General features: G+C 53.9%; 3 protein-coding genes and 1 non-coding gene across 8 annotated transcripts; 2 read left to right on the top strand and 2 right to left on the bottom strand.

The window, feature by feature from the left end:
- The first annotated feature begins 5,530 nt into the window (after positions 1–5,530).
- PEMT (phosphatidylethanolamine N-methyltransferase) lies at positions 5,531–92,022 on the top strand. Of its 4 annotated transcripts, none has more exons than XM_008010531.3 (7): positions 5,531–5,768; positions 20,675–20,782; positions 74,678–74,793; positions 85,005–85,150; positions 88,082–88,193; positions 91,298–91,372; positions 91,737–92,022. In XM_008010531.3, the coding sequence occupies exons 1-7, from the start codon at positions 5,673–5,675 to the stop codon at positions 91,792–91,794; spliced, it is 711 nt and encodes a 236-aa protein (XP_008008722.1). In that variant the 5' UTR covers positions 5,531–5,672; the 3' UTR covers positions 91,795–92,022. The 4 variants fall into 4 exon arrangements, with proteins under 4 accessions (XP_008008722.1, XP_008008726.1, XP_008008723.1 ...); XM_008010535.3 differs by lacking the exon at positions 91,737–92,022 and adding an exon at positions 90,419–90,449 and having other exon boundaries at positions 5,572–5,768; positions 91,298–91,369; XM_008010532.3 differs by having other exon boundaries at positions 5,601–5,768; positions 20,679–20,782.
- Positions 18,671–18,777, bottom strand: LOC119620403 (U6 spliceosomal RNA). The gene has a single exon (XR_005236931.2). It is a non-coding gene; the product is annotated as a U6 spliceosomal RNA (small nuclear RNA).
- Positions 92,023–101,194: 9,172 nt separating the features above from the next.
- On the top strand, positions 101,195–102,636 carry RASD1 (ras related dexamethasone induced 1). 2 transcript variants are annotated; one of them, XM_008010527.3, is made up of 2 exons: positions 101,195–101,743; positions 102,029–102,218. In XM_008010527.3, exons 1-2 carry the CDS (start codon positions 101,458–101,460, stop codon positions 102,109–102,111), a joined length of 369 nt encoding a protein of 122 aa, XP_008008718.1. In that variant the 5' UTR covers positions 101,195–101,457; the 3' UTR covers positions 102,112–102,218. The 2 variants fall into 2 exon arrangements, with proteins under 2 accessions (XP_008008718.1, XP_008008717.1); XM_008010526.3 differs by having other exon boundaries at positions 101,198–101,743; positions 101,955–102,636.
- A 1,761-nt stretch (positions 102,637–104,397) lies between these two features.
- MED9 (mediator complex subunit 9) lies at positions 104,398–119,399 on the bottom strand. Its single transcript, XM_008010525.3, has 2 exons — positions 119,114–119,399; positions 104,398–106,351 (listed from the first exon to the last, which is right to left on the bottom strand). Exons 1-2 carry the CDS (start codon positions 119,335–119,337, stop codon positions 106,135–106,137), a joined length of 441 nt encoding a protein of 146 aa, XP_008008716.1. The 5' UTR covers positions 119,338–119,399; the 3' UTR covers positions 104,398–106,134.
- Positions 119,400–126,385: the final 6,986 nt, after the last annotated feature.

The raw sequence follows: 126,385 nt of genomic DNA, 5'->3' as shown, positions 1-126,385 counted from the left end.
CCAAAGTGCTGGGATTACAGGCATGACCCACTGCGCCCAGCCGACTTCAGTCTTAATAGGTGGGTTTGGTCTCTTATTTAGGTAACAGACTTAGTCACCCTCCCCATTCCACAGACACGGTCAATGAGGCCCAGAAAAGTGGCTTTCCCAAGATCACCCATCTCAGAGTGGCAAAGCTTACAGCATTCATTCACTCATCGTATATTCAGTGCCTGCTTTGTGCCAGAGCTAGGTGCCCAGGAGAGGGCTGTGTATAAACAGATAGAAATCCCTGCCCTCAGGACAGGGCGCGGTGGCTCATGCCTGTAATCCCAGCACTCTGGGAGGCCAAGGCAGGCAGATCACCTGAGGTCAGGAGTTCAAGACAAGCCTGGCCAACATGGCAAAACCCCATCTCTACTAAAAGTACAAAAAAATTAGCTGGGCATGGTGGTGTGCGCCTATAATCCCAGCTACTTGGGAGGCTGAGGCAGGAGAATCACTTGAACCTGGGATTGGGGGGAAGTTGAGCTGAGATTGTGCTACTGCACTTCAGTCTGGGTGACAGAGTAAGATTCCGTCTCAAAAAAGAAAAAAAAAAGACATCCCTGCCCTCAGCCGGGCACGGTGGCATGTACTTGTAGTCTCAGCTATTCCTGAGACTAAGTCAAGAGGATCGCTTGGGCCCAGGAGTTTAAACCCAGACTGGGTAACATAGCCAGACCCTGTCCCTTAAAACAAATAAAACAAAAAACAAACGAAAAAGGCCAGGGGTGGTGGCTTATGCCTGTAATCCTAGCACTTTGGGAGACTGAGGCAGGTGGATCACCTGAGGTCAGAAGTTCAAGACCAGCCTGGCCAATATAGTGAAACCCTGTCTCTACTGAACAATAGAAAAATTAGCTGGGTGTGGTGGTGGGCGCCTGTAGTCTCAGCTACTGCAGAGGCTGAGGCAGGAAAATTACTGGCAGAGGTTGCAGTGAGCAGAGATCACCTCACTGCACTCTAGCCTGGGCGATAGAGCAAGACTCCGTCTCAAAAAAAAAAAAAAAAAAAAATCTCTGCCTTGGTGAAGTTCCCCTCATAGATGATAGGGGATGGACAGGGAATGACTATACAAAATAAATAAGTGCACTAAATACATTTGTTAAATGATATGGCCTATGTAGAGAAAGTTGGGAGAGGCCCATGGCGCGTGTAGGGAAGTCAGCATGTTCAACAGGGTGGAGAAGTGGAACTTGAGCAGAACCCAGAGGAAGTGAGGAGGGTCCTGGGAGGAAATGCGGGGAAGAACAACCCAGGTGGAGGACACAGCACATGCAAATGCCCTGTGGTGGGTGTGTACCTGGGGTATTTAGGACCTCCAGAGGCCAGCAGGAAGGCAAGGGTTTGTGCTCTGTGGACACTGAGGGGCAGTGAGGCCCTGCCAGCACCAACATCCTTGCTGGTGTTTCCCAAGCTGGCCTAGGCTGTGGTCAACTGGGTTCAGGTGACTTCACTCCCATGCCCTCTTCCCAGCAAGTAGCAGGTCCTTGGGTAAGGGGCTTCTTCCAGAGCTCAGGGCCGATGGGAGTGGGGAGGGAACTCGTGATCAGGGCACACATCTCCAGATGACATCTCCCCTGCCCCAGCTCCCATCCTCTGGTTCCTGGAGCCACCAGGAGTCGGATGAGGGCAATCAGGACTGAGTCTATGGAGGGGATGCCGGGCATTGCAGCCACAGCCCCTCACCACCCTCCTGGTTTTAAAGCACTCCCAGTGACAGTAGGGTTTCTGATAACCTGCAGTACATGCTGTCTGGGGAGCAGCTCTGGCCACCCATCCTGGCCCCTTCCCACCCATCTCCTCCCAGGAACTCTGGCAGGTCCCTAAGCTGTCAGCCAGCCCTGCTGGCCCCCAGTGGTGTCCTAAATCCCAGCAGCGTGTCCAGGAGTGTGACCTTCACCACCAAATCTCAATTATATAGAAAGGAGGGAAATATTGTTTTTTTTCTTTTTTTGGAGACAGGGTCTCACTCTTGTCGCTTAGGCTGGAGTACAGTGGTGCAATCACAGCTCCCTGCAGTCTCTCTCCTGGGCTCAAGTGGTCCTATGGCCTTAGTTTCCTGAGTAGCTGGGACTGCAGGTGCGTGCCACCACACCCGGCTAATTTTTTTTTTTTTTTTTTTTTTTGTAGAGACGGGGTTTTACCATGTTGCCCAGGCTCGTCTCGAACTCCTGGGCTCAAGCAATCCGCCTGCCTTGGCCTCCCCAAGTGCTGAGATTACAGGCATGAACCACTGCGCCCAGCCTGGACATTTTCTTAAGAGCCCACTGTATGCCAGGCACTTTTGTACGAGTGACTACCTCTAATCCTCACAACAGCCTCACTCAAGAGATATTATACTCAAGAGATATTCTATGATAGAAATATTATTCTATTTTATGAACAGAAAATAGATTCAGAGTAGGGAAAGGTTTAGGTTTTACCCAAAGTCACCCAATAAGCACATGTTCATTTTAGCACTAAAACCCCATTTTAGTGATTGCTGGGTGTTTCTGCAGCCTGATTCAGAATTCAGGAGTAGGGGAGGTGGGGATAGAGAAGAGAGAGGCCATCAGGAGGTTTGCCCTGGGAGCGGTTCCATGATAAATGGTTTCCTATATCTGAAGAGCTCAATCAAGGGCCAAAAGAGAGAGAACCCTGCAGGTAGAAAGGAACTTTTGTTTGGTAAAGCTTCAGGAAGGGTGACTTTGGGTTAACGTGTAGCATGAATAACCACTCCTGTCCGTCAGTGGAGCAGGCCACCTCAAGAGGTGGGGAACCTGTCATCACTTTCATCACTGGGAACATGTAAGCAGAACTAACTTTTTCTGTTTGCCCAAGATGCCGCAGAAGGAATGTTCCAGTGAGGGAGGTTGGCGTGGATGATTTCTCTACAAGCTCTCAGACTTGGGAGTTTTCAAAGGGCCCAGGCAAGTACTTGTGCCCCAAAGTATCTTTGGCAGGGTTTGTTTGTTTTTTTTTTTTAGATGGAGTCTCACTCTGTCACCCAGGCTGGAGCGCAGTGGCATAGTCTCGGCTCACTGCAACCTCTACCTCCCAGGTTCAAGCGATTCTCCTGCCTCAGCCTCCTTCGTAGCTGGGATCACAGGTGTGCACCACCACGCCTGGCTAATTTTTGTATTTTTAGTTGAGATGGGGTTTCACCTTGCTGGCCAGGCTGGTCTTGAACTCCTGACCTTGTGATCTAACCACCTCGGCCTCTCAAAGTGCTGGGATTCCAGGCATGAGCCACCGTGTCCAGCCTGGCCCAGGCTGGAGTGCAGTGGCGCGATCTCGGCTCACTGCAGCCTCCACCTCCTGGGTTCAGGCAATTCTCCAGACTCAGCCTCCTGAGTAGCTGGGATTACAGGTGTGCACCACCATGCCCAGCTAATTTTTGTATTTTTAGTGGAGACGGGGTTTCTCTGTGTTGGTCAGGCTGGTCTGGAACTCCTGACCTCATGATCCGCCTGCCTCGGCCTCCCAAAGTGCTGGGATTACAGGCGTGAGCCAGGCCGGAGGTTTTTATCTGACTTGTTTCAAGCTGCAAGTCTGTCTCCTGGGTGGGGTGTTTGCTTTTCACAGAGGAAGGGTGGCCCGGGTGGGGTAGGCTGGAGTGGCGCATCGGATTGCATCAGTTCTGGTGTGACCTCTTACGGTTGCCTTACTTTGTTCTCAGATAAAGCAAACACACAAAAATTCGTCTTCTGGGCTTAACAAAACAACAGGAGTGACCAGTTAGGTCAGAAGACTGGAGCATCAGTGAAGTGGATGTGTGGTAGGCGGAGGGAAAAGGCTTGCTAAGAAGCCCTCCCGCTGCCAGGGGCTCCTCAGAAATGGCTCTGCCTCTAGCAGCTCTGCCTGGACACTGAGCAGGGAAAGGCTTCTGACACTCATTAGTAATAGTGGTAAGTCAGAGAAACAGCTCTGAACCTGTATCCCCAGCCCTGCGGGGGGCCAGTGCTTACTGAGCACTTCCCACAGGCCAGTTCCTGGGTGATGAGTTTTACCAACATGTATTTCCCTTTTACTTTGAGGAAAATGAAGATGGGCTCAGTCACAGAGCTAGTGCATGCTCCAAAGCCAGTCTTTCCGTCTCCTTGGTTGGCCTGCCCCATCCTAGCGATATTGTGAAGATTGGGACTACCTACAAAGCAGCACCCAGTGGCTGCTCAGTAAATGCTCAATACTGGTAGGTGCTGTGGGCTAAGATGGAGAGAAATGAGCCACCTGGAGCAGGAAGCAGCTGACTGCAGAAGTCCTGCCTGAGTCCCCAGCAGGCCGGGTGACTGAGCAAATCTTAGAACCTCTCAGTCTATTTCCCCATATTACATAACACCTGGCTACAAAAGGGTTTCTTTTTTCTTTTTCTTTTTTTTTTTTTTTGAGACGGAGTCTCGCTCTGTCGCCCAGGCTGGCATGCAATGGCGCCATCTTCGCTCACTGCAACCTCCGCTTCCTGGGTTCAAGCCATTCTCCTGCCTCAGCCTCCTGAGTAGCTGGGATTACAGGTGCGCGCCACCACGCCCGGCTAATTTTTGTATTTTTAGTAGAGACGGGGTTTCACCGTGTTGGTGAGGCTGTTCTCCAACTCCCGACCTCAGGTGATCCGCCCACCTCGGCCTCCCAAAGGGTTGGGATTACAGGCGTGAGTCACTACACCCGGCCTACAAAAGGGGTTCTTTTGGGACCCAAACATCTAAACTCTTCCCTTCAATTTGCCCCCCTCCATCACTACTCCACAGCTCACCGGTCTTTTCTCTGTTCCTTAGGTACCCGTCCTGTCTCCAGGCCTTTGTACATACCATTCGTCTTCCCTTGTTTACCCTGCCCTCACACTTGGCACGTCTGGCACCTCCCCTGCATATTCTAAGCATCCTTCCCTACCATTTGATCCACCCCGTTTTTGCCATCACAGTAGTCATCCAAATTATAACTCTTTATTCACGTTTTGTCTTTTATCTCAGTCAGGAGGCAGCGAGGGTGGGGGACTCTGTGTTGTTCCCTCCAGTACCCTCAGCGCACAGACTTGTTCAGAAAATACTCGAGGGTTAATGAGAGAATGAATGAAAGAAAAAATGAGTGGAAGAGGGGTCTTTGGCAGAGCGAAAGAGCCTGGGCGCCGTGGGGGCGGGAAGCTCCAGGCAGTGCTCGTTCCGCACCGCCCCCAGAGTAAAGTGAATTTCATAAGGGGGCGAGGGGCCCTGGGAGTGTGTTACCCAGGCCAAGTCCAACTCCGCAGGGGGCTGGGCGGGAAACTACTTATAGCTACGACCCGCGGCCCCCGGCCTCTAGCCCCATCGCCGCCAGCCAAGGGCAGGGATGCCAGGTCAGTTGGAGGTTCCGGTGCAGCAGCCGGCGACCAAAGGCACCGATCGGGAGGCCGGATCCAAGGGGATTCTGCCATGTGGCTGCCTCGGAACCGGCAGGTTCTGCCGCGAAAGACACTGGGACTTGTAGTTCTCATCTCCTCTAGACGCCGTCGCGAGCTCTCAGATAAAGCGGCGCTTCGCGGTGACGGGGAACTACATTTCCCAGAAGGCCGGGATATGTTGGGGTCACCAGGAAAGCGCCCCGGCTGGCGGCACTTACTCGGCACTATAGGGCCGGTTCCGGGGGCGCGTGCCTGCAGGGGGGGCCTGCGTGGTTCCTCCTGAGGCGGCCCCCGGATGAAGAGATCTGGGGACCCGGGAGCCAAGCCTACGAGGAGCTCGGTGGCGGGCCCTGACTGCTGCGGAGGCCTCGGCAATATTGATTTTAGGCAGGTACTGACGGCACCGGACCGCCGCGGAAACGGGGAGAGGGATCTGGAAAGCCCGAGGGGCGTGAAAGCGTGCGGCGAGGGGGCGGGGCCGCCAGTTCCCAGGCAATGGAGGCGTGGCGTGGCAGGGGCGGGGCGCTGCGTGCGGGGGCGCTGCGTGCGGGAGCGCTGGCTGTTGTCTCTGTGTGTGCGTGTGCGCGCGCGTGTAAACCTCAGATTGCGTGTGTCAGAGAGGGGGGCGTTCCTGAGCTCGTCTGGTTGTGTGCCCGTGTGTGGCCCTGAGATTGTGTGAGTCTCAGAGGTTGTGCGTGTTAGTCTTTGGACTTGTGTGTGTCACACTGAAATTATGTGATGCTCTGAGAGTGTGCGGGAGAGTGAGTGTGAGTGTGTATGACCGAGGCTGTGTGTGACTGAGTGACTGAGCGTGGGCGAGGATGAAGGAGACCCATTATATGTTTGGGAGTGTGTTGTGTGGCCCCTGCTCCGTCCATCCCCCAGGGTCAGGAGGCCAGCTTTTGCCCAGAGGCAGGAGAGTGGTGGGGATCCTGCATCTCTCCCAGCCGGCCCTGAGCAGGCTGCAGACCACCGTCCAACCTATTCGGGGCCAGGATGGGTGCGACCAGCCCCAGAAGCTGGGGACCTGGCCTGCCTGCTGAGGCTGCCCTCTACAGAGTCCTAGGCCGGAGAGTGCGTGTCCTGGCATCTCCCCAGGCTCCCAATTCCAGTGGATTCCAGTTTCCAACCTCTCCTGCACTCTCCCTTCAATCAAAGCTTCCTCTTAGATCCTCCATTTACCTTTTTCATCACCCACTCTTCATGAAGCCTGTAAGGCACATCTCTTCTCCAAGCAGCTTCTAATCCAGTTCCTTCACTCCCTTCATTCCTTACTCACATGTGCATTTATTCACTCACTGATCCAGCCAGTATGATTCAGGGCCTGCTGAGGGCCTCCTGTCACTCAGAAGGTTAAGGGCACTTCTCTCACTGAGCTTTCATTCTAGGGAGGGAGACTGTAGGCCTGGAAAGCCGGAGAGTCCTCTGAAGGAGCTAACACCAGTTAGTGTTTTGAAGAGTGAATAGCTGATGGGGAGGTGGGATTGAAATCCCAAGAGAGCCTGTTGCCCTATCTGCGAGGGAGGGACCTGGGATCTGAGAGCCAAAGGGTCAGTCAGTGGGGCAAGATGCCCCAGTGGAGGGAGGCAGGTGCGAAGCCCTCCAGGAGGCGCAGGAGCAGATGGGCCGCTGGCCCTGAGGGAGCGCAGGACCGTTGGCCAGATCGGTGCTCAGCAGAGGAGAGGAAGAAGACTATGACTTTAGTAAACTGTTCATTGAATTACAACATGCAGTCAGATGAGTGATGGGTCCTACCCCTACAGCTCCTGCATTTTCACCAGGTAAACCTATATCTGATAATCCTCAGATCAAGATGGGAGGTCATGATCACCTCCAGGGGCTGCCCTCAGAAGCCACCGCATTAGAAGGGTGGGTGAGGGAGCCATGTAGAAGGGGGGCAGAATGCAAGAGGGCAGTGTCCTGTTGCAGACCCAGCTAGGGGCTGCCCCAGGGCCTGCCAGTGGGTAGGGGAGACTAACTGGGTGTGTGAGGGATGGGCTTTTCTGCTCTTTTCCTTTCTCCGTGGGGCTGTGTAGCTGGAGAGAGCTGGGGCTGGGGTTCGGGTCAGGGTGACCCTCGTTGACTAACATTCTGTTTTTCTTCTGCTGTCCTTGTTGGTGCAGTTAAGCTTCCTGTTGCCAAGGGATTTTTCTTAAAAAAAGAAGGAAAGAAAGAAACACACAACATACAACATTACGTATTTGCTTATGTGGTAGCTCTCCTCCCTCCTCAATCGACATCTCTGGTTTTAAAATATGTCAGTCCCTGGCCTGAGAGAGTTGCAAGGTTTTTCTTCACCCCGTGGGTATCTGAGCTGCAGGATCTCAGGTGCTAACCCTGTGCTGTCCAGTACAAACATCATGTACCACATGCATAATTTGAACTGTTCTAGTAGCCACGTTAAATTAGTAAGAAGAAATGGAAAATAGCAAAGACATAGAAAAAAATAGTTTTAACAATATATTTTCTTTTTTTTTTTTTTTGAGACGGAGTCTCGCTCTGTCGCCCAGGCTGGAGTGCAGTGGCCGGATCTCTGCTCACAGCAAGCTCCGCCTCCCGGGTTCACGCCATTCTCCTGCCTCAGCCTCCCGAGTAGCTGGGACTACAGGCGCCCGCCACCTCGCCCGGCTAGTTTTTTGTATTTTTTTAGTAGAGACGGGGTTTCACCGTGTTAGCCAGGATGGTCTCGATCTCCTGACCTCGTGATCCGCCCGTCTCGGCCTCCCAAAGTGCTGGGATTACAGGCTTGAGCCACCGCGCCCGGCCTATATATATTCTTGTTATCAAAATATATATCAAAAATATTTCATCCTCTGGTACTCCAAGCTTGTGGCACCACCTGTGACCAGTGGCTGCCATGTCATAACACACAGTGCTGCTCTGGGTACCATGCCCTCCACCAGCTCTTTTCTGGGCCTGCTTCAGCAGGTACAGAATCTTGCATTTGTTTTTAATTTAAAAAAAAAAAAAATCAGCTGTTGGGGCCGGGCATGGTGGCTCACACCTATAATCCCAGCACTTTGGGAGGCCGAGGCAGGCGGATCACCTGAGGTCGGGAGTTTGAGACCAGCCTGACTAACATGGAGAAATCCCGTCTCTACTAAAAATACAAAAACTTAGCCGGGCATGGTGGCGCATGCCTTTAATCCTAGCTACTCAGGAGGCTGAGGCAGGAGAATCACTTGAACCCGGTAGGTGGAGGTTGCGGTGAGCCGAGATCACGCCATTGCGCTCCAGCCAGGCCAACAAGAGCAAAACTCTGTCTCAAAACAAAAACAAACCAACCAAAAAATCAGCCGCTGGACTGAGGAGTTAGGGTGAGGGGTGTGCCCGCTGCAGCCTCATTGACTGAGGCCCTTTTGCTCCTTGTTGCCCTCCCTGCCAGGGGATGCTGGAGCCTTGCTCCTCAGCTGGGCAGCTGCCTGAAGGCAGTGGGGTGGCAGGTGGACGAGAGCAGGATCTGCGTCTTGCTGTCCACAGGCAGGGGCAGCTCCAGGATTCAGAACATGGCTCCAGTAGGGCCTAGGGGTGCGGGCACCGAGGCTGGCAGAGCACACTAAGGTCCTCAGAGCAAGGGCACATGCCCAGGTCTCAGGTCCCTTTTCCATAGAGAATCACCTGCTTACCAGAGCGGGTGAGTGATGATGTCTCCAGCTTGGTGTTGGTGTCAAGAAGAATGGGGACAGTAAGGGGGTTATGGTGAAGACCAGAATGAGATGAGGGGTGTAGAGAAGCCTTAGGAAGTGTCGAGTGCAGCCCACCTGAGGGTGGTCTTCAAGAAGGCGAAGCCCTTGTATTCAGAAGGCTGAGAGACCTGGGGCTGGGGACATAGGTCACCGTGTGTAGTATGGGCACCTGAGCAAGGCGCTGGAGGCAAAACCCTGATGCCTTTCAGAGAAAGATGTTTGCCTCTATACAAAAGGGTTTCTAAAACTTTTTTGATTGTATTACTTTAGTTGAAATAAACATTAGGCCGTTATAGTAGATGAGTTAGTCTGTAGTGTTTTCAAGGCCATACATTTTGTCTTCAGTAATTTTGGCATCAGCCAAGACAGAGCAGGGTTGAGGCTTTCCATGGCAGCTCATCGAAACCTTGGGCAAATGACAGAACCTCTTGGAGCTTGTTTCCCCCGCCTCTGTTGAGATGATACTGTTTTTCCTAATTGAGCTGTAAATATTAATTACATTGATGTTTTGAATGTTGAACCAGCTCTGGATTCCTGGGGTGATCCCTGGCTGGTCCTGATGTATTATCATTATCCTTTGTATATATTGCTGGATTTGATTTGCTCTAATTTTGGGGGGGATTTTCTTTCTTTGTCTGGTTTTATTTGATTTATTTATTTTAAGACAGAGTCTCGCTCTGTCGCTCAGGCTTGTGTTCAGGAGTGCAGTGGCGTGATATCAGCTAACTGCAACCTCTGCCTCCCGAGTTCAAGCAATTCCCCCACCTCAGCCTCCGAAGTAGCTGGGATTACAGGTGCACCCACCACCATGCTCGGATTCTTTTTTTTTTTTTTTTGTATTTTTAGTAGCAACAGGGTTTCACCATGTTGGCCAGGCTGGTCTTGAACTCCTGACCTTAAGTGATCCACCCGCCTTGGCCTCTCAAAATGCTGGGATTACAGGCGGTGAGCCACCGCACCGGCCTGGATTTTAGTGTTAGGGTAATACAGTGAGTTGGGAAGTGTTGCCTCCCTCTTTCATATTCTGGAAGAGATTGTGTGGAATTGGAATTATTTTTTTCCTTAAACGTTTGGTAGAATTCATCCAGGGAAACCATCTGGGCTCAAGGTTTTCTTTTTTTAGGTTTTTAAGCCATGAATTCAATTCCTTTAAAAGATAAAGGATTATTTCTTGAATGAATTTTAGCAGTTGTGTCTTGCAAGAATCAGTTCATTTCATCTAAGTTACTTAATTTGTGTTATTCATAGTATTCCCTTATTATCACTTTAATGTTTGCGAGGTCAGTAGAGAAGTCCCCTCTTTTATTTCTGATATTAATGTTTTGTGTCTTTTCTCTTTTTTTCTTGGTCAGCCTGGCTGGAAGTTTCTCAATTTCATCAGGAAAAAAATTTTCCCCGAAGAACCAACTTTGGGTGTGATTTTTGTTTTCTCTATTGTCTTCCTGTTTTCAATTTGATTGATTTTTGCTTATCTTTAATTTTTTTGTCCTGCCTCCTTTGGGTTTAACTTATTCCTCTTTCTCCAGTTTCCCTCCCTCCCTCCCTCCTTCCCTCCCTTCCTTCCTTGTCGGAGTCTCCCTCTGTTGCCCAGGCTGGAGTGCCGTGGTGCAATTTCGGCTCACTGTTCAACCTCCATCTCCTGGGTTCAAGTGATTCTCCTGCCTCAGCCTCCAGGGTAGCTGGGATTACAGGCACCCTCCACCACACCTGGTTAATTTTTGTATATTTGGTAGAGACGGGGTTTCACCATGTTGGCCAGGTTGGTCTCGAACTCCTGACCTCAAGTAATCTGCCTGCTTCAGCCTCACAAAGTGCTGGGATTACAGGTGTGAGCCACTACGCCCAGCTACTCTTTCTCTAATTTCCTAAGGGCAAAGCTTTATATTCCTGACCTGGGACTTTTCTTCATTCCTAATAGAAGCCCTGCCTTAGCCGCATCCCACAGGGTCTCACGTGTTCTATTCTCAGTTCAAAATGTTTCTAGATTTCCCAAGACTTCCTGTTTGGCCCTCGCGTGCATTGTTTCCACGATCGCTTTCTGTGACTGATTTCGAGTTTAATTCTGTGGTGGTTTGGGAGCATACTGTGTATGCTTTCTATTCATTTAAATTTAAGGTTTGTTTGATGGCCCCGAGTGTGATCTGCCTTGGTGGCACCAAGGAGACTGCAGGCTTTTCCCAAGGCTGCCGTGTGCTGTGGTCAGGTCCAGCCACTGGATGGCGCTGCTCAGGTCAGCTGTGTCCTCACCGATTTCCACCTGCGTCTTTCTCTCTTTCTCTCTCTCTCTCTCTTTTTCTCTTTCTCTCTCTCTCTTGTCTCTTTCTTTCTTTTCCTCATTAGACTTTTTTAATGGGTCTCAAAATTCTGTGACAAATTTTTGGTCGTTTCCATTCAAAAGTACTGATTTTAAAAACTAAAAAGTTGGCTGGGCACGGTGACTCATGCCTGTAATCCCAGCACTTTGGGAGGCCGAGACGGGCAGATCACGAGGTCGGGAGATCCAGACCATCCTGGCTAACACGGTGAAACCCCATCTCTACTAAAAATACAAAACATTAGCCGGCCTGGTGGCCCAGTGCCTGTAGTCCCAGCTACTCCGAAGGCTGAGGCAGGAGAATGGCGTGAACCCGGGAGGCGGAGCTTGCAGTGAGCCGAGATTGTGCCACCGCACTCCAGCCTGGTCGACAAAGCGAGAGACTCCAGACTCCGTCTCAAAAAACAAAACAAAACAAAAAAACTAGTAAGTTAAAACTGCCACAGGCAAAAAAGAAAACCAAAGTGGTCTACAAAACATTCTCCTTTCCTTCTGAAGGTTTTACGATGCATTGTTATCATTAACCAGTCTTTTACTACTAAATTTAAATGGCCAATTGAAACAAACAGTTCTGAGACCTTCTTCCACCACTGATTAAGACTGGGGTGTAGGTATTAGGGATAATATTCATTTAGCTTTCTGAGCTTTCTGGGCAGACTTGGTGACCTTGCCAGCTCCAGCAGCCTTCTTGTCCACTGCTTTGATTCTGTCAGTCACTGAGAGGACTGTGTAGGGTCCTAACAAGAACTATGGATTTATCTTTTCCACCCTTTAGTTCTGTCCACTTTTGCTTCATACCTCACCTCACTTCTTTTTGTTGTTGTTTTTGTTTGTTTTTGAGATGGAGTCTCACCCTGTCACCCAGGCTGGAGTGCAGTGGTGTGACCTCGGCTCACTGCAACCTGTGCCTCCCAGGTTCGTGTGATTCTCCTGCTTCAGCCTCCAGAGTAGCTGGGATTACAGGTGCCCACCACCACATCTGGCTAATTTTTGTATGTTTGGTTGAGATGGGGTTTCACCATGTTGGCCAGGCTGGTCCTGAACTCCTGACCTCAGGTGATCCACCCACCTTGGCCTCCCAAAGTGCTGGGATTCCAGGCGTGAGCCACCACACCCGGCTGCTCACCTCAGTTCTTAATCTGAAGAGTGCGCACGCCTCGCAGCGTTGTCACCAGCACTCAATGACACAGTTGTCACAGCCAGCGTCTGTCTAGCCGTGGCCCCCGCCAGGCGCTGCACTGAGTGCTGTCCTTGCACTTTCTCGTTTAATCCTCCTGGCGTCCCATGGCACCTCTACCATTCCCACCTCACAGGCTAGGAAGCGGCACTCAGTAAGGGGAGATGGCTGCCCGCCATGGCATGGGTGTCCCTGTCTCATCAGCAGTCTGTTCTGCCTCCTGCATGTCCCTTGCCAGAGCTTGGCAGCTGGTTCACTTCCGAGTGAAGGTCGGCTGGCTTATTGTTACTACTGTCTTCAAAATACAATGTGTATTCACACAGAGACACAGTAGCACCTAGCAGGTTCTGTCCTGGGCCGTGAAGGTGAAAGTAAAGAAAAGGGGGATGACCAGGCTTGGTGTCTCACACTTGTAGTTTCAGTACTTTGGGAGGAGGCCGAGGCAGGAGAATCACTTGCCCCAGGAGTCCCAGACCAAACTGGGCAATGTGGTAAGACTCCGTGTCTACAAAATTAAAAAACTTAGCCAGGTGTGGTGGCGTGCACCTGTAGTGCCAGCTACTCGGGAGGCTGAGGCAGTAGGATTGCTTGAGCCCAGGTGTTTGAGGCTGCAGTGAGCTATGATCGGGCCCCTGCACTCCAGCCTGGGAGACAGAGTGAGACCCTGTCTCCTAATAATATAATAATAATAATAATAATAATAATGATGAAAGAAAAAAGAAAATGGGGGTGAAGCCCACAACCAACAGAGGAGTGAGAAGAGGCAGCCCAGTGTGGAGGAGAGCAGGGCCTTGAGAAGCACAGTCTTACCCACGAGCCCCACGCCCACCCATGCTGGAGCTTGTGAGCCGTCAGTGCCTTTTGAGTTTGGCACCGGTCACACTTGTTAAATGAAGAATGAATGACATTTCACCCTCTTGAAAGGAGTTATGGATCCGGGGACCTGGAGCAGCTGCCATCCATTTTGTTTTACTGTGGGTTCTAGAGACCACAGTCACACTGTGACGTTCTAACTTCCGCCCCTCCCGCCATGAGATGGTCTTTGCTGCCCAGGGCTTGCCTGACCTCAGATTCCATCATTGGGGTCAGTGTTCCCTCTCTGGCTATTCCTTTAGGATTTGTGTCTTCCCAGGAGGGTCCCTCCAGAGACTGAGAGGTGAGAGGGACCTGTATTAGTTGACTTTAAGCAGACAGAGTAGAGGGGCCACCAGCCTCGGCCCTGAGTGCGCCCTGTACTTTTACATCCGGTCTCGCGTCTGTGCAGAAGGTAACCTCAGGTGGCCTGTCTCATCACCCGCATTCCACTCAAGAGAAACCTGGGCTTAGATTGATCATGGAGGCTTGCCATGGTCCCTCGTGGCGGGTGGTGAAGCTCCCAGCTCAGGCAGTGGCTGCCAAAGGCCAGAGTCCTCTGAGCCAGGTCGCCTCCTATGTGGAAAAACAGGGTCAGGGGGCTGGCTTAAAGTGAAATGGCTTTCCCTTTCCTACCAGAGAATAAACTTTTCCTTTTTTTTTTTTTGAGATGAAGTTTCGCTCTTGTTGCCCAGGCTAGAGTGCAGTGGTGTGATCTCGGCTCACTGCAACATCTGCTTCCTGGGTTCAAGCGATTCTCCTGCTTCAGCCTCCCTAGTAGCTGGGATTATAGGCGCCTGCCACCGTGTCTGGCTATTTTTGTATTTTTAGTAGAGACGGAGTTTCACCTTGTTGGCCAGGATGGTCTCGAACTCCTGACCTTCAGGTGATCTGCCTGCTTCGGCCTCCCAAAGTGCTAGGATTACAGGCGTGAGCCACCAGGCGCGGCCAGATAATAAACTTCTCTGTCTCTCTTTTTTTTTTTTGAGATGCAGTCTCGCTGTGTTGTCCAGGCTGGAGTGCAGTGGCACTATCTTGGCTCACTGCAACCTCTGCCTCCTGGGTTCAAGTGATTCTTCTGCCTCAGCCTCCCCAGTAGCTGGGACTACAGTCGCGCGTGCTAATTTTTGTATTTTTAGTAGAAACGGTTTCACCATATTGACCAGGCTGGTCTTGGACTCCTGGCCTTGTGATCCACCTGCCTTGGCCTCCCAAAGTGCTGGGATTACAGGCGTGAGCCATTGGGCCCGGCCCAGAGAATAAACTTCTTAGAGGAAAAAGGCTCTGGCACATTCATCCTTATGTCTTTGTGCCAGGCACAGGGCTCTAACCCAAAGTTGCCCCAAATAAACATTACCTGAGTCAGCTTATGGTGCCAAGGCATGAGGGCAGCTCTGGGGGCAGTGGGGGCTGCAGCGCTACAGGCAGATTCTGCAGGGATGATGGATCCTAGGAGGACCCCATCCCCTCTCCTGCAGCCCCCACCTATTCCCCTGCCCTTTGTTGTGTGTGGTGTGTGGCCTGGGATCGATGTGACTTTGCCTGTCCGGGCCTGCTGTTTGTCCATGTGTCACAATGTGACATGTTGACCCAATGCAGATCATTCCCTGACCACAGAGCGCTGCTCCTGAGAACCCTGCAGCCCTCAATGGAGTGAATTGCTGTAAGCCTCTTCCTCACCCACGCTTTGGGGTGTTAACAGCTGAGGCCATTCATCGGTGACCCGTGGGACCCGAGCTATTCCTGCAGCTCAGCGAACCTCCTGGCCGTGGTGGGTAGCTCCTCTCCTTTAGTCAGATTTCGAGGCCTCTGCAACCTGGAGCCTTGGAGGGGGTTCCATTGGAATTACTGGGTAGCAGAAAGCCGGGACCTCCGCTGTATGAAGGAAGTTGAGGCTGGGAGTGGATGGGAGACCTTCCTTTGGTGACAGGTGTGCAGGGGAGGCCATCAAGGGAGTCACTGACACCCACAGGCAGAGCCTGGATGTGGGACCCAGGACTCTCCTACTCTGCTCACGTCTGATGATCTGGATGTGGTTCTTTTTTTTTGCCAACCCAGTTTCAGGAGGGAGGTCCACCCTCCTGAGGGGGGTTTTGGAAATGACAGCTATCAGGAAGGGACCTTCATGTCTCTGAGTGGGGATCCGGGAGCTGGGAGGGGCTTCCCTCTGCTGCCTAGAATTCCACTCTGAACCATTAGTCATTCTTTCCAGTGAAGCAGGCGCTTCTCCGGGCAACACAAATCCTCCTCAAGGTGACTGAAGTGACCGGATGGACACCGCCACCCTCCTGAGACAGGCTGACCTGAGGCCACTGGGATCTGGCTACAGGAGGGAGAGGGGAGAGGGGGTGGACATGTTCCAGCTCTGACCAGTTCAGCCCTAATTGGGAGACCCAGGTGGATGTCAGCTGCTGCTGGGTTCCCTCAGTGTTAGTTGCTTGATCGTTCAGTGCCTCAGTTTCCCTCCTTCATCTTGGCTCCCACAAAAGGTGAAAAAAGCGTATTTCTTGCTCACTTTCCCAGTCTCCTTGGGTTTCAAGACCCAGAAGCACTCACTTTTACCCTTGTCCTTTTTTATGGGGCTTTCTGTCCGGTAGGGCTGGCCTTGCTCAGGCTGGCTCTGCTCCTCACTGTCTGCAGTCTGGAGGCTTTGCTCTTTTATCTGCCAAGTAGGCTAACAACAGGGCTTTACTTTTAGGGTGGTTGAGAGGATGGCCAGAGATAGGTGTGCGCTCACTGCCAGGTGCTGTGTTTTCTTAGACCCCCTAGAGTGAGGACCTCCTTAGTGGAGCTCAGCATTTGGTGACTAACGTTGAGTTGAATTCCTTATGAGAGGCAGCATTTCACCCAGGGCCCAGCGGGGAAGCAGTAGGGAGATCATTTACACTCAGGAAGATGCACCTCTCTTAGGTGTAGAGTTGAAGAGGTGCCAGTGATACGGAAAGTGTTTTTCCTGGCCCTGGAAAATGCCCTGTGTCCCTTCCTGGCCCGAGGCTCAGTGTGCCTAGGCCTTTCCTGCTTTCCCCTTTCCCCTAGCTGAGCGAGGCTCTGCTCTGTGACTCACACTCTGCCCTTTCTCCTCTTTGGCTTGGCTAACAGCGTGTTGGTCCATAGGTAAGGGTCCATGGGGAGGGCTCTGGGGGAAGTCCAAAGCCAGAAGGCCACTGAGGTCCTTCGCTGTGCCCTGGGGAGCAACCGGCAAAGCCAGGGTTGGGGGAGGGCGTGTATTAGGTGGTTGTGTAAGAGGTGGAATAACAGATGGGCCACGGGAGCATTGGTAATGGGAATGAGACAAGGGAGGGGTGGGGTGAGGCCAGGTTTTGGCTGGGGGCTGAATGGGGAATGGGGAGCGGGTGGGATGGGTGAAAACTGGCCGCTGGCACACTCATAGGGTCTGCCGTGCACGTGCAGGGAGATAACTCACTCTAGGTGCACTTCATAAGTGCCAGGCATGACCAAAGCCAGCTTTCCACCCTCCCCCACCAGGCTGTCAAGGGACAGGGCCTTGGAATCGGTTGTGTTTTTTTTTTTTTTTCTTTTGAGACAGAGTCTTGTTCTGTCACCCAGGCTGGAGTGCAGTGGTATGATCTTGGCTCAACTGCAACATCTGCCTCCTGGGTTCAAGCCGTTCTTCTGCCTCAGCCTCCTGAGTAGCTGGGACTACAGGCGTGCGCCACCATGCCTGGCTAATTTTTGTGTTTTTAGTAGAGACGAAGTTTCACCACATTGGCCAGGCTGGTCTCAAACTCCTGACCTTGTGATCTGCCTGCTTGGCCTCCCAAAGTGCTGGGATGGACTGGAGGTGCTTAATAGATGTTATCATCATACTGAAGATAAGGCCCGGCCTCAGGTTAAGTCCCAGGTTCTAGAAGCTTTGGGACTGCACCAGAGACCTTCCCTCCCCTCCCTTCCCCTCCCTTCAGGCCAGGGCAGCCTGCTCTGAGCCTCATCCAGTTGTCCTTCATGAGTAGCCAGTGCCTGCTCTGGGGAGTGTGGGGCTTGGCTCACAGCCCCAGGCGTTTGGAGGCACCTGCTGGAGTGCCAGGCCTTGTTGGCTGCAGGTGCTGGGCAGGCACTGTGTGGTGCCCAGAGGCTGTGGCCACAGCTAGGCAAGTGGTGCTTCCCTAGTTCCTCCTTCCCGCCATTTGTGGAGTGGCTTTTCTTAGTCATTCGCTTATTGATGCCCATGCCTGCTGCCGTGGCCACTCACCCACTCAGCTGTTCTCTCCAGATTCCAGTAGCAGTGCACCTTTGGTCCCATGTTGGCTACATTCATCCCTCAGGACGGGTCTGCATTGGAGCATTTTGTTTGTTTGTTGGTTTTGAGATGAAGTGTTGCTCTGTCACCAAGTGAAGTGCAGTGGCGCATCTTGGCTCACTGCAACCTCCAGCTCAGTGCAACCCCTACCTCCCGGGTTCAAGTGATTCTTCTGCCTCAGCCTCCCGAGTAGCTGGGATTACAGGTATGCACAACCACGCCTGGCTAATTTTTTAATTTTTAGTAGAGAGGGGGTTTCACTATGTTGGCCAGGCTGGTCTTGAACTCCTGACCTCAAGTGATCCACCCACCTCGGCCTCTCAAAGTTCTGGGATTATAGGCGTGAGCCATTGCGCCTGGCCTAGAGCGTTTAATATCTGCTTAGCTCTGCCCTTGGCCCTGTAGTGAGATGAATGTTTGTACCTCAGGGATGCAGGCTGATCAGGTGGAGAGGCCACACATGGGAAGGGTGGCAGGCCATAGCGGAAGATGGCTTTGTACTGATAGACGTCTGAGGGACATCCCATGGTCACACCCTGCAAGTGGCCTGGTAGCAGGCAGAGTTATGTCAGGAGACTGTCGTTTGGGGAAGCAAGGATTGGAGTGGAGGCTGTGCTTGCCCCCCAGGGCTGGCTGACCCTGGGCAGAAGCACCATCTCCTCCCCACCCCTTCCCCAAAATGTGGGAGATCAAAGTGTTCTTTGAAGGAATTTACTGTATTTCCAAATGCAATAGAACAAAACACACCATTATGGGAAATATCACAGCTGTGATGGACTTTATACTTTTTAAAAAACTTTTTTGTTTTTAATTTTTTTAAAAGATTTTTATTATTATACTTTAAGTTCTGGGGTACATGTGCAGAACGTGGAGGTTTGTTACATAGGTATACATGTGCCATGGTGGTTTGCTGCACCCGTCAACCCATCATCTACATTAGGTATTTCTCCTAATGCTATCCCTCCCCTAGCCCCCCACCCCCGACAGGCCCTGGTGTGATGTTCCCCTCCTTGTGGAATGCTTCATGAATTTGTGTGTCATCCTTGTGCAGGGGCCATACTAATCTTCTCTGTATCATTCCGATTTTAGTATATGTGCTGCTGAAGCAAGCACAACTTTACACTTATTTTATAATTTAGTATTTAAAAAAAATTTTGAGTTGCATGTGGAGAGACACCGTAATATTTTTCAGTGCATTTTAGAAAGTTTTTTATTTTAATTAATTAATTTATTTATTTATTTATTTTGAGACCAGGTCTTGCTCTGTCGCCCAGGCTGGAGTGCAGTGGCACCATCTCAGCCCACTGCAAGCTCCACCTCGCGAGTTCACGCCATTCTCCTGCCTCAGCCTCTGGAGTAGCTGGGGCTACAGGCGCCTGCCACCACGCCCGGGTAATTTTTTGTATTTTTAGTAGAGACGGGGGTTTCACTGTGTTAACCAGGATGGTCTCGGTCTCCTGACCTCGTGATCCACCCGCCTCGGCCTCCCAAAGTGCAGGGATTACAGGCGTGAGCCACCGAGCCCGGCCTATTTGTTTTTTAATTAACTAATTAATTTTTTTTTTTTTTTGAGACGGAGTCTCGCTCTGTCGCCCGGGCTGGAGTGCAGTGGCCGGATCTCAGCTCACTGCAAGCTCCGCCTCCCGGGTTCACGCCATTCTCCTGCCTCAGCCTCCCGAGTAGCTGGGACTACAGGCACCCGCCACCTCGCCCGGCTAGTTTTTTGTATTTTTTAGTAGAGACAGGGTTTCACCGTGTTCGCCAGGATGGTCTCGATCTCCTGACCTCGTGATCCACCCGTCTCAGCCTCCCAAAGTGCTGGGATTACAGGCTTGAGCCACCGCGCCCGGCCTAATTAATTTTTTTTTGAGACAACGTTGCCCAGGCTGGAGTGCAAGTGGCCCGATCACAGCTCACTGCAGCCTCAAACCCCTGGGCTCAAGCGATCCTCTTGCCTTGGCCTCCCAAGCAATTGGAAGTGCATCCAGCTAGTTTTTACATTTTTGTAGAGACAGGGTCTCACTGTGTTGCCTAGACTGGTCTCAAACTCCTGGCCTCAAGTGTTCTCCCACCTTGGCCTCCCAAAGTGAGCCCAGGAGTTCAAGGTTGCAGTGAGCTATGAACGTGCCACTGCACTCCAGCCTGGGCGACAGAGGGAGACTCTGTCTCTAAAAAAAAAAAAAAAAAAAAAAAAAAATTAAAACTGAATATTTGGTAGTATATTTTGTGTTGTTTTCTAGAAATTTCTGTCTAGGCACTGAATTGTGCAGCCTGCTCTACTACTTGATGGTGGGTTTGAGAACGTTCCACAGTGCTGTGTGTAGACCTAGTGCTTTTAACTGCTGTAGTTTAGCTGGGAATGGGCTGTGGGTTTTTTCATTTCTTTGGTCGCTGGACACCTCAGCTGTTTGTCATTGTTCCTGATGTTTTCATGCAAACTGATAGGGAGGGGGGCAGTGTCCACGTGGCCCCTGTATGCGAGCGGGGTGGCTGGGGCGTGGGTGCACACTTTTTCAGTTTACCTTGCGCCAAGATTTCGTGTGCACTCAAGATTGTCCCCTGTCAAGTGTGGGTGAGGAGAGGCGCACCGCTATTGTTTTAATTTGCTTTTACCTGATTCCTAGTGAGGTTGAGCATCTCTTCACATTTATTTCAGCTGCTTGGATTTTCTCTGGGGCCTCTGAGAACCCTCATCCCGGAGGGTCTCCGTCACACCACGGTTGGTGTCACCTCCCTTCAGGGCACCAGCCACCCCTCTTCAGAGGTGCTGATTTCCTCATCTGGTGTCCAGGCACACTTCTGTGGCCGCCCTCCCAGGGCATGACACAGCTCATTAGGTTTCAGATTTTTATCTTCCCTTTTATGAGACTACACTGTAGTAACCTTTGCTGGACTTGGATGTTCCCAGGCCTCCCGGCGTGTTCCCAGAGGGTAACTTTGTCTCTGACTCCTGGGGGCTCACAGGCCCTGCTGTGTCTGAGCGGTGCTGATGCTGGCTCTGTCCCTGCAGGCAGACCTCTGCGTTATGACCTGGCTGCTGGGCTACGTGGACCCCCTGGATCCCAGCTTTGTGGCTGCCGTCCTCACCATCGCCTTCAATCCACTCTACTGGAATGTGGTAAGTGATATGCCTGACACTGTCCAGACGGGAGTATCCCATTGCTGGCTGAGCCCCACATGCAGGGGATCGCGGCGGTCCCCCAGCAGACAGCTCTGCTCTTCCCTCCCGTGTCTGTCACTGGCTGGTGTGGAGTACTAGGCGCTTCCTGCCCTCTCACCTTGGGGGTCCAGCAGCCATTGGGCTGCCCAGGGTGGTGTCAGGATGGTCCAGGACTGCAGGGGTGGCCCTCCTAGCCTCACAAAAGCCTGCAGGAGAACGCTGCCCCACAGTGGGGCTGCCATTGGTCACATGTGCCCGGCAATCTGGTGGCCGCCTCATGCATGAAGTGGGTTGTCCAGGAAGTAGGGGCTCTCTTCCCTGTCTGCCATGTCACACGGTAAAGCCACTTGCTTGTGAATCCCCCACCCCTCATGTGTTCCATAAACATGGTTACTTTTCCCACATGAGGCTTCCTGCAAAACAGCCTGCACATTCAGGACCCAGGTGAGCTGGGTAGCAGGAGCAAGCCGACATGAGTTGAAAACAAGCAGCCAGTGTGGCACTAGCTCCTGATGGGTGCCAGGGGATGTTTGGGTGCCTGGGCACCAGCACCGAGGGGTGGGTGGACTGCATGGGAAGTGGGCTCTGGGCCCTTTCAGGAAAGTGTGGGAGGGGAGGGCCGTCAGCAACTTCTTCAGCCTTTCTTAGATTACCCCCCAGACTGTGGGGTGAAGCTCTTGGCGTTCCTGGCCTGCTCTCCCAAGGCTGTCTCTGGCGGGTGCTTCTGGGCTGCTTCCCGGGGATCCTGCTGGGGGAGTGGGTGGTCCCGGGGCTCAGCGGGGGTTGGGCTTGCTGATGCAGAGCCCTGAGCACCCTGTGATCACCCCTGAGGCTAATCTGCAGAGTAAGGCCAAGATCAGCGTCAGCAGCACATTGTTCCAGACAGTTTTCATTTAAGGTGAGCCCTTGATCCCAGGGTAGAACAGGACATGTTTTTCATTTAGTTTATGACTTGAGATTTTTCTCCATCTGGTGAGAGAAGTGGGTGGGGGCCGGCCTGCTCATGTCAAAGACAGTACATTCCAAAGAATGCCCTGTCCCTGCTGTCCTGAACATGCCGGACACGCTCCGAGGATGGATGCCCTGGCGGCTCACAGAGGAGGGGCTTCAAGGGGAGGTTCAGAGGTAGGACTGAGACTGGCGAGCTTGGTGCAGCCAAACACAGGCCTCCTGGACACCCCTTTCTTCTGAAAAGCCTTGGCTGGGCTGGGGAGCACCTGTACTCTCAGCCACATCGTCCCTAGCTGGCCCCAACCTCCTGACATGGGCCTCTGTAGCCAGGGCTGCAGCCGCGGTGCCTGGCCGTCCTGGCATTCCCGCCCACTGCCTGGCCTGCATGCTTCCCCTCTCCTTTCACCTTTGCATGCACCCAGCATGCCAGAGATATGAGGTGGTGAAGAGTGAAGAGGGTGTTTGGAGGCTGAAAAATGGTCCTGCAAAGACGTCCGCATCCTGTGAAGGTCTCTTATATGGTGCACACACAAGGGTCTTTGCAGATGTGATGAAGTCAAGGAGCTTGAGCTGGGGAGATGGCCCTGAGTTACCCAGCTGGGCCCTAAGTGCCATTGTGTGTGTCCTTTTAACAATGGGGTGGCACAGGGACATTGACTCACAGGAGTGTCTCGTCACCATGAAGGCAGAGGCTGGAGTGACCAAGCCACTAGCCAAGGCAGGCCAGGCCCACCAGAAGCTGGAAGAAGCAAAAAATGGAGTCTGCCCCGGAGCCTCTGGTGGAAGCACAGCCCAGCCGACACCTTGATTTTGGCCCAGTGGTAACTGATTGGGGATTGCTGTTGTTTTCAGCCGTAAGTTGGTGGTCATTTGTTACAGCAGCCACAGGAAGCGAGGCCGGGGTATTTAAAAAGCCAAAGACCCCTGCTAGAAGATGTTGTGGGCCTAAGCCTTGGGGTGTTGGGTGTGCCGTGCTCTTTCCTGTCTACATTCCTTCTCCACAGCTGGAGGAGGTCCCTGCCCTCTGGCTTCCTGCAGGCCTGACATTGACCCGCAGTCATTAAGGTACACGTGGGTCTCCCAGCACCGGGGGCTTGGCCGGCCGAATGCATAGCGGGTCCTGAGGACACTTTTATTTATGCACAAGCCCCCTCAGGTCACTTCCTGCTGGCCCAGCCAACAGTGTGTTTTTGTGCAGTTCGTTGTGAAGGTTCGCAGTGGCTCATGAATGGCAGAGTGGTTAAGATACAGTAAGATTTGGCTGGGTGCGGTGGCTCACGCCTGTAATCCCAGCACTTTGGGAGGCTGAAGTGGGTGGATCACCTGAGGTCAGGAGTTTGAGACCAGCCTGGCCAACCTGGTGAAACCCTGTCTCTACTAAAAATACAAAAATTTAGCTGGATGTGGTGGGGCATGCCTGTATTCCCAGCTACTCGGGAGGCTGAGTGAGGCAGGAGAATCGCTTGAACCCAGGAGGCAGAGGTTGCAGTGAGCCGAGATTGTGCCACTACACTCCAGCCTGGGTGACAAAGGGAGACTTTGTCTCAAAAAATAAAAATAAAAATAAAAATAAAAAAAGATGCAGTAAGATTTGGAAGACAGACAGCATGTGTCTGTGTGTTTGGCATACGGTTTTTTGTTTTTTGTTTTTTTGGTCATAAACTTTTGATTAGCCTCATTTTGAGAGAAAGTTTTTCACTGGAACAGTTTGTGGTCATTAGTGGGAGTGGGAGCGAGCTCTTCAAAGTGGTTTCTGAAGGAGAAAAGTTACAGAAACAAGTTACAGAAACATGTTGCTGTTCAGTGGGCTGCTGCCCGGGAGAATATCCGGACGGCATCTGGAGTGGGATGACGAGGCCCAGCTCCTGGATGCCAGAAGCCCGATGGGCAGATCAGTTGAGTCAAGGAGTTCAAGACCATCCTGAGGAACATGGCAAAACCCTGCCTTTACAAAAAATACAAAAATTAGCCGTGTGTGGTGGTGTGCACCTGTAGTCCCAGCTACTGGGTTGGCTGAGGTAGCAGAATCACTTTAACCTGGGAGGTCGAGGCTGCAGTGAGCTGTGATCACACTACTGCACTCCGGCCTGGGTGACAGAGTGAGACCCTGTCTTAAAAAACAAAAACAAAAACAGGCCAGCAGGCCATAACCAGGGAAGCACTTAAATTACTTAATAGTTATCAGTGCAGTTGTCCCTGGGTATCCACAGGGGATTGGTTCCAGTTCCCCATAGATACCAAAATCGGCAGATGCTCAGGTCTCTGATGGAAAACAATGTTGTATTCGAGTGTAACCTCTGCCCACCCTCCCATATACTGTACATCATCTCTAGATTACTTATACCTAATACAGGGTACATGCTAGGTAGTTATACTGTATTTTTTTTGTTACTAATTTTTGTTTTTATTTTTTTCTGAATTTTTCTTTCTTTCTTTCTTTCTTTTTTTTTCTTTTGGAGATGGCGTCTCACTCCGTCGCCCAGGCTGGAGTGCAGTGGCGTGATCTTGGCTTACTGCAACCTCTGCCTCTCGGGTTCAAGCGATTCCCCTGCCTCAGCCTCCCAGGTAGCTGGGATTACAGGCGCCCACCACCACGCCCAGCTAATTTTTTTGTAATTTTAGTAGAGATGGTGTTTCACCATCTTGGCCAGGCTGGTCTTAAACTCCTGACCTCGTGATCCACCTGACTCAGCCTCCCAAAGAGCTGGGATTATAGGCATGAGCCACTGCACCCAGCATTTTTTTTCTTTTCTTTTCTTTTCTTTTTTTTTTTTTTTTGAGACAGAGTCTTGCTCTGTTGCCCAGGCTGGAGTGCAGTGGCACGATCTCAGCTCACTGCAACCTCCACCTCCCAGGTTCAAGTGATTCTCCTGCCTCAACCTCCTGAGTAGCTGGGATTACAGGCACGCACCACTGTGCCTGACTAATTTTTATATTTTTAGTACAGATGGGGTTTCACCATGTTGACCAGGCTGGTCTCGAACTCCTGACCTCAGGTGATCTGCCCGCGTTGGCCTCCCAAAGTGCTGGGATTACAGGTGTGAGCCACTGCGCCTGGCCCCTGAATATTTTTATCCTCAGTTGCTGCAGAGGGCTGGCTGGTGGTGGCAGGACTCATGCTCAGGTGTTGTGCCCAGTGCATTTCATGCAGTATTTCAATGAATCTTCACAGCAAATGCTGTTAATATCCCCTTTGGAGACTGAAGCTTGAAGAGGTTCATTCATACATTCTTCAAATGTTTATTGAGCATCTACTATGTGCTGGGCGCCATCCCCGCCCCTGGCCCTCACGCAGCGGCTTCAGTGGTGAATGAATGTATAGCACTGCCAGTGACACAGCAGGCAAGGGGAGGGACAGATGGGGGTGGTGGTCAGGGAAGGCCTCTCTGATGGGTGTCCTTTGACCAGAAACCTGATTCTCATGCAGGAGGGCCCTCAGGTGTCGGGGGAAGAGCATTCTAGTCAGGAAAACACAAGTGCAAAAGTCCTGGGGCACTCTGAGTGTCCTCAGAGGTTTTAAGGAACAACTGCTGCTGGAGCCAGACAGGAGGAGAATGGAGGAGCAGGACAGAGAGGTGACTGGGGACGGTGGTGCAGGCCTTGCGAGCCATGGGAAGACATTCCACGGACTCTGAGCTGGAAGCCATTGCAGAGGTGGCATGATCTGAGTCAGAGTTTCAAGGCCACTGCACCAAGGACAGACGAAAAGAGGTGAAAGTGGAGCTGAGAGGCCAGTAGGCCCCAGATGGCAGCTTGACTATGCTGGGACTGGCGGAGGTGGGAGGAGTGGTCAGGGAGAGCCGAGAGAGGTGGCTTGGCCAGCCTGTGGTTGGTCCTGAGTGACCCGTGGGAAGCAAGGCCGTTGGCTGCCCTGGGGCAACCGTGGGAGGAGAGGCTTGTGGAGGAAGAGCTCAGTTTTGCCTGTGTCAGACACAGATGTCCTTGGGCTCCAGACTGTGTGTGAAGGCCAGGCATGGTGGCTCACGCCTGTAATCCCAGCACTTTGGGAGGTCAAGGCAGGTGGATCGCTTGAGCCCAGGAGTTCGAAACCTGCCTGGGCAACATGGTGAAATGTTATCTCTGTAAAAATACAAAATTCAGCCAGGTGTGGTGGTGAGCACCAGCTACTTGGAAGGCTGAGCTGGGAGGGCCACTTGAGCCCTGGGGTCGAGGCTACTATGAGTTGTGCTCAAGCCACTGAACTCCAGTTTGGGTGGCAGAGTGAGACCCTGTCTCAAAACAAAACAAAACAAAACAGACTGTGTGTGAGTCTGGACTCCTGGGGAGCTGGGGGCACTGGAGAGGGGCCTTGGCCCCAGGCCCACTGTGTGCCTTTCTGGGCTGTGGCTCTAGGGAGTGTTTTCCCAGTGTTGGGCTGGGGTGCTGCCCGCTCCTGCTCATCAGCACCCACCCCGTCCCTCCCCTCTTCCCTTCCAGGCTTCCTAGGTGAGCCACCTGCTCCCACCCCTCCCTCCATGTGGCCAGCTGGCATCTCCTCCACTCTGTTGGAACATTTCTTCCCAAGGCCTCCTCCTCCTCTTCCTTGTTCAGACCAAGGGAGGCTTTCCCGGCCTTCTCTTTCTGGGGGAATTCACACTGCGGACCCTCACTCTTCCTGGAGACTGGCCTTCCTGCGTGCCACAATGCTTTTCTGGCTTTCTTCCTGCTGTTTTCTGTGAATTCTGCTTCCTCCGCCTGATGTTCATTTGTTCAGCGAATAGTCACTGAGAACCCGCCATGCACCAGGCACTGTGTGCGTCCTCAGAGAGTGAATGAGCTCTGTCCTTCCAGAGCACAGATACGTTTGTAATGAATGCTGTGATAAGGCCTCAGGAAACAAAGATCGAGATGCTGCAGAGGGACCGATAGGCTTTTCCCTCTGTTGTCTGGGTCTCAGTCTGTGGCCCGGACTCCTCAGGGCTCCAGGACCTTGGGTCCAGGCACTGTGGCCCTGCCTAGGAGTCTCCAGTCTCCAAAGGGAGCCCCTGCCAGGACCTCCCTGATGTTCTGTTCCTTCTCTATCGCTCCAGATGCCAGGGCAGTGGTCCAAGGACCAGCATGGACTCCCTCTTCTCACCTGCCCCCGGGTCTGTACCCTTGCGGACTCCACCTGGCTTCACGCCCTCGCCCCCGCCAGATCACCAGCAGCAGCTGCTTGCAGCCAGTCTCCCCACTGCTTCTCTCTAGCCCCCGCTGAGAGCCATGCTCAGAGGTCTCCAGGTCTTCCAGGAAGTGGAGCATTTCCCCTGACCCGGGAGGCCATTCTGGCAGGCATCCTCCCACCTGCATCCTCAGTCATCCCAGGACTTGGGCCTTCCTAGGTGATCTGGCCTCTCTTGTGCAAGGCTGCCCACAGACCTTTGCTACCACAGCCTGGAGTGGTCCTTGTCAGGTGTTCCTTTCCAGGTGACCTTGCCCTCTCTGGTTCAGGGTTGCTGACATTTGGGGCCATCCCGGGCACTATAGGTGTCCAGCAATGTCCCCGGCCTCTGCCCACTAGATGTCAGTAGTACCCCAAGTCCAGGCCATCTGAGCGGTTTCCAGACATTGCCTGATGTCCCTTGAGGGGCATGGCTGCCTGGGCGGTCTGAGTGCCCACCTCTCAGCACAGACTGCCATACCTACTGTCACTGTTTGTCCCTCACTGTCCTCTTAGTGAGAGCATCCCAGGAGCATTCTAAGAGAGTCGAAACGGAGCCTGCTCTGCTCCTGCATTGCCAGCCCTTGCATGTGCAGTGCTCTGGGTGGCAGCTGCTGCCTGACCTTCTGCATCAGGGAGGGCAGGGCACCTGTTGTAGTTCAGTGCCTGTGCCCAGCACCATGCCTGTCAGAAATGGATGTCCAGGCAGTGTTTATTGGCTTCGTGAGCATGGACTGCCCATTGACTGGTTTTCTGCGGTGGCACCTGGTGGACAAGGCGAGGCTCCATTGTGCCAGGTTCTCTGCACACCCCGACTTTGTGAAATAAAGCACCGCAGGGAGGTAAAGCGCAGCAGTTGTTTGTAGCAGGCTCAGCGATTCCTGGCATCCCAGTGAAGATAAGATAGGCAGCCTGTGCCACTCCAGCTCCTGGAGTCCCCCTGCCTTGCCCTGCCCTGCCCTGCCCTGTGTCATCCCGAGGGAGCCAGCACGGGAGGCACAGCAGCCGCCTTGAGCACTGTTATTTACAAGAGCGAAGTGTGTACATGCTTTGGTATTGTAACTTTATGGAAGACCAGTTGCATGTAACCAACATCAAAGCTACTGGAGACATAGCAAGTTGGGACCCTATTTCCCACCTAGAAGGATTTCTAGGCAGAGTTGCCTGTGTCTGACTTCCCTTCGTCACTGGGACCCCGTGAACCTGAAGGGGAGCTGTAAGGAATCCTGCCAGGACGGCAGATGCACACAGAGTCACGCTGGTTTCCTCCAGCCTTGGGAAGGTGCTTCCTGGTGCCTTTGTTTGTTCCCTTCCAAGCCCTGCGTGGCCACCCTGCTTTCTGCTCTCCCTGGGTGCCCGGCTCTCATGTGCAGGTCTTTGCTTGGGGACACCCAGCTCCGTCCTCAAGGTCAGTGTGCAGCCCCTCCCCTCCGAGGCCCCTCTCTCCCACAGTGTACCCTGCCCAAGACGTCTCGCTCTGAGGGTGGGGTTTCCATCGGGCCAGGGGCAGCGTGTGCCCCAGGGAGGGAAGGCATTTGACAGGTCAGCTGCAGACAGGCGTTCCGACACTCACTGTCAACCAGACCAAAGCCCCGGCCCTCGGCCCTGCGGAGGATACTGATAGAGGGGCAGCAGGCTTTATGTCTGTATCAGGAAGCTGACTGTCCCTCTGGCCGGGGACTTTCCTGCTTTTAGCCTGAGAGTCCCTTTCCCTGGAACCCAAGCCAGTCCTGGGCAGACCAGGACAGCTGGCCACTCTGGTCTGGAGAGTTCGTTTGGGAAGAGGCAGCTTTTCCTTTCTGGGAGGTGAGAGTCCGCTTGCTGCGCTGGGCCACTGGCTGGGCCTGAGGTTTCCAGGGCCTGGATGTGTAACCTGCTTGCTGGTACCGGCAGCAGCTGCACCCCAGGGTGGCCAGACGGTAGGTGGCGCTGTGGGCAAGGTGAGGTGTGCTTCTCCTGGCTCCTGTGAGGAGGAGGTGACAGCCAGGAGGAGGAGGAAAAGGTGTGGGTGCTCCTGCCTCACCTCAGTCACCTCCTCACCTGCAGCTCCCTCACCTGCCTACCAACCCTTAGTGTGTGTTTACTGCTGCTGCTGCCTCAGTTTCCATTTTCAGATCCCCAGCCAGCGGTCTGTGGCTCATTTCTGAGTGCCCCAGGGGATCCCTCCAGGTTCTGGGAAAGCCAGCCTTGTAGGTGCTGTGGGATCAGCCCAGGCCCCGTGTCCTTGTCACTCACATCCCCTCCCTGGGCATCAGTTTCTCGGTCTGTAAAGTGAGGACACTCAGCTGAGGCCCCATCCAGCTCTGAAATGCTGCAGTCCCCTCGCTTTACCAAGTCCTGGCTCTGGGGCGGCTCTGTGCTGGGACAGGACCCTGCCCTCCTGGGCTGGCGCTTGGTTAGCAAGGTCAGATTGGACATTAGATGTGATGTAGGAAAATCAGCATTTGGTTAATAAGAAAGCTCACAACTTATTAACCAAGGAGTTACAGGAGAGAGCATAACCGGGTAACGCATGGGGAGACAGGGTCGTGGCAACTGGAGGAGGTGACAGTGGGCCATAGGCAGGGCAGTAGTTGGCCTACGTGGGCTTTTGGAGGAGTCACAGGGGCAAGGTGGGCAGGAGTCGAGGAAGCCAAGGAAAGGGATATGAGGGTAGACAGAAGGTGGACTACAGGTGGGCCTGGGGCTTGTGACGGAGGACGCCAAATGCTTACCTGCGATCTGGACTGTCTGCACAAGTATGGTGGCGTGTGTGTGTGTGTATGTGTGAGTGTGTGCGCGTGTGTGTGTGTGTGTGTGTGTCGGAAGTTAGGATGGGGGCATGAGCCAAATTGTCTGAGACCCTTGCTTCCATCTGGCTCAGAAATCTGGCTCCCAGGCCATGGCCGCATATCCAATGGGCTCCAAGCCAGTGTTTCTGGACCAGAAAGCATCGTCCTCTGCCAGGGCCGCTTGCACTTGCGGGAAGGCTGAGCTGAGCTGGGCTTACTGGTGGAGCCTGTGGCACAAGAAGGATTTTTCTTTGAGCAGAGCCAGCTGGCTCATCAGGCCTGACTGAGACCTTGGCTTTAGGAGCACAGGGCTCTTGTCTCTTCAGACCAGTGTCACCTCAGATACCGTGGCCCTCCCAGCTCTCCCCCGCTCCTGTCTGGGCTGTGCTCACAGCTGGACTCCTGCAGAACAAATGGCAGGTCTAGCTTCAGCTCCACGGCTGGGGACAGTCAGTTCCTTGTCCCCAGCACCCACGCTCACTCCCCTGCCCCCTTGATGTTTGGTCTCAAGTGCAAGCCGTTCCATGGCACATGAGTGTGGGATCTTTCAGAGCTAGGCAGTGGATGTGGGCTTTTAGCTGGAAACAGCCCTGCTGCCCCTGGGGCACCGCCTGCCTCTGAATGGCAGCTGAGCCGGGCAGCAGCATTGCTCTGTGGGCTGCTGGCACCGGCCTGGTGGGGAGCCTCTGCCATCAGGCTAGGGCTAACTTTAGAATTGTGGTGCCTGAGCAACGTGGTGACAAAGTGTACGACAAGGTGTCTCGAACTGGGTCAGTTCACAGTCTGTGCCAGGATGACTGGGAGTGACATGGACAGGAACAAAAGGGAGGGGAGAGGGAGCGCACTCCCGCCTGGAGCCTGGCAGGCAGGAGCCCCACTGAGCCGAGCTCTTCCACTGAGCTGGCCCATCCCTCCATGCAGGTTCCTCACACTCCTGAGATGGCTGGGTGGGACCCAAGCGTGCCTCCCCTGGATGATTTATTTTTGGTTCTGGCATTTACAGCATGATGAAGGCTATTGGACACCACTAGTGTGAGCAGAATCACCCTAACCAAAAGGCAGCGTGCGGCCCTGGGTGGTGAGGTTTGGTGTAGGCATCTCTCGGTATCCCTCCCACAGTGGGGAGAGGAGGCAGGGGACCCAGGTGGCCTTAGTTACTTTCCCTTTTCTTAGGCATTCCCAGTAGGTTGGGCCTCCTACTCCCACCTTTCTGTAGACCCGGCCGTGGCCTTCAGGCTAAGCATGGCTGAAGAGGTTCATTCTCGACCTGCCCCCTACGCCCAGCTGGGTGCCTCTCCTGAGACTTATCTCCCAGAGCTCGGGCCACCTGAGCCGCCACTGTTCTGCAGACGCGTTCTTCTCCATACTTCGGTGCCTTTGCACTTTCTTCCTCCTCCTCGCCGGCTTTCCCGCCTTCACCTGGCTGCCTTGGCTCCTCCAGTCTGGCTTCCCTGAGCCCTGGCTCTGTGCAGACATGGCTGGGCCCTCCTGCCTGTGCCTTCCTGAGCCCTGCGGCAGTGCTGAGCCCTAGCCCTGGGAGTGTGTTTTGCCTCCTGCCTAGACTGAGAGCTCTTGGAAACTAGGGGTAGGGTCTGAGGCACCTGTGGGTGTCCCGGGCCTGGCCTGGTGCTGTGAAGCATGGATGGTGAAGGGTGCCCACTTTCCTGGAGGAGGAACCCTGAGGTGGCCCCAGGAAGCCATGCAACCAGGCACACTCATCCCCAACTCTGCTGGGATCACGTAGGATCCGCTTGACTGTTCCCCACTTTCTCATGCCTTCTTTCTTTTCCTGTAAAAAGGGTAGTAACTCCCTGCCAGACCCCATGCCTGCACTGTCAGGAACTGAGGTGCAGCCCAGCAGGGCTGTGTTATTTACTTTACCCATTCCTGGGTCGTCTTTGGAGGCTGAATGAAATTCCATGGACAATTTCCAAGGCATGAGTTTTTGTGTCATTTCACTGCTAACCTACTCGGTGACCCAAAACAAGACCCTTCCCTTGGGTCTGGAGGAACAGCCTCTGCCCCACTTTGCTCAGAGGTGCAACAAGGCCTTCAGGGAGGGAATGGGTGTAAAAGGGTTTGGGCTCCAGGGAGAAGCAGCTGTGGGAGCTGCCTGGCTGCTCCGTCTCCAGAAAAGCTCTTGCATAAGTGGAAACACCCAGGCCTGCCTCTTCCAGCCACTGCTCCCGGCTTTAGGCCAAGCACTTTCACTTGGCCCCAGAAACTCCTGCCCAGAAAATTCTCATGTCCTAGGGATACATCTTGGAGAGTACTTCTGTAGCTGGCGGCCCCTTTCTCTCCAGAAGTGCGGAGTCAGCCTGGGAGGGACAGCTTGAGACTCAGGAGCTGATGGATGTGGTCATTCTTGGCCAATGCCAGAGGGCCACACAGCGGCAGCTGGTGTTGGGCTCTCTGGTGTCATGGATGCTGCTGCCTAGAGGCAGCCCTGTTCCTGCCACCTTGTGCCAACTCCCTGCCCTCCCCATTCCCTGCGAGGCATGGCACAGTGAGATTCAGGTGGGCTCAGATGGGAGATGGGAAGTGCTAGGCTGCCCACTGGGCCTCCCGGTTCGGAAGATGCTGGGCTGAGAACACTGAGCTTCCGTTCCAGGGGAGTTTCCCTTGTTTGTGTTACTGCTGGACCTTGAGATGATTTCATCATTTTATTCGAAAAAGGGGACACTGGCCTGACGCAGAGGTATGGTCTCCTGCAGGTGCTGGTGGCTGGCCAGCCTGGGCTGGCTGTGGGGAACCTTTGCTTACAGGCAGGGTGTGCCCTGGGCAGTGGGCAGAGATCTCAAGAGAGGCTGAAGTGGGAGTAGAGCAGCCCGACTCAAAGGTCCTGGGGGAAGGGGGATGGAGAATCTGGTTGCCTGATGGGAAGTGGCCAACTAGGAGGGTCCTGAGGATGGACGCAGAGGGTGGGAGGTGGAGACTGCAAAGATCCCCCAGCCAGTTTTCAAAACTAGCTGCTGTTTCGCAAGGCACTGGCTGAGCCCTGGAGGCAGGCGCGGGGCTCTGCAGGTGTGTAGGAGGTTCCAGGCAGCCGCTGGGCTCACCCTCCTGGGAAGACATTTGTCCCACCATCCCATGCTGAAAATGACCTGAGGCAGGGACCCCACCCTGTGTGTGCAGTGCAGGAGTGTGTTCCTGGAGGCCTTGCTCCCAAGGCCCTCCCCGCCCAGAGCACCCCTCCCAGGCTGAGTCCCACCTGTCCAGCTGACGTCACAGTCTCTTGTGAGAATTGGCATGGGCAGTGGGTGTGAGCCCCTCTGGTGAGGACAGCATTAGCAACTGCTAGGCACTGTCCCCCTTGGGCAGCTGTGGGAGCAGAGGGAAGAGAGATTGGGGGTACCCGCCTTCCCAGGTGGAGTGGGCTGCCCATGGGACTTAGCTGGAGTTTCCCAGGAGACTGAGGTTTGGGGGTTGCTGTGAGCTGGCCGGATATTGCTGAAGTGCCTCTGCCCTCACTGGCCTCTGTGCCCTTGTCGTGTGTAATTCTGTTCTGCACCGCCTGGCTGTGTGAACTTGGCAAGTTCTGGTCCCCTCTCCTGCTTGTAGTTTCCTGGGCTAAAATCAAAGGAGCTAAATTATCTCCCAAGGTCCTTTCCATTCTGGATCCTCCGTCATTCCAAGGGAGATGGGGAAGAGGGCTTGGAAACAGCCAGATTCAGGGATGAAGATTCCACTGGGGGCAGAGGGAAGGCAGCACGAACCCCCTGCCCAAGCCCCATACTCCATCCCTGTCCCTCACTCCCTGCCAGGAGCAGAATATGGGCAGGTGAGAGTCCCGGAGCGGGAAGAGTCATGGGTGGGGAGTAACTGTAGGACCAGTGCCACCACCACTGCCCGAGGACCTGGTGTTTGATGCCACATCCTCCTGGTGGCGTCCATGGCTCTGCTCCTTCCCCCCGACCCACCCATGCCTCCGTCCTGGGGCCGGTGGGATTGCTCTCAAAACCACCTTAGCCAAGAGGGCTCCTTCCCAAGACTCAGGAGGAAGAACACAGGGGACAGCCAGGCCTTAAGGGGCTGGGCAGGGGCTCTAGAAGATTAAAGCTGCCGAGGTCACAGCCCCGCCCTGTGAGGGTCTCACAAGCCCTGTGCTGGAGACCCCCCTCTTCCAGCAGCCAGTGCCATCCTGGGCAGGCGGGCAGACAGTCCCTGCTCCTGGATGAGGTGGGTGCGGCTGTGCAGGGAGGGGACCCGGACAGAACCCCGCCCAGGCCAGCCAGCCAACCTGCCCGCTGCCCCCTGGCTGGGATGCTGGAGCCAGGTATCCTCATGGCCTCAAACCTGGTCGTGTGCATTCTTAGAAAGGTGTTTGGTCTCTCCTCTAAGATGAGCATAGCGTCCCTTCCTCGGGGTTGGCTGAAGAGCTTGGTGTGGGCAGCCAGGCTCCAGGCACACAGCGGCCGCAGCACACCTGTCGCTTTGCCTGCCACCCCCCTACAGCAGCAGCATGGTTGTAATAAAGCAATAAAGCCAGCATGGATGGGCGATGTTGCCATTGCTATTAATGATTTTTGCTAATGAAGTTTTTGGTCGCCTTTCTGGCCTTCCCCCATCTCGGGCCCAAACTGCCCCTTCTTCCTAAGAGGCACCCTCTGCTTCCTGCTGCAGAATCCTGGGGCTTCCCCCTTCGTGTTTCCGTGTAGCTGAGAGATGGCACCTCTCTGTGAGGTGGGGTGGAGGGGGGCCCCTGCAGATGCAGTTCTTGGAGGGGCTGAGGGGTCAGAGGCCAGGTTTGGCCCCACCAACAGCTGGCACCAATGACAACACCCATGTAGACCAGGTGTCTGCCCAGAAGCTCCATGTGCCTGAGGTCAGGAAGCCTCCCTGGGAGGTGGAGGTGCTGTTAATGAGCAGCCAGTGGGAACCCCCAATGTGCTCCTCTCCGAGGGCCTCAGGGGCTCTGAGTCTGCTGGCTCCTCAGGCTGAGGCCTCCTGCCCCCTAGCGCCCACCCTCCAGCTCTCCCCTGCCACTTTCTGAGACAGATCTTGGAGCCTTGGCCAGGCTGTCCTAGTTACAAGACAAGGGTCAAAGTCACCAGCAGCCACTTGAGGCCTCCTTCCCGTTCAATTGAGAGGCATGGAAAAGGGTGCGTTTGCGAGGAAAGGGTAGCTGCATGCAGGTTCCTTGTCAGGTCGGTGGGGACCTGGGACACACCTGACAGCAGAGAAGCCACATAGGGCAGGGGGATGGGAAACGGCCTCCTCTGGGTGGGGGTCTGGTGGGACCTGGGGGCATTTCTCTCTCTTTTTTTTTTGTTCTTGAGACAGAGTCTTGCTTTGTCACCCAGGCTGGAGTGCAGTGGTTCAATCTCTACTCACTACAACCTCTGCCTCCCAGGTTCAAGAAATTCTCCCACCTCAGCCTCCCAAGTAGCTGGGACTATAGGTGTGCACCACCACGCCCGGTTAATTTTTGTATTTTTAGTAGAGACAAGGTTTTGCCATGTTGGCCAGGCTGGTCTCAAACTCCTGACCTCAGGTGATCTGCCTGCCTTGCCCTCCCAAAGTGCTGGGATTACAGGTGTGAACCACTGCCCCGGGCCAGGGGCATTTGTCTGCTTGAAGGCACATGTTCCCCAATAGCCTTTGAGGGTGGGATCAAGGGATTGCAGCTGTCTTGAGGGTGGGGACAGCCCATGGTGAGGGACAGTGCCCTCCACAGCGGGAGCTCAGTGCTGACTGTGCCTCCACTGTGACTGTCACGGTGGTCAGCCTCATTGTCATCAGCAGCACTCCTGCCACTGTCGTGGCTGCCGCTGCAGCAAACTCAGTGCCTGAGACACAATACATGGATTGAGCGGATCCGATCTGCCTTAAGGGGCAGCCCCTGGTGTTACAGAAGCAGCAGCTGAGGGCCCGAGAAGTCACTTGACTTGTCAGGGCCTCGGCCGTGTGTGCAGAACTGGTCCCGCCCTGTGCTTCATGCCCCCTGTGCCCCTCACTGCCTGGTGCATGGATGCATCATGGCGGGAAAGTGGAAAAACAACCCCAAGCCGCAGCACAGCTGGCTCCAATGGGCCGGAATGCCGGCCCCTCCGGCAGGGAGAGGCCCTCCGAGCACCTCTCATGGATCTGGCCTAGATCCGGCCCTGAGGCCCCTCCCGCTGGAGCCTGGGGTGCCCTCACGTGCCGTGCGCCAACTTCGTGACAGCCCAGCTTCCCGGCTGCTGTGTGCCCTGCCTGTGTCAATATTATGACTGGACTTCCTGTGGGACAGGCCGCACGTGGGGCGTCCGCGTGAGGTAGCCACGTGGAAGTGGTACCCCCGTGTCCTTGAGCCTACTGGAGTCTGTCCCCCTTGCTGTCCTCGGGAGCCGGGCGTGGTTGTGCCCCCCTCATCTCTCTGGGCCTCTCAGCACACAGGTCTGTCCTGCCTTTGATAGCAAGATGGACCTGGGCAAGGTTCCTGGCTTCTCCGAGCCTTGGTGTTTTCGTCTGTGACCCGCGCGCAGCTGCCTGGCTGACTGTTGCAAGGGCCGGGAGGATCAGGGCTGAGGTACTGCCTGGAACCAGCTCAGCGTTGGTGACCCTTGTCTTTTCCCTCTTCCCACCTCCAGCCTTACTGTCCACTTCCCCCTCAGGCAGCCACCCCAGGGCATCAGTTGTGGAACTGCTCTGTGAGTTTTGTCCTTGATACTTTTCCAGGCTTCTTCCGGGTGGGCGCAGGCAGGGACTCCGGAGGACTTAGCACCCAGCTTGCAGCCTCAGCACCTGGGTTCCAGTTGTGGCCGGCCATTCACTGTGCTAAGCTTTGTGCCTTGGCGTTCTTAACTGTGAAAGAGGGTTACCCGTAGGTTCTACCTCCTGGGTCGTGTGAGGATGAGTGACACACTCTGTGTGCAGCACAGGGGGCCAGGCAGAGTTGAAGCCTGATAAGTGTGAGCTGGGAGTGGCTGTTGTCCTCCAGGCCCTGCCCCACGGTGCCCAGTAAATGTTTGATGACTGTGGTGTGCGTGGGTCCTGCCCATCATGTGAGACTCCCTGGAACCTGGGGCAAATAGGATTTGAGTGTGGGGTCTGGAGGAAGGGAGGGGAGAGGGGAGAGGAAGGCGCAGCCGGGGTCCTTGCTGTCTTCAGTCACACTGCACACACTGCGGACTCCTAGACGTTATCAGGCCAGGCCCAGGGTTCAGGGCTTCCAGGGCCCAGGGGATGGTTGGTTAAAGGCAGTCTTGGGAAGGACAAACAGGCAGCTCAGGCAGTGTGCAGGTGAGGGTGGGGTGAGGTGGAGGTGGGGAGGAGTGTCGAGGGGAGGCTGGACACCCTGCCCCTGTGGCTAGGGCGGCAGGGAACCTGTGTGGACATGCAGCTGGTGTGGACAGGAAGGGTGGCTTGGTCGGGGCCTGTCACCCAGTCACCATGCTGCTCCTTGGCTAGGCAGAGCTTTTCCTCAAGGGCCAGTTTGGTTAAAAGGTGATGATATCTGCACAGATGCAGCTCCAAATTCCACCATCCCCAGGGGCCCATGCCCCTGTTCCCAGTTCTCTAACCTCTCCCCGGGGCCGGTGTGGTGAAGAGAGCACAGCTTCGAGGTCCCAGGTAGCCCCTGTTGCTCCTTAGCTATGTGGCTTTGGGCAGGGTTACCTGCCTACCCTGTACCTCCATGTCCTTTTCAGATAACCTCTGCTGTGGCATTTGGTGATGAAATGAGACCACGTGTGCCACCAGCTGGCGAGTGGTGAGGATGGGACGGCCCCTTGGTGTCTGCTCCTGCCTCCCAGGCAGGTAGCTCAGCCTGGCCCAGGGCATGTCTCTCCTGCACCCAGGCACATTCCCGCCTCTGGTGTCCCCGAGGGCGGGACCCAGAGCCTTCCTGTCACACCTGGCACACTGGAGGCCTCCCTGTCTGCCTTCACCCGATGCCTGCCCTGACCATGTGATGGTCAAGGAGTGCAGAGCACACAGCACATGGGATGCTGTGCAAAGGACATGCCTCAGCCAGGTCACCGGGGAACTTTCTGGCCAGGTCAGGCCGTGGCTTTGCTGTGACTGTCTTAGAGGCTGGGTCTTGGCGGGCCTGGTGGAGGCCTCAGGTGGGGTAGAGTAGCTGGCAGGCCTCAGAGGCTTTGGCCACCTCTGACTCCCCAGCACTCAGGTGGGGCCCACTCAGGCCAGGAAGAGCACTGGGCCTCTCGCAGCTGTGCAGTGGGGCTCCAGCCCCAGTCACACCACTGATTGGCCTGGAGTGGCTGTTTCACTTCTCTGAGCCGCAGGTTCCCCACTCAGAAACTGGGAGAGGGTGGGGATGCACAGTGGGCCTTTTCTGTCCCCACACTTCTGCTGCCATCCTGTTCTCAGGCTCCCCTCTGTGCCCAGGGTTTCCTGGGAATCCTGCCCAAGACTCACCAATAACCACAAATGCCCACCCAATCCAGAGGCCATAATTCCTCCATCCCCACTTGGATGCCCCTTACCAGCCAGAACTGGCCTTCATCTGGCCCCACCAGCCTTTGGCACCTCTGAGGACTCACAGGCTCATTTCAAGGAGCTCAGTGCTGGACTCTGCCCCTGACAGAGATGACTCCTGTCCCTCTCCACAGGTGCCCAGGCTCTGGCTGGCCCCCTTCACAGCAGGCTCCCTTCCCCGGCAGGCCCCTGAGGGCAGGCACCCGCCTTAAACAGGCTGCCTGGCTTCCAGTCCTGTTGTGCCTGCCTCGAGCAGGTCAGTTAGCCTCTGTGAGCCTCAGTTTCCTCTTCTGTGAAATGGGTACAGTGGTGTTGATCTCATTGGCAAGGCTTGCATGGAAAGTCCTAACATAGTGTTCCCTCAGACCCCACTGCCTCCAGACCTCCCCAGGGTCCCTTTTTCTGAAGTCCTATGCCTTGAAGCCAGGCGTGGAGAAAGGGCTGGGGCCAGCCTCACCGGCACACTTGCTAGCTGTGCAGCCCGGGCGGGTGATACCAGGCCTCTGGGACTCAGTTTCCTTGTCTGTAAAAATGGGGAGAGTAAGAAGCTGTGACGGTGTGAAGTGAGCAGATACAAGGTCTGATTTGGGTTTTATGAAGATTTCTGCAGCTATGGCAGGGATGCGGAGAGAACAGGGTTGCGATGGAATGCATTTTGGAAATGGTGAAGGACTTGCTGATGGAAACCTTTCCCGTCAGACTTGCTAAGAATGGCTTCATGTTTCTCTTAGGGCCCTGGCTGGGTGGGCTGACCTTGGAGTGGTGCTTCCTGCTGGGTGTTGGGGGCAGGCTCTGGGAGGGGTGGTGGCTGGAAGGGACCTTGTTATAGTGCACATGGAGCATCTGAGGCCTAGGAGGGCTCAGAAATCACTACAAACCCGTTGCCAAGCCAGGCTCCGGTCCACTCTGCTGCCCTTTCTTCTTCTTCTTCTTTTTTTCTTTTCCCTGAGACTGGGTCTCACTTTGCCTGGGCAGGAGTGCAGTAGCACCATCTCTGCTCACTGCAGCCTCTGCCTCCTGGGCTCAGGCGATCCTCCCACCACAGCCTGAGTAGCTGGGACTACAGCCACGCGTCACCATGCCTGGCTAATTTTTTTTTTTTTTTTTTTTTTGAGATAGATTTTCACTCTTGTTGCCCAGGCTGGAGTGCAATGGCACGATCTCAACTCACTGCAACCTCCGCCTCCCAGGTTCAAGCAATTCTCCTGCCTCAGCCTCCCAAGTAGCTGGGATTACAGGCATGTGCCACCACACTCGGCTAATTTTTTTTGTATTTTTAGTAGAGACGGGGTTTTACCATGTTGGCCAGGCTGGTTTTGAACTCCTACCTCAGTTGTCCCACCTGCCTTAGCCTCCGAAAGCCCTGGGATTACAGGCGTGAACCACCGCGCCCAGCCCTAATTTTTTAATGTGTGTCTGTGTCTGTGTCTGTGTCTGTGTGTGTGTGTGTGTGTGTGTGTGTATGGAGACGGGGGTCTCGCCATGTTGCCCAGGCTGTTCTCAAACTCCTGGGCGCCAGCAATTCTGCTACCTCACCCTCCCAAAGTGCTGGGACTGTAGGCATGCACTCCCGTGCCCAGCCTCCAATGCCCTTTCTTTCCGTGCCTCCAGCTGGCTCCTCTGACTGTCCTGCAGCAGGAAGCCACTGCAGGTGCCAAGCTCTTGGGGTTCTGGTATCTAGCCCAGCCAGCCAAGCATGGTTCTGTCCCTAGCCAGTCCCCGGCCCTCCCTGGCCATTCACTTAGCGATGCCATTTCCTCCTAGTAAACCCTGGGGAAGGCAAGGCTGGCTTGAAGCTCAGCTTGGCATCCATGGACCGGAGGAGGCAGTACTTTCCCTCGGGAACACCTGCCAGTCCTGGTCACCTGACTCTACACGGAATTGGGAGAGTGGCCTGTCATTGTCACCAGTCCCTGCAATGTCCCCCTCCACTCCTTGGTGCTGGCTTGGGCCCACCCCGTTTCAGTCCTGCTGAGCTTTGCCTCAGTTCTTTATTCATTGAGCAAACATCTCCTGGGCATTTGCCCCATGGAAAGTACTGTTCTGGGAGCAGTGGGCTTTTGGAGAGGAGCAGGAAATTGACCCCAGAGGCTGCAGGGACCTGCTCAGGCACCCTTGTTACCACCTGGGTCCCGGAGCGAGCCAGGACCCTCCGAGGCAGCAGGGGCTTCTCAACCACGCCCCTGACTCTCCTTCTCCAAGACTTTCTGTGTGCACCAGCATCTTCCATTTTGCGCTTCCCATCTGTTTACCATGTGTAATTTTGTCAGCATATCACGTCCCTTTCACAATGAAGCAAGGGACAAAGAAGCAAAGGCCAGTGGAGCCCAGTACAGGGTGGTCAGAGGTGTCGGCTCCATGTAGGTGTGCTGCTCTGGTGTGTCTCTGCGTGAGGGTCAGGCCGGGGAGGTGGCGGCGAGAATCAGCCAGGCAGGAAAGACAAACAGGCTGCCCAGATGCCAGGAGCCGGTGCGTGGGTGGTGGTGGTTGGGGGTATTGCTGAGTGCAGAGGCTCTGGGGGAAAAGCCAGGGGTTAAGGGACACCAGGCAGGCACCTGATCTGGGACTGAATCCTCTGGCAGGAACCTAGAAGCAACTCAGCAAGGTAAGGGAGATTTGAGGCATCAGAAGCAAATTATGTCTCTCTTAGAGCCCCTGCGGATCTGCCAAGACTGAGGGCTTCTCTGTCTCTTTCCGGCATCCTGTGCTTGGCTGAAGATGAGAACCTTGCTTTCCTGCTGAGAGGCAGTGGGCCGCAGCACTGCGGGAGCCACGGCGTCTGCAGACGCATTTGATTCCCCCATTAATAGCAAAGCTCCCACTCCAAGGATCTTCAGCAGACAAAGGGCGTTTTAACCTTCCTCTCAGTCCCAGTTGCTTGGAGTGGCTCATGTGGCCTCTCTGAAGGAGGGAGGAGGCTCCAGACAGCCCCATGCATGTTCAGAGGCAACAGGAATTTGCAGGAAGGGCCAGCCACAGTGACTGACACCTGTAATCCCAGCACTTTGGGAGGCCGGGGCAGGTGGATCAACTGAGGTCAGGAGTTTGAGACCAGCCTGGCCAACATGGAGAAACCCCATCTCTACTAAAAATACAAAAAACAGCTGAGTGTGGTGGCATGCACCTGTAATCCCAGCTGCTCGGGAGGCTGGGGCAGGGGAACCTCTTGAACCCAGGAAGGGGGGGTTGCAGTGAGCCAAGATCACGCCATTGCACTCCAGCTTGGGTGACAGAGCGAGACTCCATCTCAAAAAAAAAAAAAAAAAAAAAAAAAGAGAGAGAGAGAGAGATGAGGAAGGAAGGCTCTCACTCAGAAGGCTCTGGCCTTGGCTGAGTGTCCAGTTTGCTGGGCACCAGGGCCAGGCCCTTCTCTCTTGGGCAGTGAGACTCCCGATGACAGCTGCCTCACAGGGCTTCTCTGAGAGTCAGAAGACCTGTTCCTGAGTTTTAGGGATGCTCAGTTGAGCCGGACCTGGCCCTGTTCTCTGGAGCTCATGGTCTGGGGGACGCCCCCTCACCTGCCTCTGGACTCTCTGGCATCCATCCAGCCGCTTCAGTGCGACGTGTGGCTGCTGCGAGTGTCCTTACCCAGGCGTGGCTGTGTTCTGCTCATCAGGGAGGCCTGGTGCCTGGCACAGTGCACAGAACTTCAAGGCTTCAGAGTACATTTCCTTAAAGCCACATCATCTATGAAAGGAGTGGAGCATTTAAGCTGGCTGGCTCTTCCCAGGCAGAGGGACACCTGGAGGAGAAGCCCAGGGACCCACATGTTCCCCTCCTTCTATGGGAGCCACTCTGCCTGCCCCACCCAGATGCCCATATTCAGAGGACGGGAGGCAGATAAACACAGGTGGCTTCCGCTGCAGAGGGTGAGCATTTGCTTCTGTGTGATCCGAGGGCAGTGCAGGGGCTGGCTGAGCCCTGGGATCATCATGACGGACTTTAGTGGTCTGGGTGGATGGGCCGTGGTCAGAGCCAATGTGACCAAATTGGCCTTCAGGGGAGCCCAGAGCAACCTTCTGAGCAGAACCCAAGCCCCAGCATAGGTCCTGGAGGGACCCAAGGAAAGGGGAGGTTCAGACTCACTCAGGTGTGAATGCTGTCACTGCCCAGGCAGGGACACGGCAGCCCCACCCTCTTCTATGATGCAGGCCTAGAGGTGGCAGTTCTAGAAAGCTCCCCCTCACTTGCAGGGGAAGCTGTTGAGGTGGAGGGCACTTGTCCAGGGTAGCACACTGTGACAGGTGGGAGCTGAGGCTCGGGAGGTAGGCCGGGCTGAGCCGGGACAGGTGCTGGTGAGCATCTCCTCCGCTTCCGCGTGCTCTGGCCGTAGCAGAATGTGTCCCACTGCTGTCTCCAGTCAGCTCCAGCACTTCCCTAATTGGGCCTCATCCCTCCGTGTCACCCTTCTTCTTGGGCGGGGGTACAGTGCTCTGCAGAGTCCACTGCTTCCCAGCTGGGTGACGTGGACAAGCCACATCCTCACTCTGGGCTCCAGTTTCCTCCTCTGCTAAATGGGCATAGTGGGAGTACCTGCTTGTAGGGTCGTCGTGAGCATCCAGTGAGTTGGTTCCTTTGGAGGGTTTAGAGCTGTGCCCATTCGTGCTCATGCACGTGTGTGTGGTTACTCTGGTGCCCATCCCCATCCCCAGTGGAGGCCGTGCATGGCCTTGAATGAGTAGATAAGTGCTCCCTTTCACTTCTGTGCTGTGGGAACTTTTAAAAAGTCTGCTGACCGTGTGCGATGGCTCATGCCTGTAATGCCAGCACTTTGGGAGGCCGAGGTGGGTGGGTCACCTGAAGTCAGGAGTTTGAGATCAGCCTGACCAACACGGTGAAACCCTGTCTCTACTAAAAATACAAAAATTAGGAGTGGTGGCAGGTGCCTGTAGTCCCAGCTACTCGGGAGGCTGAGGCAGGAGAACTGCTTGAAGCTGGGAGGCAGATGTTGCAGTGAGCTGAGATCGTGCCATTGCACTCCAGCCTGGGAGACAGAGCAAGACCCTCTGTCTCAAAAAATTAAAAATAAAAATAACAAAAATTTTAAAAACCTGCTGAATTCACTCTGGCCATCACTGATGAAACCTTGCAGGAAAAGGGCTCCATTGGCTCAGCCTGTGCAGCTCACAGCTCATGTTTGCTGGCTTAAAAGCAACCCGAGCTGGGAGGCAAGCTGCTCATCCTGCTGGCCACGCACTCTGCCTTCCGGAACACATTCCGGCACTGCTGGCCCGGCACGGAGGGCCATGTTCATGCCTCCGGGGCCACGACAGCTCTCTCTAGAGTAGGACATGGGAGGGGGGGCTGTGAACATCTGGGGTAGCATCTTCTCTTCATGGATTGTCAGGAACTGCACCCTTGTTTACTGAGGAACAGAGGCCAGCCTCCCGCTGGCTTGTGGCTGAGTGGGGGGCCGGGTCTCTAACTCTGTCTTTTTGTATTGAAAACCAAACACCTTCTCCGCACAAGGTATGTCTGTGAGAGAAACACACCAGAGGACAGAACGGAGCGGGAGCTGAAAGGGTTGCTGTTGGCTGCAGGATCCTGGCTACCAGGCCCTGAGCCTGGCCTCTGCTGGCCTCCCCAGTCAGCCAGTTCCTGCTCACAGGCCAGGTCTCAGGTTCAGTGCCTCCTCCCGGAGAAGCCTCCGGACCCTCCAGCCCAGAGGAGCCCCCACCCCACCCCTGGCTGAGTGGGCGGGAGGGCTGAGACTGCTGGGCAGTGGGGAGGGAGGGTGAGTGCCTCCCCCAAGTGCAGCTCCTCTCCTGTGGTGGCAGGGACATGGCAGCTTTCAGGACAGGCAGAGGACATAGTGGGGAACTGAGGAGAGATGTCCAGAGAAGTTTCTAGATTTGGCTCAGCTTTCCACATAGGGTACAGAGCTGGAAGGGACCGTCTGGCCACATCTGACTGCCAGGTGCTACCGGGGAGAACCTGCTGAAGGTGCTGGATGTGGCTCTCCTGGGAGGAGGCCAGGCATGGGATCTGAGCTGAGCAGGGGGTGCTGGATCAGCTTAGTGCCGGCCGTTGGGGGGACACAGGCCCATCATGGGCCTGGGAGCTGCCGTGGGCTTAAAAGGTATAGAATTGGGAGGATCCAGAGTGAGGGGCTGGAGCACAATTTCATGTGAGGGATCATTCTGGGATAGTGGCACCACCAGCAGACCCGGGTGGCCACTGGTAAGGGCCTGTGTGTGTGGTCGCCTATGTTCTTTCCATCTCTTGTCAGATCCTCACAGCTTCTGCAGGAGACAGGGGTAGTTACAGGGAGGACACAGAAAGTCTGAGGTGTGCAGGCGCCCTGCATCTCTGCAGCCAAGTTCCAGGCGGACACTGCCCTGAGCCAGGATGGCGATGTGGGACGCCTTCCCCACCCAGCTGCCAGGTCACCCCTCCTGGAGGGTGGGGTGGGGCCCTGACACCTTGTTCTTTGTCCCTGCCCCAAACTTTGTGGCCTGGATAGAGGGAAGCAGTGACATTAACTTCTTCCTGGCCATGGGTACAGGTCCCTGAGGACACCGTGTGTGAGGACAGCAAAGCCTTCCTAATCCCCCAGCCAGCCAGGCACCTTCACACCTAAATGGAAACCTGTGTGCTGGTTTCCATGAAGAAAAGGTTGCGACTGGAGTTTCTGGGAGGCCAGTGAGGGACTGGGACTCCACAGAGGAGAGTGGACCCACGGGGAGCCGGGCCGCCCTCCAGCCAAGGCTTCTGGCCTGGGGGAAAGGGGGCAAGGGATGAGGGACGCAGGGAGCAGCGCGTTCAGAAAAGGTTGTTCCCTGAGTGCAGATTTGACACCTCTTCACTGTCAGCGCTGAGACGCGCCCCTGCCCTGGGGAGCTCGGAAAGTCAGGTGCGAGATCCAGTGGCCTAATTTTAGATCTTGGGTCTCCATGTCAAAACAGCAGGGTAATTAAAAAAGAAAACGACAGCATGGCCTTGCCCCCCTTGTTAATTATGGATCAAGCACATTTCCATGAGAGGGGCATCTCCCCGTAGGGCCGCTGTGGCCGCCTTTCTGCAGCCTGCAGGTCGGTCTCCGTGGCACCCACATCCCTCAACCGGGAATGGCGGTGGACTTCCCACCACCCTGAGGGGGCTTGGGGTGCACCACGGGGGAGGAACAGTGTCTCACCCACAAAGGTGTCTCCTCACGGGGCTCAGCACAGGGTCAGGGTATGGGAGGGACCGAGGTGGCCGTTTTGGGCAAGGCCCTTATGAGACATGAGAATCCCAAATGGCAGATGAAATACCCATTTACTCAGGACCCTCTGGGAGGAACCCATTTTGCATGAAAGAATTCTTCAGTATTCAGTGAGGCTTTTTTTTTTTTTTTTTTTTTTTTTTTTTAAAAAAAAAAAAAAGAGTCTCCCTCTGTTGCCCAGGCTGGAGTGCAGTGGTGAGATCTCGGCTCACTGCCACCTCTGCCTCCTGGGTTCAAGCAATTCTCCTGCCTCAGCCTCCCTAGTAGCTGGGATTACGGGTATGCGGTACCATGCCCGACTAATTTTTGTATTTTTTGTAGAGACAACCTCCACCTCCCAGGTTCAAGTGATTCTCCTGCCTCAGCCTCCCAAGTAGCTGGGATTACAGGCACGCACCCCCGTGCCTGATTAATTTTTGTATTTTTAGTAGAGACGGGGTTTTGCCATGTTGGCCAGGCTGGTCTTGAACCCCTGACCTAGGTGATCTGCCCGCCTCGGCCTCCCAAAGTGCTAGGATTACAGGCATGAGCCACCACACTTGGCCTTCAGTGGAACTTTCAATGCCCGAAGTTTTTTTTGTTTCGTCTTTTTTAAAAGTTAACTGTCTCAGTCTCAGGTAGGTTCCCTGCCCTCCTCCATCCAACCATGTCATGGTGACGAGGGGTCGCCGGCCAGCAACTCACCAGAGCTGGGACACACGGCCCTTGTGCGCTGCCCTGGTGGCCAAGGGTGCTACACTTTTTCAGGACTCTCCTTGTTCAGTGTTTCTGGCCCCTCCTTCCAGTGTCACATTGCTGCTCATGATGCCTGGTGCCTGTCCCTTGCCCCTCCTGTTTTGCTGCTGCTTATCTGCTGTTTGGGACACCCTGTGACAGGCCAGTTGGAATCCTACATAGAGTGACAGCATCTCAGCCCCAGACAGGCCTGACCGATCCCACACCGGCTTGTGTTCTCATCGGGACCTGGGCTGGGCTGCTGTGGAGGCCTGCAAGCCCGAACCAGCTTCTCCGCCCTGCTGGGCCTCAGAGGCACCCGTCAGCTCCAGCTCACCACTGTGTGTGGCCCTCTGCCCCTTGCCTCCGGGACAGGCTTAGTCTGCAGTTATTATGTTCAAAATGTTAAAACTTTAAGCAGTTAACACTGATGCGTGATGAAAATTCCAAAAGCACAAAAAGGCGGACAGTGACAACGTCCCCCCTTGAATCCCTTTCCCCTGCACCCCTTTCCGGTGTATTGGGTCCCTTCCTGAGCAGTTCTCTGCAGCCATCTGCATGGTGTTTAACAGCGTTTCCTTCATCAACAGTTGAGGATTACAGTCCCATAATAACAACAGTAATTAACGTTTATTAGCATTTCCCAGGTGCTGACCTTTGCACCCGTTCTCCCACTGATGGCCATTTGGTTTATTTCCAACTTTTCCTACTATGCACAGTGCTAAATTAAACCACCTGATACCACCAGTCTGCACACGTGGGCAGGTACATGCAAGATCTGCCTGGAATAGTGTTCTTTAGTTACAACGTTGATGATAAAAAGTTGATTCCCTGCTGCAGCCACTGTCTGTGTGGAGTTTGTGTGCTCTCACGACTCCGTGGGTTTCCTCTGTGTACTCTGCTTTCTTTCACATCTCAGCGATGTGCACATTCAGTGAACTGGCACATCTAAGTGGTCGCAGTCTGAGCAGGTGTGGGTGCAAGCATGTCCTGTGATGAAACAGCTTCCCGTCCAGGCTTTGTGCCCTGGGAGAGGCTCCAGCCACCTGCGACCTTGAAGTAGAGTAAGCGAGCTGGAAAATGAATGAATGAATATGAGTAATTGTCAACTAAAAATTCGTGACGTCTACAACAATCACACAGATGCACGACAATAAATGATGGAATCCGAATGCACTCTGAGCCTACCACTTCTGTTCTTGTCTGGTTTTGAACTGTGTGGTGGTAGGAGATGCTGTGGCATGCCCTTGATAGCTGCGGGGAGTCAGGGGAAGGGGGGTCCTGAAGCAGACCGTTCGGGTGTGGCTTGTGCCCACGCCCCTTGACCCCAAAGTGCCACAGGGGACTCTAAATTCCGTCCCAGCTGTGCATCTGCAAAGCTCAAATGGACTCCTGTTTGAAATTCGACCTGATCGGTGGCACAGAAAAGCTGTGAAGATCGTCCCCAGAGAAACTGAGCGGCAGCAGCCCCTGGAACACACAGAGATTGCGCTGTTCTGTCCTATCCCTCCCTTTGGGTGACAGAGAACCACGAACGTCCCTGTCCTCAGAGGGTCACGGGACGCGTACCGGAGGGGGTTGGTGGGGAGCACAGTTAGCACAGAATGTCGTATTTTGAATCCAGGCTGTAACCACGAACGTCCCTGTCCTCAGAGGGTCACGGGACACGTTCCGGAGGGGGTTGGTGGGGAGCACAGTTAGCACAGAATGTCGTATTTTGAATCCAGGCTGTACCGGCGAGGAGAGAGAGTCCCTGTGCCCAGCCCTGCTGATCCCCCCTCCCCGCTATCAGGGAGGAACTGTTTTCAGGGACAGTCGCACCACCCTGCGAAGGAGGATCCATTTCCGTCAGCGTCCTGCCTTTTGTGCTCCTCCGTGCTGTTGGGCAGTGTGTGTTCCCTCCCTGCGCCCAAGCTGCCCACCCCCCATCAGCATGGCGTCTGGAAGCTGTGGACTCTCAGGGACTGAGTGTGTGTGCAGGTACAGCGTGGCCCAGACGAGGACGTGCCTCCCGTCTGCTGGGCTGGAAAGCTGTGGAAGCCCCAGACCCACCTGGAAAGCACTGCTTTTGCCCGGGAGGATGGACAGATTGTCACAGCTATAGTTATCATAAGTGGCCTGTGGCTTCGTGAGGTACTAGCCTCAGGGAGCTGAGTGGAGACACGCAGACCTGCCCTGTGCTGTCTTTGCAACTTCCCTGAAAATCTAAAAGTGTTCTAAAATAAAAGGTTAAAAATGCCACGGTTGGCTGGGCGCAGTGGCTCATGCCTGTAATCCCAGCATTTTGTGAGGCTGAGTGAGGCAGGTGGATTGCTTGAGCCCAGGAGTTTGAGAGCAGCCTGGGCAGCATAGCAAGACCCCATCTCTATAAAAAAATATAAAAGTCTTGCCTGTAATCCCAGCAGTTTGGGAGGCTGAGGTGGGTGGATCACGAGGTCAGGAGTTTGAGACCAGGTTGGCCAATATGGTGAAACCCCATCTCTACTAAAAATACAAAAATTAGCCTGGTGTGGTGGCACATGCCTATAGTCCCAGCTACTCAGGAGGCTGAGGCAGAAGAATAGCTTGAACCTGGGAGGCGGAGGTTACAGTGAGCCAAGATTGTGCCACTGCACTCCAGCCTAGGCGACAGAGTGAGACTCTGTCTCAAAAATACATACATACATACATATATTTTTTAAAAGGGTGTGGTGGCACATGCCTGTAGTTCCAACTACTTGGAAACCTGAGGTGGGAGGATCACCTGAGCCCAGGGAGATCAAGGCTGCAGTGAGCTGTGATTGTGCCACTGTACTCCAATCTGGGTGACCTTGTCTCAAAAAAAAAAAGAAAGAAAAATTCCACGGCTGCTTGTCGCTGCAGAGGGTTGGTCTCACAGCATGGTCAGGGTCCTGCTGAGGAGATGTGACCTGGTCACCGTGCCTTCCGGACACACACCACATAGTGTGGACACACGCCACCCGCTACACACTGCCCAGATAGGCTCTACCTCCTGTGCTTCAAGACCTGTACTTGGCCAGGTGCTGTGACTCACACCTGTAATCCCAGCACTTTGGGAGGCTGAGGCGGGTGGGTCACCTGAGGTCAAGAGTTCGAGACCAACCTTAACATGGAGAAACTCCGTCTTTACTAAAAATACAAAATTAGCCAGGTGTGGTGGCACATGCCTGTAATCCCAGCTACTTGGGAGTCTGAGGCAGGAGAATTGGTTGAACCTGGGAGGCAGAGGTTGCCGTGAGCCGAGATCTCACCATTGCACTCCAGCCTGGGCAACAAGAGTGAAACTCCGTCTCAAAAAGAACAAAAAAACCTGTACTCACCATGAAGCCTTCTCAGACTCTGGTATGAATTTAGGCACAGACTTGATGTTCTGATGCCTTGAGGAGCTTCTGGGTCCCTCAAGGGCCCAGGTGACATGATCTCCAGTGCAGCCTAGAGCTTTGGAATCCCTTTCCCTCCCTGAGACTTCCCCCCACTCCTCGCCTCCTGAAAACCCCTGGGAGCCCAGGGACCATTCTAGAATGGCATGTTGTATACACGCTGTCCGTCCCCACTGGATGGTCAGCCCTCAGGGGCAGCACAGCTTGGCCCAGCCTACCCAGCCCAGGGCCTTCAAGCTTTGGCCTCATCTAGAGCCAGGCTGGACTCCAGCAGGGCTGTGTGCAGCTTGGCCAGCTTTGGAGCTCCTGTCTATGGACTGCCGCCATGACGATAACTACCTCAAAGTGTTCTTGAGGACCAAAGGAAGTCGTTCCCTCCTGTCGAGGGAGACTGGAGCCTAATGGGTATCCCGGGCAGTGGGAGGAGGTTCATCTAGAGCATCCTGCTGCTGTGCGTGCAGCAGAGTGGCTGCCGTCAGATTTCTTTGGGGTGGCTTGTGCACTGGCTCTGATTCGATGACGAGCTCTGTGTTTCCCGATTTTCTTCTTGCTCTTAGCTCCTTCCTTCTGGCTTCTCCATCTTCACATTTCCCACAGAATTCAGTTGTGATTTAGATTTTCCCTGCCCCTCACTAGCGTGTTCTGGCTCCTATCATGCAGACACCTTACCCTTAAATATCAAGTCTGAGATAAACCTGCTTTCAGTTCGCGGGCGCTTGGAGGTCCTGGGGGTTCTGTCCTTGAGCATGAGGAAGGAGATGCGCAGGGCAGGGCCGTGTGGCTGTGCCCCAGACAGGAGGAGGAGGACGAGGAGGAGGAGGAGGAGGGGAGGAGGAGAAACAGGAGGCAGGCAGAGGAGGAAGAGGAGGAAGAGGAGGGAGGCTTTCCAGACACACAGGCAGGGCTGGGGGAGCTATGCAGGAGACAAGCCAGGCTGAACTTGGAACTTTTGCATGCAATGCTTCTCTGCCTGGAAGGCCCTTCTTTCTGTGTTCTGTGTGGTGTCTCCTTTTCATCCTGCACGCTGCAGTGTGAAGATCACCCTCCCTGACCGCCCTCACTGCAGGTTATTCTTTCTCCCTGTTCTCTGGCGAGTGCATCTCTAGCATCATCACACAGAGTCCTTGCAGCACAGACAGGAGGCCCCCTTGGGCAGAGGCTTTGAACGCCTGGCCTGCTCACCCTAGTGCCCCAGGGCCTGGCACTTGGCAGCCCTCCATAGCTACCTGAAGAACAGATCTGTGTGTGGAGAGGGGTCAGGAGCTCTGTACTTTGGGAGGACTGTGGCTGGCATTTGCTTGCAGGTGGGGTTGGGTCGGTTTGCAAATATTTCTCTCTGCCTCAGCAGGTGTGAAATAGCACCTTGGAGCTCCTTGCCTGTTCAGTTACTTCCAATTGAATTAATTATCCTGCAGTAACAGCGGAGCTGCTAATAGGGAACATTGGGTGCCCCCCAGGAGGAGCATGTGGCTGGAGAGCACGCTTGGAGCTGGAGAGCGGTGGGCAGCCCAGCTCTTCGGGGGCACAGGCCCCCTGGAGCTCTTTGGCAGATGGGCAGCTTCATCCTGCAGTCACCAGTGCATGCAGAGGTTCAGCCCCGGCCACCTCTTTCTTTTCTGTCTTTTAAACGGAGAGGGTCAGCACGTAGCAAATGAACCAACTCCGCTTTGACTGCAGCTGTGAAGATAATGAGGCAGCCTTGGTTGTCATCTAAACTCAGCAATGGTCGGGAACTAATTGGGATTTCGTGGCCCGCTTCCAAATTGCAAGCCCTGTTGGGCCACCAATGCCCCACCTTGTCCCAGCCTCTCTTTGGCCATAGGCTGGGCCAGCACCAGGGTGGACAGGGAGGCTCCCCAGGGTTGGACAAAGGCAGGCGCCTGTGAGCAGAGGCCTGGGGGCTGGATGAGTGGCAGGTGGCCAGGCCACTCTTTCTAGCCCAGCTGATGCCATACCGTTATCTTGTAATTTTCTTCCCGGGGCCTTATCAGACTTATTAGCAAATGTCAGAAACAATAAGAGTCACTTAAACCTGATCATGCCCACTGCAGCCCCAACCAGCCTGGCATCAGTTTGAAGCCCGCTTCTGAAAATGTGGTGGAGAAAGCCCTGCTGCTCCTGGGAGGGGCCCAGGCCATTTGACTCTGCCTGGTGGGTTCAGGGCTGCCTGGCTAGCCACCAAGACACGGGAGAGCAAAGCCTGGCCAAACCTGGGGGCAGTGGCGTCCAGCAGGCATCGGGCCACGCTGTGGCCCACACATGCCCTTCTCCACAGGTGCCATCATCTCCTTTCTTCTCCCATCAGTGATGGCTTCATTGGCCTCAGGTGACACCGCCCTCTAGCCCAGGCCACTGGATCCAACCAGAGCGTCTGTGTATAGCCTCAGGGAGGTGTGGGGAGGCCGGCCCCACCTGGCAAGTTTATAGGCTGCTTGAGGACATAAGAAGAGGCTTCAGGGCTCAGCAGATGCTATGCTGGGAGCGAGCCCAGGCGAGGTGGCCCAGGGACAGAAGATGGAAGGAGGTCAGTTGTGGCCTCCTTCCAGAAGAAAAGAGATATTTTAGCAGGAAGAGATAGGCAAGGAAAGGAATTGGTTTTTCAGGCACAGGGGTACTTTTTTTAAATGGACAAATTTTAAGCATACAGAAAAGTAGAGAGGACAAACCTCTGAGCACCAGCACTTAGATTCGAGAACATCGTGCCTTGGTAGCTGACGTCACGAACGCTGTGACCTGTCCCCTGCACTCCATCATAGCATCTCTAAAACGGAGGACATTTCCTACCTCAGCACAACTTCATTATCACAAAAGAGAACATTTTGAGCAAAAGTTAAGAAGCAGGCAAGAGAAGGGTTTGTTCTGGAATGGAATGAATGAATGAGTCATGGGCTGGACCCAGCCCCGCAGAAAGAGCGGAGGAGGCCGTCTCTGGTGGAGGAGTTGAAGCCAAGACTCAGCACGCAGGACAAGGAGCCCAGCCTGGCGGCATGGGCTGTGGCTTCTCTAGTGGGCCCGTGGGAATGGCCCTGGGGCTGGGACCTGTGGCGATGGCGGCCACGAGAGGAGGATCTTCAGCATGGCCTGACAGCACCTGTAATGTAGGCAGGCAGTGGGCTCCTCCAGGTGGCAGGAACAGTGTGAGGAGCATGGAATGTGCTGGAGACCATGGGGCATGTGCCCTCTGGGCGCATCCTGGACAGACCTGGGCGAGAAGTGGGCTGGGACGCTGGGACAGTGAGGGGCTTTAAGGTGTGTTTGTCCTTTATCCTTATACAGGTGACCTGCATGGGTGGGTGGGGTCCCTCAGAATGCTCTAGACCAGTGCAACTGAGGTCGCGGCTGTCCTGCTCAACAAGCCATGATTCCTAGACTGCCCTAAGAGGTCAGGTTTTAAATAGGGTGTGGCCTGGCAAGGACACTGAGGGATGTGAAGCCAGACAGCTCCTTGGTGGCCAACTGCACAGGAGGCTGAATGGCCCTTTGAAACCAGAAGTGCCTTGTCCAAGTTAATGTGGGCCCAGGCCCACCTTGGACTGCCTCTGGAGAGAATGGCTCGCCTGTTCGCCTCCTTTCTCCTTCCTTCCAAAATAACACGTCCAGGTCCCTTGGTGAGAATGCTACAGCTGGGGTCAGTCTCAGGACTGGAGTTTGGTGGCTAAAATGCCCTCATTTCTGCCCCCTGTTTCACATGTGGATGATGGTCCTGGTTCAGCGGGGAAGATGCTCTTGGACTCGTGTCTGCTGGTTGGGAGGTGGAGGAAGCCGCCCTGTTCTGCCTCCATTTTGAAATGTCTTTTCTGTTCGGAGGACTAAAGGAAGCCAGAGCTGGTTCAGATGTTCATGAGCACCTGTGCCAGCCCTTCACATTTGAGGACACCAAGGCTGTGGTCTGTGCAGTGAATCGGAGCAGTGGGGGGACTTCATGGTTAGAAACACAAGCTGGAGGCCTGATGCGGTGGCTTATGCCTGTAATCCCTGCACTTTGGGATGCCTGAGGTCAGGAGTTCAAGACCAACCTGGCCAACATGGTGAAACCCCGTTGCTACTGAAAATACAAAAATTAGCTGGGTGTGGTAGTGCACACCTGTAATCCCAGCTACTCAGGAGGCTGAGGCAGGAGAATCACTTGAACCTAGGAGGCGGAGGTTGCAGTGAGCCGAGATCGTGCCACTGCACTCCAGCTGGGGCAACGAGCAAAATTCCATCTTAAAAAAAAAAAAAAAAGGCACAAGCTGGATTTTGCCCTTTGTCGTGAGAGCATTTCATGCCTTCATGAAAGTCACTGCTTTGCTTCAGGCAGAGGGTCCAGGGTCCAGGAGGCGTGTGCTGTCTTCCGTGGCCCCTTCAAAGGGCAGCCACCTTCCCAGTGCCTCAGGAGCTCCTGGCCTGGGGCCACATGCTTGGAAGGGCCACTGAATGTGGTGAAGGGCTGGGTCCTGGTACTGAGCCCGTTGAGACTTCTGCAGGATTCACTGCTGCATGCCTGAGGAAGGTGGACTAGGGAAAGGGGGCTCAGGAGAGCCCCCATGGTCGCACTTGGGAAGAACGCCCTGGCAGTGGACTGTCAGTGGTCACATGCACGTGTGAGGCCCTCAGGACTCTGTAGGACACGATGTGGCTTCTCAGCAGTCCTGGGGATCGGGAGCAGATGCAGAATGTGGCCGAGTGGCCCGGGCCAGGGCCTGAGAGTCTGCATTCTGACGTGCTTCCCCGGTGGTGCTGCTGGTCTGGGAACCACACTGGGTTTAAGTAACTGATTTAGGGGATGTGAGGAGGCCAGGCTCTGAGGGAAGGCAGCTGGAGAGGAGAAGAATGATGCCCCCATGCCCCTTCCAGCCTCAGGGTACTCCAGATGCGGCAGTGTGCAGGAACGGCAGCTTCACTGCCCATCCCCTGGGGTGGTCCCTGCAGCCTTGGGTCCTGTTCCCCCAACGGTGGCCGAACAGTGCAAAGGAGGGGGCGGCCTGGTCCCTGCAGGCTGCCTTCAGCCTGGATTTGCTCATCTGTGAGATGGGATCACACATATAATCCTGGCTACCTCACAGAGCCCAGGTGAGGATCTCATGGACTTGTGCATGTGGAAAAGTCCCAAAACAGAGATTCTAGAAACACCAGGATTGTGGTCACTGTCATTACTGGAGAGCACAACCCACTCCCCTGTTTTTCCTCCATGAAAGACAATCCCACCAAAACACGAAGGCCCTGCCCTCAATCTGTTTGCGTCCTTGGCATGGTTCAGCCTGCTCTCCCCATGGCCTGAGAGGAAAGCGTTAGCCAGGAGGGTGGTTGGAGGTGGGAGGTAATCCTGGGAGACTGTGGTGAGCTGAGGGCATGGAGAAGGCTCATCTGGGGTGACCTGAGCAAGCACCTTCTATCCCAAGCCAGTCCCCAGAGGCCACCCAGGCCCCTGTTTCTTGATTAACTGAGCGGGAGCTCAATCAGGCAAAATGGGTTGCTTGGCACCGTGTTTGCCTTAAAGAAGAACAAGGTGGGCCTTGTAATCCCAGCACTTTGCGAGGCTGAGGTGGCTGGATCACCTGAGGTCAGGAGTTTGAGACCAGCCTGGCCAACATGGTGAAACCCCGTCTCTACTAAAAATACAAAAATTAGCCAGGCGTGGTGGCGAGCACCTGTAATCCCAGCTACTCGGGAGGCTGAGGCAGGAGAATTGCTTGAAGCCGATAGGTGGAGGTTGCAGCGAGCAGAGATCACGCCACTGCACTCCAGCCTGAGTAACACAGCAAGACTCCATCTCAAAAAAAAAAAAAAAAAAAAGAAGAAGAAAGAGGAAGGTGGGCTGTGCCCTTCTGGCTCAGCACTGATATTCAGGGGCCAGTGCCGGGCAGGTGGGCCCTGGGTGTTGGGCTCACGTGTCTGTGGCCTGTCATTTTAGCCTTGGGGCCGGGGGCAGCAGCCGTTTCTCTCTGAGCAACAGGTTCATGAGGAAGCCTTTCTGTCTTGGAAGCCCAGGCCACTGCTGTGCTGGCTGGAGACGCCCAGAGCAGGCCCCGGTCACTGAGGAGCCTTCTTGGGCAGGTTGCTTCATCTCTGAAGCTCAGAATCCTTTCCTGGAGCACAGATTTCAAACTATTTACCCCCAGAAGCCTCGACAAACCTGTGCTCACTGCTGCTTCAGGCCCTGCAGCAGCCCCAGGTCTGGGCAGATGTTTCAAGCTCAGTGAGTGGCCTCTGGCCCGCTGGAGCTGGGCCCAGGGAGGCGCCTTGGGATGAGGCCTGCCGTGTCTGAGCCTGCCCACGCCCCACTGCTGCTGCGGCCGGTGGTCCTGGGGCTGCCTGCCAGCCTTCTCTCCTGGGAGCTAAGTGGAGACAGGTGCTGTGGGCCATGCTCCACGATGCTCCCTGCTTCCTGTTTGGTATGCAGCCTGGGTTTTGTTTTTTGTTTTTTGTTTTTTGTTTTTTTTTTTTGAGATGGAGTCTCGCTTTGTCAGCCCGGGTTTTAAGAATGTGTGGAGCTGGAGGAGTTGAAAGATGTGGGACTCGGGATCAGGTGGTTCGGCTGACTCAGGGACCTTTGAGGCACCACCGCACCTGTGCATGTGTGAGGGGGGAACACCTTCCTTGCGGGGCTCTGGGAGGACAGGGGTGCTTCTGTAATGCCTAGCCTTGGGCCTGGCGCCTACCTCGTATGGGTGCTCTATACAGCAGCAGGCCAAGCACAACTCCGCTCACGTCAGCAACAATCCTGTCGGTTGGAATAAACATGCAGATGCATCTGTGACCCCAGAATCCCAGCGGTGGCTCTGTCCCCATCTCAGCCAAGCACTCATCGGCCAGGGTGCCTGGACTTAGCACGGGGCTGGCACCGAAACTGGCAGTGACTGCTCTCCGTGCCCACAGAAAGCGAGAAGAGAATAGACAAATACCAGGCAGTGGAGACACTCCCTGCCCACTGCAGATTTATAATCAGTGAACATTTATTGAGTACCTGTTGTATGCATTGCGGTGCTCACAGGGGAGCACTAGGGACACCATTCATTTGCCAGTGATGAGTGGGCAGTATGCCAGGTGCCATCCAAGGCGGGGGAGCAAGGGGGTTGCTGCAGAAGAGGGTGAGAAGGAGGCTGCATGCTGTGTGACCCTGAGCCTGCCTGGAGGAGTGGGCTGGGCTGTGGGGACCCTGTTGGAGAGGGGCAGCGTGGGGAGGGGCAGAGCCCGCCTGGGGCCTCTCATCCTGCAGCTGCCTGGATGTTGGGCTCCTTCTGACAGTGTCCTCAAGTAGACGTGGGTTCTGGGGGTCTGGCTGGTGGAGGCCAACCGGTGCTCCTGACTCTCTGGCTCCTCTCCTTGCACAGTGGCTGCTGCCACCTGCCTAAGGAGTCTTCCTGGGGCTCAATTCCCCTGACACAATGCCAGAACCCATGCTGGCCGGCCACCCTCCCTTCTGTGTGCTGTGCTCAGCCCGAAGGTGGTGCCTTCGCCTGTGTGCTCTGGACAGAGCAGGCGCAGAGGACGCACTGGGATAGAGTGCGGAGTCCACCTGGGACAGCCCCCTTCTCGCCCCGGCCATTGCCCCATGTTGGGGGTCTTCTGTCGGGAGAGGGAGGTTGGGGCTGGGATTGGAAGGCCCCTCTGCGGCTCTCCTTCCTTCGTCCATGAGCCCTCCAGGCTCCACCCTCCATCCTGCACGCCTGCCCCATCCCCACCCATGGCCAGGGCTGGCTGCTGCCCATTTTGGCCCCTTCCCTTGGGGCGTTGCGTCCAGGCTCAACTCAGATTCTGTCTTTTGCAGAAGGTGTCTCTGTCCTTCCAGGCCCCCAGCCTTTGTTCCTTGTCCTCCCCTGTCCCTGCACTCCTGTGATGGGCCCTCCTGCTCCCGAGCCTCCTGCCTGGAGGCTGTGAGCTCCCTGCCACCTGCCTGGTCAGTCTTTCCTGCACCAGCCTCCCAGGACCCCTCCTCCCCACGCTCCTGAGAGATTCAGGCGGCAGTGCATGGGTGGGGCACAGTGGCTGTGGCAGACAGAGGGTGGTGATACAGGGGTGGAGTCCCACAGGCCGGATGCCTCGACACTTCTCAGCTGCGGGGCTGTGCCCGGGGCTCTCTGCCCCTGAATGAGGGCAATGGTCCCCCTGCACAGTGACCTTGTAAGCTGATTCAGGCCCCATGATTGTGCTTAGCTGACAGCACAGTGGCCCTCAGATGAATGAAAATACACGGTTACACAAAACCTGTTTACAGTAGCAAAATCCCACAAGCAGTCCCTCAGCTGGGGCAGGGACACACGGACTGTGGCACGTCCACACCAAAGAATCCTGCACAACCACAAAAAAGAACAAGCTGGGGATACATGTGACACCCTGGGCGCATTGCAGAGGCATCACGCCGAGTGCAGGATGCCATAGCCCGCGCAATTCCATTTCTGTGACACTGGAAGAGGGAAACCGGATGGAACATAGGCCAGGAGTGTCTGGGGTGGGACAGGGAAGGGCTCGGCTCTGGGATGGAGCCTGGAGCCAGCTGGAAGCGCTCTGTGTCCTGATGTGGTGGTGGTATGCATTTGTCAAGACTCATACATCTGGTTGGAGCACAGTGGCTCACAGCTGTAACCCCAGCATTTTGGGAGGCTGAGGCAGGAGGATTGCTTAAGGCCAAGAGTTGGAGACCAGCCTGGGCAACATAGCGAGACCCCATCTTTACTAAAATCAAACAACAACAACAAAACTCATAGACCTGTACGTTAAAAAGGGTACATTTTACTCTATGTGTTACCTTCACAAATCTGACCTAAAAATGATTTCTAAAGTCCCACCTTCTAAAATAAACTAATCTTAAAAAACAAAAACAAAACAAAAAGCCAGCTGACAGTAGGTGCTACTACTAGCACATGGGCGTTGATGGTGATAATGTCTCTCGCCCATAAAAGGCCAGCTTGGAAACCTGAGCCCCAGCTGCTTATCAGCCTGTGTAGCCAGACAACCATTCTGCCACTCACCAAATATTTTCAAATTTCCTTTCCGAGGCAGGCTGAAGTCCAGGTAAATATTGACCCAAGAAGGCGGACCACGCTTTGTGCTATATTTGGTTAATAGTTGGAGTCACTCCTAAGCTACTTTTTCAGTTGCTTTGTACAGGTGGGTTTGTTTTACGTAGAAAGAAAAGACACTTTAAAAAGCTGTGCATAAATCAGACATCGTAAATGCAGTAGAAAGCCTGCCTATTTAAATGACTCAGCGAATCTTCTGAGGAAACAACTGCCTCTTCCCCTTTAGTGTATTTATTCATCTTTTTTTTCTTTTTTTGGAGACAGAGTCTTGTTCTGCCACCCAGGCTGGAGTGCGGTGGTGTAATCGAAGCTCCCTGCAGACTCAAATTCCTGGGCTCAAGCGATCCTCCTGCCTCAGTCTCTCAAGTAGCTGGGACTCCAGGCATGTGCCACCATGCCCAGAGAATTTTTCAATTTTTGGTAGTGATAGGATCACACTTTGTTGCCCAGCCTGAGGTACATTTTTAAATATGTATTTTATTTAAGTGAGGGCTGTGACAGCAATGACACAGTACTGCCTCTGTCCTGGCCTGGGGCTCTCTGTGCCTCTGGTGGCCATCATCTTTGGAGAAGCCACTCAGCGTGTATTGATGGGGTGATCTCTCTGCCTCCCTGTCCAGCTGAGCTCAGGTACCTAGCTCTTTAGCCACCCTCCCTCTACCATTGTGGGGCCTGCGGGTCACTGAGGGCTGGGAGGGCTGGGACCCAGGCCCCTGACTGGCCCCCTATTGCAGCGTCAGGGAGACCACCTCAGACAGCAAGGATGGGCGTGCCATGGGTCCCGGCAGCAGCTGTCCCTTCCTGAGGAGGGCGTTTGCCAGCTGACCACTCCCTGGTGCTTTCTGCCTTGATCTTCCCTGGAGGTGGCAGGTTGGATGGGAGGACGAGGTCCCACTCAAGTCACAACTGTGTGACTGTCTTCCAAGTCAACAAACATTCTCTGAGCCTCCTGGGAAGCTGAGCGGCAGGAAGGGAAGACACCTGCCTTCTACGCCATGCTGGGCCCTGCAGCAGGCACTGTCCGTGTCTCAAATCCCCCTCCCCGGGAAATCCAGGCACAGGTCACACTGCTGGAAGGCTTGTCTGCCTCTCCCAGCCTCGGGCCAGAGCTTCCAGGAGCAAAGAGTGGTCTGGGGCTTTCGTTTTCTTCCTCCCACTCTGTCTTATCTCCTCCTGCTTTCTCCCAGAAGACAAGTATCAGGGATGGAAGAGGTGGCCATGTGGCAGAGCATGACTGATCAGCGGCTGAGTGGCACACACACAGAGGATCCCGTCTGAGGCCTGGGCCAGCGTGGGGAAGGCTCCTGCAGGCTGCTGGGCATCAGGCTGGCTCGGGGTCCTGGGCTGGGCTGGGCTGGGCTTGGGGGAGCACAGGTGTGTTGGGCTGGAGCTGGCCTCTGCTGTTGCTGAACCACAGTCACCCGTGGAGGGCGGGGCTTGGGGACCTTCAGGGACAGCATCTGCCCTCTGGCCAGTGGGGGGTTCTTAGCAGCAAGGCAAGGGGAAGGTAAAAGGGGCTAGGCCCAGGAGCAGGTGGGGTGTCCTCACAGGAGCAAGGCAAGATTCGAGGAGCTCTGGGCTCCCACCTCTGAGCTAGACTCTGAGCATGCCGGCTCCCTCCTTCTTTCCAGGGCAACACCAGCCCAACATTCAGGACAGAGCCATCTGCGTAAGCAGGGCTAAGAGACCCTCAGACAGATATGGAAAAGGAGCAAAATGTATTGTCATCGTCCAGCCTGAAATCTCCACTGGGACCTGTCAGCGGAGCACGTGGCAGACACCCTGTCCCTCCCATGCCCCCCGGCCTGTAAGGGCAGCTGAGGCCGTCTTACCTGTGCCTCAGGGACAGCGTGCTCCCTGACTTCCTGGGCTGGGTGCTGGCACTGGTGAAGGGTTTCGGGCTGTGGGCCTCTTGCCTTCCACTCAGACTGGGCCAGGCCCAACAGCATCATGAACAAGAGCCACCCTGAGTAGGGGCTGACACTGCCAGGCCAGCCTCGTCCTGCTCCCGGCCATACCAGGTCCCACGGGGCCGATGGACCATTTCAGTGGATACAGGGAGCAAGGAGCATGAGTTGCACCTGGTGGGCGGGCAGGTGTGGCAGGCCCTCATGAGAGGAACACCACTGACTTTCCCACTGGGTGAAGGAGGGACAGCTCCGTGCCATTTCTCTCTGCTCAAACCCACAGGAGCCAGCCAGGGCGTGGACACTCCCATGAGGTCACCTTTGCTGGTCTGTTCCTTGCCGGGCTGCTGAGTTCTTGACGGAGGTGACAAGCGTCCTTGGGGCTCCCTTGTCCAGGAGGAAGGTTGGGGGCTGCCTGGTTCTGCTTCGGACCCAGAGGCAGACAGAGGAGGCCTTTGAACTTGGCCTGAGCTTGTTGGATGAAGCCAAGGACAGAGGCTAGGGTGTGAGTGAGGGGAGACCGTCCTGTGAACTCAGATTGGCACAGATCCCCCCGTCAGAGTTGGGAGGCCCTGGAATGTTCAGGAACAGCATGTGGCAGAGGTCATAACTGAAGCCAGACCTGAGTTACAATCCATTTACTCACTGTGTGTCCTTGACAAGTCCTGGAAGGGAGGCACACTATCGGACGTCACCCATGGGGCTGGCATGCGGATTGAATAGGGTACATGGCTGCATTCACCCCAGCGCCTGGCACACAGGAAGCCCTATGCCAGTGTTGGCTGACGTCACTGTGCCATGGGTGTCATCAGAGCCTGCATGCCACAGTTAGTCAGTTCAGTGGCACAGGGCCTCAATGCCACAGTTAAGGAGATTGCAGTCCCTTGGGGAGACAGTGGCAGAATTAGGGAGCCATCGCCAGACACTGGAACAAGTCCCCCATAGAACCCAAGGGAGGGCAGGACCATCCCCTGCTCACCGATGGGGACTGTCACCCTTAGGGAAGTTGGGGACCTGCCTGAACTCACACAGCTGGGAAACAGTGAAGCCTGGATTTGCCTTCTAACTTTTTATTTTCAAAAATATGCAACATACACTAAACTAGAACCGTTTCATGACCCCTGCACCACTTGTTCCATCTCCACCTCTTCCCCTTCACTCCTGTCTGCTTCCTTTCACTAGAGTGTTTTTTTTTTTTTTTTTTTTTTTTTTTGAGACGGAGTCTCGCTCTGCCGCCCAGGCTGGAGTGCAGTGGCCGGATCTCAGCTCACTGCAAGCTCCGCCTCCCGGGTTCACGCCATTCTCCTGCCTCAGCCTCCCGAGTAGCTGGGACTACAGGCGCCCGCCACCTCGCCCAGCTAGTTTTCTGTATTTTTTTTAGTAGAGACGGGGTTTCACCGTGTCAGCCAGGATGGTCTCGATCTCCTGACCTCGTGATCCGCCCGTCTCGGCCTCCCAAAGTGCTGGGATTACAGGCTTGAGCCACCGCGCCCGGCCTCACTAGAGTGTTTTAAAGCAAATCCAGACATCAGATTTCATCAGTAAATATCTCACATACATATGAAATGCAGAATGTATCTCTAACAAGTAAGGACTTTTTTTTCTTGAGATAGACTTTCGCTCTGTCACCCAGGCTGGAGTGCAGTGGCACGATCTCAGCTCACTGCAACCTTGTCTCCTGGGTTCAAGTGATTCTCCTGCCTCAGCCTCCTGAGTAGCTGGGACTACAGGTGCACGCCACTATACCCGGCCAATTTTTTTTTAGTAGAAACGGGGTTTCACCGTGTTGGCCAGGATGGTCTCGATCTCCCAACCTTGTGATCCACCTGCCTCGGCCTCCCAAAGTGCTGGAATTATAGGTATGAGCCACCATACCCGGCCACTAGTAAGAACTTTTAATAATATAATACATTAAACATTCAGCAAAATTAATAATTTCATTTTAAAATAGACTTACAGGCCAGGCGTGGTGGTTCAGCCTGTAATCCTAGCACTTTGGGAAGCCAAGACTAGTGAATCACCTGAGGTCAGGAGTTTGAGACCAGCCTGGTCAACATGGTGAAACCCTGTCTCTACTAAAAATACAAAAATTAGCTGGGCATAGTGGCGCACTCCTGTAATCCCAGCTACCTGGGAGGCTGAGACAGGAGAATCGCTTGAACCCGGGAGGCAGAGGTTGCAGTAAGCTGAGACTGCACCACACACTCCAGCCTGGATGACAGAGCGAGACTCCATCTCAAAATATAAAATAAAATAAAATAAAATAGCCTCATAGAGGAATAACCAACTTACAACAAAGTGCACCTACATGAAGCATACAATTTGAGTTGTCTTTTTTTAGAGATGGGGTCTTACTGTGTTGCCCAGGCTGCAGCGTCGAACTCCAGGGCTCAAGCGATCCTCCCACCTCAGCTTCCAGAGTAGTTGGAACTACAGGCATGTGCCACTGCACTGGCTAATGTTTTTATTTTTGTAGAGATGGGGGTCTCACCATCTGGTCAAGTCTTGTCTCAAACTCCTGGGTTCAAGCAGTCCTCCTGCCTCGGCCTCGCAAAGTCCCAAGTGCTGGGGTTACAGGCGAGAGCCACAGTGCCCCGCCTACAATTTGAGTTTTGACATGTTTCTACAGCCAGCAGGCATGTGCTCGGGTAAGGCTGTGAACAAATCCATTCCCACCTTTGAGATCCCCCCGGCCCCTCTTGCCCCTTCTGACCCAGGCTGCTGCTGATCTGCTTTCTGTCACTGGACGTTAGTTTGCATTTTCAGGAATTTTATGAAAATGGAATCATACAGTATACCCTATGTTTGTCTGGCTTCTTTCACTCAGCATAGTTACTTTGTGGGTGATGGATGCTCTTGCAGGGACTGGTAGTTCCTTTTTGGTGCTGAGTAGTGTTCCATTGTATCCATTCACCATGGTTTGTTTACTCATTCACTGGTTGATGGACATTTGGGTTGTCTCCAGGTTTTGATTATTACAAGTAAAGCTACTGTAAACATCCATGTTGAAGTCTGCCTGGATAGCTGATTTCATCTTTCTTAAGTAAATACTAGTAGTGGAATGGCTGGGTCATGTGGTGGTAGGTGTGTGCGTAATGCTTCAAGAGACTGCCAAACCGCACTGGCCGCGGTGGCTCATGTCTGTAATCCCTTGGGAGACTGAGGCAAGTGGATCACCTGAGGTCAGGAGTTCAAGACCAGCCTAGCCAACATGGTGAAACCCCCATCTCTACTAAAAATACAAAAATTAGCCGGGTGTGATGGTGTGCGCCTATAATCCCAGCTACTTGGGAGGCTGAGGCAGGAGAATTGCTAGAACCTGGGAGGCTGTAAGCTGAGGTCACACCACTGCACTCCAGCTTGGGCAACAGAGCAAGACTCTATCACAAAAAAAAAAAGAGAGACACTGCCAAACTGCCTTTGGAAGTGATTGTGCCATTCTCCATTCTGACGAGCAAGGAGTGAGCATTCCGGTTGTTCTGCTTCTCTCCAACCCTTTTTACTTTTAACCATTTAGTAAGAATTCTTTATCTATTCTAGATACAATCGTTTATCAGATAAATAATTTACAAATATGTTCACCCATTCTGTGGGTTGTCTTTGTATTTTCATGATAGAATCCTTTGAAGTAGAAAAGTCTAAATATTTGATAAAGCCAATTTATGTTTCTTTTGTTGCTTGTGCTTTTGGTGTCGCGTCAGAGAAACCATTGCTAAATTCAAGATCATGAAGAGTTACATCTATGTTTTCTTCTAAGAGTTTTATAGTTTTAGCTCTTACATTTAGGTCTTCGATCCATTTTGACTTAGTTTTTGTATGTGATGTGAGGCTGAGAGTCCACCTTCATTCTTTTGTATGTGAATATCCTGTTGTCCTGGTGCTATTTGCTGAAAAGACTATTCTTTCCACATACATTTGTTTTGGCAGCCTTGTTGGAAATCACTTGCCATGTCTGTGGAAGTTTATTTCTGGGCTCTCTATGCTATTTCATTGGTCTATGCCTATCCCTATGTCAGTGCCACACTGTCTTGATTACTGTTGGATTGTGGTAAGTTTGAAATCAGGAAATGTGAGTCCTCCAACTTTTTTTTTTTTTTTTTTTTGAGACGGAGCCTGGCTCTGCTGCCCGGGCTGGGGTATAGTGGCGTGATCTCGGCTCACTGCAACCACCGCCTCTCAAGTTCAAGCAATTCTCCTGCCTCAGCCTTATGAGTAGCTGGGATTACAGGTGCCTGCCACCACACCCGGCTAAGTTTTGAATTTTCAGTAGAGATGGGTTTCGCCATGTTGACCAGGCTGGTTTTGAACTCCTGATCTCAGGTGATCTGCCTGCCTTGGCCTCCCAAAGTGCTGGGATTATGGGAATGAGCCATGGAGCCTGGGGTTTTTTTGTTTGTTTGTTTTTTGTTTTTTTTTTAAAGATTGTTTTGGATATTTCGTGACCCTTGAATATCTATATGGATGTTAGAATCAGCTTGTCGGTTTTACAAAGAAGCCAGCTGAGATTCTGACTGTGATTGCATTGAACCTCTAGATCGGTTTGGAGAGTATTACCATCTTAACCAGTACAATCCATGAACATGGGATGTCTGTCCACTTATTTAGATCTTTTGTTTCTTTGAACAATGTTTCATTTTCAGAGAGTAAGTTTTGTACTTTTGTTATATTTATTCTTAAGTATTTTACTCCTTTGAACGCTGTAGTAAATGGAATTGTTTTCTTGATTCCTACTTTCAGAATTTTTATTGCAAGTATATGGGAATACAATCATATCTTGTAGCCTTGCTAAACTCATTTATTAGCTTGAATTTTTTTTAGTGGATTCCTTAGGATTTTTCATGTATGAGATTATGTTATCTGTGGATAGAGTTGTTTTACTTATTTCTTTTCAATCTGCATGCCTTTATTTCATTTTCTTGCCCAATTGCCCTGGCTAAAACCTCTAGTACAAAGTTGAATTGCAGTGGTAAAAGTGAATGTCCTTTCACTGTCTTGTTGCTGAGTTTAGGGGGAAGACATCCAGTCTTTCACCATTAAGTATGATGTTAGCTCTGGATTTTTCTGCCCATTGAAAAAAATTGAACTTTTTGTTTTCTTATTATCAAGTTTAAAGAGTTCTGTATGTATTTTTGATATAAGTCCCTGAAGAAGTACATGCTTTGCCGATATTTTCTGCCAGTCTGTGGCTGATCCTTTCGTTCTATCAAGAATGTCTTTTGAAGAGAAGAAGTTTTAAAAGTTTGATGAATTTCAAGTTATCACGTTTTCTTTTATGAATCATGCTTTTCATATTTTGCCTAAGAAATCATCATGTAATCCAAGATCATAAAGATTCTCTCTAGTCTATTTTCTTCTAAATGTTTTAGAAGGCTTTATATATTTAGATTGATATATTTATATATAGATTTAGGTTTATATTTCTATTTATAGTCCATCTTGAATTCATTTTTATATTTTTTCTGAGTTATGGATTGAAGTTCACTTTTTTTTTGGGCATATGATAGCCAGTTGTTCCAGTGGCATCTGTGGAAATGTCCTTTCTCCACTGAACAGCGTTAGCACTTTGTCAGACATCTCAAAATCTGGTTGTGTTAGTTCCACTTTGTCCTTTTATTTCAAAGTATTCTAAGTTTTTTGTATTTTCATATCCATCTCTTTGTGGTTTCCATCTGATTTTTGACATAGACAATTATTGTTGTCTCTCAATAAAGACAATCCTAACGAGACGGACTGAGATCCTGTCTTATAAAAAAGATTTAAAAAACAATTTCAGAATAATGCGTTAGTGTCCTAGCAACCTCAGCATGTCCGCCTTTAGCCAGCTGGGGAGCTTCAAGTGTTTCTTAGTGTTCTTCTGGCGTTTCCACCTTGTCTTTCATAGCTTTCAGTCTCAGGTTCAACATCTTCTGTTCCCAGAGTAGACTGGAATCGGCCTTTAAACAAGGAGCGCTGGTTATTTTTAGTGGAAAATGATATTTGGAGACCACAATTTGAATGCTAGGGTGCTCACTGTTCCAGGCCTCTCTAGGAAAAATGAATTTGATTTTATATTTTTTGAGATGGAGTCTCAGTCTGTCACCCAGGCTGGAGTGCAGTGGCGCGATCTTGGCTCACTGCAAGCTCCGCCTCCCGGGTTCACGCCATTCTCCTGCCTCAGCCTCCCGAGTAGCTGGGACTACAGGCACCCGCCACCACGCCCGGCTAATTTTTTGTAATGGAAAAATGAATTTGTTAGAAATAGAAATAAATAATGAGTTCATACCAATATTTCCATTTCAGAAGTTTTTGTTCAACGTTTTAATTTCATTTTTGTACTACTTTTCTCTTATAGGAAGCTTGGATCCTAAATACAGTAACATAATTAATGTGTACATAGTCAAAATAATAATATCTGTATTCTTAAATATTTTATAACCAACAATAGATTTACTCGATGCAATCTAGAATCTTTCTGGGTGCTTTTGTCCTCAGGTTGTGCAGCAGGAGGGAGGATTACTCAAAATACTATGTTTCAAAATCACTTGAAACTTCTTATCTGTGTTTTTACCAGGTTCATTGATTGAGTTTTTGGATTTCTAGTAGTTCCTTTGTTCTTACTCTTTTTATTTTTTTTGGAGACGGAGTCTCTCTGTCACCCGGGCTGGAGTGCAATGGTGCCATCTCAGCTCACTGCAACCTCTGCCTCCCAGGTTCAAGGGAATCTCCCACCTCAGCTTCCCAAGTAGCTGGGATTACAGGCACCTGCCATCATGTCCGGCTAATTTTTGTATGTTTGTAGAGATGGGGTTTCACCATGTTGGTCAAGCTGGTCTTGAACTCCTGACCTCAGGTGATCTGCCCGCCTTGGCTTCCCAAAGTGCTGGGATTACAGGTGTGAGCCACCATGCCCACCCTGTTCTTACTCTTAATTATGCAAAACATTTACATGGTTCCATAGTCAACAAAGGACATTTGTAAATGTCTGGCATGTCTCCTCCCTCACCTGTAGGTAATCATTGTGATCAGTTTTGGGTTTGTCCTTCCCGTTTCTTTTTGAAAATGTAAGCAAGTGCTGTGTGTGTATCTCCCCCCAGCTCCTCTTCATTTTCTTATACAACAGGTTGGGTGCACCTTCTTCTACACCTGCTTTTTTACTTAATAAATATATCCTGGAGCTCACACCATAGCAATAGATAGAAATCTTCCTCCTTCCTTTCTCCAAGGAGCCCTTCTCCAGCGTGGGGCTGTAGCACAGTTCATTCAGCCCCTCCCCCTGCCAGTGGACACTGGGGTGGGTTCCATCTTTATAGGATGCTATAGGTAGAGCTGGAGCTAGAATTTAAACTCAGAGCCCATGTTCCTATTGCTGTTTTTCCTGCGCTATGCGGACCGTCGTCATGGAGGAGCCGGGGAGCAAAGCGGAGTGAAGAGGTTGAGTGTGAGCACTGAGGCTGGGGGAGGCGAGCGTCCCCCACGGTGCCATGGCCCCTCAAGTGTGAAGCTGGATCATGCCGCTTTGCTGGGGCCTCAGGTGCGGGTTGTCTGGACGTGGGCAGCTGGTGCTGGGACCTGCTCTCTGGCACTGCAGTGAAAAGTGCACCCACCGCAGGGCGAGAGCTTGGGTGTACCTTGGACAGGGATTGATTCACTGGACTAGCTGGTGGAGCGGGCAGGTCTGTTGACCCGTTGGGCTCGCCAACATTGTCCAACAGACAATGACTGTTGGAGACCTTGGGCAGGCGGTGTCACGTGGAAGGGCAGTTGAGCCACATGCTGTGGGACGCTTTGGATGCTGCCCTGAGCTGCCGCTGGTCCTGTGTCCTGGAGAGGCCCTGGCCCAGGTTCAGCGGCACTGGCCAGATTGGGGCAGATCTGAAAGGAGCCAGGGCTGTGCACACCTGGCAGGGCAGGTGGAGCTGGGTGTTGGGAAGGGCAGGTGTGATCCAGGTCACGGGGCTGGCTGGGCCTAGCATGTGCAGAGCAGAGAGGGCTGACATGGTGCAACCTGGGAGAGCTGCCTGTTCATACACACACTTGCTCACTGGCCCAGGGCCTGCCTAGCTGGCAGCTCTTGGAAGCACCAGCTCCTCCCCAGCATCCATTACCAATGTGAAGCACTAGCCCTTTGCTTGGGGCATTCTAGATCCCTAGGTGCCCAGGCTGGGAGCCCTGGGCCAGCTGGTGGGAGTCCTGGCTGTGGAATCCAGATGGGACCTGCCACTGCAGCTGGGTGTTAGGCGGATTTAGCCAGGGAAGGACGAGGTGGGAGAGAAGGAGCTTCTGAGAGTCAGTCAAGGGCTGGCCGCAGAGGGAGAGGCCTGGCAGCTGGCGAGCCCAGTGTGGCACAGTTCTGTCTGCCTGTCCTCTCCCTAGGGACACTGCTTCACAACAGACTTTCCTCATCAGCTTTGCTGGGGCCCATCAGGCCAATAGCTCGGTCTTATGCCTTTTGACTCTCACCCTTTTGCACACTCCAAAACAAAACAAACAGCAACATGGCCATGGGCCCACACGCCGTGGTGTAGACATCGCTCCAGGCATTTCATGGGCAGGAATTCGCTTAATCCGCACAGCAACTCTGTGACGCAGTAGAGAGTATTCTTAGCTCCATTTTACAGATCAGGAAACAGGCAGAGAGAGGGGAAATAACCTGCCAAAACTGCAAGTAGAGGAGACGGTGTTTGAGCCCAGAACCCGGCACTGGGAACCGTCAGCTGCCCTGCTGGGCACTGGGGTGGACACTCGCCCATCAGTCCTTCAACGAGTGTGAAGGAGCCATGTCTCACTTCAAAGGGGGATTAAAAAAACTCTACAGGCATGGCCGGGCGCGGTGGCTCAAGCCTGTAATCCCAGCACTTTGGGAGGCCGAGACGGGTGGATCACGAGGTCAGGAGATCGAGACCATCCTGGCTAACACGATGAAACCCCGTCTCTACTAAAAAATACAAAAAACTAGCCGGGCGATGTGGCGGACGCCTGTAGTCCCAGCTACTCGGGAGGCTGAGGCGGGAGAATGGCGTGAACCCGGGAGGCGGAGCGTGCAGTGAGCTGAGATCCGGCCACTGCACTCCAGCCTGGGCGACAGAGCGAGACTCCGTCTCAAAAAAAAAAAAAAAAACTCTACAGGCCAGACGCTGTGGCTCACGCCTGTAATCCCAGCACTTTGGGAGGCAGAGGCAGGCGGATCACGAAGTCAGGAGATCGAGACCATCCTGGCTAACATGGCGAAACCCCGCCTGTACCAAAAATACAAACAAAAATTAGCCAGGCATGGTGGCGGGCGCCTGTAGTCCCAATTACTCAGGAGGCTAAGACAGGACACTGTTGTGAACCTAGGAGGCAAAGCTTGCAGTGAGCTGAGTTTGCGCTACTGCATTCCAGCCTGGGTGACAGAGCGAGACTCCGTCTCAGAAACAAAAACAAAACCAGAAAAACTCTACCCTCGCTGGGCATGGTGGCTCATGCCTGTAATCCCAGCACTTTGAGAGGCCAAGGCAAGCGGATCACCTGAGGTCGGGAGTTTGAGACCAGCCTGACCAACATGGAGAAAACCCGTCTCTACTAAAGATACAAAATTAGCCGGGCATGGTGGCGCTACTTGGGAGGCTGAGGCAGGAGAATCACTTGAACCCGGTAGGTGGAGGTTGTGGTGAGCCGAGATCGCACTCCAGCCTGGGCAACGAGAACGAAACTCCATCTGAAAACAAAAACAAAAATAAAAAACTCTGCTTTCTGCAGCCTCACTTCAAGGATGCGTAGGAAATTTGAGGCCAATGGGAAGTTTCTAGAAAAGGGTCTTGTCCCAGAAGGGGGTCCTGCTTCTTGGGCCCTCACTGCATAGCTGGACTGGTGGAGGCCCTGCAGGCTGGGAGGCTGTGCTCATTGCCAAGATTTGGGAAGCCCTGGCTTTTATGTGAAAAACGCTGAGTGTTTAATTGTTGATCCAAATATTTTAAACATGCTATGAGTTTGACCAGGACACATCTAGTCTGCCAGTTACAACCTCTGAGTCCAAGGACACCAAGAATAGTGCCCTGGAAAGGGCAGGGAAGGAGCATGGTCCTGGCCTGGAGACAGAGGCCGGAGCTGCCACCTCAGGCCAGGCAGGCACCACGGGCATGTGCATGGGCAGAGGTGGTTCCCATCTGAGTGGGACCCAGAAGGAAATCAGACCCAGTCCCTGCTCTGAGCCACGAATAGGGGGAGAGACGGGCACTCTCACATGCCCTGGGCCACATGCCAGGGCCGGGAGCCTTTCATCCCTCACCTGCTCTGCCCCTCCCACCACGCTGGCTCGGGGATCGGGGTGGGGGGTACTGTCCATCCCGTTTTTCGTACTTTGCAGGTAACTCAGTTGAGGTAGCGGACAGCTGAGTGATTTGCCTATGAAGTGCTGTCGGCTTTGGCGAACGTCAAGGCCAGGATGGTGTCCCTGGGTCTCGACCCCATCCCTGTTTTCCTCCCACTCCACTTGCCTTGGGCCTGTCTCTTCTGCCCTAGGATAGAGGCTGTGGGTGAGATTTGCAAAAAAAGAAAAGAAAAGGAGCTGGCATTTGGGGAGGAGACCAGTGTGTTCCAGAGCTCAGCTGGGGACTCCTTGCCTGGGTGTGGGAGGGGCTGGGCTACTGAATGGAGCAAACACACCTCCAGGGCCTGGTTGCATTAGGGTTCCAGGTCAACAGCACAGACTGTTTTAGGATTAAAAGCAGTCCCATGGGACAGCTTGCCCCAAAACATGGTTTGCTTGTTTGTTTGTTTGTTGTTTGATACGGAGTCTCGCTCTGTCACCCAGGCTGGAGTGCAGTGGCGCGATCTCGGCTCACTGCAATCTCCACCTCCAGGATTCAAACGGTTCTCCTGCCTCAGCCTCCCGAGTAGCTGGGACTACAGGTGCCTGCCACTGCACCCAGCTAATTTTTGTATTTTTAGTAGAGACGGGGTTTCACCATGTTGGCCCGGCTGGTCTCAAACTCCTGACCTCATGATCCTCCCGCCTCGGCCTCCCAAAGTGCTGGGATTACAGACGTGAGCCACCGCGCCCAGCCAGTTTGTTGTTTATCTGAAGCTTACATTTACCTGGAGGGTCCTGGCAGCCCCGGGGAGAGGGAATTTGAGCCAGGGGCGTGAAGGGTTGGGCAAATGAATCCCCACTCTAGGATTCTGGAAATGTAGAAGACAGGCCAAAACCAGGAGCGGTGACAGCAGAGCGCCGGGCCACACTGCTGCCCACTAAGGGCTCACATGCATGGCCCTGGGAGGCGACTGCGTCCCGCACCCGCTCATTGTTGGATGAAATGAGCAGCTGGGCTCCCAGAGAGGGCACGGTGGTGCTGCCAGGCAGGGAAGGAAGTTCTGGGAGTCCTGCTGGCTGCTGGTTTATCGATCGCCTCGGAATAATAGCCCCATCGAATACCAGCCCGCCGGGAGGCAAGGCGTGGTTTCCTCTTTTTCTTTTCCACATGGGTTAGTCTTGCTTGATCCTTTTCTGTTGTCAGTAGATTGTTCTGAAAGCTCATTTAGCATTGGCCCTTTCCGAGGCTAAGGAACAGGTGTGGCCTGGCTCTGTTGGGGGAGGGGTGCTGTATGGGAGGCTGAGGACGGCAGAGAGAGCCCTTGAAGGAAAGGTTTTTGTTGTTTGTGCTTTTGTTTTTTGTGATGGAGTCTTGCTCTGTTGCCAGGCTGGAGTGCAGCGGCGCCATCTCGGCTGACTGCAACCTCCGCCTCCCGGGTTCAAGTGATTCTTCTGCTTCAGCCTCCCAAGTAGCTGGAACTATAGATGCATGCCACCATGCCTGGCTAATTTTTGTATTTTTAGTAGAGACGGGGTTTCACCATATTAGCCAGGATGGTCTGGATCTCTTGACCTGGTGACCCACCTGCCTTGGCTTCCCAAGTGCTGGGATTACAGGCGTGAGCCACCGCGCCCGGCTGGAAAGGTATTTCTTTATCATTAGGGAAATGCAGACCAAAGCCACCTGACACCCACTCGGATGGCTACAAAAAAATTTTTTTTCTTTTCTTTTTTTTTTTGAGACAGGGTTTTGCTCTGTCTTCAGGCTGGGGTACAGTGGTGTGCCATCTTGGCTTACTGCAGCCTCGACCTTCTAGGCTCAGGCAATCTTCTGGCTAATTTAGTTGTTTTTTTTTTTTTTTTTTTGGAGAGACAGGGTCTCACTATGTCTCCCAGGCTGGTCTTGAGCTCCTGAGCTCACGCAGTCCTCCCACCTCAGCCTCCCAAAGTGCTGGGATTATAGGTGTGAGCCACCACGCTCAGTGTCCTCCCTGCCAAAGGCTATAATTTTTAAAAACGGAAAATAACTGGTGTTGGGGAGGATGTGGAGAAACTAGAATCTTCATGCGTTGCTGGTGGGGCTGGAAAATGGGGCAGCCACTGTGGCAAACAGTTTCACAGCTCTTCAATAAATAGATGTACCATGTGACCCAGCAATTCCACTCCTAGGTGTATACCTGAGAGCAATGAAAACACACATCCACAAAACACTTGGGCACGATTGTTCCTAGCAAGTGCTTGAATGTTGCTTGGCTTTAGCTTTGGTCACTGTGAACAATGCTGCTAACACAAAACCCAAGTGTCCATCAGCTGCTGAACTGGTGGACAAAATCTTTATATACTGGAGTTGTATTCAACCGTAAGAGGGAATGAAGTGCATTTATGCGCTGTGGCACGGACGAACCTTGAGAACATTACATAAAGTCACAGCAGCCAGACACAAAAGACCATGTAGCGTGTGATTCAGTTTATATGAAACGTCCAGAATAGGCGAATCCATAGAGACAGAAATCGGTGAGTGGTTGCCAGGGGCCGGCAGAGCGGGGATGGGGAGGGACTGCCGATGGGGACGAGGTTTCTACTTGGGGTGATGAAATGTTCTGGACTTGAACCGTGGTGATGGTTGCACAACTAAAAACCACTTTGAGTTTTATCTCAAAATTGGAACAAAACAAAACAAAGCAGGCTGTGGTCCTAGGCCCCGCAGCGCTCTCTGCAGGCTGCTTCTCTTCTGCCCCCACCCCCGACCCACCCACACATTCCCAGCAAAGTCACCGCAGCCCCCTCCTCACCCCTGCAGCGCGCATTCCTTCCTCCTTTTGAGCTTCCCACAGAGTCAGCAGCGGCCACCTGCTGAGACCTGGCCTAGGGCCTGCTTACCTTCTGGGAGAATTGGCTGCAGTGCCAACAGCTGGTTGAGGGGAAGGCCCCGGAGCTACCTCCTTCACCTCTCCTTCCTGTAAACTTTGGCGTGCCCCCCATCCCACCATCCGCTGCTCCCTGGCCTGCCACTGCCAAGGAGCTCTGAGGACAGGGGCCAGGGCTGGCCGGAGGACTCACTAGGGAGCCACCTCCTGGGAGTCAGTGGCCTTGACGAAATCATTGCTAATCACTCTCCTACTGCAACTGCGGGGAAAGGCAGGTCCACTTGGGAAGTGGAGCAGGCAGCAGTCATCGCTGGGGCTGGGGTGGAGATAGGTGGCTGGGAGCAGGCCCCTGAGGCTCTTTCTGTGCACACACAAGTGCCTGTTCTGGGCCCACAGGCAACTTGCTCACGTACCTAGAGCCCAGCGCCTGACTCCAGGCTGCAACGTTTGTCTGTTTGCATCCTCCTTGCCCCCTCCCCTTCTCTCCATTCCTTCCTCAGAGTGCTGGGCCAGGCCCAGGGGATGACCAGCTCAGGACTGTGGGAACAGCAGAGAGGCAGGAAGAGCTCCCTTCTCTCCACTGCTAGATGTTGAGATTCCAGATGTGATTAGTTTGAAAAAAATAAAGTAAAAGGATTCTGAGGCTACAAGTCACTGTTTGAAAGTCTGTGCCTTGGGAAGAGCACTTGGGCAGAGGCAGGAGGCTGAGGGGTTTGCTTTGCTTTGCTTTGCGCCTGTGATGGACGCTTGGTGAGGCCCGCAGCAGGAATGTGGGCCTGTGCTCTGAAGGCCGCGTGCTCCTGCAGCCCTGGGCTCCTCTGGCTGTTCCGCTGGGGCCCTTTTAGAGTCTGTGGGAGGCACTCAGCAGCTCCCAGCTAGGGCCTGAGGTCAGACCCCGTGTGTCTGCCCAGGGACAGATCTTCTCAGCCAGACGTCTCTTTCTGCCTCTTGGTGGGCTCATGGCTGTGTCTGGTTGAAGGGTTGTTTCTAGAAGGACCTTGTTGTCCGTCCAGATAAACGGAACAAGTATGAAAATCCCTGTGGAACTGGCTCTAGGGCAGACAATGGGTGGCTGGGGTGCACGTGGTTGTTGCTCCTGTGTAATTCTTCTTCTTCAGAAATGGAGGCTTTGGAGCCTGGGAAACAGAGAGAGGCATGCGCCCCCCACCCCCACCCTGGAGTCTCCCCAGCAAACATCTCGCTCTTATTCTTTGCCCATGGTTTAGGTTGCACGATGGGAACACAAGACCCGCAAGCTGAGCAGGGCCTTCGGGTCCCCCTACCTGGCCTGCTACTCCCTGAGCGTCACCATCCTGCTCTTGAACTTCCTGCGCTCACACTGGTAAGCACAGCCCCCTCACTGGGGAGCCACAACCCCTAGGCTAGCGGGAGGGCTGCTACTGGTGGTACTTTGTCCCTCACCATGCGAGAGCCTTGTGTCTGAGCACGCAGGGGTCAGCTCTCAGAGCCACCTGCCACAGTGAGCCACCCTACCCTTCCCAGTCGTTTAGACTCTGGCCAGCAGAGGAGCCCCAGTGACCTCAGGAATGGGGGTATGGCCGGGCGCGGTGGCTCAAGCCTGTAATCCCAGCGCTTTGGGAGGCCGAGACGGGCGGATCACGAGGTCAGGAGATCAAGACCATCCTGGCTAACCCGGTGAAACCCCGTCTCTAGTAAAAAATACAAAAAAATAGCCGGGCGAGGTGGCGAGCGTCTGTAGTCCCAGCTACTCGGGAGGCTGAGGCAGGAGAATGGCGTAAACCCGGGAGGCGGAGCTTGCAGTGAGCTGAGATCCGGCCACTGCACTCCAGCCTGGGCGACAGAGCCAGACTCCGTCTCAAAAAAAAAAAAAAAAAAAAAAAAGGAATGGGGGTATGTGAATGGGGGACAGGGGACAATGCCTGGGTGGTCCCAAGGTCACATCCCAGCCTCTGCCGTGCAGCCAATGCTGTTTTAGGAGGCTCCTCCAGGAAGCGCCCAGTCAGAAGGTAGATGCCAGGTTGGGAGCCCTCAGGGGTCAGGCCTGACCGTCTCGTCAGGTTAGGCTTGAACCAGCGTCAGAAAGCTTCTTTGAGGCCGGGCGCGATGGCTCACACCTGTAGTCCTAGCACTTTGGGAGGCCAAGGTGGGTGGATCACCTGAGGTCAGGAGTTCAAGACCACCCTGGCCAACATGGTGAAACTTGGTCTCTACTAAAAATACAAAAATTAGCCGGGCATGGTGGCATGCACCTGTAGTCCCAGCTACTTGGGAGGCTGAGGCAGGAGAATTGCTTGAACCTGAGAGGCGGAGGTTGCAGTGAGCTGAGATTGCACCACTGCACTCCAGCCTGGACGACAGAGCGAGACTCTGTCTCAAATTTTTTTTTTTTTTTTTTTTTTGAGACGGAGTCTTGCTCTGTCGCCCGGGCTGGAGTGCAGTGGCCGGATCTCAGCTCACTGCAACCTCCGCCTCCCGGGTTTACGCTATTCTCCTGCCTCAGCCTCCCGAGTAGCTGGGACTACAGGCGCCCGCCACCTCGCCCGGCTAGTGTTTTGTGTTTTTAGTAGAGACGGGGTTTCACTGTGTTAGCCAGGATGGTCTCGATCTCCTGACCTCGTGATCCGCCCGTCTCGGCCTCCCAAAGTGCTGGGATTACAGGCTTGAGCCACCGCGCCCGGCCTCAAATTTTTTTTAAAAAAGAAAGCTTCTTTGCCCATCTCTGGACTTGGGACAGGCCCCTTCCTGCTGTCAAATGAAAAGGTCAGAGAAGAGGAACTGGAACTAGGTGATGAGGCCCAGCCCACTGCACTTGGAAGCGAATTTGTCTGCCCAGACACCAGGCTAGACAAGGCCCACCTGCGTGGACTGTGATGGCCGCAGACGACCTGGGGATGCAGGCTGTGCAGGGCAGCTGCCCCAACTCTGGGCCCCGGTCTCACCTCCCACAGTCCCCTGAGAATCATTGCACACGGCAGCTCATGGACTAAACATGGACCACGTGGTGCTTCAAAAAATGAGAAACTGTCTGCACCAGAGAGAACCCCCATTTTTGACTTGTCGAGACAGACCAGAAGCTCTGTGTGTGCCTGACCACACCCCACATGGAGCATTCATTGGGGCTGAGGCACAGCTGCCCCTTTGGATTGGGTGCGTGCAGCCTGGCTCTCCCCATGGCCCCATCTTCCTCAGACCAGCCTGGCCTGCAGGCACTGGGTGCGCACAGGAAGGGGCCTGCGGATGCTCCATGCCAGCATGTGCGGAGCCGGGGCAGGCCTGGCTGGTGGTCAGGCCCCTCGTACACTCACCGAGGGTGGCCCAGGTCTTCCTGTTCTGTGGCCAGGCGCCCTTGCTGCCTTCCCGTCCTTGTTGTGGGCTTGGCCACAGGAATGTGGGTGTGCAGCGTGGTCAGGGTCCTACTGAGGTCAGCCTTCTGCACTGAACCCCTGGCTTCTGGCCTTTGCTTCTTGGCCCTTTGGGCGGGGGCTGCCTGTTGTCTCTAGGCCTGGGTGGGTATCCCAGGGTCTTGGTCCTCAGAGGGGTGGGTCCCCTGGCCCCTGCCCTGGGTTGAATGATGTGAAGAGGCTTCCCCAGAGAGGGCTTTTCACCCCTCAGAGGGCAAGGGGCTTGGCCCATGGCACTGCCTCGGGGCCTCAGGGTCTGCACAGCCTGCGTGCTCACAAGCGCCTAGGCTATCTGGCCCCGGGAATATTGTCACATTTGTAGCCTCTGGGTAGAGAAGGGTCCCATTGTGCAGATGGAGGAAGTGAGGCTTGTTAAGAAGCAATGGTTTGCCTGAGGTTTTACAGCTCAGGGAGCGCTGACCAGCGTCTGAGAACAGATCAGCAGTGACTTAGGGAGAAAAGATTCCATCCATGTAGGCAGAGGAACCTGGCAGGCACCGGCACCACCCAGGCTGGGTTATGGGAGTGGGACATCAGGGTACGGGAGATGGGCCTCTTTCCCACCCCTGCTGCCTCTTGGGCCACCGGCAGAGTATCCCTCCTTACCCGGGGTGGGGCCCTGGCTTCATCGGCAGGACAGGCGGGGGTCTGTGCCTTCCAGCCCCCAGACACCCGCACTCCCAGTGGCCAGGAGGGAGTGGGCTAGTGCTGGCCGACTGAACACTTGGAGCTCGGAGCCCCCCACAGGAGCGGCAAGGCTGAGGACAGGTAGAGGGCTGCAGAGGGTTGAGACTCAGCCCAGGGCTGGCACGCTGAGCTGTTCCACCACCCCTGTTCCCCAGAGCATGCTGGGACCACCATCAGGGCTGGCACAAAGCAGGAGGAGTGGGCTGGAGCCCACAGCACTCACAGCTCCAGGGGCAGCTAGGCCAGGCCAGGTGACTGCCCAGAAACACCGGCCAGTGCCACAAGGCAGCTGCCTTGATCGAGCCCCTCCTGCCGACCCTGCCCCTGGGAGCTGCTCTGAGTCTGCTGAGTTCTGACTTCCTGCCCAATCCCATCTTGTGCTAGAAACCCCAGAGGCTTCCTTGAGCGCTCCCCATCACCTCCCTGCTGGTCCAGCAGCACAGCCTGTGATCTACCTGAGCCTGGAGGTCCGCCCCCGTCATCCACCCCTTTTCAAGGCAGAGAGTACAGGGCCCTGGCAGAGGCCATCCTTCCTCCTCCAGGCCCCAGCCTAGTGCTGCGTGTACCTAGGAGACCAGGAGGACAGGCCCACTCACAGCCCAGCTCCAGGTGTATAGACGGCAGCAAAGCACTGTCTGGTTTGTTCTTGGATCCCAGGCCCTGGGAGTCCTCCTGGAGTAGCTGGAGGAAGTCAGCTTCTTACAGATGGTGGCTCCCAGCTTTCCCTCCTCTCCAGACCTCTCATATCAGTGTTGGCCTCACCTGGCGTCTGCCTGGCCAACGGGGCCGTGACTTTCGGTTGGACTAGCCACTCCTGGATTTTGGGAGGAGAGAAAGGATGTCCCGGGCTGCTGCAGGACTGCTTTTCTCCTCTCACCTTTTGGGTTGAAAGGCAGAGGCGTGCCGTGGTCCTTACTCTCTCCCCCACTGTCCTTCCCCTCCAGGCCCCTGCCTACAGCCTGTCCTGCCGTGCCCCTGCTGCACACACTGCTGACCCATCCTTCCTGCCCACACCTGCCAGTGAGGCACGCAGGTGGTAGGTGCTGGGGCTGGACCAGGCTCTGCACCCCCACACCCCCACACCCTTTCCCATGCATGCATCACTTCAGTGGCTGCCTAGAGGTGGGTATTCTTTTTTGTGCAGTAGACTAGACATAACATAAAATTAGCCACTCGAACCATTTTAAGCTTTACAGTTCAGTGACATTTAGCAGCTTCCTGATGTCGTGCAGTTGTTCCTCCTGACTAATTTTGGAGCTTTTTCTTCACCCTATACACCTGGAGCAGTCACCTCCCGCCCCCCGGCTCCTGGCAGCACTCATCTGCTTTCTGTCCTCATGGCTGTGCCTGTTCTGGGTCTTTGGGGTGTGGCATCCTTTCTCCATGGGAGATGGCAAGCTTCGTGGGTCCAGGCTGTGCTCGAAAGCCTCTGTACCCAGCAGAAGTCGGGTGGTGGGCAGAGAACACAGGCACGTGCTTGAGCCAAGCCTGGATCATGGCCGGGATGTCCGAGAGGCCACCAGCAGCTGACCTGCCAGCACGTCCCAGGGGAGAGCAGGCCACTGTGTTAGCAGGTCCGCACCAGCGGTGCATCCAGAGGTGGTCAGGGGAGGCCTGGGGCAGGATGAGCCACTGCGATCTGGAAGCAGATGTGCTCCATCCAGTCCCGAGGGGGCCATTAGCACAGACCTGTTTGCTCTGGTTGTGGACTGTGGATGGGGAGGAAGGCTGATGGACTCCAGGGCACTTGTTGAAGTTCCTTGCCTGAGCTGCCCGCTGCACAGCTGAACTTGGCCAGCCTTGGCTGGAGCGCTACCCTTTGATGAGCCACAGGGCTGGTCTCGAGAAAGCCCACGGGGACGGGCGAGGAGTGGATGGCCAGGCAGGGCCCAGCTGAGCTTCACAGGACTGGGCTGCAGCCCTTCCTCCCTCCTGGCCGTGGGAGGAGACAGCCGAGCTTGTTAGAGCATCAACGAGCTCCTGGTGTTGTTCACCAGTCACAGGATGGAACTGTATTCCAGTGTACGTTGGAATTGCCTGGAGTCTCCCAGGGCTCCCTCTGGGTCTTCTGAGGGGAGAAGCTCCTGTGTGCTCTGGTGTGGCGGGCACAGCCGGGCTGAGAAGCTGCATCCTGGCCTCAGAGTGTGGCTGTCAATCAGGAATCTTCCTCGACCCGGAGGTGCTCCCAGGCTGGGCAAGGAGGCAACTGGAGGGGCAGGGTGATCTCTGGAAGGTGGTCTGGGTAGGTGGGGTGCAGGCAGAGCCCTGGCTGAAGAAGCGTCATGACCAAGGCCTGGAGGAGTGAGCTGGCTCTTCAGATGCCTGGGTGGGGCCTGTGAGTCCCGGGAGAGGGCGGCCCCCACTCACAGGCTGGGCAGCAGGGGCAGGGCAGGTGGGGACACACCTCAGCATTCTGTATACTAGAGGCCATGGGGCAGGTGCAACCCTGTGGGACACCAGCATCACCCCAGAGCCCCTCTCCCCCAGGGAAGTCTGTTTTCAAAAACTCCCTGATGATTCTGAGGCCAGGCCCTTGGGGACTGTGGCCCTGGAGGAGGCTGGCACACGTGGCCCTCTGTCCCAGTGACCACATGTCCTGGTCACTGCTGCATGCGTCCCAGTGCCTGGCTAGACCTGCTCCAGGATGTGGTCAGGACAGGCCAGGGGTCTAGTGGGTGCATGAAGGAGGGAGGGCATGGAGCCGACGGGACAGTTTGCTTCCGATGGAGTGATGGAGGGCTGGACATGTGCAGCGTTCCATGGCAGAAAAGAGCGACTCCTGCCATCTTGGCAGAACAGGCGAGAATTTTTAAAGAGTCTGTGCACTGGGAAGCCAAGTGTATTAGTTTCCTTCTGCTGTGTAACAAATTCCCACAAACTTAGCAGCTTAAACCACACAAACATACTATGTGACAGTTTCTGTGGCCAGGAGGCTGGATGGGGGGCAGGGTCTTTGCTCCGGGATTCCCCAGGCTGGAATCAAGGTGCCTGCTGGGTGTGAGCTCACCCGAGGTGGGGTCCTGCTGGCAGGATGCGGGTCCTTGAGGCCCAGCTCCTGGTGGCCTCCCCACAGCACAACAGGCAGCTCTGCGGCTTTGGGTCTCTCTGGCTTCTAGACCCTTTTGGAAAGGCCTACCCAGGGTCACCTCCCTTTTGATTAACTCAAGGCCAACTGATCAGGACCTGAATTCTATTTGTGAAATCCCTCCACCAGAGTGATTCCCTCAGGGCAGGGGCCTGGAGTAGCCATTGGGCGGGATCCATGCAGGCAGCTGGTGAGTAAGGGGTGGGAGGGGCACTTAGGACAGGGAACCTGGGCACAAGGGGCCCCAGCTGCTGGGAAGGAGGGAGGGAAAGGGGCTGCAGTTCAGCAAGAGTGGGGCCCAGGCCCTGGTAGACCAGGCCAGGCCTGCACCTGAGGGGCTGCAGCTGGGAAGGAGGGAAGAGGCACCCTCCCCATCCCCAAAGCACACGCCACCAGGAGGTCTGGAAGGAGAATGGGTGTCAGCCCAGGATTCCCGGGTGCTAGGGGTGCTGGGATACTGCTGCCTGTTGTCCTTGGCCTGCCCGTGAGGCTTGAGCCTGTCCCACTGTTTACACGTCGTGAGGAGGCAGGAGAGCCGTCCTGCCCCTCCTGCTTTCTACCATCTGTTTCCGTGTTGGTAAAACAAGACAGACTCTCTCTCAGCTATTGATGGGTTTTGGAAACACTTTGGAAAGGTGACGTGTTATTCAAATGCTCAGAATTAGTGCAACGTCAAAGCCCGGAATTCAAGCCCCTTGATGGTTTCGGGGGTTGCATAGATGAACATTTTTTTTTTTGTTTTAGTAATTACATGCTTATTTTAATATGTCTTGGAAAAGAAATGAGCCCATCAGAGGACTCATTTCATGGCTAGCGTCGTGTAGCTGAGACGGAGTGGAAAGAGCGAGTCACTCCAAGCCTGGGTGAAGGATGTGGAATACACGGCACTCAGGCCACACGTGGATGTGGACCACGTTGCAGAGACATCCCAGGATGATCAAAGTCAGAGAAGTGTTTCTGGTCGGCTGCAGACAGAAACGGGACAGTCCTGTCCCAGGTGGGGCCATGTGCCTGTGGCCTGGTGTGTAGCCCAGGACTCCCAGCTGGGGGCAGGGTGGGGACACTGAGGGCAGCGATGCCCCCTCCCCACCTCCACCCCAGGGTTTCCGGGATTTTATGGGAGCAGAGTGCAGACAGCCTCAAATCACATTAATGACTGAAGGCTCGATCCAGGTCTTAAAAATAGAACCCAAGGCGAATGAATGCATCTCCGTTCCCCACCCCCAGTGCGGAATACTTCCAGGGGAAATTGCATCCTATTACCTCATTCTGTTAGGGAGCTTGTGGTCACAGAGCTACTCATCCATCCACTAATTTTCCCTGTGGAATGGACGGTCTGTGCTTTCCTGGCTTAATGGAGGAGCTAGAACACTGTCGATTGCCTAATCGGGGCCGTGAGATTCCAGTAAACCTGGAATCTAGAATCAGAGTGTATTTGACTGGGTAAGGGGCCACTTGGTGAGAACACCAGGGAGGAGCTCAGCCCAGTTCCTCTGCTGACTCTGAGCAAACGACCCACAGAGCACTGTGCCAGGAGCCAGCCCAGGCTGTCATCTCAGAGAAAGGAAAGGAAAGGCCCCAGGACTGGGGCCATAGGCGGGGGAGCAGCTGGAGGACTGGGGGTCAGGTCTGGGGCAGATCTGGGGCCTCTCCCACCCGCTCCCTGGCCCCCTATCTGCCCTTCATCAGGAATCTGCTTCCAGACAGATCTGATTTTCCTACTGAGCCACGCCCCCAGGGAAGCTGGGCCCTGAACACGCTGGGCTTTGGGCTGGGCCGAACCAGAGGGAGGAAGTTCGCTTTCATCTGCTGCCTGCTTGTGTGATGCAGATGAATTCTGGCAGAGGAACCCTGAGCATGGGGTGTGGACCCAGGCCCTGGCTCGGGTCTCCGCAGGAAGGGGTAAGAGCGACAGGGTCTCCCTCCAGAGTGACCCTCCCGCGTTCTCAGGCCTGGCCTCCTTGCCCTCCCCCTATAGCAGCACGGGATGGGTCTCCCTGGTTCTGCATTTTCCACAGCAGGCAGAGTGCATTCCAAACCCTGCCAGGCCGAGGCCTGCAGCTGGCGGGCTCCTTCAAGCCTTCCCTGCTCCATGCCCTGCCCCAGACTCTAAGGCACAGCTCCCTGCTGTTTCCGCCTTCTGGAATGCTCTCCCCTGTTCACCCCTCCCCACCCCCGTCTGTTTTCTAGTCCCCACTGCAGTGGCAGCCAAGGAGCCAGATGCTTGCAGGGGAGCCATGCTCCTGAGCAGGGCCGGCACCCTTCCTTTCCCTCCCACTCCACCATCTGCAGGCAGGAGAGTGGAGGGTGCCAGGCAGGGGAGAAGGTGTGCCTGGATCGTGGCACCACACTGGGTGTGCGTGTGGCCACCTTACTCCATGGCAGCCCGTGACCCTGAGCCAATCCCAGAGGCTCGGCCTGGAGCTGCGGAGTGACCCTGAGCCCGGGGCAGCAGCAGGATCAGGGCAGGGCGCTGGTGGGTGGAGAGCTGAGGGTGTGGGCAGCATGACCGGCAGTGGGTTTGCCCTGACACCCGAATGCCGCTGTTTGACAGGTCGGTGTGCCCACCTCTGCCACCGGGTCCTGGTGGCTTTGTCCACAGGCCCTTTTCCCTTTCGCCCTGGCTCCTTCTCTGCTCTGGGGGGTGGGAGGAGGAGGAAGGAGCAGCTGCTGCTTCTCTCCAGTCGATGAATATGCACTAAATGTCCGTTCTGTGGCCCGGGCCAAGTGCCGGGGGGACATGCGGGGAAGGAGGAGCAGCTTCTGTCCCCCCAGAGCTCCCAGTCCAGCTGGAGGAAGGAGTTCCAGGGGTTCCAGGGAGGGATAAAGACATGCCTGTGTGTCCTCAGCTCAGCATAAGGAGGGTCACAGCAATCTGAATTCACCAGTGAATGGAATGGGTGGATGAAGATGGGGGCTTCAATCTGCTTGAAAGAGCCTGGCAAAGATACTTCGTGGTGGATGGATGGATGGTTGTGTGGGCAGACAGAGGCTACATTGACGGATGGAGGGATGGATAGATGGACAGATGGATGGATGTGTGGGTGCACAGAGGATAGATTGATGGAGGAAGGATGGGTGGGTGGGTGGGTGGATGGTGAGCTGGCCCTGCTGGGAGATGCCGTCCAGACTGAGTGTAAAAGGCGCTGCCCTGCGTGAGGCAGCAGATCGCCATGTCTCTTCCGTGTTGTGATTATTGCGAGCATGGGAAGTGCACGTTTGGTCACACATATCTGTGCTCCCACACACAGCCTTTCCTGTGAGTGTGCCTCTCATCTAGCACCCAGGGCCCCCTGCCCACCAGCGCCCGCTCCCCTGTGGTGAGGCCCGGTGCATCAGCACATACCTAGCCCCTGTGTCCTCCTTGCACCAGGCCCTCAGTCCTCTGGAGCCAACGGGAGAACCTGAGCCTCTAGACCCACTGCTATCATAGTCACCCCCTGTTGGTCATGCCACTTCCTTTTTTTCTCTCTCTCTCTTTTCTTTTGAGACTGAATCTTGCTCTATTGCCCAGGCTGGAGTGCAGTGGTATGCAAACTCTGCCTCCCAGGTTCAAGCGATTCTTGTGCCCCAGCCTCCTGAGTAGCTGGGATTCCAGGTGCCCACCACCACGCCCAGCTAATTTTTGTATTTTTGGTAGAGACAGGGTTTCACCATATTGGCCAGGCTAGTCTTGAACTCCTGACCTCAGGTGATCCACAGGTCTAATCCTCCCAAAGTGCTGGGATTACAGGCATGAGCCACCGTGCCCAGCCCCCACTACCTTTTAACAAGGCCTTCAGTGGTTTGGCCCCAAAGGGTGCCTGGTGGGGGAATTCAGGTGTGGAGGAGGACATAAAGGGCCCCCAAAGTGCCTTTAAATGCAAGTCAAGCCACCCAGGATGTGGCCAGACCTGCAGGGACTGTGGAAGTGGAAGCCCCAGCACAGAGCACGCCCCAGGCCTCAGGGCACTGAGTCTGTTGGGGAATGGGACACCTGGGCCTGCCCTGCTACCTGGCACCTGCGTCTCTTCTGAGCCTCACTTTTCTCCATAGTATGAGTTGCTCATTGGACAGGATGAGAGTTTGCAAGCTGGTGGCCTTTGGGCTGAATCCAGCCTGCTCACCTGCAGGGTCTAAAGTGGTTTTCATGAATTGTCTATTTCTGGAAATGAGGACAGTTCACATATGAGTCAGGACCTCTGGCTTCTCTTGAAAAAATTTAAATATCTGGCAGGCCTGGGCCCCTCCGTGTTGCTGTCACCCCCTCTCCCGGGTGGACCGGACCCCACCTGCTGCCTGCCTGGCCTGGCAGCCCTGGGCTGGCTGCTCTCTGAGGTTCCCTGGGGAGAGGGCGAGAAGGTGAGGATGGCCTCCTTCTGGACCATGACATCCTCCCTCTCCATCCCCTGCCCGCAGCTTCACGCAGGCCATGCTGAGCCAGCCCAAGATGGAGAGCCTGGACACCCCTGCAGCCTACAGCCTGGGCCTTGCGCTCCTGGGATTGGGCGTCGTGCTCGTGCTCTCCAGCTTCTTTGCACTGGGGTTCACTGGAACCTTCCTAGGTAAGACCCTGAGGGCTGGGGTGACCCTGAGCAGGCCCACTGGAGCCCTAGGGAGGAGCAAGGCCAGGTGGCTGCAGTCCTGCCGTCTGTGACATCAGTGGGAGTGCTGGGGCCCTGCTCCATCAGGGCGTCTTCCCTCCAGGCCTGGCTTGTCCATGGTTAGAACAGGAGGCTGGGCTCCAACAGCAACTCTTACCCCAGGGTGCTGAGCAGCTGCCTCGTGGGGAGTGAAGACAGCTCCTGGCTGCTTCTCTCCAGCTAACGAAGATGCACTCAACACCCGTTCTGGGACTCCCTGAGTCCAGCGCCACACCAGCTCCCTCTTGCAGAAGGCTCTCAGGCCCTATTGCACAGAAGCCCGAGGTGGTGGTGAGTCAGCCACCTCCCCGGCAGCTCCTGGCACGCGTGGCTCTCAGGCCAGGCAGGCTTGTGGTTGGTGCTGTGTTTGGCCGCAGGCAGGGCTGGCGTCGGTCTGGGGAGAGATGAAGGGTGGAGGCACCTTATCCCTTCTCCATTCCCCTCTGCCTGTGGCTGAGGAGCTTTCAGGCTGTGAGCCCAGTGCTGGCCTGGCCAGACGCCCACCAATGACCCTCATGTTGGCAGCAACTTCCAGGTCCTTGCAAGCTGGGAAAGAAAAGCAGCCATGGGAAAGGCAGTAGGGGTGGGGGTGGGAGAGGAGATGGGGGCAGCGGTGGGGGACAAGAGGGGGCCTTTGGAACCTGCAAGGAGAGAAGAAGGCAGCCCCTGTCCAAGGGGAGCCCCTCCCAGTGAGCAGGGAGTTGGCCCAGTGGGGCGTTGCCCACTCTCTGTCATGGGTGGGAAGACCCACGTCTTCCTCCCCGTCAGCCGTGGCCAGTGCAGGAGCTTGGCAGGTTACTCGGCTTCAGTGGCCTCAGTGGCCTCCTGGGACCAACAGTGTCCTGAGGAGCTCCTGGGCCCACCTGCCACCCCCATCCTTAGATGCTGGCTGCAGCTTCTTGGGCCCAGCCCCCAGGGCACTGTGGGCTGTCACAGGGCACTCCAAGTTCTCAAGGAGCCTGTGCTCGGCAGCAAGGGACATCCGAAGGAGGAAGTGGCATCTGTGGGTGCAGCATTCTGGATCGCCCATGACCAGGCCTCTCTGGGACTGTCAGGGGCACCCACAGGTGGTTCAGTGCTTCCTGCGCAGGCAGGAGCTGTAGGGAGTTTGGTCTAGGAAGGGGGGCAGCAGCCAGGAGCATCTGGATCTGCCTGGTGGGGGCAGGTGTGGGCAGGTAGAAAGAGGGAAAGGCCTTGGTGCAAGGAGAGGGAGATTGAGGGCAGAGTGGTGGGCGGCTGGAGGTGGGGGAGCAGCTGGACTGGCCGCACAGGTGCTGTCGGTCGGGACAGGGCTGGAGGGTGAGCCGAGGCCTTGAAGGCCATGCAAGGGGTTGAGGCTCCATCCCCAGAGAGGTGGGAGCCACAGAGGGGGTCCCCGCAAGGAAGAGGTTGGACTGATGGAGCCGGGATCAGCGGTGGGGCTCAGGAGCTGTGGAGGGCCGTTCCAGGATGTGAGGGCGGTGAGAGCCACACGGGAGGGGCTCTGGGCTGTGCAGTCAGGTCCTGTGGGAGACCAGCGGCAGGGGCCCTCCAGCGGTTAGGGTGCGGGTGGATCTGGACAGGGAGGGCTGCAGGCAGCGTAGGGAGAGCCAGGATGGTGGGTGGAGCCCCTCGGCAGTGGAAGAACAAGCTGGGGGGCCCTGAACAGTCAGAGGAGGGAAGGAGCCCACAAACACCAGTGGTCACAGACTCCTGGCAGCGCTGCCAGCAGACATGGCCTAGAAACGCCGAAGGCCAGCGGCATGGGATGTAGGCAAAGGTGGTCACTTCCCCGTGTGACTCAGCCCAAATTGGGTTTCTGTGCCATCTACCCACACCCTGCTGCCCCACTTCCTGCTTCCTGGGAAGAAAGAACTTCCCAGTGGTCCTGGGCCCTGCCCCGTGTCCTCAGATGGTGACGCAGCTCCTGGACCCCTCCTGCCTATGCTGCCCATTGTCAGGCAGCTGCCCTACTTTCCGCCTCAGATGAAGCTCCATTGTCCTCCTGGAGGAGACACAAATTAGGGGTTTCTGGGGACAGAAGGCTGGGAGGAACAAAGCCGCACTCTATGGAGCGGTTACTCTGTGTCCAGTGGGACCGTCCTCTGTAGGCCTGGGACAGACCCTGTGACTGTGACACCGGCCACTGCTTATGGCTCAGAGCAGTCCTGCCGGGGGATGCCTTGTGGCCATGCAACTGACGGGTGCATGGCTGGCCTGTCTGGAACAGGCTGTCCAATAGTCACCCTCTCTCCACTGGGTCTAGCTCCTCTGGGCAGCTGGGTGGGAAAACAATAATACCAGGGCTGACCTCCCAGAGCGACAGGAGGCGTGCTGTGGCCGGGCCCTGGTGCCAGGGCCATGCAGCTGGGGGCGTGGAGCAGAGCAGCCTTTAGCAACCAGCTGAGGCCCCCAGAGGGAGAGGAACTCACCAGAGTGAGGCAGAGCGGGAGGTAGGTCAGGAAGAGGAAGGGTCTGCATAAAGAGGCGCCATGAGCAGAGGGAGAAGGGCCTGAGGAGGAACGGAGCTCTCTGTACAGAGAGCAGGGAAAGGCATCGCAGGGGAGGGAACAGCGTGTTCGAGCCTGGAAGAAGAGGAAGGCCAGCGTGGCTGGGTCACAGTGCACGAGAAGAGGAGCAGTGGGGCAGGGGCGGTGCTCAGCACCTCAGTCCTTGGGCCCCACACCCTCTGCTGTCTGCGTGCTTGGTGGGTCCTTCTGACTCTGTCCATTGTTGAACCCCCTGGAGCCTCCTGGAGTGCAGGGCCCTGTCTCACCTGCAGGTCCCGCCACAGCCCGCTCTGGGGCCTTCCTCAGTGATGGTATGACCAGGGCTGATGAACAGCTGAGGGGCCCTGCCTTGCCTCATCCACAGGTGATTACTTCGGGATCCTCAAGGAGGCGAGAGTGACCGTGTTCCCCTTCAACATCCTGGACAACCCCATGTACTGGGGAAGCACAGCCAACTACCTGGGCTGGGCCATCATGTGAGTACCAGGCTTGCTGCCCCTCTGCCCTGCAGGCCACCTCCCGGGGAGGAGCTGGTGCAGCTCAGGACTCGGGGGCCAGGGCCCCTGGAGAGAGAGAAAGGAAGAACGTGTCATTTGCGGGGGCCTAGGGCGCCCTGGTTCTCCCTTTCTCAGAAGCATCTTATCTATAGTAACAGAAAGCACATCCCAGAACAGGGTGGCCAGCTTCTCCAAGAGGGCTGGAGTGTGGAGGTTCAAAGGCCGCAGGCAGGTCACAGCCGCTCAGCCCTGGTCCTGCCGCGCAAAACAGCTGCCGACGCAGGAAAACGGATGCGCGTGTTCGGCGCCAGCACAGCTCCACTTACAGACATTGAAGCCTAAATTTCAGATCATTTTCACGTGTCATGAAACATTCTTTTGATCCTTTTGCTTTTAACTATTTAAAAATTTAACAGGTGTTCTTGGCCCGTAGGCTGTAGTTTGCAGACCCCTGTGCTGGGACATCAGGGCTGGGACCACCCGAGCCATCTTCCCTGCAGGAGGGGGCAGCCAGAGCCACCAGGGCCCACCTCACCCGCAGCTGACAGAACTGCCTGTGCCCCCATAGCCTCTGCCCATGTGGCAGGCACCCCTTCCCACAGAGGGGACCCCGTGCCATGAGGGAAGCCTGGAAGTGCTGTCGGCCTCAGCCAGGTACAGGCACTGACAAGGTGTGGGGACGTGCTCCTGCAGGGGGGTCAGAGGGCCTGCAGTCAAGGATGGCACAGCGGGAGCTCCCCTGGGCTTCACACCCAGCCCTGACCCTGGCAATTCTAGTTTAGCCATTTTCTTCCATAGAAGGTTTTTTTTGGCAGACAGTGTTCCACTGCTTTTGTTTAACGCTTGAAAACCACCGGCCTAGAATTTACAGGTTCTCCCCAGGACCTGAGGGGCCGAAGGATCCTAAAGGAGTGAATTGTAAATGGTGAATGTCAAGAGCAAGGTGTTGCCTCCTGGCTCCCCGCCCTCAGCGGCTGGGCCGGTAGCAGCTGGGGTTGGAGAGAGCAGAAGCTAGAAGAGGGGCTGTGGGTCTGGCTGGGACCCACCCCGTGTCCAGGCCAGGCAGTCCCCAGGGACACCTCCCACCTGCCTTCTAGCCTGGGCCCTCTGCCCAGACTCGGGCAGTGTGATCCTGAGGCCCAGACTATGTGCCCCCAGGCTCACCGGCCCATGGAGCACTGGGGCCACAGGGTGAGCCCAGACTCAAAGCCCCACCCAGGTCGTCCCTGCAGGCTTAGGGTTCCCAACACACCTGGCCCCCTGTCTCCTCCGTGTGCACACACACATGCACGTATGCACTTACACGCTGTTCCCTCGCCTAGAACCCTCCCACTTATGCCCCTTGTCGGTCCTTCCAAACCCAAGGTGAGGTGTCCCCTCCTGCAAGAATCCCTCCCTGACACCCCCACCTTCGGTGCCTCCCCAGTGGCTTAGTGTCCCCAGCAGTGCCTTGTGCCCTGGAGTGAGAGTCACCCTTGGGCTCGGGACACACAAGCCGCCTCCAGAGGACATCAGCCACGCAGTGTGCTGGGAGATGGCATCAATGGTCCAGGAGCTCATTAGAGATGAGCCATTACCTGGCCAGACGCTGACACAGCAGGGACCCCCGCAGGCCTCCCACAGCCCATCTGTCTCTCACCTGCCAGGGCCCCAGAGATGGGCCTTCCAGGTGTCTGAGCTCCCTGGCATGTAGGACCCCGGCAGGCCATGTGGCAGTGAGCCCGATGCCAGAGCACAGATGGCAGAGGTGGTGGCCTGACTGTGAGGGACAGGTGGGCCTCCTGCTTCATGTTGTGCAAGCGGGGTCTCCTGTCCCCCTTAGGTGCCCACAATGGGGTCGCTGCTGGATGCCAGCCCTGGGGCTGGAGCCTGGGCTTGGATCTTTGCTGTCCTTAAACTGCCCTGCCCCCTGCAGCTCCCAGACAGGCAGACCAGTGTGAGGTCCAGGGGTGGAAGGCAGTGGGCAGGGCAGAGGGTCCCCGCAGGGGCCACAGGTGCCCTCCAGCCCTCACCTTGATCCAGCCCTACCTGGGGTTCTTGTGATGGTTTGTCTGGGGAGGGGGCAACTTGGCACAGAGGCAGCCAAGGAGGGTGCAGCCCCTGGCCCAAGCCTGCCCATGCACCCTCTGTGCCCGCCAGGCAACTCCTTTCCTCCCTCTTTCCCTCCCTCTCTCTCTCCCTCCCTCCCTCCTCCCCAGCAGCAGCCCAGCGCCTGCGGGAGCTGTGGGATCAGAGGTAACTATAGAAATAGATTGGGGGACAGCTTGACGGCAGCTATTTCTGGAAACCTGAGGCAGCTGCGCCCAGGCTCCTCGGTGCCGTCACTGACGAGCTGCCGCTGCTCACTGGTGTGGCGGGGTCAGGAGCTGGTCACCAGGAGAGAGCCCCTGGCGATGCTCCATCCAGCCTTGGGCCTGCTGCACACTCTGCCTTGGGCCTCCCATCCTCTGGGCCGGGGCAAGCAGGGGGTTCCTGGGCGTGGGCTGCTGTCCCACCACCTGGGAGAGCCCAAGCTGGGCTCGATGTTGAGGGTTGGGTGGGGCAGCAGCTCCTAAGCCCCCTTCCCCACAGCCAGATCCTCCCAGGGCATGGCTATGGGGCTGCACCTGTGGCTGGGGGCTGGGAGCTCAAGGTGGACCAAACTGGCTTTGGGGAACCCTGGACCCATTTCTAGAAAACAGCCTTTGTTCCTCAGAGCATGGTTTCTGGGGGACAGTGGAGCACTTTGCCCCAGAACCTCCTCCTGTGCAGGACGAACAGCCCTAGCCACTGGGACTCTTCTGCCTGGGGCTGCGTCTCCAGCTCTGGGCTGGAGGCTGGAGACCCGGAAAGAGTGAGCAGGCCCCACCCGGAGGGAACCCAGCCAGGACGGACAGGCAGACGATGATGATAAATGGATCAGGACCGAGAACATGGGGACCCCACTCAGGAAGGGGCAGTGCTGCCTGGGCTTGGTCGGCCCAGTGGCCCCAGCGTCAGCCGGAAGACCCGGGTCACAGCAGGAAGGGCCAGCCTGGGCAGGAGGGCAGTGGCCCTGAGAGACCCTGGCTCCAGCCAGGCCTAACCTGCCTCTCTCCCTGCAGGCACGCCAGCCCCACGGGCCTGCTCCTGACAGTGCTGGTGGCCCTCACCTACATGGTGGCCCTCCTGTATGAAGAGTGAGTAGCGGCTGCGGCGGGTGGGGGCGTGGCTGCCCGGCTGGCCCTGTCTCTCCTTCTAGAACCTTTCCTTGTGGCCAGGGCAGGCTCAGGACAGGCTGCCATCAGGCAGGCCCACTCCAGTGCTCCCAGGTCAGAGCGGCCACAGCAGCTTACAGTGCGGCCTGCAGGACCCAGCAGGCAGCCGGCCCCTCCCCCCTGCTCTCTGAAGGCTCCAAGTCAGTGCCACCCCAGCGGCTCTGGCGGATGAAGGGGATCCTGGTCCCACTGGGACACCCTCAAGCTGGTGGAGGCAGGGCTCTGGTGTGGGCAGTGGGTCACCCCCAGGACCTGCTGACTGAAGCCTCTCCCCGCTGCCCGGCAGGCCCTTCACCGCGGAGATCTACCGGCAGAAAGCCTCCGGGCCCCACAAGAGGAGCTGATTGAGCTGCAACAGCTTTGCTGAAGGCCTGGCCGGCCTCCTGGCCTGCCCCAAGCGCCAGGCCCTGTGCAGGGCGAGAATGGTGCCTGCTGCTCAGGGCTCGCCCCCGGCGTGGGCTGCTCCAGTGCCTTGGAACCTGCTGCCTTGGGGACCCTGGACATGCCGACCTGTGGCCATTGAGCTCCAACCCACACATTCCCATTCACCAATAAAGGCACCCCTGACCCCAGCATCTACTCCAGCCTCTGTCTGTCTGCGTGGAGAAGGAGCAGGCCTGGGGCACGAGCATCAGGTCCAATAGCTCCCGGGCCAGGCTGGCCCCAGCCTTTCTCTCTCTGAAATCTCGGAGCTGGGAGGCGGGCACCTCTCTCCAGGCCTCCAAAGGAGGTACTTAAGAGGCATCAGGGGCTCACCTGGCCATGGCCATGGTTTCACCCCCAGGAGACTTGGTGTCTTGTGTCACCTGCTCCCACGTCCCCCCCCAGCACACCGAAGCCAGCCCCTCTGCTGCCTCTTCCCTTGGAGGATCCAGCCCTGTGTCCGTCAGCGTGAGGGTGGAGAGGTGTGGTCACGTTGTCCTTGGCCACCCCAGTCTAGCTGGGCAGATGACACTGTCTTTCCTAAATGAATGGCCTTGCGCTGACCAGCATCTGGACACACGCTGGGCGCCCTTTGTGTCTGTATGGGGGGGAGGTGGGCCCTGAAAGGGTAAGCCTCATCTGGGGGAAGTAGGACACAGTGACCAGGAGTGTAGGCTCAGGCATTGCCACTGGGGCTCCCGAGGTGGGCAGAGAGGACACCCTTCCCCCCTCCTCCTGGCACCCATGCCACCACTTCCTGTTTTCATCCCAGTTCTGCTGCTGGTGGCAGGGTCACCCCTCAGTCCCCAGGACACCAGGCCCCCTGACTGGGGCAGGTCGGGGACTTCTAAGCTTGGTGGCTTTGGGGTGATTCTCCTGGGGGTGCCAGAGGCCCTCAGTCCTTCAGCTTTGGTCAACATTATCCCTCAGGGTCTGTGAGCCCCGAAGGCCAGTTAGGGGCTCCCGGAGGCTGTGTGGGGATCAGGGTTCTGCAGGGAGAGGCCGCCACCTGTTCCAGCCCCTCTCCTCTTCCACCTGTGACCTCAGGCTGATCACTGCCCTCCTCCAGCTCCAGGGGTCCTCAGTCAAGCTCAGGGACAATGACCGAGGGCCAGCTTTCCCTTGACATTACTTTCACTCAGGGCTGCAAGGCCATGGCCTGAATGGACATTTACAAAGCGCCCTCAGTCCAGGATCTTCCTGCTCACACCGCCAAGATGGGCTCCCGGGCTGCATTCCTGAGCCCTCTAGGCAAGCCTGGCCTTCTCCTGGGAGGGCTGGAGGTGGGTGCAAGGAGACTCACCCCCCAGCACAGGAGTCCCCAGGCCAGAGCTGTCAGAAGCCACAGAGCCTGTGAGGTGTGAACCTGACCCTTTTATCACACAGCCTCTTGCCCCCCAGGGCACATGGTGGAGTGCCCTGAACTCCTCTTGCCCCAGTCCCAGCCCCCTCACCCCTGGCCCTAGGCAGATTCCCTAACTTCCCACTCTGCATATGGAGGTACAGAGGATGATGGTGCCAGGGCTGCTGGGCAAGGCTGACCTTCACCTGTGTCTTCACAATCCCAGGTGCCCAGTTGACCGGGTCCCGCAGCCCAGGCAGGCGGCCCTCAGGGTCTGGGCCACAGAGCCCCTCTATCCCTCAACTGTGCCAGTTCCTTCTCTCTCTGGGCCTCCTTCCCATCTCCCCAGCCAGGATGCTCAGCCTGGGATCCGGGCCACGGAAGGGAGGTGCCAGAAAGGCTCAGCTGAGCACTGTTCATGTTCCTGGGCAGTTCCCTGCTCCCCACCTCCACTCCCCGTCAGTCCCAGCCCCCGCTGGGGGCTTTATTTTTAGGTACCACTTACTCAGCACCCAGCTGTGTGTGCAGCCGGAGGAAGCCTGGTTCCCTGGCAACCGGCCTGGCTCAGCCCGGTGGGCCCCTCCCCTCAGGGATCCCACCTCCTGCCCACTCCCCACTCACCCCTGAGCTTCACCCTCACACCACCACCCCCCTGCCAAATGTAAATGTGGTCAGGACACCCCCTCAACCCCCGTTGTCCTCGGAAGTAAGTCTTGGCCCATTACCCCTGGGGCCCAGGACTTATTCTCTCCCCAAATCCTGTCCCACCGTGGCCTCCTTCCCTCCATCTGGGCTCCTGCGATATCTTCAGGTCTCAGATCACCTCCGCTTATCCCTGCGTCTACCCTCGCCCTCCCCTTACACTCATCCGTCCGTCCGTCCGTCCGTCCATCCAACAATATTGAGTTAGTCCTCCTAGGACGTGGGCAGAGGACTCACTCGCCTATGAGCATGGTTTTCATGCCCTGCCCTCAGGGGCACGCCACGCCTTGGGACAAGCCACTGCAGGATGGGGACAGGGCGGGATGTTTTCATCTCATCGCTGCCGTAATTGATCTGCGTCCTCAGGCTCCGCGGAATCACTGTCGCTAGTGAGGTGAGTTTTGAAGTCAGATCTGGGCATGGGCAGGTGTCAGGAGGTGAGGCAGTGGGGTGGGCCAGGAGCCTTCCACCCGAGGGAACAGCATATGCCGCGGCTGTGGTGGGCCGACCCAGGAGAGGGTCCAGGGCCCCCGAGTCTCCCTTGCAACAGGCAGGCCTGGTGAGGGGCTCCGTTTCCAAGACACAAACGGAGTATTGCAGAAAAGTGACAGGTTCCCCCTGGCTGCAGGGTGGAAACAGGGTCTGCTACTGTGAGGAGGCCCCCAGGGTGGGAGATGCCTACAGACTTGTTCTGGGCAGCGGTGATGGCGCTGGGCCCTGGACAGAGGTGTGAGGTGGGAAGAGGAGACGTGAGAGATGTGTAAGGGGGAGAATGTCCAGGATTTGGGGATGAATGAGGGAGCAAAGGGGTGTAGCCCCCATGGTGGGCGGGTCCAGGTCAGCTGGGAGAGATCCTGAGTCCCTCTGCAACAGGCAGGTGGCTGCAGGGTGCCTGGAGAGGGTTGGGCTGGAACCAGGACCTGTTCATCAGGGGGCGAGATCCACAATTCTCAACCCGGCGTGCACAGTTCTGCCACCTGGCCAGCTTCATGGTTTCATTTCTATTATAATTTTAACATCTTTACTGAGATATAATTCACAAGCCATACATACAAGTCTGAGTTTTTGTTAATCCACAGACTTGTGCAGGCATCACCACAATCATTAAAACATTTTCGTCACTCCCCAGAGAGACCCCAGTACCCCTGAGCTGTCACCCCCAACTCCTCTCCAGCATTAATCACCACCAAGTCGCTCTCTGTCTCTATGGATTTGCCTCTCCCGGACACTTCCTATGAAGGAATCACGGTATTTGTCCATTGGTGTGTGGCTTCTCTCACTCAGCACTGTGTTTTTGAGGTTCAGCTGCGTAGTGCCATGCCCCAGCACTGTTCATTTTTACGGCTGAACAATGTTCCACTATGTGGATGGACACACTGTGTTTACCCATCAGGCAACGGACACTTGGGTTGCCCCCACCTTCGGGCTGTTGTGAAGACTGTGGCTGTAAACACTTGTGGACAGCTTTTGTGTAGACACGTTTTCATTGCTTTTGGGCAAATGAAATTTGCCCAAATTTCATTGCTCTGGGCAAATTCCTCGGTGTGGAATTGTTAGGTCACATGGTAACTCGCATGTTGGACACATTGAGGAACTTCTACCCTGTTTTTCACAGCACCTGTATCTTCTTTTTTTTTTTTTTTTTTTTTTTTTGAGACGGAGTCTGGCTCTGTCGCCCAGGCTGGAGTGCAGTGGCCAGATCTCAGCTCACTGCAAGCTCCGCCTCCCGGGTTTACGCCATTCTCCTGCCTCAGCCTCCCGAGTAGCTGGGACTACAGGCGCCGCCACCACGCCCGGCTAGTTTTTTGTATTTTTTAGTAGAGACGGGGTTTCACCGTGTTAGCCAGGATGGTCTCGATCTCCTGACCTCGTGATCCGCCCGTCTCGGCCTCCCAAAGTGCTGGGATTACAGGCTTGAGCCACCGCACCCGGCCACCTGTATCTTCTTACATGCCCACCTTAATAACTTTTTATTTTTATTTTTATTTATTTATATTTGAGATGGCATTTCGCTCTTGTTGCCCAGGCTGGAGTGCAGGGGCGTAATCTCAGCTCACTGCAACCTCCACCTCCCAGGTTCAAGCGACTCTCTTGCCTCAGGCTCAAGCGACTCTCTTGCCTCAGGCTCTTGAGTAGCTGGGATTAGCAGGTGTCTGCCACCATGCCCGGCTAATTTTTTGTATTTTTGGTAGAGATGGGATTTCACCATGCTGGTCAGGAACAGCTCTCGAACTCCTGACCTCAGGTGATCTGACCGCCTCGGCCTCCCAAAGTGATGGGATTACAGGCGTGAGCCACCACAGGGGCCCAGCCAGGCAGGGGCTTAGCGAGGTGGGGGCACGAGGGAGCCTTTCAGAACTGGAGGTGCCCTGTGCTTGGATGCGGTGCTGTCACAGGTGTGCACATAGGGGAACCTTCAAGCTGTAACCTTTCCATCTGCGCATGCTATTATAGCCAAGTCATATCAAGTTGGACCATATAAAGTTGCCAATACTGCATGTGACCATTTCTAACTTAGAAAAGCAGTATTATTCGGCCGGGCGCGGGGGCTCACGCATGTAATCCCGGCACTTTGGGAGACCGAGGCAGGCAGATCACGAGGTCAAGAGATGGAGAACATCCTGGTCAGCATGGGGAAACCCCGTCTCTACTGAAAATACAAAAAACTAGCTGGGCGTGGTGGTGGGCGCCTGTAGTCCCAGCTACTTGGGAAGCTGAGGCAGGAGAATCGCTTGAACCCGGGAGGCGGGGGTTGCAGTGAGCCGAGGTCATGCCACTGCACTCCAGCCTGGTGACAGAGCGAGATTCCGTCTCAAAAAAAAAGAAAAAGAAAAAAGGAAAAAAAAAAAGGAATATTATTCTATGATTCAGACTAGTATCCTAAAAACTTAAGAGAAAAATGGAGCAGTGTGAATAGTATGAACCAGAAAATGATCAGTGACAACCATCACATGGGAAGTTTTGAAAGGGACACAGGCAGTGTGACCTGTGTTCGCCATGGTGGTCAAGTGGGCCTCGCTGAGGAGGTGGCATTTGAGCCAAGACCCAACTGCAAGAGGAAGCAGGAGGGAGGAAGAGCCTCCAGGCATCGGGAGTGGCAATGCAAAGGTCCTGAGGTAAAAACAAGGTCCCAGTGCCCCCAAAGCAGCAGCTCTGAAGGACTGAGCTACCGAGGGTGCCAACCCTGGGCACCTGGTCCCTCGAGGGTCAGGCCAAGGGGTTGAGCCTCTGGGCACCCGTGTGTTCGCAGGAAGCTGGGCCTGGACTATCATGTTGTTCTGAACCCCAGGTCACCAGGGCCAGCAGGGTCAGCCACCCCTGGAGGCAGAGTCACTCTTGTGGGGTGATCCAAGGGTTGTCAGAAAGTGTGGGCATGCCTCTCTGTCACCTGGCCACACGCCTGACATTCCGCCTTATTTTTTAACATTTTTTAAAATTTATTTTTTGAGACGGAGTCTCGCTGTGTCACCCAGGCTGGGGTGCAGTGGTGCGATCTTGGCTCACTGCAACCTCCGTCTCGTGGGTTCAAGTGATTCTCCTGCCTCAGCCTCCAGAGTAGCCAAGAGTGCTGGTGCACGCCACCACGCCTGGCTAATTTTTGTATTTTGAGTAGAGACAGGGTTTCACCAGGTTGGTTAGGCTGGTCTTGAACTCCTGACCTCATGTGATCTGCCCACCTTGGCCTCCCAATGTGCCAGGATTACAGGCATGAGCCACCATGCCCAACCTGACGTTCCACCTTCTTTCGGCCTCTGAGGGGCTCCTGTAGGCTGGCAAGGGCCAGGCTGTGGGAACGTGCTGTGCTGGGGTTGAGGGGCAGAGAGAGGGGTTCACTTCTTCAAATTCCACTCGCAATACTTGAGCCCACGGCGGGAGAGGAGAGGCACGGCCTGGGGACGCTGCACACACTGACCCTGCAGCCCCTTATGTGTAAAATGGCCAAGATAGTCATGCCTGCCTTGTGTATAAAGCAGGTGCTGAGGCAGTGCCTCCCTCCCTTGTCGCCCATGGAGCTCCTCAAGGTTTTCTCTTTGCTTTCTAGAATCCAGAATCCGTCTCTGGGCTTGAGGGACATGAGAGGCATCCAGTCTGACCATATCCAGTGCTTCGGTCCTGCTGCTGCTTGCACAGGTGCTCACTCCCTCCCTCCGCCAACACCTCTGCACACACAGCCTTTGAGGCGGATGGATGGCCTGAGCCAGGCAGCAAAGCTCCGTGCATCCTGATCCTTGGTTCCTGGGGCAGAGCCGGGAGCCCTGGGCTGAGCTGGCTTCTGCTGGAAGCGTCTGCTCTACCGGGAACAGAGCTCATCACTGATGAAGAATCTACCAAGGTTATGATCTCAGCTTGATGAGGGGAGCCTGTCAGAGGGAAGGCAAAGCCAGCTCTGTTTGCCCCTTTCCTCCTCTTCAGGAGGTGGCGTGCACCAGGGTCACACAGGAGAGAAGCACGCCTCAGGGCCTCCTCTGCAAGGCGCTGGTAGAGATGGGCTCTGGCCGCACAGGCCAGCACAGCAGTGCCCGGGCCTGAGGGTGCTCTGGGTTCCTGTCACCTGAAGTGCCCACTTCTGGCCTTCGTGTGTACTCTGTCTCAGGACACCACCACAGGCAAAGCTCTGATGGGGTGCCCAGCATTCTCCTCCGGCCCAGCTTTCAAGAACCTTCTAATTGCTCTTTGCCCTCAGACAAGGCTGTGTGGCTGGCATTTCCTGCCTGGGGCCGGTGCGGGGGGGTGGTACAGCTGTCCACCCCCAGACCAGCCCTGACATTTAGTCAAATATTTTAAACAGTTCCCCTCCCCTCTGAGCAGGAAACTCGCTGCACTGCAGGTAAATACTATTTACAGACAGGCTTATAGCCTCACACACGCCGTTTGTTGTCTCATTCTCCAAACACGCAGAAAACAGAATCATTTCTTGCCTACAGCATAGGACTGTGAGGGACCTGGACATCAGATGCTGTGAGGGCTGGCAGGGCCCGGTGGCCGGAGTGCTGGGAAGCCCAGTACACGTGTTCCCTCTATATGGGGCTCCGGGATCCAAGGGGCGGATGGTTCTGTGAGTTGCGAGTTGTTCCTGCTTGTCTTCCATCCCCCGGCCCTCCCCAGTCACTCTGATTAGCCAGCTCGGGCAGGGCCTTTAGTATAAAGTCACACAGGCAAACCCCAGAAGAAGGAAAAAGGGCACCTGCGTGTACAACGAGCTGGGTGGCAGACGCTGCGCCGGGGTAAGGCTTCCTTCATGCAGTTGGGAGTCTGGCCATGTGGGGACATCAGGAGATGCCATCCCACAGAATTGGTGGCTAGGCTGTCCTGGGTGTGGCCGAGAGAGGCCCTGGTCCCAGCGCTCCTTTCATTCTGGTCCTTTCTGAAATGGTTTGGATTTTTAAAAAACCGTGAGTATTTATTACTTTTGTAATAAAAAGAAAGAGATGCCCTTTTAAAAGAAAAGAGGAGGGTAGAAACAAGGGAGTCGGCTTGCTGCTTGAGAGAGTAAAGTCCCAGAGGCCACCTCCTTGACAGGAGGTGTAGGCGCTCTGGGGCATTCAGAATGCGAATGGCAGGTGGGCCTGGGTCTTCACAACTCAGCATCCGTAGGGCAGACAGCCATGCACAGATGGTACCAGGAGTCACTATTTCTGAGGACCCAGGCTGGGTGCCTGCCAGTGTCATGTCCCTGATTTAAGGGGCCAGCCTGGACACTGACCAGGGGAGAGCTGGGCTGTGATCCTTGACTCTCAGGCCCTCCACTCATATCAAATGGACCCTCTTGGGACCAGAGCCCCAGAAGGCAATGGCTGTGTGGGGTCCACCTTCACTATAGCCCTGGCCATCAGTCATCCCAAGTCAGAGCCTGGCTGTCCATGCAGTGCCGCTGTGGAGGCGCAGGAAGGCGGTGCTCAGTCTGAAGGTGGTTCAGGTCCGTACCTTGACTGAGTGCCCCCATGCAACCCTCACCCACCTGACAGCTGGGCCGGTGGTGCCAGCTAATGGCTCCCTACGTTTCTCCTAAATCAGACGTGGCCAAAGCAAAACACTGAGCACAGAGCTTGCCTGTCATGGCTTGGAGCAGTGACTTCCTCAAGAGCTCAGGGCTGAGGAGCTGGCTCCAGACAGCTTGTTGCCAGTGTTCAACAACATGACCCCACTCCTGGTTATTGATCAACCCAGCGTGCTCTCGAGAGTACTCCCATCAGGCCTCGTGGGTCAATACTACTGTTATTGTTGCTATTGTTATTGCCAGGTCCCGCCCTCCTAAAGCATTTGCATGTTTTCATCCTTAATCACAGAACCAGAATCACTATCTTCCAGAAGAGAAAACTGAGGCCCAGGAGAAGGCAAGAGGTTATGCTGTGCTCCCAGGGCCTTCCTGGGCTCGCTGCGGCTTTGAGCTCCAGCTCTCTCAGCTAGACAATGAGAACGGCAGCCCACGCGCCGCACAGTAAAGGCCCAAAATGCTATGATGGAGGGTGTGGGCCACTGGCTGCAGAGCCCTCCATGCCACAGAGCATGTCCGGCTGGGAGAAAGGAGCAGGCTGAGGCCTGCCACAGAGCGTGGGGATGGGGACCGCTTCTGCTGGGCCCCAGCCTGGCTACCTGAGGCCCCTGCCCCATTCCTGCCGCTCCCCACCTGCCTGCCCCTAGCCTCTGTTCCAGCTCTGCGCGCCGCGCCCGCAGCCTCCCCAGCCGTCGGCCGGGCTCTCTGCTGCCCTCTAGCGGCCCGAGCGCGCGGTGCCGAGCTCCGCGCCTGAGGCCCCGAAACCCCGCGCCCGCCTGGCGGTCACCTCCCGGGAACAAGAGCCGGGCTGGGGACCACAGCGGGAGGGGGCTGGGGCTGGGGCTGGGGCTGGGGCTGTGCTCTGAGGAGTGCAATATATAGTCCGCGCAAGCACCCAGCAAACGCTGCTGCGCTTACTGGGTTACTTACTAGATGACTATTCTCTGGGGAAACAGAACCAAAGAAAGTAAGTGTACGCGCGCGGGAGATGCAGGAAGGGGGGGTCCTTGCCCGAAGTCGCAGAGGGACAGGGGCACCGCCGGGACCAGAACCCCGACGCCCCTGCGGCCGCCAAGCAAGCGGCAGTGGAGGAGTCCGAGCGCCTCCAGCCTCAGCCCCTACCCTGGACTGTTTCCCCAAGTCCCCGCGCCCAGAGGGCAGGAGCCGGGCAGCGGGGCTGGGAGCGGGTGCGGGGGAGGCGGGCCCCGCGGGACGTGACGCACCGAGCTGGGAGGGCCGGGGCGGGGCGGCGACGCAGGCTGCATATAAGGGCGGCAGGCGGGCTCCAAAGCCAGAGCAAGCTGCCTTTGCCCAGAGCTTGGGAGAGCCCGAGCCGAGCCGATCCCAGCTTAGCCTAAGCCCAGCCCAAGTGGAACCGGAGCCCCAAGCCCGAGCCGCGCCCAGCCCGAGCAGAGCCCTCCGGCCGCTGAGCCGCGCCCAGCCCGAGCAGAGCCCTCCGGCCGCTCACCCGCGCGCCACCCCAGCGACCCCCCGCGGCTCTCAGTCCTCTCGGCCCCGTGCCCGCCCTCGCGGCCCCTCTGCCCAATGAAACTGGCCGCGATGATCAAGAAGATGTGCCCGAGCGACTCGGAGCTGAGTATCCCCGCCAAGAACTGCTATCGCATGGTCATCCTCGGCTCGTCCAAGGTGGGCAAGACGGCCATCGTGTCGCGCTTCCTCACCGGCCGCTTCGAGGACGCCTACACACCAACTATCGAGGACTTCCACCGCAAGTTCTACTCCATCCGCGGTGAGGTATACCAGCTCGACATCCTCGACACGTCCGGCAACCACCCGTTCCCCGCCATGCGGCGCCTCTCCATCCTCACAGGTGAGCTGGGGGCCGGGCAGGCACGGGAGGGAAGGGCGGGCAACCCTCGGCCAGGGCACCCCGTGAGCACCGGTCCCGCTGCCGCGCGCCAAGTAGTGCGCTTCGCACTTAGAGAGGCTAGCGCGCCCCGCGCGGCCTCAAAGTCAGCCCGACTTGTCCCCTAGGCGGCCACCCTCACCTTCTCCTTTTCTGCTCTCTGTGCCCCCTCTAGGAGACGTTTTCATCCTGGTGTTCAGCCTGGACAACCGCGACTCCTTTGAGGAGGTGCAGCGGCTCAGGCAGCAGATCCTCGACACCAAGTCTTGCCTCAAGAACAAAACCAAGGAGAACGTGGACGTGCCCCTGGTCATCTGCGGCAACAAGGGTGACCGGGACTTCTACCGCGAGGTGGACCAGCGCGAGATCGAGCAGCTGGTGGGCGACGACCCCCAGCGCTGCGCCTACTTCGAGATCTCGGCCAAGAAGAACAGCAGCCTGGACCAGATGTTCCGCGCGCTCTTCGCCATGGCCAAGCTGCCGAGCGAGATGAGCCCGGACCTGCACCGCAAGGTCTCGGTGCAGTACTGCGACGTGCTGCACAAGAAGGCGCTGCGGAACAAGAAGCTGCTGCGGGCCGGCAGCGGCGGTGGCGACCCGGGCGACGCCTTCGGCATCGTGGCACCCTTCGCGCGCCGGCCCAGCGTACACAGCGACCTCATGTACATCCGCGAGAAGGCCAGCGCCGGCAGCCAGGCCAAGGACAAGGAACGCTGCGTCATCAGCTAGGAGCCCCGCCGCGCCAGCGACACAACCTAAGGAGGACCTTTTTGTTTAAAAGTCAAATCCAACGGCCCGGCACGCCCCGTGCGCCCCGGGCCGCGAGCGCGCGGACTGGCATCTCCCCTCCCCGCGATTCGCCCCCAGCACTGGGGAGGCGCCACTGAATCGAGAAGGGACGGTCATCTGCTCCGGAAGGAAAGAGAACTGGCCAAGACTAGGACTATTCCCCCACCCCCGTTCCCCCATTGGCGCCAGCCATCCCCACAACTTGGGGGGTGAGGGCCCAGCTGAGGGTGGATTTGTCTTCTCAAAGACCTAAGAGTGAGCGCGGGGTGGGGGGGATGTGAAGTTATCCAGCCTCTGTTAGGCTTCAAGAAACCGTCCTGCCCGCTTGCGGGTCAGGACCCAGGGGCATTATCTTGTCTGTGAATCCGGGTTGCCGTGACAGCCGGCAGAGCCTCTGCCCTCCCGAAACTAAGGGGGGCGTGGGTCAAATCATAGCCAAGTGACTCGTTTACATGTGAGTGAAACTGCACAAAGGAATACAAAACAAAACTTGCACTTTAACGGTAGTTCCGGTGTCAACATGGACACGAACAAAACCTTACCCAGGTGTTTATACTGTGTGTGTGTGTGTGTGAGTCTTTAAAGTTATTGCTGTTGTTTTTTAAATATACAATAAAATAATTTAAAATGGAAAACTGGTTTTTCTTTGCTTTTAGAGATGGCTGGAGTGGGGAAGGGTGTGGAGAAGGAAGGGGCTGGGCTCTGACTTAGGTGGAACTAGAACTTCCCCAGAACTGGAAAATAACCCTGGCCTTCTGAAAGCAGCTTCGGCTGCCAGAAAAGCGCCCGATGCCTGGGGCATCTATGCAGGGGATGGTTCCCTAGAAAACCAGGAGGAATATAAAGGATTTCAGGGTTCCCCCTGGAGATGAACTCTTTCTAGCCATCCATCCGCTTAATTTTCTTTGGATTCGATGACAAAAGGCCTCATTTTCTGAGAGAATGTTTTGAATTCTTCAGCGTAAAGGCCACTGGAACTGTGCCTAGCCATTTTGTCACCAGACTCAGTGTGGGCCCAGGCAAACTTTCAGACTGTTGGAGGCATCACTCAGGCCCTGGGGAAAAAGCCTGAGACCCATCTGGAAGCAGGCCCATCCTGGTGCCACCCCCACCCCCTCACTCCAGGGTGCCACCCTGTCTGGAGACAGGAAACTCCTTGGCCTGCACTCCCCTCTAGCTCCAGGCAGTGCTCATGGCCAGGTGTGGAGCCCCATGCCCCCCTCAGCCTTGCTGTCTCCCTCTCATGGCTAAGGCACCCTGGAGCACCACTCTCTCTGCCACTAGTACTGTAAACCTGTGGTGGGCAACACCTGCCAAGCCTCAAATTCTTCAACCCAGGAAGAGCGAACACCCCGGCATGGGCTCGCCATGGGGATTAAGTGTGATGTTTGAAAAGTACTTAGCACAAATGCTGGCCACCCAGTAATCCAAATAATTGGTGGCTTTGAGAGGGTGCTCAGCCCTGTGAGAGACACTCAAAATCGTCCGAGAAGGATTTCAACCCTGCTCAGGTGAGGGTGGCTCCTCCTCCAGTCACCAAAAGGCACCCCCCACCCCGCCGCGTCCCACCGGAAAAAAAAAAAAGGCAACCACAGATGGCCCAGGGGCCTGTGACAGGCACCGGCAGGGATGACCCGCCAGGCAAACTGCCCTTGAGGCCAGCCAGGAGAGGAGTTCCTGTTCCACACTGGTTCAGCAGGTGTGTGTCCTGGGGCGGAGGGAGGTGATAAGCAGAGGTGTGGTTCTGTGTCTGAACAGACAGAAACATTTTTCTCTCAACTCCCTGAGAGCCATTCCACTATGAATTTCTCAGTCCAAAAAGCATGATGTCCTGAGACAGCAGAGCGTAAGTCCTTTTAATTATGCATCTGAAAAATGTCACAAGTCAAAAAAGGAACACAAGGCAAGCTCTGGCTCCCTCCGCCCCCACGAGGAGCCCTTGTCCATTTCAGCTTTGCACTCAGAAAGACCCTGGGGGTCTTGTATTTTCCACGTGCTTCATGTTTCATGGTATCTGTCAGAGCCTTAAAACTGGCCCACCCACTACTGTGAAATTTCAAGGAAATAACTGATTCAGTTAAATAACAGTCCCAAGGTAGAACTGGTCTCACAGGTGACCACCCGCTTAAATCCAGAGCCTGCTTTTCTGCCCAAAGCCACTGAAATCTGATCTCCTCCTTCACACAGCCCCAAGTCCCCAATATGCCACCCACCTTCTGACACGTGGCTACAGGTCTACACTAATGGAAGCTCTGCTAAAAACATCTCCACCCAATCCTCCTGCCAACGAGGTCAGTTGGCGGGCATCTGTTAAGCCCCTAAACTGGTCAGCGCAGGTTATGTGCCCATTCCTAGACCCAAACAATACTCCAGGACTTCACACCTCCTCCTCGAGAGGAAAGGGAGAGAACTGCTCTTACCTCAGTCTGACAGGCAAGGGAGAGCACACAAACAAAACTTCCCATCTGGAAGAAATCAGGGAAGCTGGGGAAATGAGGGCTGTTCACAAACTTTTAAGAGCTCAAACTTGGCTGTGTAACTTTCAGACCTAGCTCATGGTCGGGGACCACCTGAACTGGCCCCCAGGGTTGCTGCTCTCTGAACACAAGGTGCATAGTGAACCCCTCTGCAGTGTAGTACATGTTGCTGCCACAAGTGCAAAGGCCAGAAGGAAAAGACCTTTTAACCAGAGCAATGGGGATCTGAAATGCCAGAAGGGGGAAGGTCTGTTCTCCTGAAGACCTCTTTGAGCCTGGGTGGAAAGGATGGCCCCTTGTCAACCCTGGGGAAGCACATCTGAAGCGTTTTGTCCACTCTTGGGCACTGACTGAGGGTGATGAGCGAGGAAGGGAGCCAGAGGTGAGCGCGAGGAGAGCCTAGGAGGCAGGGAACCTGGAGGAGGCAGGGAACCTGGAGCAAGGGGCTGCCTGGCAGGGCTCTGGGCTGACACCCCCACAGCTATAGTTCCATTCACTGGCTCAAACATAAAAGGAACCAACTCTTTGGGAAAAAGGCCACCCTCTGGCCTTTCAAAACATTATCTCACAGTTCTACGCCATATGAGTGCAGGCTTAATTCATCCAGTGAATTCTATGCAAATGTTTCAAGAAGCTGCTTTAACGGGAACAATGTGTACCTGGTACACACTGATCCTATGGGGGTGGGAGGAGAGGGAGGGAAGGAAGCAAAGAGGAGCTGCCTCCCTTCCTACTGTGCTCTTCAGATCTGTCAGTGGAGCCCGGCGCAGCAGATGGCCCCCTCCCCAGCGGCAGGGGAGAGCCCTCCACCCCCTCCGCTGCCTCCAGGAGCATTCTGACTTCCACCAGCAGGCACTCCAGTTATTATGCATCTAGACATATGGATCTACACGAAGAAACCCAGTGCAGCCAAGCTCGGTGCTGGCTCCCGCACAGGCGACGCGCACGTAGCAGCTCAGGAGCCCCGCCCCTGCACCTTGACGTTCTGAGCTGGGGTCCACAGGAACCACGCCCCAAGGAGACTTTGGGGATGGCAGTGAGGAGACAGGCCATTGGCTTCCCCCCGTTTCTCAGGAAGTCAGCCTCACTCTACTCCTTGGGGATTTCGAACATGCAGAGGCTCTTGTACTTTTGCAGAAGCTCGTTCTTGGTCCTGACTTGCTCCCGGAGGCTCTGCAGCTGCTGCTGCTGCTGCTCAGGGCTCAGGTGGATGCCGGGCATGGTGCTGATGAGCTTGCGCATCTCCTGGAACTTGGTTTTGAGGGCGTTCAGGTCCTGGTGGACCTCCGGGCTGTCCTTGTCCATGCTGGGGGGGAAGAACAGCTGTTAGCATTCGCAGCTTGATACATGTCTTGGCTTTCCCGTCCTGCACCCCCCAGAGCTCGCTGTCATTCCTGCGATAGCTTTTAGAACACTTCATTTTATGTGTCTATCCTCTGACTAGGCTGTCCACCCCCAGAGGAAGGGACGGTTTCTCTTTTAGGCAGCCAGCAAAGAGCTCCCAGGCCTAGCACACTTGCAGATCACACACAGACACTCTTGATCTTCTGTCAACTGTCACTCTGTGAGGTCAAGGACCATGTCTGTCTGGTCACAGGTGTCTCCCTACCCTCGGCCCAGTGTGTGGCACACTGCAGGCACTCAAGAAATGTCCGTGGAAAGAATGAATGCTTGACAAATAAGCTCATGAACATGTTGGTTCAATTAACAAACCAATACCAGTATCAGGTGACAAATGCCAAACAAAACTTGCTAAAATATGACATTTTGTCTAATTGGAGCCATTTCTAGGCCAATCAGGAGGCTTCACCAGCTAGCAAGAGCTAATTTTAGCTGAGGTTTTGATGCTGGCTTGAACCTGTTAACATAAAGACTAATTTCCACAGAGCTGTTCATAAATTTTAAATTAGTTAAAATGGAACTGATTTAAATGTCTCAGCAGACACAGGCTCTCTTCTGCCATGGTGATGGACACTCCCTGCCTTTGAGTCAAGTTCCCTTTCAAGGCAGACCGTTCACTCTATCTCACAGCTATTAGCTGCACAGAGGTCCTACTCAATGAAAAACGAGGCAAGAACAATCTCCCCTAAGATTAAAAAAACAGCCTGGCAGTGCTCCTATACATTCGTTTGTTTGTTTTTTGAGACAGAGTCTCACTCTGTCGCCCAGACTGGAGGGCAGTAGCACGATCTCGGCTCACTGCAACCTCCACCTCCTGGGTCCTGGATCAAGCAATTCTCCTGCCTCGGCTTCCTGAGTAGCTGGGATTACAGGCACGTGCCAACACGCCCCGCTAATTTTTGTATTTTTAGTAGAGATGGGGTTTCACCATGTTGGCCAGGCTGGTCTCGAACTCCTGACCTCAGGTGATCCACCTGCCTTGGCCTCCCAAAGTGTTGGGATTATAGGCATGAGCCACCGCACCCAACTTCCTATACATTTTTTAAAAGTTAGTAAGTGGATGAGCTTTTGAAAACAAGTGGTTAAGACCAAAACTAAAAGGCAATTCAGTAAGCTGTTCTGAAAGTAAGCCATTGAGGCATAAGAGGGAAAAACTGTCAATGATCATTAATTTTTTTAAATAAATGTTCATCCGTAGCGGGAAATTTCAACCCAGATGGTGCTAATTCATGTTTACTATTCATCATTTCTCTGCTTACACAGGCAAAATATCCATCTTTCCTGGCGATCCATCAGTTACATCTCACACCTTGCAAATCAGATGGCCACCATGGCCAGCTCAGTATTTACCAACAGCTCTAAACTCAGAGGGAGGGTATGGAGAATCAATCTCTTCCTCCAGGAAATGAGAGGCCAGCCAAACATCTCTTGTCATTTGATGCCCTCAACTGAGAGACACCATTAACAGTATACCTTATCTCAGATTCTAGAGAGGATGAACTGGTATTCATGAGAACTGAAAATCCTTTGGAAGGAAGCAAATAGGGAACTTCTTTTATTTTAATTCTTTGAAGTCTCAGCTCTGATCCACAAACGTGGACAGAAACCATCTGGACTTCTGAAATCCTTCTACTTGGATGGCATGCGTGTTAACATACTGTTATGAATTTAAGTCCCAAGGAAGTTTTAAAATTAAAATACAGTTTTTTAAAAAACCGACTCACATCACATGAGTCTGAAACAACATGGTAAAACAAACAAAAAAGTACTTAAAATAGAAACGTGGATGATAGATAATTCCATTCTTGAAGCAAACATAACCTGACCCAGAAGAAAATTTAGTTCTGAAAGTTGCAAGTGGGTCATGTTTAAGATGCTCATCTCTGAAAACCCCCAAATCGCAAGGGTTGCCTGTTCTTTGGTGAACTTTCAGGAAAGGAGACAGTCTTCAGATAATAAAAAAGGAGCTGTAAAACAAGCCACCTGGAGGGCAGCTGATCCAAAAGGGGCCGTGCAGCCCACAGGGAGGCACCTCTGCAAGCCCAACTGCCCTAGTTGGTGGAGGGAAATAGCACAGAACTCCTGGCGTGAAGAAAACACGCTATTCAGAAGTGGGCACCTGCTAAGCCAGGATGACTGTGAAATATTCAAGCCAAAAGAAAAGGGACAGGCCCAAATACTGAGTGAATAAAAGCAGAAAGCTCTAAGTGGGCCTGCCTTTGTGTTCAAGGTTAGTCATCGGCCAACTATAGAAGGAATGAAAAAAGCCAGTAGGTCAAGGAAGATGAACATCGTACAAACAAGGCAAGGTCAGAGCACTTTGGTCCCACCTACTGTGGTTTCTTCTTTTTTTGAGACAGAGTTTCACTCTTGTTGCCCAGGCTGGAGTGCAATGGTACGATCTTGGCTCACTGCAACCTCCGCCTCCTGGGTTCAAGCGATTCTCCTGCCTCGGCCTCCTGAGTAGCTGGGACTACAGGTGTGCACCACAACACCCCACTAATTTTGTATTTTTAGTACAGACAGGGTTTCTCCATGTTGGTCAGGCTGGTCTCAAATTCCCGACCTCAGGTGATCCACCCACCTCGACCTCCCACAGTGCTGGGATTACAGGCGTGAGCCAATGCGCCCACCCCCTACTACGGTTTTTTAAGAGTAGACAAAAATACTACCGCTAGGGGTGATCCTCTGAGCATCCTTCCCACAGGTAACAGACAGTTGTATCTGTGTCACCAGACTCACGGGCAACATCCTAGGGTTTAGGTGGGTGTGTCTGAGAATCATGCCCGGATTTTCTTTGTTGTTGTTCTTTTTAGTATGGATGCTTTAGTATAGATGCAAACTGGCCACCAATAACTGTGTTAGAACCACTGACACGGACTTCCTCCCAAACCTGACAGTCATTTCTTTTGACCTCTTGGTGGCATCTGACTCACGTTTCCCATTTCTTCTTCCTCACAACTTCCATGCACTGTGCCTCATGCTCCACTCTGTCCTAGCTGCCTTGCCCTCAGACTAGCCCTTACCAGTCCACTCCTCTGGCCACAGACTCTCCTCACACCGTACTAACTCCTGTGGCTTTCATTTTTCTAAGATCGTTTTTTTTAAAAATGACAGTAATAGGTACTTGAGGGAAAAAATTCAAAAATGACAGACACCCAAGGCTTAGAAAGGCGAAATCTCATTAACCCCTTGTTCCAGAGATAACCTCTGTTAACACGTGGCGTCCACTGTTTCAGATGGCTTTGAAATCTACAATAGCATACAAAACACACAAACTTTTCTTATTTGACAGAAAGGTGACCATCCATGGTTCTCATTCTTGCTTTTTCTAGTTAACAATGCACCTCAGATGTCCTTCCACGCTAAGACGTATACAATCAGACAGCTAAATCACCCTGGCTATACACCGGTGGTTGTACCGTTTGTAATGTACTAGAATGACAGTGAACATCTTGTACTTACACCCTTATGTACTTGCGCAACTACTTTGGTAAGATCATTTCCTATAAGTAGGGATTCTGGGTCAAAGGTTATATATATTTAAATTTTTGACAGACATTACCAAAATGTCCTCCAAAAAAAAAAACTGTACTGATGCAGATTCTCTGTAGCCACAGAGGGCGCACTTCTCCCTCCCGCCCTGGATGATACTGTCTACTACTTACCTATCAACTGTGTTTCTCTGCTCCAGTTCTGCCAAGACCTATGAGGCCTTCCAGAGAGGAAGGCCTTGAACTTATACCCTTGCTTTCATCTGCTCACAGCATTACATGTAAAAAATATTCTTTTTAGCAAAGAGCAACAAAAAGTTCTGTTGCTAAATGGAGTATGAAAAATCACTGCTCTACAAAATGCCCAGAACGTGTTCATCCACTCCCGAGCCCTGGACACCGGGAGCACTCTCCAGCCAGCCCTCCTTCCTGCACATCAGTTTCCTCCCCACAGTTACCAAGGCGTTCCTGCCTGGAGTCTGGGAGACGGCAAATATCCAGCATAGACTCGCTGTCAGCAGGGGATGGGGGGAGGGCGCAGTCCCACCTACACACTCTACTGGCCGAGCTAGGACCCTGGCCTCCCAGACCCCCAGACTTGCACCTGTGTGCCCCCTTCTCCCAGCCTCCAGCCTGCCAGCTCCATCTCCTCTAGACCAGCCACCTCCCATTGCCACTGCCTTCCTGTGGATCCAGGTCCTCTCCTCTTCTGAACCACTTCTGCCCCACCCACCTTTAGAAATCCAAGTCAGGCCAGGCGCGGTGGCTCAAGCCTATAATCCCAGCACTTTGGGAGGCCGAGATGGGCGGATCACGAGGTCAGGAGAACAAGACCATCCTGGCTAACACGGTGAAACCCCGTCTCTACTAAAAAAATACAAAAAACTAGCTGGGCGAGGTGGCGGGTGCCTGTAGTCCCGGCTGCTTGGGAGGCTGAGGCAGGAGAATGGCGTAAACCCGGGAGGCGGAGCTTGCAGTGAGCCAAGATCCAGCCACTGCACTCCAGCCTGGGCGACAGAGCCAGACTCCGTCTCAAAAAAAAAAAAAAAAAAAAAAAAAAAAAAGAAATCCAAGTCTGAGCAGGTCACTATGCTGCTTAAAAATCCCAGATGGCAGCCAGGTGTGGCGGCTCATGCCTGTAATCCTAGCACTTTGGGAGGCTTAAGTGAGTAGATCACTTGAGACCAGGAGTTCGAGACCAGCCTGGCCAACATGGCGAAACCCCATCTCTACTAAAAATACAAATAAAAATTTTTTTTGTATGTTTACAAAGGCATGGTAGCATGTGCCTGTAGACAGAGATGGAACCCCGTCTCTACTAAAAATACAATTTTTTTTTTTTTTTTTTACAAAGGCATGGTGGTGTGTACCTGCAGTCCCAGCTACTTGGGAGTCTGAGGCACGAAAATCAAGTGATTCCAGTGAACCTGGGAGCCAGAGGTTGCAGTGAGCCACGACATGCCACTGCACTCCAGCCTGGGCGACAGAGTGAGACTCCATTTCAAAAACGATGGCCTCCTACCCACAGACAACACCTTTCAGGCAAATTCAAACTGTGAAGGAGGCCCCCCAGTGCCACCACAAGCGCCTCCAGCTTTCCCAGGCAAAGCTTCCCACTCTTCCCAGAACCCATGTAAATGCTTGCCTGGCATTTCTCACGCCCACTAAGGAAGTGCTCACTAGCAAAGGCCTGCCTTTGTGGGGCTTGCCTTCTGGTGGGGCCCACTTTCTGGTTATAATTCATACTGAGTGGATGGAAATGACATGGCAGAGGAGTGAAGAGGCTTTTAGGCAGACTGGAAACACCTCGCCCAAGCAGTCTATGAACACCCTCTATCTGTGGCCGCTCATCCTGCTCCCTGGGGTGTGGCTGAGGGAGAAGAAAGTGAACGGCAGAGGCCTTCAGTAACTGTGTGACTATCCCCAGGAAGCCAGTGTGGGCACTTAGTGGGGGCTGCTTCCTACACAACCCGGGAACAGGTCTCAGCTGGCATGGAAGGCCGGGCAGATTAAAACAGACACTTGAGTGGGCAGAAGACAGTCAATAACACCCTGTTCCCACGAAAGAGGTCTGGCCGGGGCTCTGAGGTCTTGCTGACCTGCTGAAGCGGCCAGGCCAAGCTAGAGGGGCCGGGACAGCGTGCTCATCACTGGAGCCCTGTCTGTGGTGGCAAGGACGGCTCCCCTCTACCTACCTAGCAGCTTCAGACCTTGTAAAGAATTTTTAAAAATTGAATTTAAAAAATGTTTTTAAAGTACCCACGTCGACAGATGACTCTTACAAAGGGAGCCAAAACCATCAGGCAAGGCAGCAACAACTGTAATTCAGAAGGCCTAGGCTGGGCTACTTCCTTCCAAACTCAGATTCGATTTATTAAGTTTGAAGGAAAAAATAATAATTTTCCCCAATCTAACAGAGCCCATTTCATTACTCCTTTATGATGTATTTTTAAAATGTAGGATCCATATATATCAAGAAAGTCTCAAAGTTGGGATTTATAATATTTCTTATAGGCACGAAAATGTGATTTCTTTTCCCTTTCCTCATTCTTTTTTTTTTTTTTTTGAGACAGAGTCTTGCTCTGTCGCCAGGCTGGAGTGCAATGGTACGATCATGGCTCACTGCAATCTCTGCTTCCTGGGTTCAAGTGATTCTCCTGCCTCAGCCTCCCTAGTAGCTGGGACTACAGGCGCCCGCCACCACACCCAGCTAATTTTTGTATTTTTAGTAGAGACGGGCTTTCACCATGTTGGCCAGGATGGTCTCGATCTCCTGACCTCGTGATCCACCCGCCTCCGCCTCCCAAAGTGCTGGGATTACAGGAGTGAACTACCACGGCCGGCCTCCCTTTCCTCATTCTTTAAAAAAAACATAAATGTGTAGTTTAATTTTTCATTCAACTGCGGGAAAGACACTAGAAGAGATGAAAGTGCTATGGGTTCCAACTCCAAGCAGGGCTGTCCCAGCCGGAGCACTCCCAGAACCAGGCGGGTCCCTGGGGTACAGGAGAGGCTCTGGTTCACAGGGCTCTGTGCAGCATTTCTGTGGGCACTTCTGGTGGAGGGGCTGGAGGGTCTGCCAGCCTGGAGGACTCCGCCCACCCAACAGCACCTGCAGCAAGAGGACCCTCTGTGGGCCTTGTGTTGGGTTATTCGGGCAGGCAACCTGAAGATGGTCTGCAGAGATCCCTGAGTGAAGGGCTAAGTTTGGGTTCAATTTGGGAAGAATGGAGAACAGAGAACAATTAACCAAAGAATATTCACAGGATAAAATGCACATAAAGGCAAAGATACTAATTAAATACTGATTACAATATCCAGAAGCAAGGCTGAACAACCTGGCCAATGAGTGGTATCAACAGGCTTGGAAGTAAAGAAGCAGATTAAAGATGAAATGTTCCACTAACCAAAAGCATCATGATCTTAAGCAGGCTGCTAGAAAACTCCACGGGAAAGGAAGGGCCAGGGAAATACTGACAAGAAAGAGGAAGGGCAGAAAATTAACCTTAAAAGATAATCAAATGTACCATGAAGATTTAAGAACTAAAACAGTTTGGTGCTGGAGAAGGAGAGAATGTCCAGAAGTAGATCAGAAAACATATGGGAATTCAGTGCATGGTAAAGGTGGCACGGCAAGCAGGGAAAATAACAAATATTCAAAAACAGCAGTGGGAAGATGTGGCTAACTGGGGCCCCCTTACTCTTCCCACCAAAATAAATTCCAGGAGCCTCAAAGAATTAAAAGTAAAAAATAGAACCATGAAAGTTCTAGAAAAAAGGGATCAACACCTATAATTTTAGAGTGGGAAAGCCTTTCTAAGTAGGACCAAAACTCAGAAGCCATAAGGGAAAGGCTTAACAAATCTGACTACAAGAAATTCTATGCATCTGAATGAAAAACAAATACAAAAACCATGACTATGAACAAAGTAAAAAAAGAAAAGCAACAACCCTGGGGGAAGTATTTACAGTACATTTAACAGACATTATTTCCTTTCTGTACATAAAAGAATCTGATAGAGAAATGAGCAGTTTATAGGGAAAAATACAAGCGACACATAAAATCGCCTATGAAGGGATGCTTTACCTAACATAATGAGAAATCAATGTATCATTTCTGACCTATGAGATCCGCCAAAGTTAAAAGTTTAATGGTGATGGCAGGTGATGGGGAAAGACACAAACCCTGTCGGTGGAAGCACAGATCAGGGCATTCTTTCTGAATTTGCTCACAGTGACCCAAACGGTAAATTCACATATCCCATTGCTAGAAATTTACCCCCACAGAGACTACCAAGAGTTCACCGAGATAGCATGGGCAAAGATGCTTGCTACAGTGCTGATTCCAAAAGCAAAATGCAGAAACGACAGTGTCCTTGAGCAAGAAACTGTTTACATAAACGACAGCGCATTCAGAAAGTGTAATATTATGCAGCTTTGCAAGGGAGCTGGGAAGAGTGAAGGGAGAGGCCCTCTTTCCATTTCATATCCACGGGTACTCGCAGAATCCATCTACAACTTTAATTTTTGTTTAATGCTTTCTGGGTGGCAGACTTATAGGCCATTTTAGGTTAACTGAAGCAGTCTAGTCTACAAGGACTGAATTTTGGAAAATAGTTAGCTAAAAAAGATGTAGTGCTCTAAATTGAGCATAACTATCACAATAAAAAATGTGCTCCAGCAATTCTACTGCTGGGATTTGTCCGATCATAACTTACTCCTACACAAAGATGCTAACCCTAGCACCGCTGGTCATAGCAAGAATAAGAAAACCACCTAGAAGCCCATCAACAGAAAACCAGTTACATCAGTCATGCTGCATCCACAAGATGCAATTTTCTGCAGCTGCCTTAATGAGGTAGATCTTTATGTGCAGTGTGGAAAGGTGGCCAAAATAGACTAATCAGTGAAAAAAGTACATATAAATTTTTGAAATTCCATTCATATGTAATTCCCAGAAGGAACTTAGGAAAGTATTAATAGCAGTTACTACAGGTGAGGGGACTTGGGGGAAGGAACGCTTTTTCCATTTTCCATTTCTCTGTACTTCTAAACTTGCAGTTGTTACTTTTATTAAATAATTTTTCAAAAATTCTGAATTATTTATGAGAACAAGAAAGGCTAAATTCACTACTTCAGGTTTTACCTCCTTACTCATCCCCTGTGCAAGAAGTAAACAAATAACAAAAGGATCACTGGGGAAGTCATAGGAAAGGAAGGGACCCAGGGCCAGAGAGCACCACCTAGGTGGACTGGACACAGTCCTAGCCCTCATCTCCGCCCGCCACAACTGTGTCTTGACTGGCTTCCAGCCTGACAGTTGCATTAGCTCCCTATCCCTCAGAAGACCCCTGCACTGTTTCCTGGCTCTTCCCTCCTCCCCAGCCCCCTCTTCCTGCCTTGGATGTATGCTCAGCACCACCAAGCTAGAAGCTGACTCCCATGAGTAGATGCTATTTCTTGGCTTCGTGTCCTCACATGTTTTTCCTATACCACCCTTCCTCCTGCCTCCCTTTCCTAATTGAAGACTCATATTGGCATCACTCTCACTAAGCCTTCTGACTCCCCCAGGCTTCACGTGGTCTCCTCTCCCTTCCTCCTCTGCCCTTATTCCTCCCTCAATAGCCTATAAACTCAAGAGACACGCCTATACTGAAGGTTTTCAGGTTGGATCCTAGCCTCTTCTCATATTTACAGCTGCAGAACCACTCCATTCCTTTGCAGCTACTGTTTCCTCCAAGTGGCTTTTTCTGCTCTTCTGTCTTGTCTTTCTCTTTTTTCCTCTCTTTATCTCTTTCTTTCTTCTTTGAGACAGAGTCTATGTCACCCAGGCTGAAATGTAGCAGTGTGATCATGGCTCACTGTAGCCTCAGCTCCCTGGGTTCAAGCTATCCTCCCATCTCAGTGTCCCCAAGTGCTAGGCTTACAGACAGACATGAGGCACCGCACCTGACCTGTGTCTTTCTTACCAGGGGTTTCTTCCTATGCTTAGTGGCCGTGGCCATCCACTCATATGTTTAAGAATAAAACATTAAAAGGCTTAGTGGAAGCTCTGCAAATGAGTGATGCCTGTTCATTTTCTCAGAATTAATTGAGTAGGCTTTTTTTTTTCCCAATGTCTTTTCTCTTAATTGGTCACACACGATAGAGAGGGCACTTCCACTCTCTTTGGCTGCCAATCTAGAAACCAGGTGGGGGAAGGCTTGGGTGGGGTCTCTCTTTAGACTGTGAACTTTCTCTTAATCCCTCTTTTCAGTTATGGTTCCCCCTACCTACCCCTGCAGTGTGCCTGTTGTCCCCCAGTCCAGGTACTCTCTGGCTTATTCGTTCCTAAGAATAAATCTTGGGAGAGCAACCTTTTAACCACCCACCAATTTAGAAGAAGGGTAGTCACCTGGCCACTTGGAGGGGATGGGAGGTGGGACAGGACTGCTTCTTAAACAGACTTCCAAGTAATCATCCTGTTCTTAGACCCACCTTCACCCCTATTTCCAGGGGGTCCTTGCACTAGAGTTCCTGAGATCTGGGGGTAGGCCACGGTTAACAAGCCAGCTGCTTAGGAGTTGGCAGATGAATTAGCGCTGGTCATTCCCTTTGTAGCAATCATCTCCTGTCCTATTCTTTTTGGTTTTATGCTTTTTATTTTATTTTTGAGACAGGGTCTCGTTCTGTCACCCATGCTAGAGTACAGTGGCATGATCTGGGTTCAAGTGATCCTCCCACTTCAGCCTTCCAAGTAGCCAGGACTGCAGGCACACACCACGCCTGGCTAATTTGGTTTTTTGTATTTTTTGTAGGGATGGGGTTTTGCCACGTTGCCCAGGCTGGTCTTGAACTCCCAGGCTCAAGCGACCGGCTCACCTCAGCCTCCTAAAGTGTTGGGATTACAGGCATGAGCCACTGCGTCTGAAGGTTTTATGTATTTTTTTTTAAAGTCCCTTCTGTGTCCCTTTAGACGGAACAGAGACAAGCACATGTGATCAACCCACTAGGTTTCACAGGTACGCTCTTGAGTACATCTCCCAACAATCCTATGACATAAGCATTCCCATTTCATAAGAGAAAAACAGGCTCAGAGAAGCTAAGCTACTTGCCCAGGTCACCCAGTCAGCACATTATAGAGCTATTACATAATCTAAACCTCTCTTTTGAGGTCCACTATGGACACATTAGAGATAAGAAGATTATGGCCTAGAAAGATTAGGCATTTATATCAAGATTAGAAGGCAAGAAAATGTCAGTATACAGATTTGAACTCAGGACTGTCTAACTTCAAAGCTTCTTCTCTATAGTACAACACTACTACATCTTTAAGGCCAGCCCAACCCAGCTGCTTTACCAGGGCTCAAGAATATACTCTTGGGGGGTTCAAGAGCTGTCTTTGTGAATGTGTACATTTTGTGTTTTCATTTTTCCACATTTTTCTTAAAACCAGTAAACTGGGGTTAATCTGACTAAATCCTTTATAATCTGGCACTGCCCTGGGATTATAGGGGCTCCATTTGTATTTCTGTCTGTGATCATTATCACAGGCTCACAAAAACTGAACAGGCTGCCTTATCCCATAAACATTTTTAAAAATTTATTTATTTATTTTTGAGACAGAGTCTTGCTCTTGTGGCCCAGGCTGGAGTGCAACGGCACGATCTCGGCTCAATGTAACCTCCACCTCCCGGGTTCAAGTGATTCTCCTGCCTCAGCCTCCCGATTAGCTGGGATTACAGGCACCCGCCACCACACCTGGCTAATTTTTGTTTTTAGTAAGAGACGGGGTTTCGCCATGTTGGCCAGCCAGGCTGGTCTCAAACTCCTAACCTCGTGATCCGCCTGCCTTGGCCTCCCAAAGTGCTTGGATTACAGGCATGAGACACCACGCCCGGCCCTTATAAACAGTAAACACCAAGTGAAGCCAAATGAAGCCAGGGTCTAATGTGCGAACAAAGCCTTTGTAGTTATTTGAAAAGTGGCAGAAGAGCATCAGGTCATCCCACAGCAAGTGAATCTAGTTTGCTTAAACTCAAAAGTGGGTGGGCCACCAACAGTCAAGACCTTCACGTTGTAACAATTCCATTTCAGTAAAACAGTGAAGAGCACATTCATGTTCACTTGAATGTTACTGGATTCATAATTTTCTTTTAATTTACTTTGTTTTGCTCTTTAATGGCTGAATAAGAGTTATAAGCCTAAGGGTTTACACCTACTATCACGTGGATATACAGTGAAGTAACATAATGAAAATAATTTACAGCCTGGGCAACACGGTGAAACTCCATTTCTACAAAAAATACAAAAATTCGCTGGGTGCTGTGGCTCATGCCTGTGGTTCCGGTTACTTGGGAGGCTGAGGTGGGAGGATGGCTTGAGGCCTGGAGGTTGAGGCTGCAGTGAGACGAGATCACGCCACTGTACTCCAGTCCGGGTGACAGAGCGAGACCCTGTCTCAAAAAAAAAATAATAATTTAGGCAAACACGGGAATCAGTAAGACTTTTGTGCTTTTGTTTTTGGTTTTTCCTTTACAGAGTCACTTTGAAAACTCAGGCTACCCTGAAGGCTGGCCAAAAGGATGACAATTATTTCCTTTGGTACTGTTAGAACAAAGTCAGTACAGGTGGGTCTAATCATCTCAGGCAACTTCTGTGTTTTTGTTTAGTCTATGTTTCCCATCGCCACCGCTCCCCTCTCAATCTTTTTGAATTATGGGTTATTCCCAATCATGTCTTTTTTTCCTTCTATGCCCCTTTTACTGTGTCCACCCCATAGCACTTGGCAGTGTCCCACACAGGGAAGATGATGCTTATCTGTTGAGTCTGTTGAAATAAGGAACTAAAGTGAGTATTAGTAACATTAAAGGTGAGAAAACTGAGGCTTAAAGAGATTTAATTTGCTCAAGATCGATGGGAGGCACGTTTGAGCCGCTGGACAAAAGTCTGTATGTAGTCTCTAAGCTGGCTTCATTCTTAAGGATATCGCACCTCTCGGGGCTCAAATCGTTTGCTTAACTCATGGAATGTCTCGGCGGTCTTGAGAAAGGCCTCTTCCCGCTCTGGGTCTGAGTTTCCCCATCTGCGAAACAGGGGCGTGCCCCAGAGCGCCAAGGCCTCTTGAAGCTCTGAAACGGCTGAGACGAGAAGCTGGAGGGAGTATGGGGCCTGGTCCTCTCGTAGGTTCTTACCATTTGATGATGCTGTGAACCAAAGGTAAAAAGGAGTAGTTCTCTTCCTCCCTCGCGCGGGCAGGTGACTGTGGCCGTGGCGCCGGCGACTGCTGCGGCTGAGGCGCAGGAACAGGCGGCGGCTGAGGGGGCGGCAGCGGCTTGGTGTCAGGCAGCGGCTGGTCGGACGTTGGCGGCAATGCATCCTCCGCCTGTCGCCCGGCTGCCACCCCAGCAGAGGCCATGACTCCGGGGTTAGGTTAACCCAGAGGTCGGGTCGCCGAAAGCGTCGCGGACTCTATACGTCACCACCGCGCTCCCTGCAGGGGCGGGGTGTGGCGGAAGACTCTGAGCATGCGCACTGGGCACTCGGCTGGCAAGTGGGCGGAGGCGGGGTGGGGAGACTATTGCTAGGCGACAGGCCGTGGGTGGGTCTGGGGTGCCTGGTTTGGGGTTGAGTCAAGATTGCTTAATTATTAAATAGTGAGAAATAGGGGATTTATTTCAGAAATAACAATCTTTTTTTTTTTTTGAGACGGAGTTTCGCTCTTGTTGCCCAGGCTGGAGTGCAGTGGCGCGATCTCGACTCAACGCAACCTCCGCCTCCCGGGTTCAAGTGATTCTCCTCCCTCAGCCTCCCAAGTAGCTGAGATTGCAGGCATGTGCCACCACGCCCGGCTAATTTTGTATTATTAGTAGAGACGGGGTTTCTTCATGTTGATCAAGCTGGTTTCGAACGCCCCACCTCAGGTAATCCGCCCTCCTCGGCCTCCCAAAGTGCTGAGATTACAGGCGCAAGCCACCGCACCTGGCCAGAAGTAACAATCCTCTTATTCCTATTCACACGATGAAGAGGGCCCCAAAGCCACAAACACAGGAAGCCTTGAGGTCAGTAAGGTGCAGCCTGGCCCAGTGCACCCAAGTCTGGAGAGGAACCACTGGACCTGCAGGAGGCGTAGCCAGCACTTACCTGCTGGCTGAGGCACCAAACCCGGCCCGGCCCACAGTGCGAGACATGGAGACCTCGTGCTTAGCCCTAAGGACGCAGAGGCAAAGGGATTGCGGTCCCTTCAGTGCTGCATGGCTGCCGAGAGTCTGATAATTCAACTCAACACACTTTTAGTATGCACCTGCTGGATGGCCAGGTGTAATGTGTGGTTGCAGGGAGGCTGTCCTTGCTTTCAATACAAGGTAGAGGGGATTCGTGCCAGGAATAAATATCATATCCTGGAAGAACGACAAGGTCAGGTACTCTCCATACCTTCGGGCCAGTTCCTCAAACCCCTAGGTCCCAGTTTCCTCACCCCTAAAATCATATTTAGTTCAGAGTCATGGCAGAGCCTAAACTGCATTCTAACTTCACATTCGTGGCTGACCCCAAAAGGTCTTGTTGGCATGAGGACTCCCTAGGATCGTAGGCCAAAGATGGGTTTATGGTTATGCTTCTCCAAACAAGTTTGCTATGAGGGCTAAGTAGCAATTTTCTGCGCAATGGGGACACTCACCCTAAGCTTAGCTAGTGAGTAGAAGACATGAGTGGGGAAAGCCGTCAACTGGCGAGCCCATTCTGCTGTAATCCACCATCATGGGCAGTACAGAGAGGCGAGGAGGTCCACATCCACATAGCACTATGAACAGCAGCCTTAAGAGCAAGGTGGCCAGGGAAAGGATCACTGCTGATATTTTCAGGCACATTGGGAGGGCTGTGTGGAGGCAGATCCTTGCCGTGTAGGACCATAGACAGAAGTGCTGTTGGAGGGTGCGCTGTACAGGTTCTGAAGTAAAGGGCCTCAGCACAGCTCTCTGCAGCAAGAACTGCCCACGGTGCCCCAGAGAGAGAGCAAAGGGAGGGAGTGGGTTGCAGGGTTTTTTTCCTTCTAACCATGAACCTCTCCAACTAAGGGAAAGTCCAGGAGTTCTGGTAGAGCATGGAGGAGAAAAAGGCCTGTTAGAATAGGGCCAGATGTGCTTGAAGAGACTGTATACCCTTGGAGTCATCTGGGGAAAGATAATATAGTAATAGTAATAATAATAGTAATAATAGTAATTACCACAACTACCATGGAATAAAAGTAGATACAGGGAACAGAGTTACAGTCACTGTCTCACTTAATCCACAAAAAGAGGTCTAGAAGATGGATGTCAGGATCCCCATTTTCTAGACAAGAAAACCAAGACTTACAATGGTTAAGATCCCAGCCTGAGGGTCCACGCTGCTTGCTGACTCCAAGCCTATGATCTTAACCAACGCTAAAGAGACTTCGGGTCCCTACCAGTTCTGTAACTTTATGATTCAAAATGTTAAAGTGGGTTTGAATTCAGAATTCAAAAACCAATCGAATATTCATCAATAATATCCCCCATGGCAATCACACGTCATCGTTGGCCTCCCAGCATGTTTTATAACTTAATTATAAGCCACAACTATATCGTTGTCAGGAAAATGAGGATGCCTCTTAACAGAAAAACACTTGAGGTATAAATAGATATGGCTAAAGAAAACAAATTGAAAACCTAGGAAGCATGAACCAGTATGGTGCATTGACAGTTTGCCCTAAAAATAGTTAATATAATTAGTGGCAAAGAGTAAAGCTGACTTCATAATGTTGCAAGCGGATATCAGAAAAATACTGCCTGTGCTGGTTTCATTAAAGCTGAAATTGCTGCAACAAATGTGTGTCTGTTTATAACCTGCTCTGTTAAAAATCAGGAAAGACAGACACTCCATTGATATGTAAGGAGAATGTATTGTAGTGAAGGAAACTTCGCCCCACCACAAGGTAAGCTCTAAGGTCATTGCTTTCTTAGGTGGATTTATGCCGTGTCTCATGGGGCCTTGTCCAGTTAGTGGTTACAAGGTCAGGCTTTGGAGCCAGCAGCCTGACTTTAGCCTCAACTCAGCCTCCTTGGAGCTTCATGACTGGACAATTGCTTAACCTCACTTCATGCAGCCATGCCATCTCACAAGATTGAGTGGGTCATTACTTGTAAAGCACTTAGAGTAAGTATCTGTGCACAGTAAATAGTAATTCTTCTTACTATTCAGTTTTAGGGCTTCTTACTTCGCCAACTAACAAAACCCAGACAGACTGCAGCTAAGAGGAATGATCCACATCGCTGCGCTTTGATAAAAATGTAAGCCAAACACGCAAGCCACAGAGGCTGTGTTCAGTTTTCTAGCAGCCATATTGAAAAATAAGAAAACAGGTCAGGTGTGGTGGCTTATGTCTGTAATCTCAGCACTTTGGGATGCCAAGGCTGGTGAATCACTTGAGGTTAGCCTGGGCAACATAGTAAAACCCTGTCTCTACTAAAAATACAAAAATTAGTTGGGCATGGTGGCACACACCTGCAGTCCCAGTTACTTGGGAGGCTGAAGCAGGAGAATTGCTTGAACCTGGGAGGCGGAGGTTGCAGTGAGCCGAGATCATGCCACTGCATTCCAGCCTGGGCGATAGAGCAAGGCTCCATCTCAAAAAAAAAAAAAAGAAAAAAGAAAACATAGGTGAAGCTAATTTTAATAATATATTTTATTTAACCCAATACATCCAAAATATTATAATTTCAACCAGTAATCAATATTAAAATTATTAATAGGATATTTTACTGTTTTCCCTACTGTCTTTGAAACCGGGTATGTGTTTTACACTTACGGTACATCTCAATTCCAACTAGTCATATATCACTGCTCAGCAGCCAGATGTGGCCAGCAACTGCAGAACTGGATGGTGCAGAGAAATGGATTCATATCAATGTAGATGACACTCACATCATAATGGTGGAAATGGAGGAAAAAGCGAGTTGTACAATGGACGTAGAGTATATTACCACTTATGCAAATGTCGAAACATGAAAACTAACATTCTCTATTGTCTATAAATATGACATCTATGTAAATATATTTGAAAAAGGAACCGGAGGGTACACCCCATGTGGATGGGATAGGGGATGAAGCAGGGACTGGGAATATAACAGGCACAACAACTTTCTACGTGGTATTTTATCTCTTGTATATAAGATAACTTGAAGCAAATAGGATAAATATGAGCAATTGCCAAATAGAGGGGTGGGTGCAAGGGGGTTTGGCTCTACTCCTGTCTGGCTCTATGACACTGGGAAAGTTATTTAATCTCCCTGAGCCTCGGTCTCCTCATCTGCAAAATGGAATCATACAGTATCTACCTAAAGGGGCTGCTGAAACAGTTACAAGAGTGAATGCATGTCAAGAGCTTCAAACGGTGCCTGGCATATAGTAAGCATCTAAGCGTTAGCTACTACTGCTACTTAATTTTTTTTTTTAAAAACCCTGGAGTAATTGTTCCTTATGCAATAAACTGCTACTACAAGAACACGTACAAAAACCAGACTGCACCCAGAATTGAACTTTCAGATGCTCAAAGTGGACCCATATCGCAAATATCTACGAATATTCTTGTGATACAAGAATTCTGCTACGTGAAGTCCAAAAATAGTCTTGTCTCCGTCAGACAAACACCATGGGTCTTGTTAAACCGATCATGTCATCATATGATAGAGGGCTTTTTCATCAAAGCTATATTCTTACTTATGATTCATCCTTTTCTTTTCATAACCTGGAGCCTCAGGCAGGTGGAAAAAGCTACACAATACTTTGATTTTTGTGAGTTAAAAAAAAACCCAGCAATCATTGTTCTGGCCAAATGTAGTGCAATGTATACCAGGAATCAGCTCACTGAAGCCACGATTCATTGCATAAACCTCAGACAAAAACCCTTTGCTCGGGTCTACCCTGCGGATTGTCTTTCTTCTCTCTCTGAGCTCCGCTTGAATCTCTCCTTTTTATTCTTTTTAGCCGTTCAACCCTTCTTCTGAGACACTCCATTATGTTCATTTTCTCAACTCATTTTTGGTCGTGGTTTCATTTCTCAGAATCATTTGTTTTGGGGGCATTTCAGCATACAAATCCAACTGTATTTTTTTCAGACTCAGAGAATGTTCTCCTTGAGTCCCTTCTTTTAGTCCTTCTGTTTATGATCTTTCACCAGACCTTCACCAGCTGCCCTTAAATTACCAAACAGCTTTTGATATAATACAAATGAGAGGCAATCCATTCCAGGAACTAGCTTTTATCAAAAATGGTTCATTATTGTTCTAACGCCATATTCTTTCCAATCTCTTTACTAAGTAATTTTCATCCAAATTATTTGTTAGCCAAGTTCTTTTTCTGTTTACCATCTGCTCCCCAAAAGCCTCAACCTTAACCCCTTCTGTTAATCCTTTTTTTTAAAAAAAGTACCCTTCTTCTCATGGTCATCTTTTTGTTTTTCTCACTGTTACCCCCCACTTTGTTTTTTTTCTTTGTTTTTTTTTTTTTTTTTTTTTTTTTTTTTTTTTTTTTTGAGACAGAGTTTCACTCTTGTTGCCCAGGCTGGAGTGCAATGGCGCAGTCTCGGCTCACTGCAACCTTCACCTCCTGGGTTCAAGCGATTCTCCTGCCTCAGCTCCCGAGTAGCTGTGATTACAGGCACCCGCCACCATGCCCAGGTAATTTTTTTGTATTTTTAGTAGAGACAGGGTTTTGCCATGTTGGCCAAGTTGGTCTCGAACTCCTGACCTCAGGTGATCCACCCACCTCAACCTCCTAAAGTGGTGGGATTACAGGCATGAGTCACTGCGCCTGGCCTGACTCTTCCCTTTTTCTAGAAGTTGTTTTGGGTTTCATTTTACTAGATTGATTGTACATCTTTTGACTCTTAACTCCAGTTTCAAAATTGTAATTAAAAAATTAGCCGGGCAGGAGAGTCGCTTGAACCCAGGTGGCAGAGGCTGCAATGAGCTGAGATTGTGCCACTGCACTCCACCCTGGGTGACAGAGTGAGACTCTGTCTCAGAAAAAAAAAAAAAATTAGCCAGGCATGGTGTTGCTTGTAGTCCCCAGCTGCTTGAGGGACCAAGGCAGGAGGATTGCTTGAGCCCAGAAGTTGGAGGCTGCAGTGAGCTATGATGGCACCACTTCATTCCAGCCTGGGCAACAGAGCGACACCCCGACTGAAATAACAACAACAACAACAAGATTATGCAACTGGAATGCCAAAGAGGCTGGGATCTTTGCTGCCTCAGAGTATGGTGTGGCTTGCGAGGTCCCAGCCGGATACTCACAGGGAGCACAGAGAGAATTATGGTTGTTTATTGACCAACCTTGTGCTGGGCATTTTGTGTAGATTTGCCTCCTTCTTATGAAACTCTGAAATGTCTATTACCCTACCTGCTGGGGGGGATACTGACTCACGTTGAGCCTTTCTCTTGAAGGCTCACACCTCGGCTCTTTCTGAACCCTGAGCCACCAAGTTCTTAGATACAGCTCACTCATCTTGTCAGCTACAGGGACCTGACTGCCCTCCTTCCTGCTGGCTCTCTCTGTGTGGACAGAGCACGCTGGAGGCTGGAGGGCTGAAGGGAGAGTGCAGCCAGCCAGGAGGGTTGGATCTGCTACCTCCCAGCGGTGTTGGCTCATGCAGGTGCTGGCCTGGAAGGGTGAGCCGTGGCATCGGTGTGCGGGCAATGCAGAGTGAACTGTCCCCAATCCCTCCTTTCCTTTCTTTAAGTGGGTCAGGTGGAGGACGCAGCGGTCGTAATCTATGACACTGCTGTCCTCAGTCACTTCTCCCTCCTACCCAACCAGCTTCCTCATCTGCAGATCAGGAATCCTCACTGGGGATTTTGCTGCTTTCATGGGGAGGCTGCAAGTGAGATGATGTAGACACAGGACTCTGTAAAGAAACCAGTTAGAATTTGGGGACCTGGCATGGAAACCCCTGTGGCCACCTAATACCTAGTAGAATGAATCTAGGGGTCACATACTCACTTCTGGCTCCAACAAACGGTGTGATCCCTCACCTAAGAGCTGCAAGGAAATACCCCTGGCCATCCAGACACCAGGTGTGGGCACCGGCTTCATGCCCAGGTCTTGCAGGATCAGAGACAGAGAGGAGGAAGGGGTGCTCCAGGCCAGCCCACACTAGAACAAATTGAGCTTCAGAAGGAAGGGGACCCTGTTGATGGTTGCATTCATTTTGCAGATGAGGACACAGAGGCCCAGGGAGGCCAAATGACTCACTCACAGTCATGCAGCTGGTGGTGGGAGAAGGGAGTATCGTTTGCTTATTTTTCCCCTCCAACTCTCATGTTGAAATGTGACCCTCCATGTTGAAGATGGGGCCTAGTGGAAAGTGTTTGGGTCGTGGGGTGGATCCCTCATGAGTGGCTTGATGCCCTCCTCACAGCAATGAGTGAGTTCTTGCTCAATTAGTTCAC

The sequence above is a fragment of the Chlorocebus sabaeus genome, chromosome 16 (assembly GCF_047675955.1).
Source record: "Chlorocebus sabaeus isolate Y175 chromosome 16, mChlSab1.0.hap1, whole genome shotgun sequence".
Taxonomy (NCBI): Eukaryota; Metazoa; Chordata; class Mammalia; order Primates; family Cercopithecidae; genus Chlorocebus; species Chlorocebus sabaeus.
Note: the sequence above shows the minus strand (reverse complement) of the source record. Positions and strands in the feature narration are given on the sequence as shown.

Coding starts and splice junctions, on each gene's coding strand:
- PEMT (XM_008010531.3), top strand. CDS start 5,673: ATGAAGAGATCTGGGGACCCGGGAGCCAAGCCTACGAGGAGCTCGGTG. Junction 5,769..20,674: donor GCAATATTGATTTTAGGCAG/GTACTGACGGCA, acceptor CTGTCCCTGCAG/GCAGACCTCTGCGTTATGAC. Junction 91,373..91,736: donor GTGGCCCTCCTGTATGAAGA/GTGAGTAGCGGC, acceptor GCTGCCCGGCAG/GCCCTTCACCGCGGAGATCT.
- RASD1 (XM_008010526.3), top strand. CDS start 101,458: ATGAAACTGGCCGCGATGATCAAGAAGATGTGCCCGAGCGACTCGGAG. Junction 101,744..101,954: donor GCGCCTCTCCATCCTCACAG/GTGAGCTGGGGG, acceptor TGCCCCCTCTAG/GAGACGTTTTCATCCTGGTG.
- MED9 (XM_008010525.3), bottom strand. CDS start 119,337: ATGGCCTCTGCTGGGGTGGCAGCCGGGCGACAGGCGGAGGATGCATTG. Junction 106,352..119,113: donor GTTCACAGCATCATCAAATG/GTAAGAACCTAC, acceptor CTTCCCCCCCAG/CATGGACAAGGACAGCCCGG.